The 116,814-nt window shown below is 46.9% G+C and overlaps 1 protein-coding gene across 2 annotated transcripts; it reads right to left on the bottom strand.

The window, feature by feature from the left end:
• Positions 1-11,353: 11,353 nt before the first annotated feature.
• Positions 11,354-113,043, bottom strand: HOMER2 (homer scaffold protein 2). 2 transcript variants are annotated; one of them, XM_021664956.2, is made up of 9 exons: positions 112,848-113,043; positions 53,462-53,618; positions 35,939-36,070; positions 24,406-24,498; positions 21,660-21,799; positions 16,678-16,834; positions 14,282-14,392; positions 13,408-13,488; positions 11,354-12,238 (listed from the first exon to the last, which is right to left on the bottom strand). In XM_021664956.2, exons 1-9 carry the CDS (start codon positions 112,850-112,852, stop codon positions 12,050-12,052), a joined length of 1,065 nt encoding a protein of 354 aa, XP_021520631.2. In that variant the 5' UTR covers positions 112,853-113,043; the 3' UTR covers positions 11,354-12,049. The 2 variants fall into 2 exon arrangements, with proteins under 2 accessions (XP_021520631.2, XP_021520632.2); XM_021664957.2 differs by having other exon boundaries at positions 21,660-21,766.
• Positions 113,044-116,814: the final 3,771 nt, after the last annotated feature.

The following is a 116,814-nucleotide window of genomic DNA, read 5'->3' as shown; positions in this document are numbered from 1 at the left end:
AGATAAAACCCTCAGAGACCTGGCCACTTTCCTTGGGCAGCCCCTGCCACTACCACAGGTTTTAGTCCAGCAACACCATGCTGCTTCCTGCCTGCCTGCCCACAAAGGGCCTGTTCTCTTAAGCCTAAGTGCCTGGAATTCTCCCTCTACCCTCCATGTCCTGGCAAACCCATGCCCATCTTTAGGTCTCAACCCCACAGCTTCTTCCCCCAGGTCTTCTCTGACCTCTCTCCCCTATAAAGCCATATACCTTGTCTTGGAGTCTGGCCTTCTGGCCAAAGGAGGACTGGCATCTGCTCCTAGCACAGCCAATCCTATGGATTATCCTGGAGTGAAAAGCAATGAGCTGGACCAATCATACCTGTGTATTCATCTGTTCGTCCCTTCCCTCTTCAGAATTTGAACTAGCGAATCAAGCAGGTGGTAGTAGCAGCCAGAATGAAGAGGTCATTGGTTAAAGGCCACATGGCATATGAAACCCACACAGTTGAGTGGATTTATGGGGCAGAGGCGCTCAGACCATAGGGCATGTAAAAGCACGTGAGAGTGCACTGGTTTTCCACTGCTGCCATACAAATCAAAAGTCGCTGCTCAAAACACAAATGTCTTAACAGTTCTGTAGGTCAGAAGTCCGACATGGATCTTGCTGGGCTAAAATCAAGGTGTTGACAAGGCTGTGTTCTCTTCTAGAGGCTCTGGGGAGCAGCAGTTTCCTTGCCCTTTCTGGCTTCTAGAGGTTGCCTCTGTTCTTGGCTTGTGGCCCCCTCCTTCACCTTCAGTGCCAGCAGCATCATCTCTCTCTGACCCTGCTTCCATCATCACAGCTCTTTCTGACCCAAGAAAAGGTTCTCTGCTGCTGAGAACTTGTGTGATTAGACTGGGCCTACCCAGATGATCCAGGATAATCTCCCTGTTGGAAGGGCCCTTTTGCCAAGTATGGTAACACAGTCACAGGTTCCAGGGATTAGGATGTGGACATCTTTGGGGGCCATTATTCTGTCTAGTAAAAGGAGCTTTCTAGAATGATGATTTCCAGGTCCACAATGCAAGGGTCCTCATCTAGAAAGTCTTCCTGGGATGGGCCAGCAACACAAATAGCTCTGAAGCAGCTAGTCTGCAGCAACAGCAAAGTAGGCACATTCAGAGCCACCGTGGGCTCCTCCTGGGGTCAGCAATCCTGAAGCCTGGTGTTCATGAGGTCTTCAGAATGGCTCGGTCATCCTACATCTGGAGAAGCAGGGTGAGTGCTGGCCCCTGTCCTCGGCCGCCTGTGAGAGCTCTGCCTTGCGGGGGAGCCTTACAAATCCCCATCAGCTGAGTTCCATGAATACCTGCAACGGAGCAGCTCACCCCTCCAGTGGCCTCAGTCCACACCGCCACTCTTGCTTTGGCTCAGGAGTAGCCCATGAGGACATGAGCCTACTTAGGGAGGTCAAGAACTTCCAAAGTATCTTGTTAAGATACAAAGGACTCCTGAAAGATTTCCGTTGACTTAAAGACAGACACAAATATCTTACTGAACTATATATTTCTACAGAAACAACTGTTAACAACAAAATCAGATAAAATTCACAAAGGTATATAAGTCTTTAAAGGAAAATATTTTTTCCCTTAAATATAAAAAGTTCATTTGCCAAATAACATCAAAAACAAACCAAAAACTGTTAGAAACACAATAGACAGAAATACAATAGTAGGAGACTAATATCTTTCTTAGTGTTAATAAATCATTTAAATTAAAATTAAAGGTCCATAATATACTTTATAAGGTCAAATGAATATATCTGATTGAATTTTGTTCCCTTCAGAGAACATATTTTCTTCAGCTTCCTGGGGATATATATTAAAAAATTTATTAGGTCTCAAGAAAACATCCACCGTGATCTCCAAAACGCACAAACTGTACAAGCCATACCCTCTTTGACAACAAGGCAATAAAACCAGAAGTCTGTAAGAAAAGCTAAAAACAACAAAACAAACTACCTGGAAATTTAAAAGAATAACGTCAAATAAAGTCAAATCTGAAATTATAAATTATTTATAACTTAGAACACCAAATATAAATTTAAGGGAGATGGATCAAGATATATTCAGAGGAAAAGTCATACCTTACAATCTTAGTAACCATGACTTTTATTAAGGAAGCAAAAGTTAAAATGGCATTCAACTTGAGAAGGTGGGAAAATAATAAAAGGGAAAATGATTAAGAACAAAACAAAAATAATCATGAGATAGTAAAACAGTGAATTAAGATATAAATCTCAGAGATGGTTATTTGAAAAGATCAATGAAACAGACTAACTCTGGAAAGACTAATGAGAACAAAAAGGGAATCGCACACAACATGGGGAAGAGGAAGCAGAATAACAGCTCCAGGTCAACCAATCTGAAAATCATAACAATCACTATTTAGGAAAATTTACTTAATTAAAAACTTTTTTTTGAGAAAGGGTCTTGCTCTGTGTCCCAGGCATGCTCATGGCTCATTGCAGCTTCAGCCTCCTGGGCTCAAGTGATCCTCCTGCTTCAGCCTCCTGAGTAGCTGGGAATACAGGCACAGACCACCATGCCTAGCTGGTTTTTAGTAGAGACAGGGTCTCACTATGTCGCCTAGGCTGATTGTGAACTCCTGAGCTCAAGCGATCCTCCTGCCTCAGCCTCCTGAAGTGCTGGGATTACAGGCACGAGCCACCACACTCAGCCGGGAAAATTTAAATTGCCAAAAAATAGAAAGGAAGTTTAAAGAAACCAATGAGCATGAAAAAAACTGAAAAAAAAATTTTTTTCTTAAAAAGGCACTAGATTTGGACAGTTTTATGTTATAAAAACTTCAAAGAGCAAAACATTCTAAATATTTAAGTGTTTCCAGGGCATAGAAAAAGAGCGCTTCCCAAGTTCTTTTTAATTTTTAAAGAAGTTAACAAACACCAATAACTGATGAAGACAGAAAAAAAATTATACAACTATTCATCTTATTCAGGTATGAAAAATTTCATAATAAAATGAGCAAACCAAATCCGAAGAATTTTGCATTTTAAAGCTCTTATTTTTATTATACAAGTAATACATGATCTTTGTAGAAAAATCAGAAAGTACAGATAAGAAACACAAAATAAAAACCTACTATGGACCAACCAATCATAAATAACCACTGTTAACACTGAAAGGAGATGTATATTAAAAGAATAATATACTATGACTATACAAGGTTTTTGTAGAAATGCAGAGATGTCTTAACATTAGCAAATCTATTAAAATGATTCATCTTAAGTCATAATAGAGAAAAACCATTTGATCATCTTGACAGATGTGGAAAAAAGCCATTTAATAAAACCCCAACATCCATTACTATTTTCATCAAACTAGAAATAGAGGGCATAACCTTAATGTATAATTCAAATATTAAGATTATCTTACACTAAGAGTCAAATTTATAGTTTTGGAGAAAGACTCTTCTCACTAAGTAAAAAAAATATATATATAAAAGAATGGACAATATCAGAACAATTATCTGAGTGTTAACATTGTCCTAAAAGTACTGGTCAATGTGGTGAGTTGAGAAAGTGAAGTAAGATTAAAAATACGGGAATAAAATTATCATCGTACCCAGAATTATTACCCAACTGAAAAAGGCAAAAAAATCAACAGCAGCAAAACCTTTAGAATAATTCAGTAATTGGCTAGTTACAAAATAACTAACCGCCAAGTACAACCACACACTACTCTCTTCTGCAGAGGTAAGAATGAGGTAGATTGATGTGTACTGACATAGGCAGAGCTATTGCAAAGAGAAAAATGCTAATAGCAGAAGTGTTGTCTTATGTGGTCAAAGTGCTAAAACGTACTTTAGGAAAAAACTGATGAATATGCATCAACTGTTGACTGTTTATCTCGGGGAAAAGGGATTTTAATTATGGGGGACTTTAATTTTCTGCATTATGTTTGTTAATGTTTACATTTATGTAAGTTTTATTTAATGTTTTTAAGTCATAAAAGTGATAGATTTAATTTTCATTTTTAAAAGTAGTGGGAAAAGATCTCATTTACAATAGTAATCACACTACGAAGATCACCTACACTAGAAAAGTTCGGCTGAGAGACATAAAACATTATAAATTTACTGAAATGAAAGGTTAATACTATAAAGATGTTAGTCCTCTTGTGTAAGACATGTAAATTGTACTCAATCCAATTTCTAATTCTTCTAAACATCACAAAATTATCTCAAATTTCTTTTGGAAGTTTTTTTTTTTTTGTTTTTGAGACAGTCTTGCTTTGTGTCCAGGCTGGAGCACAGTGCCACGATCTTCGCTCACTGTAACCTCCACCTCCTGGGTTCACTGCCTCAGCCTCCCAAGTAGCTGGGTTTACAGGTGCCCACTGCCACACTCAGCTCTTTTTTTTTTTTTTTTTTTTTTGGTATTTTTAGTAGAGATGGGGTTTCGCCATATTGGCCAGACTGTTCTCGAACTCCTGACCTCAGGTGATCCACTCAACTCAGCCTCCCAAAGTGTTGGGATTACAGGCATGAGCCATCGTGCCCAGCATGCACAATATATTAGGTAAGTTTTGCAAAAGTTTAATGGGGATGTTTAGTCCAAAACTATGGTGATCCAAACAATGTGGTACCAGTGCTAGAACGTGCAGGTAGACAATGAGCCACAATCAAGTTCACACTCAAGGCCAGGGCGCTTGTCCTGGCACCCAACAGAAGGGTTGGGTGCATGGTACAGATAGGATTTCATCTAGAGTACAGAAAGGATAGACTTCCCAATCAACAGTGATGGGGTAATTTAGAAAATATATTCCACATAGATTCGAGGGTTTATTTTTTTAGAGACAGGGTCTTGCTCTGTTCCCCAGGCTGGAGTGCAACAGCACAATCAAAGCTCACTGTAACCTCAAACGCCTGGACTCAAGTGATCCTCCCACCCTGGCCACCAAAGTGCTGGGATTACAGGTGTGAGCCACCACGCCCAGCCAGATCAGAGATTTAACTGTTTAGAAAGAAATAATGTGCAAAAATAAGATAGTGAATATTTATACAATCTTGCAATCTCGCCGGGCATGGTGGCTCATGCCTGTAATCCCAGCACTTTGGGAGGCCAAGGTGTGCGGATTGCTTGAGCCTAGGAGTTCGAGATGAGGCTGGGCAATGTGGCGAAACCCATCTCTACTAAAAATACAAAATGTTAGCCGGGCTTGGCGGCACACATTTGTAGTCCCAGCTACTCGGGATGTTGAGACACAAGAATCACTTGAACCTGGGAGGCTCAGGTTGCAGTGGGCCAAGATTGTGCCACTGCACTCCAGCCTGGGGGACAAAGTAGACCCGGCCTCAAAAAAAAAAAAAAAAAAGAATTAGAAAGGCCTTCATAAGCATGACAACATAAGTAGCAACCATTAAAAAAAAAGTAACAAACTTGACTAAGAGGTTTTAAAAATGTCCAAACATTATTAAAAAGCCATACATGCCACTTAAAATTTCATTTTACAATGTTTATGAAATAAGCCTCTTAGAAATCAATGATACTACTGAACACCTTAGAGGGCTCCATTTTAACCAAAAAATTATTATTTTTAGCTCTCTGACCCCAGGGTAACTCCAGTGTTAAGGAGGAAGCAGTACACACTCACGCACTGTGGGTGGGAATATAATTTGGGACTGTCTTTCTGGAAGGCAATTTGAGGCAACACATATTAGAAGTCCTAAAAATGTGCATACTTTTTTTATCATTAGGACAGGCTATGTTATGCTGCAGTTAACCAACTAACCCTGAAATCCCAGTGGCTAACACCTAAGGTTTAGTTTTTTTTCACGCTACACGTCCATGCAGGGTGGTAGGTGAGGGTGACATGAAGGGAGAAGGGGGCTGCTCCATGTAGTCACTCAGGGATCCAGGCTTGTCCCTGGGACATCAGCATTTGCTGGGGCAAGGGAAGACAGACACTGCAGAACTGCCCATGGGCATTTCAGTCTCTGCCTGGAGCTTCATATGTCACCTCTGCTCACATTTCATTGGCCAGAATTAGTCATAGGACCCTGAATGAGTACAAGGGGGCTGGAGGGTGAAGTCCTGTATGCCCCAGAAGGAAAGGAGTCGCTGATAGAGAGGTGCGTACTTTTGAGCCAGTAATAACTCCAGAAAATTATCCTAAGTCGATATTCTGCAAAGTTCACAAAGATGTTAGAATTTCATTATGTCCTTGACTACAACAGTAAAAAATTGGAAACGACCTAAGAATTCAAGGTACAACCTACATAGAGGTTAAAAATAATGTCATCACATGTTTACTGATATAGAAATCTATTCACAATATAACATTAAAAGGGATAAAAGTTATAAAACAGTGTGTATATGATTATATTCCATGAAAAAGTAATAAAACGCATACAGATGCATAGAAAAAAGTGTGAAAAGATAAAAACAGAAATGTTAACAGTGGTTATAATCAGATGGTGCAGTAACAGGTGATTTTTCCCACTCATCTGGAATTTCTTTAAACAAAAAAGTATATTATTTATGTACCAATAAAGCATTTAAAAAGGGAAACAAACAGTACTCTTGGGAGAGTTCACTTATCTATTCCACTCTTACATTTGATGCAAGGAATGTCTTCTTTCCTGTCACGTCAGAAGACGCTGCTGTCACAATTGATGTAAAGTCGGGACTTTCTATGAAAAGCAGTACAAGAGGGTAAAACAGTAACACAGCCCCACAGCTGTGAATCATCAGTCCTGCCCATCACTCGCCAAAACACACGCCGCTTGGGACTCCGCCATAGTTTGTCAGCTCCTGCCAGGTGCCTGGGGGGTCTCTGGGAGACCACTTTGCCGCAAGGCTCTGCAGAGACTAGGGCACTGTACAATTCCACTTCCAACAGAAGACTCACAAACTCTTCTGGTAAATGGAGTCCAGAACATAGAACATCACCACCAGAAACAGTAAAATAAAATCTCCTTTTAGGTGTACATACTTTTAATAAAAATTCTTCCTTATCGTTTCTCCCACCTCCCCTTTTGCTGTTCACACACACACACACACACACACACACACACACACACACAGACACGCACCCAGTCCTAAGTTCACTAGAACATTTCATCCATCTCAAAATTCTTACCAAAGCCACCTTCCTGCCCGAGTAGTGTTTAAAGGCAAACTAGAAAACCCATACTCTTGAGACAGTTGCATGGAAGAGACATGTAAGTAACACACATTTCTAGACTAGACAGGAATCCCTCTCCATGCCAAAACCCCCACCATCTCCAAAATATATACTATTTCTTTGGGGAAGCCATGTACTCAGAAATTAGGGTCCTTTTAAACCATGCACATCATTTAAAATATATATGGACATTGATCCTGCAAGCTTCTAGTTTGCAAGTGCTTCAAATAGGCAATAAAAGAATTTAACTTCCAGAAAGATGAATGGAACAATCCACTTCTGGATATCCGCAAAGACCAGCGGCTGGCTCCCTTTTTTTTTTTTTTTTTTGAGATGGAGTCTAGCTCTGTCGCCCAGGCTGGAGTGCAGTGGCACGATCTCGGCTCACTGCAACCTCCGCCTCCCAGGTTCAAGTGATTCTCCTGCCTCAGCCTCCTGAGTAGCTGGGATTATAGGCGCTTACTACCACCCTCAGCTAATTTTTGAATTTTTTTTAGTAGAGACGAGGTTTCACCATGTTGGCCAGGCTGGTCTCGAACTCCTGACCTCATGATCTGCCTGCCTCGACCTCCCAAGGTGCTGGGATTACAAGTGTGAGCCACCGCGCCCGGCCCTGGCTCCCTCTTTCGAGTGCCTCTGCTAAGTCACATCACAGCTGCCTTCCTCCCAAAGGTGCACCTGGCCACATGTGAGGTCTCATCATAAGGTCCCCAACACATCCTGTGTTTGGCTCTCATCCAAAATTGTCCCTGGTTTCTACAGAGAAGGAGACTTTTCTAAAGAAAAAGAGCCCTGTTAAAATAAGCAGATCATGGCCGGCGCAGTGGCTCACGCCTGTACTTTGGGAGGCTGAGGCGGGCAGATTACCTGAGGTCGGGAGTTCAAGACCAGCCTGACCAACATGGAGAAACTCCGTCTCTACTAAAAATACAAAATTAGCTGGGCATGATGGTGCACACCTGTGATCCCAGCTACTCGGGAGGCTGAAGCAGGAGAATCACTTGAACCTGGGAGGCGGAGGTTGCGGTGAGCCGAGATCGCGCCACTGCACTCCAGCCTGGGCAACAAAAGCGAAACTCCGTCTCAAAAAAACAAAAAATAGGCAGATCAAGGTTCTGGGAGGCACATTCACTGTATTATGCTCCAGCCTTTACTTGATGTTTTGCATCAAACACAGTCCACAGCAGGCAGGCGCCTGCCCACCACCACCACGAAGACTGTGCTCACGGAGCCCGCAGGCTGGAGACCCACGGCCCTCTGTGCACAGTCTTCCTGGGTGTTGATCAGGGCCCATTCACGCTGCTCCCACCTCTGCTCAAGGCTGCTCCCTCCCTGGAAAGCCAGAAAGGAGTGCATCTCTGGGAACGGGCAGGCAGTGGACAGGCCGCCCCCAGCTAGAACTCTGTTCTGTTTCCATTCCTGCGATCTCAGGGTCCCTTTTGTTTTAAACATACTGCTCTGCCTCCACTGAAGCCATCAATGAAGACCTTGAGGTGTGTTTGTTTTCTACAGAACTGGCCTCACAGGCATGGACACCATTTTAACCAACTTTCTTGGAAAGATTCCTGCAAAACCAGAATCATTTCAAAGTGGAACTTTGTTATCATTTATAACATTCCTAAATGTCATTCCGATTCATACCTTTGTAAACTGTCCTTTGCTGTGGACACATATTAAAATAACTGCAATGTGCTCTTATCAGGATATAAGAGAATTATTTTCTCTTGGCATTCATGGGTCACCAAAGCGACAAGAGTGGCATGGCTCAAAAGACACTGCGCTAAGGTCCAGGAGACCTGGATGCAGAGTCCACGCTGCTGGTCACCGCGGGGTGACCCTGGGCATGTCACTTTCTCTGTCTCTACTTCCCATCTGCAAAACGAGGGGACAGTCTCTGCCCTGTTCTCTCACCCAATTAAAGTCTTAATGTGATGGCAGGCAGGAGAGATGAAACAGAAGAGCCACAGGAATTCGACATCTTGTGTGGATGCTGGTCCTTTCCCTCCAAGGCCTGACCACACTGTCCCAACCTGTCACCCTGGTGGTTTTACATTCACCAGGCGGCACTAGGGAGGCTTCCTCGCCACTCCCAACTTTAAAACGCATCCAGTTGGGTCTTGACTGGAATGAAAAGTTATTTTTAAAGATCCTCTTGGTTAAAGGGTTCCAAGTTTTAGTTGACCTCTTTTAGACACCAGGTTTCATGGAGGCAGAAGGAAAGCTTATCAAGGTACAGCAGCCAGTCTTGGAAATGCCAACATCAGGAGACCTCATTTGCAAACTGAAAGTGCAGACCCGGCCCAGCACCTTCCAGCAGCACAGGCGGCTGCGACGCTCGCGATCGAGGCTGACGTTCTGCCTGCGTCTGCTGTAAGGTTAGGACAGCAGTGCCGAGGCCGGGCTGGATGCCAGAATAAACGAGGGCCCGTCACACCAGCTCAAGGGAACACCGTCCAGGTTGCTCCAGGGCCATTCATTTAAAAGAAAGTAAATGAAGAGACACTAAGATCTTTAGAGAAAAGCAGAAGGAATGGAAACTTCAGCGCCCCGTAAAGGCTGTTGTGCTTTCACAGCCAGGCCCAACTTACCTTTCCCTTTAAACGGGTCCCTACTTTTCTTAGCTCCGGGGCTGCAACAGCTGTAGAGCCGGACACACAGCAGGAGGAATCAAGTTCCTCGCCTGCTGCCTACAGGGGGCTCCCCACGCTCTTCAGTGGTTGGTGAGCTGGGATCGTGGGTCTCGACTGCACAGCAGCCCGCTGTGGAAATGGCTCTTCCAACCTTTTCTACACCTCCACTTCCAGAGTTTTCTAAAGTCACTGCTAGCAGAATGCCCAAGTGGCTTTAGTAACTATGCTATGCATATGCCACCTGAGCATGCTCTTGTCAGTCAAGAGGGCTCTTCCTAGATTAAGTCACCTGATACACAGAGACAGAGGTCATCTGAAGACCCGAGTAGGGGGTGTTTGGAACCCAGGGTCCACTGCTCCCAGGCAGCCACACACCCACCCTACTGCTGGGTGGACCAGGCTGGCTTGAGGATCCCTATCCCGCTGCTGGCCCAGGAGGCCGACTCATAGACAGCTCTGCTCTCTGGTCTCCTGGTGCAGCCAGTAGGGAGCTGCCACCGACTGTCCTGAGAGCCATCTGGAGCTCTGGGGAAAGGGCAGGGCCAGGGGCAGCCTAGGCCGAATCACAAAGATATCTGGCCACGCTTTCCACTTCCTGTCTGCCAGGAGTCCTGTGTACTCAACCAAAGCCCCCAGTCACCCTGCGGGGGCTCCTCTAAAGTGCCTTGGTGCCCCAGGTCCCCGGCCTTCCCTTCTATCCGCATCCCACACAAGACTCTCCGGCTCAGAGAGGCATCTCACTGAGGGAAAGGGAAGGAGAGCAGGAGGACTCATGCGTTCACCTGGGGGCCCAGGGCACCTGCGAGTGGACCCATCTCCCTCTCTCCTCGGGTTGTTTGCTCATTAATCCAAATTCAGCAGGGAGAAACTCTGCGTCCACGGGAGAAGGTTTCTAGGAGTAGTAGTTCTCTTAGGTTGTTCTCAAAGGGGTAAGGGGTCACCAAAGCCTTCCCCCTGCCCAAGGCATTTAGGGATCTGTGGGGCCAGGGATTCAAAACATCTTGCCACACACGGGCAACCTCCCAGGGCAGGATGCCAACAGCACCCACGGGCCCGCTGGCCCACTGAGCAGCTCTGTCAGAGAGGGGAGGTTTATGGCTGCAGTCCCTTCCCTAGGAGAAGCTGAGAAAGGCAGGAGGCAGAGCCGGGTGGAAACCTCTGTCACGAGGGCTGAGGCTCTCTCCCCGCGATTGCCTGCAATTTCTTTTCAATTGTCCAGACCCATAAGAGAATCTCACCCTAGATCCCAAGCCCTGGGCAGCCCTTATACCTGGAATCTCCAGGCCACAGCCCCCGTTCCTGGGGGAAAAGGCGACTCGAAGGTCGGAGAGCCCCAGGGCAGAGCATCATGGATGGGCTCCAGGGGACCTCAAGCCAGCTCCTGCCGGTTCCCCTTCTCCCTCCCTGCCCCAGAGCCACCCGCGCCCCAGCTTGGCTTTGAGCACACAGTGACAGTCATGTCTGATAACTACCCAGCACAGCAAAGACGGTGCGTCATTCAACAGGGTCCCAGCTGTGCCGTGGGGTTTGATTAAAACACTAAATTCTGTGTACACGTTGAATTGAACAAATATTTATTAAGCACCTACTTTGTGCCAGGCATTGTGCGAGGCACCCTCGCTGTGTGCTGTTCGCACAGCACGATCATCTACTCAGAAATTAAAACCAATAAAAGGAACACTGTCGCAACCACACAAACTGGGGGCAGGGGCCAGAAAATGCACCCACCAGGAGCTTGTTTCCCATCTCTCAATAAGCCTCCACTGAACAGCAGTTTCCAAGCCTCCGATGTCGATGGAGAGGAACGTTGTTCTCTCTGTGCACCCCGGGGCTGGTGCCTGGAGGACATTCAAATACTCTGAATGCTATTCGAGAAAAGGAGCCTGATGGCCTGGTGTCAAGAATATCAGTATTTGGATTAGAAAATGCGTTTTTTTCAGTTCATATGGTTGCAACAGCCCTTATGAAAGATATAAACGTCCCTGCCCTGACTGCGTAAATGTTTAAGGTAGACCTAGTTCTGGATTCCTGAGTCAGAATCTTCCAGTTGTCCACAACCTCACAAGGCCAGAGAAGTGAGAGGAGATTTCTATCCTGGAAAGGAGCGAGTGGACGGCACAACTGGTTTGGAAACACGACAAACTGTGCCTGCATTTACAGAAGCAACGCACGCAGGAGAACGTCCTACAGCTACCTGGTCTCGCACACACGCCTGGGACTCACGGGCGGGGCCCGGGCCTCGGCCGGCCCTAGTTATCCGTGCCCAGCTTGGAGAGGCCTCGACGGAAGTCGTGCAGGTCGTCAATCTTCCCATCCAGCACCTCCAGGAAGCTCTTCAACTCCACCTTCAGGTGGCGCTGTCGGTATTTGCTCTCCTCGATGTCTGTCTTTAAGGAACGCACTTTGTCTTCCAGGTTTTGATTGTCTCTCTCTGCCGCCTGGCAAAGCAAAAGGGAGAAGGGTCTGGAAAACTGAGTGACGAGAGTCGTCCTTCAAACCCTGCTACAGCTGAAACAAACATTCTCCATCCCACCTGAGGGCCTGGGCCAGGGCCTAAGCTCCCTAGAGCGTGCTAAGTCCCCAGCACACAAGCCTGTGACCATGACATCAGAAGGGAAGCGGCAGGGACTTCAGTGACCTCCTCCTTTCCTGTCTGCTCTCCTGCGGAAGGACCAACACCTGGCCCAACAAAGCAGGCAGAATGCAGCAGGGAAAGTCTGAAATCCCCGTCCAAGTGGCTAGCAGAGACCACATTTCAGTTCCATCCTGAGACAGAACAGATGGGAGAGTGGCTTGTTACCCTGGTCCCACAGAGGCGTGGCCTCCTCAGCCCGGAAGGACTGGCCGTGCCAGTGACTCAGAGACAGCCAGTCTGTGCACCCTCTGATGCTGTTACCATGGAGACCTTCTGTGGCGCTGGGCCCCACAAGCCTATAGGGCCACATCTAGGTAAATCACAGGCAGGTTCTCAAAGACAGGACAGCTGTGAATCTTTAAATGAGCCGTAAGTCTTGCACTCTTCATATCAAATAAGAGCTTTATGCTGAGGGCATACACGGAGACTTTTCTGAACATGTGCACAGGAACCAGTTACCAATTTCGGGGTTGTTAATTACACGAAGGACCGTGTGTATTTCAGAGGGCCTGCAGGGAGGAGACTCTGAGGTGGAGCAGGATCTGAAAATCCTCATTTTAGGAATCAGAAATCTGAGGCTAGAGAGGAAGGCCTGCCCAAGGTCCGTGCCCAAGGTCACTGGCAGGGGAGTGACTGAGGTGGCCCCACAGCCTGACCCTGGACTCTCAGGCCACCCCCTCCCCGCTCCCCACCCCCACCCGGGTTCTGCAAGGAAACAGTCAACGACACCACGGTGATGCACAGAAACCCTCGCAGAACTGGAAAAACCGAAGACCAGTGCTGCCGAGTGTGCCCCGGGGTCAGGGGTGGATGCGCTGCCATCTGGTGTGCAGTTACCGCCAGCTTTTTGTGAACAGAAAATCTCTCCTTTACCACCCTCGGTGTGAAAGTGAGGGGAGGTGGGCAAATGAGTACCATGACATCTGTGCCTTCTCGGCTGAGCCAGGACGGCTGTGCCCCCCACCCACGTACCTCCAGCTTCTCAGAGACATATTCGCACTCTGACATGAGCTGAGGTATGATTTCACTTTGTTTTCGGAGATCTTTCAGCTCCTACAGGAAAAGAATTTGAGAAAGAACATAAAAGCAAGTCAGATAAAACATATTATTGAAAATCACCAACGTGTGCACACTCGTGCAAGGAGTTTGGGAACCTGTCCTGTTTGCAGAGACAATGACAGCGACTGTGGGAACACTTCATCTCACGGAATTCCAAGGTGAAGTGTGTCACACGCTCTGTCACATGAAGTCTGTACACACCACGACAAGGCAGATGTTTTCCGATTCCTGTTTTATGAGTGGAGAGTTTGGTGACATGCCCACGGCCTCCAACATGTGTGCACTTAATGGTCTGCCCCCTAGAAAATAAATGACTACAGGCCAGGCGTGGTGGCACACGCCTACGGTCGCAGCTACACAGGAGGCTGAGGTGGGAGGATCGCTTGAGCCCAGTTCAAGACCAGCCCGGGCAATACAATGAGACACCATCTTAAATAAAATAAATACATTTTTAAAATTTTTTAAAAAGAAAATAAGTGATTACATGATGGGTCTCTAGTGGCATTAATTTGACAGCAAAACTCAACTTCTGAGGACAGATACCAAACATGTCGTCTGTGAAATGTTCAGCTCCCTTGTGGATCTGCATGATCGGCTATGGAACAGGGCTGGCGGGGAGGCGGCAGAGGTCACGGGGAGGCCTTTGCTCTGGCCTGTCTACCCCTTGGTGTGGCTCCCAGCTCTCTCTCTGCACTGCTATGCAGGCAGCTGCCAGGGCCGGTCATGTGCCCCAAGACACCTGCTGTGTGCCACCCCGCAAGGCCCTGCTCAGAGCACCATTACTCACCGTCTCCTTCTCCCGGAGCTCTGCCTCCAGCTCCTCGATCCTCCTCTTCAGCTGCGTGTTCTTCTCCTTCTCTCTGTTGATCTCACTGCATTGTTCTTCCAGCTCATCAATCTTCAATAAACACCACACAGTAAAGCAAGGGTGACAGCTTATGTCAGTCATTAAGGAAGAGATCACCACAGCTACGCCTATGTTTTCCTTTAAAAATAAACCCTAAACTAATCCATTTCTAAGTTTTTCTTTGTGGCTATGAACAAACCCCACGCAGCTCCACCACGGGGCTGTCTGCCCCGCTTGCAGGGACCTGCTTTGCACGTGATGCCTCACAGAGGCATCTTACCAGCAGAGCCGAGTAAGTCACAAAACCTGCCTTCTAGATGCCCTGGGCTTCTGGTTTCCTCTCATGGCCACGAAGAAGTAGATTCAGATTTGCTTTAGGATCATCACAAGCAAGGGACAGGCGTCCCCTGGACTGATCTGCTTTGCCCCAGAATGATTTTTACACCACTGTCGTCACATCCTGCATTATTCTGTCTCATCTCAAGGGTTTAAGCCAGCAGGGGAGAAAACCAAGCACCCTCATGGGGCAGTGGCTGTCAAAAAGGGAAGCAATGACATTTCGAACATTATAAATCAAGGTGGCCTTCCCCTGCGGATGCAAATCCCCAGATGGCATCTTTCCTTCCTTCCCAAGGCTGACCCCTCAAAAGGGTTACCTGTGTGGAACAGGGATGTAAAGGCCTGACACTCACACGCTGCCATCGGATGCTGGGGGCCAAAATGTGTGTGCAGCGTGAACAGCAGGCCGGGACCCCACATTCACCACAAAAGCACTATAGTAATGACGCCCCCTGAATGTGCAGCAGCAGTCCTTGGTGTGAAGGGGACCGAGGACACTTCCCAGAGGCATCCTGCACCAAGCCCTGGGGTCTGAACTCCCAGCCACCGCAGCCGCTGGAGACCACACCAACTTCCACCTCCAGCACTGGGATGCGAGCTGGAGACATGTCCCACCCGGGGAGGGTGACACTCCTCCAAGGGAGCGAGCTGTGCCTGATGCTCTTCCTTTACTGCCCCCGCACTGCTGCTGGCCATCGGACTCAGACCAAAGTGAGAAACTCGGCTCTTTTCTTGAAAATGCAAGAAAGGGCAATCGATCCCTCTGGCAGGCAGATCTGCCAGGCCTCGGGTGGGAACGTGCAAAGTCAGCAATTGGCCTGGTGCCCGACTGTCAGCACTTTCAGCACCGAGATGAAAAAATGACACAAGATAGTTTTATGTGGCATTAGCACGCAAGTAAGACAGTGTGACAGAGGGCTGGGAGGCAGGGGCCCTCGGGCAGGGCAGAAACAGGGATCAAGGGGCAGTGAACACCCATCTAAACGGAACCTGTCCCCCAAACCCTGCCCTGACGGAGCACACTCCGAAGCCTGTGTGTTCATAGCGGGAGAACTAACCACCGTCAAAATGAGGTTAGCAGAGAAACCTCAACACCTCAGTGGGGGAGTCTCTGGCCATCCCAAAAGCACCTTATGAGCCAGCTGGAGTGTGACTAATGACAGGGAAGGTCACATCAAAATCCCAGATGTCAAGGGTGGAGAGCAGCAGGCATACGACAGGCCAGCACCTGCCCACCCTCCTCACGCCTCAAGCGCCATCATCTTTTTCTCAACTCCAAAGTGACACGTTTAGAAATAATAAAGTGAATGGAAGCAGGGCTTCCGAGCAGGCGCAGCTCGTGTCCCGAGTCCGTTTCTCACCTACTCTCTGGGTCCCCTTCCTCCACAGAGGGTCACTGAACCCCAGAAATGCCACTCTGAGAGGGACAAGGCTGACACCTCCAGTTTATCTTCTCCTCAGCAAGAGGAATTATAAAACTTGGTTCAGAAAAGGTAACGAGTCTGGCCAGGTGTGGTGGCTCACGCCTGTTATCCTAGCACTTTGGGAGGCTGAGGCGGGCAGATCACCTAAGGCCAGGAGTTTGAGGCCAGCCTGGCCAACATGGTGAAAGCCATCTCTACTAAAAATACAAAAATTAGCGAGGCGTGGTGGTGGGCGCCTGTAAACCCAGCTACTTGGGAGGCTGAGGCAGAAGAATCGCCTGAACCCGGGAGATGAAGGCTGCAGTCAGCTAAGATCACGCCACTGTATCCAGCCTAGGAGACAGAGCAAAATACTTTTCAAAAAAAGAAAAAAAAAAAAGAAAGAACAGGTAACAAGTCAGTTGTGAGTTGTGTACGTGGTTAAACTCCTAAGAAAGGCAGAGAGTAGGAGGGATGTTCCTGTGGGAGAGGCAGCAAGTCTTCCTCTGGCCATGGGGATGAGGGCAAAGTCGGGGGTGGAGAAAAAGGGTCGTGGGTGCCCCCATCTCCCGCTGCTCACGCTCACGCGCCCACCTTGGTGCGGAGCCGGTCGTTCTCGTCGCGGCAGATGGAGAACTGCCTCTTCCACTGCTCCACGCTGGCCGCCGACTCCTGCAGCGCCGTGGTCAGCCGGGCATTGCTCTCCCGCAGAGTCTGCAGCTCAATCTCCCACTTCTTCACATTGGCAGCGCTGTGGGACGGGGACGGGCAGTGATGACGGGGGAGTGCCATCCCATCTGGCTGCGCCTCCGCCCACCCGGGGAAGGAGACTCCACCACCCTTAAGCACACCCCTGTGGGCCCGCATGCCCTCTCCCCACAGGTGGGTCCGGCTGCCCTGATACAGGGCCAGGAAGGACTGGCCCCTCTCTCTGGTATGAACATGTCACCCTGCAGTCTATTTTCTTAAAGAATCACCTTAGAAGAGAACACAATTCTTGGGCCGGGCATGGTGGCTCACACCTGTAATCCCAGCACTTTGGGAAGCCGAGGCAGGCGGATCACGAGGTCAAGAGATCAAGACCATCCTGGCCAATATGGTGAAATGCTGTCTCTACTAAAAATACAAAAAAATTAGCTGGGTGTGGTGGCATGCAACTGTAGTCCCAGCTACTCGGGAGGCTGAGGCAGGTGAATCACTTGAACCTGGGAGGTAGAGGTTGCAGCGAGCCGAGATGGTGCCACTGCACTCCAGCCTGGCGACAGAGCAAGACTCCAACTCAAGGAAAAAGAAGAGGACACAATTCTTCACGAATGAAGAGACAAAGCTAGGCATGAGTGCTGCAAGGCAGGCGAGGCCCACCCCTTCCTCCTTCCTGGCTGCCCTGCTCCCTCCTGAAAGGGGTCGCAGGGGTGGACCAGGGGCCCTTCCTTTCGAGAACTGGATGAAAGCCATGGATACCTCCAGGACGCTGGGTTTAAATAGGCAAGAAGCCAACAGCTTGGCTCAGGGCAGTAATGGCCCCACTGTAACCTGTGTCTCCTCAGAGCCTTTAAAGGAATCCAGATCTGAGAGCCTAGGGTTTGGAGACGGGAATCAGTGCCCTGCCCTGAGGGCAGAACGGGGCTTCTGGAGTGAGTCCTGGCTGGCCCATGTCCCCTCGGAAGTGTGAGGAGACCAGGTATCTGAGGGACATCTCTGCTGTCAACACAAAGTCCTTGTGCTTCATCCGATTCCATGTGCTTGGTGAGGAGGACGTTTAAAACAAAACCAAGCCGGAATCATTCTCCTCACTGTTCTCTCCTGACCCTCCTTCAGTTTCCTTGCTAGGAGCCCACACATCTGTGGCGCTGAATGTGACTGGAGGTGACAGGGCAGAGCTGCACGTGACAAGCCCATGGGGAGGCTTCCGCCAGGCTGACAGTCCTCTTTCTAAAGGCCCTTCATAATTTTTTTAAGTAAATACAATGGTGTGTCCGAATAGATCCGTGTTACCTTTTATTCCACACCCTCAAGGACCCAAGGACTTGGAAAATATGTACTTTCACTTTCAAACCGCACTGACTGAGGAAATAATAAAATGTTGTTTTCTGGTGAATTCTAGAGTTGATGACTGAGATTTTATTTTATTTTATTTTTTTTGAGATGGAGTTTTGCTCTTGTTGTCCAGGCTGGAGTGAGTGCAGTGGCACAATCTCGGCTCACCGGAACCTCCGCCTCCCGGGTTCAAGAGATTCTCCTGCCTCAGCCTCCCGAGTAACTGGGATTACTGGCATGCACCACCATGCCAAGCTAATTTTGTATTTTTAGTAGAGACAGGGTTTCTTCATGTTGGTCAGGCTGGTCTCGAACACCTGACCTCAGGTGATCCACTCACCTCAGCCTCCCAAAGTGCTGGGATTACAGGCGTGAGCCACCTTGCCCAGCCCATCACTGAGAATTTAAACTAACTTAGGGAAATAGCTTCATGCCCATTCCTGTACCTCACTTTTTCATTAAACTTGGATTTGAAAACATTTATTTTTAGGGGTGAAACATTTTCACCCAGGCAGCCCATTGTGACTTAAACGACCAATAATAGCTCTCAGTTGGGTGTGGTGGCTCACGCCTATAATCTTGGCACTCTGGGAGACCAAGAATGGAGGATCACTTGATAACCCCAGGAGTCTGAGACCAGCCTGGGCAACATAGCAAGACCTCATCTCTACAAAAATCAAAATCAAAATTAGCCAGCATGGTAGCGTGCACCTGTAGTTCCAGCTACTTGGGAGGATGAGGCAGGGGATCGCTTGAGCCCAGGAGTTCAAGGCTGCAGTAAGCTATGATCGTACCACTGCACTATAGCTGGGGTGACAGAGGGAGACTCTGCCTCAAAAAGTAAAAGCTCTCACACTTGCCTGATGGGTAAGAAAAGTGACTGGTCACAGTTCTGTCCTTTGAAGTACCTGACAAAGAGCCACAGTCCAAAGGCAGGCGGCTGGATCTAAGGGTCACACGTGCTTTCTGGAATTCCTAGGTCGGATCACAGCCGGGCCAGTGCAGTTGGAGAGGTGGGCGCCAACCCCGTGGCAGGTCTAGCTGTGGAACATGACAGGCTGCCTCTGGTAGGCTCCTGAAGAGACTGTGACCGCAGCCTTGAGTGGAACACGGGCAGTGTGAGGTGTTGGGAAGTTTACTGGCCATGTGACCTTGGGCAAGGAGTCACTTTATCACTTGGAATTTAGTTTTCTCATCTGTAAAATGGGGGGAGTTTCAAAATGACAGCTTCTCTTACGGACTGAATGCTTGAGACCTCCCCAGATTCGTACGTTGAAGCCCTACCCCTAATGTGATGGTCTCAGGAAGCAGGGGGTGGGGAGGTGGGGGCGTTGAGATGTAACTAGGATTAGGTGAGGTCATGAGGGCAGAGTCCTTATGAATGGGATCCACGTCTTTACAAGTGTCCCCTGAGAGCTTGCCTCCTCTCCCCACCTATGAGGACACAGTGAGAAGACTCTGGTCTATGAACCAGACCCTCACCAGACACCAAATCTGCCAGTGCCTTAATCTTGGACTTTCTGACCTCCTGAACTGTGAGAAATAAAGGTTTGTTATTTCAGCCACCCAGTTCATGGTATTTTGTTATAGCGGCCTGAGCCAAGACAGCTTCCAAGATGATGATACAGTTTTTGTTTTGTTTTGTTTTTGAGACGGAGTCTTGCTCTGTCGTCCAGGCTGGAGTGCAGTGTTGCAATCTTAGTTCACTGCAACCTCCACCTCCCAGGTTCAAGTTATTCTCCTGCCTCAGCCTCCTGAGTAGCTAAGATTACAGGCATGTGCCACCATGCACAACTCATTTTTCTATTTTTAGTAGAGACAGGGTTTCACCACGTTACCTGGGCTGGTCTCAAAATTCCTAACCTCAAGCGATCCACCCACCTCAGCCTCCCAAAGCATTGGGACTACAGGTGTGTGCCGCCATACCTGGCCAGTACAGCTCTTAAATGGGCAACTCTGAGGACGGGGCTTCTCAGTCTGAGGGAGACTGGGGAAAGCCTGCCGAACCCCCTACCCCTGGCCAGGTGAGCAGAAAGCCCTGAGTGTGCTCATGGGACCAGCCTACACCATGAAGCCCAGCCTTTGGGAAATGCGCCACGTTCTCAAGATACAAAATTACAAGCACCGTTCACACAGTAAATTAAAATCATATCGATACCATTATGGGGCCTGTGTTACATTTATAGGTCAATTTAGGAGAAACTGATACTTTTAAAATATCAAGGCTTTTTGCCACTTTCCAACAGAATGTCTATCTGTTAAACACTTCTTTTTATAAGCCTTGAAATCATTTTAAAGTTTGCTTCACACAGATCTTGCAAATTTAAGTTTATTCCTGTGTAGTTTATGGTTCTAGTTCATATTGTAAAGGATCTCTTCTTCAAATATATATTCTATGTGGCTTTTTTGTATATAGGAAAAGTGACTGAATTTTGTGTGATTTCATATTTTTAATAGTTCGTTTTCACATGCATTTCTCAGATGTTCACAATTCAATCTTTTTTTTTTTTTGAGACAAGAGTCTCAGTCTGTCATCCAGGCTGGAGTGCACTGGTGCAATCTCGGCTCACTGCAACTTCTGCCATCTCCCAGGCTCAAGCAATCCTCCCACCTGAGCCTCCAGAGTAGCTGGGACTACAGGTAAACACCACCATGGCTGGCTAGTTTTTAAAATACTTTTTTCTTTTTTTGAGAAGGAGTCTTGCTCTGTCACCCAGGCTGGAGTGCAATGGCGCAATCTTGGCTCACTGCAACCTCTGCCTCCTGGGTTCAAGCGATTCTTCCACCTCAGCCTCCCGAGTAGCTGGGACTACAGGCATGTGCCACCATGCCAGGCTAATTTTTGTATTTTTAGTAGAGACGAGGTTTCACCATGTTGGCCAGGATGGTCTCGATCTCTTGACCTTGTGATCCGCCCACCTCGGCCTCCCAAAGTGCTGGGATTACAGGCGTGAGCCACCATGCCCGACCTAAAATACTTTTTTTTCTAGAGACAGGGTTTTGTCATGTTACCCAGCCTGCTCTTGATCTCCTAGGCTCAAGCGATCTGCCTGCCTCGGCCTCCCAAAGTGTTGGTATTACAGATGGGAGCCGCCATGCCCGGCCAAGAGTCCACGTTATAGATAAATGATAAATTTGGCTCCCCAAAAACAAAACAAAGCACAGATGCAGGGGTGTGTAACACACGCACAGGCACACAGTTACCCTCTCCACACACGTACACTCAATCACATACATTCTAACATACACACTCACGCACATTCACCCTGTCTCCATTTACGTACAATCACACACACATACACCCACCCACACTCTCTCTTTCTCGCACACACACTCACACACAAATGGATGTTGATGTGCTTGGCCAGAGTAGGGCCATGAAGCCAGCTGGCCTTCCTTTCACCAGGAGACAAGAGTGGATGCTCCAAGCAGGTTCCAGTTTTCTCTCCTAATTTCCCGAAACCCTGTCCAGCAAGAAAGGCTTCTAGGGAAGTGCTGAAGGTGGAGAAAATAGGGTCTGGACTTCAAAACAGGCTTACCTCTGCGTCAAGGCAATCTTCAGCTTGTCATTCTCAGACTTCAGGTGCGTGTCGGCTGGACCGGCGTGAGAGGCCTTTTCATCGTCCGTCCCATTGACACTGGATGCCTGAGTAGAAGATGGGGTTTCACGCCCACATTCCTGGCCAAAGTGAATTATCTTCACACGTTATTGCTTGTCCACACATCAGCAGCAAGTCAGGCATAATAAGAAACTGTGTGTTTACGAGTGTGGACGAACCAACTCATCCAACTAGAATGCAGCAAAGACTAACAGATTTTTTGTTTTCTTTTAAATAAAACCTAACAAAGACTAACAAGAACAAAGAAAAGGCACTGGAGAGACCATGTGAAGCTCCTACAGTCTGTGCACTTCACTGAAAAATACCTGGGCCAGTGCTCTGAGCGTTTTCACTTAGGCCTTATGGAGAAACCCACCAAACTTGGAGACCTGGTCTCCTGAAACACACAGGTCAGAAGCCACAAGGGAAGAGGGACTGTTAGAAACAAGGAATGAGCAATAGTGAATGAGGTCAGAGAAAAAGTACACACTAGAAACGGAGACCACTTAAAGATCCTGGGGCTATGGAGCGTTAGATCAACACATTCATTGAAGAATTAAGAACCAGGTCCCGATGTTTCCCAGCTCCCTCACTGCTGAATGTTGCTACGAATACGCTGAAGTGTTTTCCGTAAGTCACACCACGGAGAGGTGAAATCCCATCTGGTGCTATGTTAGACCTTAGAAAGATCTTACTTAGCCTCCAATAAGCACACGGGCAAAGGAGGAAAGCAGAGGAGAGTGGTGTATAAATCCAAGTTCATATTTCTGAATTAAAAAAAAAAATGCCATAAACAAAACTAAAATAAAACAAAACCTGGGGGAAATATACGCAGCAGCACATATGAAAAACAAAAGTCAGTCGGGTGCGGTGACTCACGCCTGTAATCCCAGCACTTTGGGAGGCCAAGGCAGGCAGACTGCCTGAGGTCAGGAGTTCAAGACCAGGCTGACTAAGGTGGAGAAACTCCATCTCTACTAAAAACACAAAATTAATGGGGCCTGGTGGCACATGCCTGTAATCCCAGCTACTCGGGAGGCTGAGGCAAGAGAATCGCTTGAACTCGGGAGGCAGAGGTTGCAGTGAGCCGAGATCATGCCACTGCACTCCAGCCTGGGCAACAAGAGCAAAACTCTGTCTCAAAATAAAAAAAAGCAGAAAAAGAAATGTCAGTATCTTTCCTATGTTGACAAGCTCTTAGAGCTATACACTCAAATATTTATGGATGAAATGAAACGTCTGGGATTTGCTTTAAAACAAGGGGGAGGGGGAAGGAGTAGGTGGACAGATGAAACAACTGGCCAAATTTCCTAATTGTTAAAGCAGACCTACGGGTACAGGAAGACCCATTATACAATTATGCCTAGCTTTGCATATGTTCGAAATTTTTTGTGTTTAAAGATAAAGCTCTTGAAAATCAGTACCAAAAAAATGATCACCCTAACTTAAAAAAGGGGTAGGTAATTGATATTTACAAAAGAAAAAAAAAACATACAATCAATAAACATAAAAAATATTTAATCTCATTGGTAAAGAAATACAAAATGAAGGCCAGGTGCAGTGGCTCATGCCTATAAACCCAGTACTTTGGGAGGCCAAAGTAGGTGGATCACTTGAGGTCAAGAGATCAAGACCAGCTTGGCCAATATGGGAAACCCTGTCTCTACTACAGTTACAAAAATTAGGCAGGTGTGGTGGCACGTGCCTGTAATCCCAGCTATTGGGGAAGCTGAAGCAGGAGGATCACTTGAACCTGGGTAGCAGAGGCTGCAGTGAGCTGAGATCATGCCACTGCACTCCAGCCTAGGTGACAGAGCAAGACTCGTCTCAAAAAAAAAAAAAAAAAAAAGGAAAAGAAATAATACACTTTTCATCTGTCAAATTAACAAAGCTTTGCTGATGAGGGTGTGGGAAGAAAAAGCCTTATTCACCGTAGGTGGGAGTTGGAACTGTGTATTTCTGCAGGCTAAGTTTGTGGTATGCGTCAAAAGCTTTAAAAACGTCCATACCTTTAACTCGACATCTCCATTTCAAGAACTTATGCAGAAACCACCAAGTGCACGAAGATACGCAAGAATGTTCATCACAGTGTTATTTATATTAGTGAAAACTGAGAAATCCACATGTCCCAAATTACAGGAGATTAACCGAATAAGCTGTGATACAAACACTAGAATGCTGTCCGGCCATTAAAACAGTTTTGAAAAGGAATAATCATAAGGTTAAACGGTGTAATGTAAAATATATACTGGAAAACTATGTTAGAAAGAACCATCTTCCACCTGACCTCTGTTAAAACCGGAGATGAACACAAAGGTTGTCTGGTATCAAGTCTCTCTCTGGTGGGCACAAGGTACCCTACATAGAAACTCACCTCCCGGCACAGCCAGGAGACATGGGCCCTCGCCACTGGCATTTAAACACAGTGACCACAGAATGTCACTCCAGGGCCAGGACGTGCATTAACTCAAATCTCATCAACCGTTTTCTGTCCGAAATACAGTACACCACATCCTAAAAAATTCGAGAGTCTCATAAAAACATGTCACTGTGATTGGGCTAATAGTTGAAAAAGTCTTCAAAATGACCTACTGTCAAAATTCCCTATCTCTGGCCAGAGTGACAAGGAGCAAAGAGACCCCATCGCCAACCCCACCCAGACTTACTTTACGGACAAATGTCTTACTTGGGAATGATTACTCGAGGTCTCGATTTTCTCCTGGGTCTTGTCTTTGGCTATCTTGGCAGCTTCTTTCACCTCCTGGAATTTCTCTGCAAACTTAATATGAAGAATATTTGTTAAAGCTTTTATTAACCTCATTCATGGTTGGTATTCACAGTCTTTATTCATTTTGCATCCCTTTTAGGCCAATGCATTCTGTACAAATCCAGAAGAATTTTATTTGCTATTAAATGAATATAAGGATGTATATTCCAGTAAACAGCACTGGGCAAGTCAGATCTGAACCAGTATCTAAGCTACTTTGATAATGATGTATTAAATTAATACGGCCTGGTGCGGTGGCTCACGCCTGTAATCTCAGCACTTTGGGAGGTTGAGGCGGGCAGATCACCTGAAGTCAGGAGTTTGAGACCAGCCTGGCCAACATGGTGAAACCCCATCTCTACTAAAATACAAAAAAATTAGCAGGGCGTAATGGCACATGCCTGTAATCCCAGCTACTCAGAAGACTAAGGAAGGAAAATCGCTTGAACCTGGGAGGTGGGGGTTGCAGTGAGTCAAGATCGCACAACTGCACTCTGGCCTGGGCAACAGAGTGAGTCTCCATTTCAAAAAAAAAAAAAAAACAAAACTAACACAAAAGTGGCAAATCAAATTTGGCTATACCACAAAAAAAAAAAAAAAATCCATGGAAAACTTCATAATCCATACTGGAAAGTTCCAAAAACTCTTATATGTCAATGTCATGAAAAATAAACACTCAAAAAATTGGAAGAACTGTTGTGATTTTAAAAGGTTAAGAAATAAAATAGTAAACCATAACATGTAGCCTATGATTGGATCCTGTTTTGGACAGACCAACTTTAAGACTTCTCAGGGGACAAATGGGGAAATTCGAATACAGGCCAGATTTTAGATGATATCAAGGAGTTACTAATTTTGTTAGAAGTGCTAATGATGTCAAGGTTACATTGGAAAATGTCATTTTTTTCCTAGATGAATACTAAGTATTTAGGAGTGAAATATCTTAATAACTTACAGTTTAAAGTATTTCAACAACAATAAAAGAGAGGAAGAAATGTGGTAAAATGTAAACAACTGTTAAATCTAGGTGATATGTATATGGGTGTTCATTATACTATACGCTCTACTTTTCATTAATATCTTAATATTTCCATAGTGAAACAACTCTTCAAGTCCCGGGGCAATCATATCACTCACTAGCTTATAGTCACTAACAAGGTGGCCAATTTTAATTAGCAAATTCATTGCTTGAACAGAAACAGCCTGTGATAATGCTGGTGTGAATTACAAAGTAAGAGCTAAATGTGGTTGCTGACAACACACACACACACACACACACACCAAACTAGCAAGTTGCAAGGCTATCAACAATTCTGCGGGTTTTATTGAGAACTCGTTTATTTCTGAGCATAGGTTATCCTCTGGGTATCTTCACAATGCCAATAACAGTCATCTGCTTTAGGAAACCTTGCCAGAAAACAGATGTAGGTGAACTCAGCACCCGAGGGTAAGCTGAAAAGGTCAGTCTTTCTGTTCTGGCCTGTGGTTGCAGGCCCTGTCAACAAAGCCACAGCTGGGGAGGCTTCATATTTAACTATTGCAATCCTGGCAGAGGAAAATCACATTACTTATTGCTTAAAACATGAGGTCCAACAGGGATGAACAAAGCCTCCCTCACCTTTTCTTTTTGGGAATCTCTTATGGAAAAAACATCATTATCATGAACTCCTTTGTGGCAGGGTCCACATCTTTCCTCTCTGTGCCCTCCTCCCACACCTGGCAAAAAGCAGGAACAGTACAAATAAGTTTGTTCAGTGAATGAATGAGTTGTAGGCTTGCACAGCCCTATCCATTTTAGAAAAAAAATAATCATGTAAAAGACTTGGTAGTCTACCAAAGATTTTGTTTACATTCAAACAGGTGAGAATCAAAAAGAAAACTTCAGACAATAAGCTTAAAATATAATGAGGTAGGATAATAAGCCCTGTTATATGGTTTGGCTGTGTCCCCATGCTTTGGCAGGACCCCATGCTGTGTGCAGTCTAGGGACTTGGTGACTTGCATCCCAGCTGCTCCAGCTGTGACTAAGAGTGGCCAATGGACAGCTCGGGCTGTGGCTTCAGAGGGTGCAAGCCCAAAGCCTTGGCAGCTTTCACGTGGTGTTGGGCCTGTAGGTGCACGTAAGTCAAGAATTACTGTTTGGGAACCTCCACCTAGATTTCAGAGGATGTATGGAAATGTCCGGATGACCTGGCAGAAGTTTGCTGCAGGGGTGGGGCCTTCGTGGAGAACCTCTGCTAGGGCAGTGCAGAAGGGATATATGGGGTTGAAGCCTTCACACAGAGTCCCCACTGCGGCACTGCCTAGTGGAGCTATTAGAAGAGGGCCACCGTCCTCCAGACCCAAGAATTGTAGATCCACTGACAGCTTGCACTGTGCACCTGGAAAAGCAGCAAACACTCAATGCCCGCCCATGAGAGCAGCCGGGAGGGAGGCTGTACCCTGCAAAGCCACAGGGGTGGAGATGCCCAAGACCACGGGAGCCCACCTCTTGCATCAGCATGACCTGGATGTGAGACATGGAGTCAAAGGAGATCATTTTGGAACTTTAAGATTTGACTGCCCTGCTGGATTTCAGACTTGCATAGGGCCTGTAGCCCATGCAAGTTTTGATCAATTTCTCCCATTTGGAACAGGTGTATTTACCCAATGCCTGTACTCCCATTGTACCTAGAAGTAATTTGTTTTTGATTTTACTGGCTCATAGGCGGAAGGGACGTGCCTTGTCTCAGATGAGACTTTGGACTGTGGACTTTTGAGTTAAGACTTTGGGGGACTGTTGGGAAGGCATGACTGGTTTTGAAATGTGAGGACATGAGATCTGGGAGGGGATGGAAAGATATGGCTTGTCTCTGTGTCGCCACCCAAATCCCATCTTGAATTGTACTCCCACAATTCCCACACGTCATGGGAAGAACCTGGTGGGAGGTAATTAAATCATCAGGGCAGGTCTCCCCCAAGCTGTTCTCATGATAGTGAATAAGTCTCAGATCTGATCGTTTTAAAAATGAGAGTTTCCCCACACAAGCTCTCTTCTCTTGTCTGCTGCCATGTAAGAAATGCCTTTCACCTTCCACCATGACTGTGAGGCCTTCCCAGCCACATGGAACTGTAAATCCAGTCAACTTCTTTCTTTTGTAAATTGCCCAATCTTGAGTATATCTTCATCAGCATGAAAACGGACTAATAGAGTCTATCAGATACATTTTAAATAAGTGATCATTTTTCAAGGTGTGGTATTAGTAGATGCATGATGGAACAGAACAAATGGGTGAGAAATGGGCCTCACCTTTTATATAAAAAATTAGCTTATGACTAAGGGGGAATCAGAAATAAATGAGGAAGGTTACTGAACATATGATTGAGATAATTTTATTAAATTGAGGGAAATGAATTTAAATCCCACAAACCTGTAGCATGATAAATTACTGATGAGTTAAAAGGGCAAGAAAAAAAATCAGGATGTTCCTGAAGAAAAAAAAAATCTGGATGCAAACAGACTGAGCATGTATCAAGCTTCTGCTTGAGGTGGGAGGATAATTTTCTAAACTTGGAAGAAATTTCTTAAACCCACAAAAGTGACAGACTTCACTACATAACAATTTAAAGCTTTTGAATATAAAAGGAAAAAAAAGAAAACGAAACCAGAAGGGAAACAACAGCTTTGGGAAAATATCTAGAGCTAGGCTAGTACAGCAGAAAAAAGGCTATTTTCTTTAGTATGGAAAGAATTTGTACAAACTGAAAAGTATGACAAACCCAACAGATAAATGGCAAAACTCAGGAAAAACAAATGCAGTAGCAACTTATAGAAAAGACCATTCAGCCTTGTTGGAATTGCAAATCAAAATTATGAGGTACCACTGTCTGCCTGTGAAATGCGCAAACTCTAAAGACAATTAGATTCTCTGTTCTGGCAAGATATTTCTGGTAATGTTGGTACAGCCCCACTATTTGGAAATATGTCTCGTGAGTGATAAAAACATACCTACTGGCCCAGTGATATAGCTTCTGGGAAATGTTCTATGGAAATAACTGAGAATATGGGGGGAAAGGCCCTCAATATCGAAGATGTGAATTCCAACACTGTCTACAAATACGGACACTGGAAACAACCCAGAGGCCCTAGGAGAACGGCAGAGAGAAACTTCCTCTCAAAGCCTCCAACTAGCAGAAGAAAAGTGCCAGTCATGACAGACGCCTAGTCACTGTCCTTCCGTGAAAACTCCCAACCCTCCAAGTCTTGCATTTTCTAATATTTCCCCCTTATTCTAAAAAGAAAAAGAAAAAAAAAAGCATATATGCTTGTAAATTTGGAAAATATAATTTAGAAAAAATTTTTTTTTCACATGACGGTTGCATGTACGTCTTCTTTTGAAAAGGGTGTGTCTATATCCGCTGCCCACTTTTTTAACGGATTTTTTGTTGTTGTTGCAAATTTAAGTTCCTTATAGATGCTGGATATTAGACCTTTGCCAGGTGCATAGTTTGCAAAAATGCTCTCCCATTCTGAAGATTGTCTATTTACGCTGTTAATAGTCTCTTTTGCTGTGCAGAAGCTCTTTAGGTTAATTAGATCCCATTTGTCACTTGTAAGTAGGAGCTAAATGTTGAGAATACATGGACACATAGAGAGGAACAACACACACAGAGGCCTATTGGAGCGTGGAGGGTGGGAGGAGGGAGATGATCTGCAAAAATACTTATTTTTTAACTTTTAAGTTACATAAGTTATATATAACTTATTTATAATACATATTAATATATATGAATTATACATTATATATATATATATTTTTTTTTTCTTTTCCTTTTGAGACTGAATCTCACTCTATCGCCCAGGCTGGAGTGCAGTGACGCAATCTCAGCTCACTACAACCTCCGCCTCCTGCGCGCAGGTGATTCTCCTGCCTAAGCCTCCTAAGTAGCTGGGATTACAGGCATGTGCCACCACGCCCGTCTAATTTTGTATTTTTAGTAGAGATGGGGCTTCACCATGTTGGCCAGGCCAGTCTTGAACTCCTGACCTCAGGGGATCTGCCTGCCTCGCCTTGCAAAGTATTGGGATTACAGACATGAGCCATCACGCGCAGCTATTATGTATATTTAGACCTACAATCCCATTGAGGTAGGAGGCAGGACTCAACTCTGGACCAGACTGAAGACTGGTTAATGTGCTCACCGGAGCCATGACAGTTTACCTATTCCCTGGCAATGACCTGGAAGTTATCACCCTTTTTCTGGAAGTGTCTGAATAACTTGGCCCTTAATTTGCATGTAATTAAAAGTAGGTATAAAGGTGACTGCAGAACTGCCCCGTAGCTGCTGCTCTCGACACACTGCCTACAGTGTAGCCCTGCTCTGCAGGAGCAGCCACGGAGCTGTCAACACTGCCGCCCCAATAAAGCTGTTTTCTTCTACCACCAACTCACCCCTCAATTCCCTCCAGGGCAAAGCCAAGAACCCTCACAGGTGGAGCCCCAATTTATGGGCTTCCCTGCCCTGCAACGCCATCATCCAAGATAAGAACCACAGTCTTCTGATACCTTTCTGAATATATGCATTCATTACCTACATTTCTTTTAACATAGATTATATATCTCATTTTACAGCCTCTTTTGAAACAATATGATATTAATATTTCCATGCAATTATATAATCTTCTGCTACACATTTTTTTTTAAGAGTCTCACTCTGTTGCCCAGGCAGGAGTGGTGCAGTGGTGTGATCTTGGCTCACTGCAACCTCCGTCTCCTGGGTTCAAGTGATTTTCCTGTTGCAGCCTCCCAAGTAGCTGGGATTATAGGCGCCCACCACTATAAACCCCGCTAATTTTTGTATTTTTAGTAGAAACAGGGTTTCACCATGTTGGCCAAGCTGGTCTCAAACTCTTGACCTCAAGTGATCCACAAGCCTTGGCCTCCCAAAGTGCTCAGATTACAGGCATGAGCCATTGCACCCAGCCTCTACTACACATCTTAATTGCTACATATTACCCTGAAGGATACACTGCAGTTTAACCAATTTCCTACTACTGGATGTTAGGGCTTTCTTATTTTTTTCTGTTGTAAATGATGCAATCCTTGTAGTGAAATATTTATACACAGTTACAATTGTTTCCTTAGAATAGATTCCTGTCAATGAAACCCATGGATCAAAGGATATTCAAATCACAAAGGTTTCTGAAATATATTGCCAAATTCTCACATCTTCATTAAGGTCATTTTTTGGTACTTATTACAATTGGGGTAATAATCAAAATCATTATCATGACAGAAAATGAGAACATTACTGCTTGATTTCATTTGTGGCTTCTTTCGGCCTTAGCCATTGAAGACCTGAGGCAGACACTATGTTGACTTATTCGAAATCTGTTTCTTTCCCTTAGCTTAACAGAATCTCAAATCTTCTTGGAGCAGGAAATTTCCTAGGTGCTAGAGAATGAAAGCTAGTCGAAGCCAATCATGGAAACCCATTTTCCTGGTTTTTGGTGGGAGAAGTGAAGGGCCTAGGGACCCAGCATTGCTAATGGAATGCAGAAGTCTGCCAGGGCAGTTTCCAAAGAAGGTGCTGTGGTGCCAGCCTCTTCCTTCTCCCTCTTGCCAAGAATGCAGATGTGACGGACAGAGCTTGAGAAGCCATCTTATCACCACAAGGAAAAGGCCAATAAAAGGAAAAAACAAATGAAACCCATGCAGATCCCTCAGAGCCAACATCACGGAGCCACTGTACCAGTGCCAGCAACCACCCGCCTCAGGACTTCTCTGTCACATGAGAAGGAAATTACCCTATGTGTTTAAGCACTGTGATTAGGTTACCTGTTACTTGCAGCCAAAAGCATTCTACTTAAAACATGTCAAAAGAATGATTAATATCCTCCATTTAAAAAATTAGCTGTTAAATCAGGACCCAGAAAGGTAGGAGATAAAACAATGTTCTTACAATGATACTGAGTGAATAAAGTGATATATGAGGACAAATTTGAACTACAGATGAAATCACTGAAATGGGTCAAAAGCAAATGTCACGCACGTATCAGGGTTTAGCCAGATCAACCACTACACACTGGCAATGCCATCCTGGGTCACTCCTGTTTAAGGGCAGAATGTGTTTCCTTCTGTCTGTGACGAATAAGATGGAACCAAACTTAGAACAGTGACAACTCGAGGTCAAATGCAAGACTCTAAACTTTAACCACTGGCTCATGCTTATATTTGTCCCTCTTTTGTCTCCTTTCATAAGCTCTTCCTTTTATTAGAACATGCAAGTCCCTTTTCAATTTCCTTCGGCAGGCTGGGGTTTTATGTCCTCTCCAGTGGGGGGACAGACGAGTTCCAGTTTACTTCTGAGAAAACACAGCTTCTACTATTTTTGGAGAGCCTATCTAAAGAGCAGAAAATTGCCCTGTAATGATACTTTTTGGACTGTGGTTGGGAAGTGGTCCTTATAATGGAGCAGTTAAGACCAAGGCATCTATTTTCTTTCCGGGGGGTAGAGAGAGAGGTATGTATAAAGTATTCTTAGATGAAAATGTCCACACTGCTGTTCCTTTCTCTAGCCTAGTTATAGTGCTTGATTATCATTCCCCTACAGGGCTGTGGGTGTTTGCTCTGGGAAGTAGGGAATACTCAGCCTGGATGTCCCCTCAGCACACGCCTGGGGAGCACTCGAGGCCAAGCTCCTCTGTGCTAGCTAACTCCCCCTTGTTGAGACGGCCAGACTCACTTCATGATAATTTATCAGTGTGTGGTTAATCATTTCCTTCAGAGAGCAGGGGGAGAAGCTGATTCACAACGTTTGGACAAAGGGGTCATCTGAGGGCTTCTCTGACAAGTCTTTGTGACGATGCAGGTTTTGGGCACAGAGCATGAACTCCAGCACTGCGCCAGAGGCTGAGTGGCTTGGGAGGACAGTGCACTTCTCCTTAATGATAGGACATTTTCTTCTGTCCGGGAAAAATTACAGGTGGCCATTCTTGGAAGCAGGCACAGCTCAAGGGCTCTTCAGTTCTCAGAGGCACGGAGAATTTAACTTGGACAACGTGTTCTGGTTTTTGTTTGGAGTTCTCCTTGCTGTCAATTCTTTTCATAGAAACCTTCCCCCTTTCTACCTAGCTGCTTGGGTTCCTTTAAAGATTGAAAAAACTGTTCCAGGAAATTGTGAGTGATTCTCTCAAACCAGCCTTGGCTTTGGGGAAGAGCTTCCAGGCCTGGGAGAGATCAGGAGCACGTGACCAGGATGGGTCTGCCAGGCACCATGTCTCAGACAGAAGTCCCCAGGCCAATTTGTCTGGATACGAGGCAGGTATGAGAAGGGGCCGCTCCGTGGGGTGGGGGTGGGGTTGCCAACACACCCTTCCTCACCAGGCACCTCTTCAGGAGGGAAAGCCACACACCCCACGCCCCCTCAGACAGAGGTTCCATCTAACTGTGGCACAGTCTGACTTGTTGAAAGAAGTCACCATCAGACCTGCTCCTGCTTTAAACAAATTCTCTCTGCTCCTCACGGGATCTGTTCCTGTTCCTCTTTCCCATTTCAGAAAATGGCCTCACTACCCTCCATCCCTCATCATCCCAGAGTCTCTTCTTCCTCTTCTGTTCACCCAGTTGTGCCTCAGTATTTTTTTAAAATTCTCCAACTCTTAACCCTTCATCTGCTCTACCCTGGACTAAAACAATCTAATCTGACTCGCTGCCAGAAAACACTCTACCTAAAATGTAAATCTGATCATTTTCCTTCTCGGCTTAAAATCCTTCTCAGGCCATAGGTCAAAGTCTAGAGAAGCGCTGGCATGACCGACAAAGCCTTCGAAGACTGGACGTTAGCAGCCTTACCCACCCTGAAAATCCTGGACACTCCATCAGCTGCGCTCTCCGCAGCTTCCCTCACACACCTCACAGTGCCACGATTTCGCTGGAGCTAATCCTGCTGTCGAGCAGACAATGGAAAAGGGAAATCCTCCCTGTGGGCAAACCCTGGAACATCTCATGGTGCCACAGGCACAGCAGAGGTGACCTGGATTTGACATCTAGGCGGAAACGGTTAAGGGCCTAGCTGCCTGAGGAGAAATCGCAAAGAAACAAAGTGACAATGAGGTTTGAGGAACAGCAACATTAATGGGTCCAGAGCCTGAAAATACTCATGTTCCACATGCAGGCTCTTCAGAGGCCTTCACAGCAAGAGAGAATATTCAAACTAGCTGGGACGAAGGGCTGTTCTGTGGATACCCAGTCATTCGCTTTCTCCTGACAGCCTCGTACTTGCTCAAATGACTTACGGACACACTGGCCCTGGTGCCAGGGGAAAAGGCACCAAATGGGCTTGAAAACACAGACTCCTGCTCTCCACGGCCTGACTCCTGGCCCTGCTGGGCGTCCTGCTGCCAACACAGTGACCCACGCCAACATCACACATTTAGGCCCCAGCCAGCTCCCTGGTGAAGGCTGATTCCACTGGGCCCCTTCTAGGAGCAGAGTGATTTATCATCACCAGAATAGACGCTGTGGACTGCCATGCCTCTGCCAGCCGCACCAGCCGAAGATTTACCCAGTACTTTCTACCCCACACGACGCTGCTTCAAAACAACTAAGGCTGCAGAGAACTCGCTTCTCTGCATATGAAGTGAAGCAAGAGTCTAGCTGCCCCAGGGTTCTCAGCTCCTCCCAGGTACCGTATCAGCCGAAGTGGCAGGCCTTGCGGAACTGTGCTGCGCTCATGCCTGGTGAACATCCAGGATCACAGCACACAAGCCCCGGAGCTGAGGGATCGGGGACAGAGCGGGCGTCTCCCATAACCATCTCCAATGACTTGCCCTCGAGATTGCTGCTTTTTGCCCAGGTTTCCAGGCCCTGGTGATCTGGCAGTTTTAGCACCCAGGAAAGAATGCTTCTGTGAGAGGATGGCACGAGGGTGGATGCTCAGGCTGCACCAGGCCGATTTGGGCTTCTCAGGCTGCTAAGGAAACAGAGTCCTCGTGGAAGTACCTTAGGATGCAGAGGAGGACAGTCTGTGGGGTGTCCCCACTGGAGAGCTCATTTGTGACTGGGTATGGGATGGCCGGATCTGTGTGCTGGGGACCTCGTTAAAAATGTGTACACATGCACATGTGAGTATACACACACATGCACACACACTGGACAAAGGAAGGGGACAAGGCAGCAGGCCCCTGCCAGTGGGGGGCCTTCCTGGCTCACCCTAATTTCCCCCTCTTTGAAAACTGTCTTCAATACACACAGGTAACCCAAGCAGCCAAGTCTGCCCTAGGCAACTCTGTCAATTCCCCAAGAATCTGGAAGTTTGTGGAGCCCTGGGAACAGGGGCGACGTCTCTGATCCTCGGTGCCTAGCATGGTGTCAGCAGAGCAGAGGCGGGATCGCACTTGTCCGGTCAGTCAGATGTTCACAGCAAGGCTCTAGAGAAAAATAACTCCTAGAGCCAAGCTGCTGGAAGCAAGTCTGGCTCTGGCCCTTCCCTGGGTGTGCAGCTCTCCTTTGCACTCCTTGAGAGATGCCAACATTCTTCCAATAAATTTCTTTGACTTGTAAACTAGTCAATCTTATCTTAAACCAAAATATTCTCAGTACTTACAAAGGGCTCTTCTACTACCCTAAAAGGAAATGTACGCACTAAAACCAGATCTCAGCCCCTTTAAAGCGCTGAGTAAGGCCTCAGGGGCAATCAGTTTATTCCCTCAGTTCTTGGGGTTCTCCAAGTCTGCGGTCAGCCATAATCTGCTTCTCAACACCTTTCTAACCATCCAAAGAGTATGTCCCAGGCCCCTTATTGAAGCAACTTGGAGCTATGAATCCTCTCCCTAGAAAAAAAGCAAAATACACACACCACTGCGTGGCATTTTAAGGGATGTGGGGAATCTAGCTAAGAGCTTCCATTAAGCATCACCTTACTCCCTAAGGGCTCCAACCACAGGGTCACTGACATTGATGGCTGTCGGAGAAAAAGTGTGCCTTACTTCAAATGGTGTAAGGAGCTTATTTCATCAAGATGCATTCTTGGCAGCTGGAACAGTCTCTTCCTTGGAAGTCCTACAGTAGCAACCCTCTGACAACTGTGCCCTCACGTGGGAAGGTCGCCTAATTCTCAGAGTCCTGAAAATCCAACGGATTTGGTTTTGGCACACAAGCCAGTGCTCAGTGTGCGCGCTGATACCGCTGGGCACAGGGAGCGGTGGCTGACACCTGTCGGGGGGAAGGACTGGCCGCGCTGCAGCTTCAGGCCCCAAAGCAGCATTTGTTAGATACAAATATCCATTCCCCAGATGACTTCAAGGAACCTGGCATTTCAGAAGGGTCCCTGCTTTGGCAGCCCTGTAATCTCAGGAGGAGTGAAACCAAAGACCAGAAAGGAATCCTGCTCACGAAGGGCACATCCCTCAGTGGGCAGTCACTGAACGAGAACGGCACCTGATGTGGGACTGCGGATGGGACCCCATTACCTTTGTCAGCTGCTGCTCGGAGGAAAAGCCCAGACCAAACACCGTGTTGGCTCTGCTGTCGGCCCACTGCCCAAACTTCTGCGACGTTTTGGTGAAGGTCATGTTCGGTGTGATTGTGCTGTTGATGATCACCTGCAGAGAAACAACCCAAAGAGTGGAAATTTAAACGCTGGACGAGACAGTCATTCCTTAGAAAGTCTGTTGGCAAAGCCAGTGCTTCAAGCCTGCATCCCTGCCCTGTTATATTTGGTCCTGAGTTCTCCTAGCACATCCCATGCTGAGTCAGATACACAACCATGAAAAGGGGCAACTTCAGAGACTTAACAGTCAGTCTAAAATAAGATCCTACGCGTTATCTGTGGGAGAAAGTCTCTCCTAAGCAAAGAATAGTTTCCCAAACTGCTATTTATTTCCCCAAAGCTGCCATGCATCAGAGTGCCCTTAATGGCTAGCCATGTCCCACATTCTCAGAACCGCACTATGTTGCTTTATGAGTCACGTGGAGCCCCAGTGTCCAACTCAAACAATTGAAAATCTCTATAAGCAATTGAGGCCTGCTGCTTCCCAACAGGAAGGAGCAGGTACAGTCCAATTAGGATAATTTGTAGAGGGATAACTGACAAAGAAACCAATCATACAGGTGTGAGTGGGGTATAGGGAAACTGTAAAGATGGCGCAGCAGCCTGGTGCAAGCTGTCACCACTCCTTGGCCTAAAAGAATCAGAGGATGGGCTGGGTGCGATGGCTCACGCCTGTAATCCCAGCACTTTGGGAGGCTGAGGTGGGTGGATCACAAGGTCAGGAGATTGACACCGTCCTGGCTAACATGGTGAAACCTCCTCTCTACTAAAAATAATTAGCCAGGCATGGTGGCAGGTGCCTGTAATCCCAGCTACTCGGGAGGCTGAGGCAGGAGAATCTCTAGAACCCAGGCAGGGGAGCCAGGATCACGCCACTGCCCTCCAGCCTGAGCAAGAGCGAGACTCTGTCTCAAAAATAAATAAATAAATAATAATGAGAGGATGGGCTGGGCACGATGGCTCACGCCTGTAATCCCAGCACTTTGGGAGGCTGAAGCAGGCAGATCATGAAGTCAAGAGATAGAGACTATCCTGACCAACATGGTGAAACCACGTCTCTACTAAAAATACAAAAATTAGCATGCCTGTAGTCCCAGCTACTTGGGAGGCTGAGGCAGGAGAATCGCTCGAGTCCAGGAGGCGGAGGCTGCAGTGAGCCGAGATCGCACTACTGCACTCCAGCCTGGCAACAGAGCAAGACTCCATCTCAAAAAAAAAAAAAAAAAAAAAAGAATGAGGGAATAGAGAGGCTATAGACCCTGGAAGGGGGAGGGATCATGTAGAGTAGGTGACCTTATGTTGGGGGACACAGTCTGGCGACCTCACAGGAGCAAAGAACTGGGGGAGCCAACACCCTCGCCTCTCTCCCTGTGATCTCCACTTGCCATTGGCCAAACTCAACTAGAAGTCAAAGGGCCTGGGAGCCCACTGATGTCTGCAAGTTAGCCTCTCAGGGACCAGAGCAGGGTCAGGAAGGGTAGAGGAAGACTCTGAGTCTGAGGTGGAAGGATAAAAAGATAATATCTAGCAATGGCACATTTATTCATTTAAATATTTATTGAACATTTACTATATACCAGACATTCTGCTAATTAAAGATACAAAGACGAATGAGTCAAGATTTCTGGCCTTCCAATTGCAAGTAGTCAGGAAGAGGGCAGAGACACCAAACAACTGATGAGGGTTATAAATATCAACAATAGGCTTACTCAGACAGAAATCCCTGGAAGCCCTAAGACTCTAAGAAACACACGGGAAAAACGCTCTTGAAAATAAAGGATTACTGGGTGTCTACATAAGGGCAGGTGGCAAAAACCACTGGCTGCCTCCTCACCAGATGATCTGAGCAGGGAACAAGAGCAATCTAAGTAAATATTCTGAAGAGTGAACCCGCCAGCAATTTTACTTATTAAGGTTGTTTATTCTCAACGGTCAACTCAGAACATTTTCCTTGTAACTAATAAAACAGAGAAGAGAAGAAAGTTTGAATGGCATAGGCCTTGCTTTCTGTGGTAGGAACCTGAATCTAATCTACTATTTTGCTAAAGGACAGACCTTCCAGATGCAGACCCTTGCCTTGGATCTAGACAGTAAGTGACAGCTGACACTAGTAATAGAAGTATCATCGCTACTGCTATATCCACATTTATCTATCAGACTGTTGAGTCTGCTGATGAGGCACTGGCTCAAGAGAAAACCTTAGCTTTGCTGGTAAAATAATTTTTAGAATACTAACAGCAGCAACTACTATTTGTTGAACACTTATTGAGTGCCTGACTTAAAACTTACAACAAGCCTATGCATATGACTATTCCTTCATTTTACAGAAGTAACTAAGATTTGGGAAAGGTTTTTTTGTTTTGTTTTGGGACAGAGTCTTTCTCTGTCGCCCAGGCTGGAGCGCAATGCTGTGATATCGGCTCACTGCACCCTCCGCCTCCTGGGTTCAAGTGATTCTCCTGCCTCAGTCTCCTGAGTAGCTGGATTACAGGTGCCCGCCACCAAGCCCAGCTAATTTTTGTATTTTTAGTAGAGATGGAGTTTCACCATGTTGGCCAGGCTGTTCTTGAACTCCTGACCTCAGGTGATCCACCCACCTCAGCCTCCCAAAGTGCTGGGATTATAGGCATGGGCCACCACAGCCAGTCGAGATTTGAGAAAGGTTAAACTAACTTGCTTAAGGTAACACACGAAAGCTGGACAGCAGCAGACTCTAGAGGTAAAAACCCAGTTGTCTGACACCAAAACTTGTCCTATAAATGTCTATATCATGTTGCTTCTCGTTTTCTACACGATGAAGAAAACAAATATTACTGCTCCTCTTCTTTTCACCATCTATGAAGTACTGATGTCCACGTGCTACGGTCCAGGTAACTTTTCCTTTCTCTCAATAACTCTTCCATAATGCCAATGTCTATGTGAGCTAGGACATTTCACCAAATATTTTCCATCTGGAAAACTGAATGCAACAGGAGAAGTCAAGAGATCTGCCTGCCGCCACTGGACGCTATCAAGAGATGGGGGCCGGGGAGCAGGGTGTGGAAAATGCAGATCTAAACCACTGGCAAGTGTGGGGGAGGGATTCTGGCTCAGCCCCAAGCAGGGTGAATATGGTGGAACCAAGGCAGACCTAAGGAAGGTGTGTGGCTAGGAGCTGGATCAGGATGGATCACATGACCCCAGAAAGCCAACCCTAGTCACCTCGTCACCTCTTAATTACCAGAATCCTGGGAGAGCAAAGCAATGACTACATCCATTCAGAAACTGGATTCATTTTAAATCTTGCTGCTGCCTCACTGCAGACCTATGCCCCTAGGTCAGTCGCCACACCCTAAGTCTTCCCCTTGAAAGGCAGTGGAAAGAGGCTGGCCAGAGTATAGGACGTGGCTCTTAAGCTCACCCCAAACAGGCTGTCCCAGAGGCAGTCAGGCTGGAGTAACAATGGTGACACCCTCTGCTATTTCTTTAAAACTTAGTTTCTAAGCCACTTTTTCAGTCTTTAATCCCCATTTTTTTCAGATGGGGAAATTGAGGCTTAACGTCATCAAGGGACCTGTTCAAGGTCATAAAACTAATAAGTGGCTAAAAAGAATATAATGTATGTATTACTTACAAAGCAACAACGGACTCATTTCAAGAGCTACATCTATTTACGATGGCTGGAGGTTCATTCAGCTTCTTAAATCTGTACACTCGATCAGTTTTTAGAAAATTCTCAACCACTCTTTCCATGAACATTGCTTCCACTCTATTCTCTCTCCCTGCTTCTACTTCTGGGACTCCAATTACAGACATGCTAGGCCTTTTGAGTGTGTCCAACATTTTTTTTTTTTTTTTTTTTTTTTTTGGGATAATGTCTTGCTCTGTTGCCCAAGCTAGAGCAAAGTGGCACAAACATGGCTCATTGCAGCCTCGACCTCCTGGGCTAAAGTGATCCTCCCATCTCAGCCTCCCAAGTAGCTGGGATTACAGGTATGCACCACCATGCCCTGCTAAGTTTTGCATGTTTTGTATAGATGGGGTTTCCACCCATCTATACAAAATACCCTGGCTGGTCTCAAACTCCTGGGCTCAAGCAATCCATCTGCCTCTGCCTGCCTCGGCCTTCTGAAGTGCTGGTATTACAGACAGGAGCCACCATGCTGGCCATACCCAATATTTTTTATACTCATCAATTATTTTTCCCTGATTCTTGGTTCTCTCTGACTTTATTTGGGTATTTCCTATTAATCTGCTTTCCAGGTCCCTAATCCTGGCCACTGATGTATCCAATCTGCTGCTGTTACATCTATCCATTGATATGTATCTATTTTTGATAGAGTCTCACTGTCACCCAGGCTGGAGCGCAGTGGTGCAATCTCGGTGCTGGGCTCACTGTAACCTCCGCCTCCTGGGTTCAAGCAATTCCCCTGCCTCAGCCTCCCGAGTAGCTGGGATTACAGGCACACAACACTTCACCCAGCTAATTTTTGTATTTTTTTAGTAGAGTCGGGGTTTCACCATGTTGGCCAGGCTGCTCTTTAACTCCTGACCTCGTGATCAACCCATCTCAGCCTCCCAGAGCCCTGAGATTACAAGCGTGAGCCACCGCACCCGGTCTATCCACTGAATCAGACACTGATTTTTTCAGTTCTAGAATGTCCATTTGGTTCTTTCAAAAAATAAAAATGTTGAAATCTCTGAGAATATTCTCTTTCCTTTATTTTGTCCATTTCCCCTCTGTTTCCTTGAATATATTAATCATAGTTTGCAGGCTCATGCCTGTAATCCCAGCACCTTGAGAGGCAAAGACAGGTGGATTGCTTGAACCCAGGAGTTCGAGACCAGCCCAGGCAACATGGCAAAACCCCGTCTTGACTAACACAAAAATTAGTGGGGCATGGTGGCATGCACCTACAGTCCCAGCTACTGAGGGGGCGGAGGCAGGAGGATTACCTGGGCCTTGGGAGGTCAAGGCTGCAGTGACCTGTGATGGTGCCACTGTACTTCAGCCTGGGTGACAAGAGGGAGACCCTATCTCTAAAAAGAAAGAACATAAAGAAATCATAGTTGGCGATAGCATTATATCTTTTAAAAAATGTGCATACCTTAATTTTAAAATATTTTATTGCTAAAAAAATGCTAAGGATCATCTGAACCCTCAGCAAATTGTAATCTTTTTGCTGGTGGAGGGACTTATATCAATGCTGATGGTTGCTGACTTATCAGGGTGGTGGTTGCTGAAGGGTGGAATCATTGTGTCAATTTCTAAAAATAAGACAATACTTGCTGCATTGATTGACTTTTCTTTCACAAAGGATATCTCTGTAGCATGCAATGCTGCTTGACAGCATTTCCTCCACAGTAGAACTTCTGTCAGAATTGGAGTCAATCCTCTCAAACCTTGCTGCTGCTTTATGAAGCCATTCTTTGCTCATCCATAACGAGCAACTTTTATCCATTTATTCTTTACTCATCCATAACGAGCAACTTTTATTGTGAGACTACAGCAATTCAGGCTCCACTTGTAATTCTAGGTCTCGCTTTTTTTTTTTTTTTTTTTTGAGATGGAGTCTTGCTGTATCCCCCAGGCTGGAGTGCACTGGCATGATCTCGGCTCACTGCAACCTCCGCCTCCCAGGTTCAAACAATTCTCTGTCTCGGCCTCCCGAGTAGCTGGGATTACAGGCACCTGCCACCTGCCCAGCTAATTTTTGTATTTTTAGTAGAGATGGGGTTTCACCATCTTGGTCAGGCTGGTCTTGAACTCTTGACCTCATGATCCACCCGCTTTGGCCTCCCAAAGTGTTGGGATTACAGGCATGAGCCACCACACCTGACCTTCTCTTGCTATTTCTACCACATCTGCAGTTACTTCCACCACTGAAGTCTTGAACTCCTCTAAGTCATTCACAAGGGTTGGAATCAACTTTTCCCAAACTTCTGTTAATATTCATATTTTGACCTCTTTCCATAAATCACAAATGGTCTCAATGGCATCTAGAATGGTGAATCTTTTCCAGAAGGTTTTCAATGTACTTTGCCCAGACCCATCAGAGAAATCATTATCTATGAAAGCTTAGGCCTAAGAAAATTTTTTTAAGGCAAAGTCTCTCTCTGTTGCCCAGGCTAGAGTGCAGTGGCCCAATCTCAGCTCACTGCAAGCAGTTCTCGTGCCTCAGCCTCCCTAAGTAGCTGGGAGTAGAGGTGTGAGCCATCACTCCTGGCTAATTTTTGTATTTTTAGTAGAGATGGGGTTTCACCATCTTGGCCAGGCTGGTCTTAAACTCCTGCCCTCAAGTGATCCATCTGCCTTGGCCTCCCAAAGTGCTGGGATTACAGGCGTTAGCCACTGCACTCAGACAAGAAATTTTTTAATCATCGACTTGAAAGTCGAAATTACTCCTGCATCCGTGGACTGTAGAACAGACAGTGTGTTAGCAATGATGAAAACAAAACTAATGTCCTGGTACATCTCCACTAAAGCTCTTGAGTGACCAGGTACATTTTTATTTTGAATATTTTAAAAGGAAATATTTCATTCTGAGCAGTAGGTCTCAACAGTGGCCCTAAAATATTCAGTAGACCATGCTGTAAACAGAGATGTGCTGTCATTTAGGCTTTGTTGTTCCCTTTACAGAGTGTGGGCAGGATAGATTTAGCATAAGTTTTAAGGGCCTAGGATTTTCGGAATGGCCAATGAGCATGAGCTTCAACTTAAAGTCACCACTTGTATTAGTCCCTAACAATTGTCAGCCTGTCCTTTGAAGCACTGAAGCCAGGCGTTGATTTCTCCTCTTTAGCTAAGAAAGTCCTAGAGGACATTTTCTTTCAACAGAAGACTTTTGCCTAGTTAAAAATTTGTTGTGGAGTGTAGCCACCTTCAAATAATGATCACCGCTAGATCTTTTGGATGGGATAACTTGCTGCAGTTTTTTGTTTTTTGTTTTTGATACAGGGTCTCACTCTGTCACCCAGGCTGGAGTGCAGTGGTGCAATATCGGCTCACTGCAACCTCTAACTCCTGGGTTCAAGCGATTCTCATGCCTTGGCCTCCCTAGTAGCTGGGATTATAGGAGTCTGTCACCATGCCTGGCTAACTTTTGTATTTTTAGCAGAGACAGGGTTTCTCCATGTTGGCCAGGTTGGTCTTGAATTCCTGGCCTCAAGTGATCTGCCCACCTGAGCCTCCTAAAGTGCTGGAATTACAGGCGTGAGTCACAATACCCGGCCAACTTGCTGCAGTGTCTACATCAGCACCTGCTGCTTCACCTCTCTCACTGAATTAAAGAGAGTCTAGGGCCTTGCTCTAGATTATGTTTTGGCTTAATGGGATGGGGTGGCTGGTTTGATCTCTGCAGACCACTAAAACTGAACTTTCTCCAAATCACCAATAAGGCTGTTTCGCTTTATCATTCATGTGTTCAATGGAGTAGCACTTTTACATTCCTTCAAAAACTTTTCCTGTGCATTCACAACTTGGCTCACTGTTTGGAGCAAGAGGCCTAGCTTTAAGCCTGCCGTGGCTTTTGACATGCCTTCCTCACTAGGCTTAATCATTTCCAGCTTTTGATTTAAAGTGAGGGATGTGACACTCCCCCTTCACTTAAACATGTAGATGCCACTGTAGGTTATTAATTGGCCTAATTTTAATATTGTTGTGTCTCAGTGAATAGGGAGGCCCTAGGAGAGGAAGGGAGATGGCAGGAGGTGGAGCAGTCTGACCACACGCCACATTTACTGATTGCATGTGCTGTCTTACATGGACAGGTTCACAGCACCCCAAAACAATGACAACAGTCACATCAAAGATCACCGATCGCAGATCACCACAACAGATACAATAATGAAAAGTGTTAAATATTCCAAGAATAACCAACATGGGACATGGAGACACGAAGTGAGCACGTGCTACTGGAAAAGGGGTGCTGACAGACTTGCTTGGCACAGGGTTGCCACGTCTTCCATTTTTGTTAAAAACGCACCATCTGCAAAGCACAATAAACTGAGATATGCCTGTACTCACTCTAAGCAAGAATTCCGGACCTCTAACCAACTGTCTATCTCTTTTCTCTCTGCTTCTGTATCGTATGTGTGTTGGGCAGGGGGAGGCGCAAATTCTGAGAATCAGACCACAGCCCATAATTTATGCCCACCAAAGCCCCGCTACCTCACTCTCTGCAGGCTTCCAAGAGAAGGGTCCCTTCGCCTGCCCAGAACTATGTTCTCTCAGTGCCCTAGGTCCCATCTCCTTATCCCCACCCCCAGGGCATTCCTTCTACCCACACAACTGCACTGTGAACTCAGTACCACAGATCCAGAGCAAACAAAAGTCTGTTCACACTTGGGACACAAGATGCTGCTCTTGCAGGAACTCATCAGAATTTTGCAGTGGGAATTCCATCCTCCTCCTCATTCCCTACTGAGATGCCTGCTCTGCTGGGGGATGACTTTGATCCTGGTTCAGCAAGGCTACCTCTCACTCACCAGCATCAAGGTGTCAGGGAATTTAGCAAACACAACCCACAGGATCCCACTGGATTGGCCATGAGGGAGGAAAATGAAAGCCTTCAATACGCTGCTCTTGCCAGTCCTCAGGCTGCCTCCCTGCAGGCTTTGCAGTGCCCTAGCTGGCTCCTCTCCACTTACCAAAGGCTCTGGGACTTCCTAGATCCAGAAAAGAAAAAAGGCAGGGAGGCCGGGCACAGTGGCTCAGGCCTGTAATCCAAGCACTTTGGGAGGGTGAGGTGGGAGGATCACTTGAGGCCAGGAGTTTGAGACCAGCCTGGCCAACATGGCGAAACGCCATCTGTACTAAAAATACAAAAAAATTAGCCAGGTATGGTGGTGTGTGCCTGAAATTCTAGCTACTCAGAAGGTTGAAGCAGGAGAATCACTTGAACCTGGGAGGTAGAGGTTGCACTGAGCTGAGATCACTCCACCTGCACTCCAGACTGGGTGACAGAGCGAGACCCCATCTCAAAACAAAAAATAAAGAAAGAAATGAAAAAGAGAAGACGGGGAAGGAAAGCCATCATTTACTTCTATACCATCCTTCTCCATTGCCCTGACGCTCCAGAGATGCTTGTTCTGAACAACCTCAGGGCCGCAACAGTAGGCCCATCTCTACGATCAATGAGAAAACCGGCTGGCTGCCCTCCAGGAAGTCCAGCACGCCCACCTTCACAAAAGCAACCAGAGGGATCACCTCCATGTACAGAGTCAGCCCCAGTCTTCCTCCACTCCCCAGCAACATGGGAACTCCATGCCGTGCTATGCTTGGCTCAGCCCTCCACGACCACGTCTTCCCAAAAAGCTGGGCAGACTGGAGCTTCTAAGGATAGGTTCTTTCCGTGCATGGTCCTCTTGGGCCCCACACCATTTCTGACCAACTGCTCTTGCACCTGGAATCCACTTAATGCCTTTGTTTCTTTTTCAGGCTCTGACTCATTTCTGATTTTCACCTTCCTCAGGAATGAATGAAGGAGTAAAAGAAAGTGTGCATGCATGAAAAGACCTTTTGTCCACTCTGGTGTGCAGTGGTGAGCACACGGCACAGTCAGGTGGGTGCCAGGGAGGCTTCTGGGGTTGCAGATGAGGAGACCTGGAGACCTACGGGGCTGAAGGAGGCTTAGTTCCGGGTGAGTGAACAGACCCTTGTCTTGAGACCAGAGAATGAAGTAGGGTGGGTTTGACAGACGTAAATGATGAGCTCAATGTCACGGTCATGGGGAAGCTGCATTACCGTGACATACGCACCAGATTCAAAATATGTCGGATGATGCCAAGTGTGCAGGCAAGTGTGCAGGACAACAGGAGCCCTGTAGATTAGTAAAACCACGTCAAAAACCAACTGCAGCTTACTCCAGTAAAACTGCAAATACACATTCTCACCAGCCAACAATTCCATCCCTCAGTTACACCTGTGAGAAACCTTCGCACAGGTATATGGAAACATGCACAAGAATATTAGCCTGATGGGACAGCATCTCACTAGAGAAAGGCCCAGAGCCTGTAACTGGGAGTTAAAACAGAAACAAGAATGTCCACAGCAGCACTGTTGGCAAAAACAATGTCCACTACCAGCAGAATGAATAAACACACTGGAGTATTTCCACACAATGAAATACTAATCCAGCAGGAAAATTAACCAAGGCTAACCAAACGATCAGCATGGATGAATCACAAAAATTTAACGTTAAGTGTTTAAAAAAAAAAAAAAGGCACGGGAGGGGGAGTTATAAAAACACACATGAGTCTCTAGCATGATTCTATTCATATAAAGGTCAAAGACAGGCAAAACTGAATAACAGATTATTTAGGGCAGGGGTCAGCAAACTGTAACCCTCAGGTCAAATCTAGCCTATGGCCTGCTTTTGTAAATGAAGTTTTACTGGAAGACAGCCATGCTTATTCATTTACATATTGGTCTATGGCTGTTTTCAGGCTACAAAAGAGTCAAATATCTGCAGCAGAGACTGAACAACCTGAATAAAACACTTTAGGCCGGGCGCGGTGGCTCACGCCTGTAATCCCAGCACTTTGGAAGGCCAAGGTGGGCAGATCATGAGGTCAGGAGTTTGAGACCAGCCTGGCCAACATAGTGAAACCCCATCTCTACTAAAAATACAAAAAAAAAAAAAAAAAATAGCTGGGCATCATGGCGGGCTCCTGTAATCCCAGCTACTTGGGAGGCCGAGGCAAGGAGAATCGCTTGAACCTGGAAGGAGGAGGTTGCAGTGAGCTGAGATCATAGCCCAAGTGACACTGTGAGACTCCATCTCAAAAAAAAAAAAAAAAAAAAAAAAAAAAAACCACTTTAAAAAATTACTCTCAGGCCCTTAAAGAAAAACTTTGCCAATCTCTGGTTTAGCAATAAATACATCTGGGACAACTATACAGAAAAGCAAGGGGGTGCTTAATACAGATTGCCAAAGAGTGGTGATCTCTTGAGGAGTGGATGGGAGAGCATCTAATTAGGGAAAGGCCCATTGAAGGACTTCTAAAGTATTAATGAAAGATGTACTTCCACTGGGTGGTGGGGACAATATGGGTTTGCTTTATTATTAGACACTGAATGGTACCTATTAATATAAATGGTCAAAAATAAAGTCCACAAACCCGTAACAAAGTTGGGAGGGAGGCTAATCTTCAGAGTGGGCAGAGGCTTGTGAAAACAGCAGGCAGCACCCTTCCCGCCCATGGAGACACTAGAAAATTGTGTTACGGACCAAGGAGGTGGCTGGACCCGTGGGCTCTGGCGTCAGAGGAGAGGCGAAACTTGAGTAAACTGAGGGACGAGAAGTGAAGTGGTCACGGGCGGAGAGTGTCACCTGGTGGGAGAAAAGGAGAGGCCCAGGGCAGGAGGCTGACTTAAGGAAGCAATCAAGAGAAAGCCGGTGAAGGAGTTGGCAGCACACCTGCCACAGGTGGCCAGGAACCAAGGAGGCACGAAGCCCTGCGAGCCAAGAGTGAGCATGTAAGGGAAGAGGGCACAGCTGAGTGTACAATGTGGCAGAATGACTCGGCAGAATGAGAACTGTTCCTACCTGGGGAGAGGGGAGAATCAACCTAGGGAAAGAAACCAAAGCCCGGAAGGGAGAAGGGGCTGCGCTAAAGCACCCCAGGTAGAAGCTTCACATGGGCTCCCATCTCTGTACACCTTCCTCTCGCGTGAGTCACCTCTGAAACTTTCAGAGAAAGAAGCCACCCTAGTAGAAGACCCAGTCCTACAGATCACTAGAACCAAGTTTTCAAAAAATGCACAAAACACACGTAATCAAGAGCTACTTGGAAGAAGCAAAACGCTAAGTTCCTCCCATCTCTAGTCTGACCTACTCCGGACTTCAGAGGAAGCTGCTCATGAAACGGGCAGGGGTAGACAGGCCCATTGGATTCCCTTCACGGAAAGTCTTTCCCAAATCCAGGGAGATGGAGTTGGACGAACCTGGGAGTTTTCCGCAAGAGGCTGGGACTGAGTTACAGCAATAAAAAGATGTCGCCTGCTTCAGGAGTAGTTATTAACAGGTGTTAATAACTTCGCTGTCTGTTAATAACTACTGTACAAGATGTAGTTACTAACAGACAGCCAAGTTAAGAAACATTCACTGAAAGCCCACTATGTGCTCAGAACCTTCCACATGCTCGCTCCCTTAACAGAAGGTGCTCCATATTTATTCAAAGGAGAAAATTCTAATGATGGGTGGAAAAGCAGAGCCTGAATGTGTTCCTGAAAGTAATTTTACATTCGCAAAAGAAAATACACAAGTCAGAGTTTTGGAGGCTGATATCCTCTGAACGTTCAGACATCACGATCAGGCAGCACTCACGACACAGCAGGTGCTGCTAAATATCTGTAGAATGCATGACCTCTAAGGTCTCTTCCAATACAGGTTTCCGTGATCCTATAAATAACTGAGAACCAAGGGTGGCAGAGTCATCCAGAGCTCCCAGGAGAAGCACCTGCTTCAGGCAAGTCTTGTCCACAGGCAGGCAGTTTCTCATAAGGATGGCAGTGATTAACTCAGTCTGGAAAGAGTGCCAACAGCACAATGAAATCAAGTGCTGTGATGGCTCAATTAACCAATGCTCTGAAAATGGAGTTTCTTTATAATGGAGTTGGCCGTTCTGCCTAAAAACTCACCATAAATCACATGCCTCGTGGCATGTGCCATGTGGCTCACAGCAGTACTCTGTGAGATGTCCTCATGTGGCTCCCATCTGTCCAGTGACTATAAACAGGGACGATCCAAGGTTTGGGTCCTTGGGTCCCCCTTGGCGGTGACTCTGTCCCTGCCCCTGCCTGCTATTCCTCCTGTGGACACAGTATACCTGCCACAGGCCTGGAGAGAAGGTGGCCAGGCCTTACCTCATCATCTAATCACTCCCCCACCCACTTCTACGGCGTTGCCTACCCTGGCTTGGTGCTGGGACTCCAGGCATAGTTCCCATCCTCAAAGAGCTCCCAGTCTCCTGGCAGCCCTGGCACTGACGTGGAGCCACATAATCCCCTAGAGCTTGGACAATGCTGAGGCAACATACTGCAGTTTTCCCACCTACTCATGTCTTTGGGCAACAGCTGGACCGACACATGAAATATTGTCCCCGGGAAGAAGAAAATGCCTTCGTGTTTTAAGAATAAAGGACAAGTCGGCCGGGCGCGGTGGCTCAAGCCTGTAATCCCAGCACTTTGGGAGGCCGAGGCGGGTGGATCACGAGGTCAAGAGATCAAGACCATCCTGGTCAACATGGTGAAACCCCGTCTCTACTAATACAAAAAATTAGCTGGGCATGGTGGCGCGTGCCTGTAATCCCAGCTACTCGGGAGGCTGAGGCAGGAGAATTGCCTGAACCCAGGAGGCGGAGCTTGCGGTGAGCCGAGATCGCGCCATTGCACTCCAGCCTGGGTAACAAGAGCGAAACTCCGTCTCAAAAAAAAAAAAAAAAGAATAAAGGACAAGTCTGAGTACAGACCTTCCTGTGATGAGTAGCACCAATTGCTCCCAAAGGGAGGAGAGGCCGTCCACACATCCCTCCCCAAGTCGAGTGTGACACACACTTGGACAGGGCAGAGGAGCTGGCTGTGCCTGGCATGGAATGACAGCTGCTAAAGCTGCGGGCCACAGCTTTCCTTCCGGGGAGCCTGTGCTCTTCAGCTGCCCACGGTTTACACGGAAGCTGAGTATGATGTGGCCTTTGCTCAAAATGACCTGAGTCCCTTCTACACCAGCCACTTCCTACTGAAGCACGCCTACTCCTTCACTGGGGAGGGGTGGAGGAGGCTTCCCCTTTCCAGCCTACAACAACCTCCAGCTTTGAGAGGGACAGATGGCCCAGAAGTACCATGCAGAAGCTCAAGGTAATAAACCTGATGTGACCCAGCCGACAGAGAGGCAGGACTCAAGCGCTACACCTGCCCAGCGTCACAGAAGTGCAGCCCACGAGCTAAGAGACAGCCCCAAAGGCTAAACGCATCTGACCACCTGTCATCTCGGTTCAGATCAACATTTGACATCAAAGGTCTATAACAAAGTGGGGCTGACCCAGTGTGGTAGAACAAAACAAGGGGGATGCCAGGAAATGTCCATACTCACCCAGCCCAGGTGCATCCATGCCTAAGTGGCCTGCCTGAGGCTCCACAGCATGCATGAGACCTGAGGTGTGTGCTGGGCAGGGAGCAGGGCTCCAGGACTGAATAGATCCTCAAGAATAAGAACAGAAGTGGAACCAAGCTGACTGAGCAGAGATGGGGGTGAGGGTGGGCAAGGGCAACAGACAGGAGCCCATAAGGGGAAGGCGCTGGCATCAGCACAGATGCCCAGCAGTCGGCTCGGCACACTGCACCTGATTCCAGTCTGCAGACGGCAGGCGATCAATCTAGAGTATTCAGGCAGGATCAAGACTGGGCTCAGGAGATGAGGACCTTAGTAATGGGTGGGGAAGGGGCACACCGCAGGGGACCAGGCAGCAGCAACAGCTGCTACCACTCTAGGGTCCTCTCTCCACGCCCACCCGTCTTGTGGGGCAGCTAAAGGCACAGGGTCTGATTTAGACCTGGGCTGCTGGGTTTACGGGTTGCTGCCTGCCATGCCGAGAGAGGGCCCAGCAGGGCTGAGTTTGCGTTGGCACCACTTTCCAGTGCAGTGTGGTCAGGTTCTCCAGACAAACCTGCCCCATCCCCAATCCCTGAGTGTCAGCGATAGTAATTAAACAACTAAGATCCATCCCTACTCCCCACTTCCTGGAGCCTTCTGTTCCCTCATGGGATGCTTCCTTTGCAGAATGAGGCTCTGTCACAGATCTCTGGTGCCACAGCACTAACGCTTGAACAGCAGGTGGTAGCAGGGTGTGGTGGCTCACACCTGTAATCCTAGCACTTTGGGAGGCCAAGGCGAACAGATCACTTGAGGCCAGGAGTTTGAGACCAGCCTGGCCAACATGGCAAAACCTGTCTCTACTAAAAATACAAAAACTATCCAGGCATGGTGGCGGGCACCTGTAATCCCATCTACTTGGGAGACTGAGGCGAGAGAATTGCTTGATCCCAGGAGGTGGCAGTTGCAATGAGCTGAAATCGTGCCACTGCACTCCAGCCTGGGCAACAGAGTAAGACCCTATCTCAAAAAAAAATAAAGAAAGAAAGAAAGAAAACAAAACCAGGTAGCTGGGCACCGCAGAAAGGGAAGTCCAAGATCCTCTAGGGGGCTCAGAGTTCCAGCAGCACCCCATGACCTAGGTTTTGGATTCCCAGTCTGTGAGTGAGTCTAGAGCTTGATGGCGCTCTCATGCTGAGCCTGGATTAGCGCCGTGCTGCAGCCAGGGGCTTAGCCCACCTTCCCACACCCATCTCATCTCTCCTAACTGTCATATTTGGCTTGGACCCCACCACATTGTCACAGCCTTCAGGAACTGCAGAGCCATAATGACACAGTAGCTGACACTTTGACAAATTACTAAAAGCTCAGCTAATAGAACTGAAGCACTTGCTCTAAGAAAGTCGTTTTATCTATATTTAAGCCCGATATATCCTTGGATAACTCAACTGACAAAAGTACAAATCCATCGAAGGATGGCAGATGAACTGACAGAATCTATAGATAAAAGAAAGCAGGTCAGCTTGATTCACCACTGCTGTCAGAACATCCTGGAAAGAGTCCAGGCGATTCCAGCGCAGAAGCACAGAGGAGAGAAGTGGTAATTACAACTGTGCATCCACGTCTCCCAGAAGGAAAAAAAATAAAGACACCTTTCGGATGTTCCCCCATCAAACTCGAGGTGCCTACCTACTATGTGCCAGACACCAGCACGCTTCCTTACTGCTCACCAGCTCCTGGGATGTGCTTTCATCCTCCTCTCATCCTGCTTGCTTGGACAGACCAGTTCCGTCATCTCTGAAGTAGAGGGAGATAACACACGACCCACCCGATATGTGTCAGGAAACTCTCCTCTACCAACCAGGAGAAGCCTGCTCCAACCCAACAAACCAGGAACTGGTGTGCAAAGAACTGGGCACGGGCCCCAGCCAACCAAGCCTCCCCAGTAGCGTGAACCTGGGACAGGTCATTGCCTCTCCTTAGACCTCAGCTATAAAATGAGGACTTCCGGGGTCCCTTCCTGAGGAGGAGGAAGTGCTGTGGCAACTGGATGGGACAGCAAGAGGATCCCAGGGTCAAGCCACCTTTACCTGCAGTTGCCAAGGTGCAGAAAAAGGGCACAAAGCAGTCCCTTAGAGAACATGGGCTGAAGTGCCCTGATCTCCTGAAGAGCTCGGGAGGCACCAGCAGACTCTCACGCCTTCCCTGGGAGACCTTCCCTGGAGGCTTCCCCATGCCTTCTGCTTGTGGAGTGCAGGGAGAAGCCTACACCCAGGTTCATTCTATTGCCCAGCCCCTAACTCCCCTGCTTCCTATGGCATAGGAAGGCTGATCTAGAGGCAGAAGTCAGAACAGACTGCAGGTGGGGGAGGAGGTGGCTACTGCAAGGGTCCAGGCGGGACTGATAGGACAAGAGTTAGGGTCCTAAAACTGCAGGCACAAGGGGTGATACTTCAAAGGCAGATTCACTTGACAAATTTAAAAAGGAAGGACTGACTCTGTGTTTTGCTTTATTAGCCCAAACGAATGGTGAATAAAAATGGAGAGGTGGTTTCGAGGACAAATGGGAGTTCAGCTTTAGATACACTGAATTCCAGGAGGCAGCGGATAATCCAGGTACGAAATGTACAGCAGGACAGAGACAGAAAGACCATAAACCAGCAGGTCTATCTTTTTTAAGACTTGGTGATACTTCTGCTGGTATCCTGTCTTAATTCTATTCCCATGATGATGTGGCAAAAATCATGGGAGAGAGAGTAACATACATATATATATATTTTTTTCAAGAAATACTTTAAAACTACTTAATAAAATTCAGTTCCTATGCCTAATAACACCAAAACCCGACTAGATAGAATACCCAATGCTGGCAAGGGTGCAATAACAGACACTCATACAGGCTGGAAGAACGAACCCTTCTAGAAAACAACTTGGCAGTATGCATCAAAAGCCATAAAGTGTTAATATCTGGCCCTATATGTTACTTCTAGGAATCTAGCCTAAGGACTACTCAAAAGAAAGCAATGGTGTGTGATGAACGACTGAGGATATTTGGTACATGAAGATGCTCGTTATCTATAATAGCAAAACATTGGAAGTCACTTAAATATTCAACCACAGGGGAAAAATTAAGAGCATTACAGGCCGTTGGTGGAATTATTATACAGGCATTAAAAAGTTATGAAGACAGTGGTAACAGAGAAATCGTTTTCTACCCCATTTACCATAAGTTTAAATGAAAAAAGAACAGAATATATGATTATACAGACATTACAACAACCTCTGTGTTAAGATGGCAGGATTCTGAGTCCATCTTGGATGAAGAATAAGCAACTGAGAATGTTAAAATCAGCTGGGGGGTGGGGTGGTACCTTGGCTCCGTCCACACTGATGATCCGATAGCTGTTCCTTGTGACATCATAGAAGTAGGAAACAGTGACTGCCTGCTTGCTCGCAGGCATCCAGTTCTTCTTGGTGTTGGGGTCGATCTGGAAGACATGCGCTCGGGTGGTGAAGATGGGCTGTTCTCTGCAATAGGAGAGTGGGTGTGTGAGTTGAGAGAACATGACTTAATGTATAATTTATGATTTCTAGGCCACCTACTGCCCCAAAAGATTTTAAATAGCTTACAGGGAAAGATACATATGCATGAAGTCAATTAAAATAAGAAAAGCAAAGAGAGAGAGAGAAAAGACACAAGTGAGTAGTTTTTGCAACCCACACTCCACTCGGCTGTTATGCCCCTGAGACTGCAGGGCAATTGGTGTAATGAACAATTTGCTTAAAAGGCAACTTCTTGTTCAGTGTTTCTGATCCCTGTCAAGTGGTCCTATACTTTTTCTGACATCCTGTTGTCATTTTTAGGATTTTTGGAAACACTTCATTTTTTAGAATTTTGCGACAAATTTATTTTGGGGGATTCCACAACAATTTTAGGATTTTACAATCCATTTGCAGCTTAATGTTATATTTCTATTAAATTTGCTCAAATGTGCAGCAATTTATAAATGTTGTAATTTTTTTTTCTTTTTTTTGGATATGGAGTCTCGCGGTGTCGCCCAGGCTGAAGTGCAGTGGCACAATCTCAGCTCACTGCAATCTCTGCCTCGCAGGTTCAAGCTATTCTGCCTCAGCCTCCTGAGTAGCTGGGATTACAGGTGCACGCTGCTGTAGCCAGCAGCTAATTTTTGTATTATTGTAGAGATGGGGGTTTCACCATGTTGGCCAGGCTTGTCTCGAACTCCTGACCTTGTGATCCACCTGCCTCAGCCTCCTAAAATGCTGGGATTATAGGCATGAGCCACTGTACCCAGTCATATGATACAATTATTTTGTATCTCTGTATCTCCTCAGTCTACTTCTAGAACCATTCAACAACCTGACAAACATTTAAGTTTTGTTTCCAACTCATAAACCTTTTGAGTTTCATGTAGAATTCATCAGACGCATCTCTTGTGCTAGTCTCACCTCCATATTGTTGCTTTTTCACCCCATATGCCTAAAGCACTTTATGCCATTAACCAAATTTGCATATTACCTACATTTTTCTGTTGAGTGGGAAATTAGATTTTGACAAGAAGTATTTAGAAATAAGGCAGATGAATAAAAATTGTGATAGATTTCACTGCATTTCATATTTTAAGCTATCAACTTCACAAAGTAATGCAAGACACAGACATCACAAATATATTTATTTTTGAAGAAAGTATCTTTACACAAACTGGCTCAAAAATCCTTTAAGTGTTAAGTGGTAACTTTCGTCTCTGACAAAATAGACTTTAACAGTAACAAAGACTAAAAGAAACAAAGAAGGACATTACATAATGGTAAAAGGATCAATGCAACAACAGGAGTCAATGATCATAAATATATATGCACCCAATATAGGAGCACCTAGATACATAAGACAAGTTCTTAATGACTTATAAAGAGACTTGGACTCCCGCACAATAATAGCAGGAGACTTTGACACCATATTGTCAATATTCGAAGGATCAACGAGATAGAAAATTAATAGGGACATCTACGATTTGAAACCAGACCTGGAACAAGTAAACTCAGTGAATATTTATAGAATTCTTCACCCCAGGTCCACAGAACATACATTTTTCTCAGTATCGCATTACACCTATTTTGAAAGTGACCACATAATTGGAAGGAAATCACTCTTCAGCATCTGCACAGCATTTCACAGACTTAATGAAATAGTAAAAAAAAAAGAGAAAAGGACACATTACATACAGAAGAACAAAAATGAGCAAGACAACACGTTTCTCATCAGAAACAATTCAAGCAGGAAGACAGTGGAGTAACCTCTTTAAAATACTAAAAGAGAAAGATACATTTTGAAAATTACTTTTAGAATATTAGCAAATCTATGACCATAAAATTTCTGACTTATGCATAAGTTCTAAAAATGAGAATAAAAAAGCTTTTCCTGTTAAGAGAGAAAACTATCTTATACCCAATAAATATAGGATGAAAGATTAATTCCTGAGCCACTGTAAAATTCCACTGTAGTTATGTAGCATGTATGCATTATTATTCCTATGGATGAAAAGTAGTTTACACACTACTTAAAAAAAATCCTTTAAGTGTTCAAAAATAAGATCCAAATAGAAAAAAGCCAACATGTAAAAAATAGTCCCATTGTTTATAGAATGCTACAGATTTAATAAGTACTTATTAGAGATACATAATTAAATCAAAAGGTAACTTCAACAATTTGTTAAATCCTTACAATGTCAAAAGAGATGATATAAAAGAGACAAGACAAGAAGATACAAAAAAATTCAAAGGGAAAAGAGAATTTTAAGTGTTCTGATCTCTAGATGGAATGTTTTAGGCGAAGCAGTCTTTGAATCCAGCCTGATTGTAGAATAGTCATTAGAAAGAAATAAAAAAAGAAATAAAAATTTACTAATTAAAAAAGTAAATAAAAAATCAAATAAAAAGAAGCTCTTTTTTTTCTTTTTAAAGAATGCTCTTAAGAGAGAAACTTTTCCTAGAAAACCACTCTGCCATTTAAACCTCATGTAAGGGCTACTAAGTAACACCAGCAGCATCGACCACCAACCACAGTTTTGAAGAATGCAGCAACCTTCTTTATGCCTGTTTCTCCACGGGCATGCTATTAACGCTACTTCAATGCAGCTGTTCACAGAGGCCAGCATTCCAGAACAGAGGCTAGCAGCAATCCTTGCTCCCTGAAACTTCCCTTCTAGGTCCCCTGGAGCAGGACAAGTGCCTCTGGGTCTGTGGATTACTAGGGCATTTTTATTCCCTCAACAGACACCAAGTTCACCCACACACTAGATGCTAAAACGACACCCTTCCAGCAGCTGGGTGACAGCTGTTAGAAACAAAAGGAAGATTCTCACTGTAATTTCCCACATCTGTTGTCAAGAGAGGCTAGCCGATGGGGAGTGTGTGCGCACCAACGCAAGCCCTTAGATCCCATCCACGTGCTACGATCCAGTCTGCCGTCTGGATCACCCAGCTGTGCCACTCTCCGCCCAGCACCATATTTTGCTAATCATCTAAGTACAATGCCACAAAGGAAAACACTTTCTCACATAGTATTCTCCTGCGTATGTGAGAGGAAAGGCCAATTTAAAGGGCAGGAACTACAGAACATTTTTTGAAGAATCAAATTGTGCTACAATCCACCTCATTGTCAGAGCACTGAATGGGCTGGGCTGGGGGCCCACAGGTTAGAAGAGAAGCGCCTTCCTGGGAAGTGACCCAGACTTTCAGATCTTCTCTCCTGTTCCCTACACCAGAAAAGAGGGACTGGGTCTGGGTTTGGCATGCTTAGACCAATGTTTCCTAAATCTCTCTGACAGAAATTAGCTGGCACACTTACTAAAAATACACATTCCCAGGCCCCATCCTAGCACCCCGCCTTGAACCAAGGAAGGGCCCAGGGGGCTCCATTTTTAAGAACTCCAGGTGATTTTTATTTTCAAGGAAGCTGGGGACACATTCATATTAGATATAATCAGATGATCTCAAAAAAATAAAGTGGCGGCCCCTAGAGCCAGCATCTCTACTGCAGAACGACACAGGTGCCTGAATGACACAGGAAGACTCCAGAAAGTTCTCCCACAGCTGTGGAGGGGGCTGGAGGTGGGGCAACAGAGGGACCAAGAATAGGATCTCTGGATGCAAAGGATGGGGACAGGGGGCGAAGGGAGGCAGAGCTGTTTTGTTTGGGAAGGAGGGTGGAGATAGAGCGGCCTGTGATGGTCCAGCAGTGGCCTTCCGCAAGCACTCTGTCCCTACAGGAGAGAGGGAGGAAGTGAGGAAAGCAAAGCGGAGAGGCAGAGGGGAAGGCACAGGGAGCCGAGAAGATGGCAGAGCTTCCTGACCAGGCACAGGCAAAGACCTTCCTGACCAGGTCAAAGTGAGCAGAGAAGAGGGGCTCCATCTCCAAATCTACCTGCTCAGCTCTGTGGATGGACCGAAGTCATGGTGGGCTGCCCTCGGGACCTCCTGAGTAGAAACAAGGATGTTGGGAGGACACAGTGGCTCAGCTGGCCACAGTCTTGGTCACCACGGTCAGGCCCTCTGCAGGGCAAGTGGCTGATCCAGTTAGGGGGAGGGACAGAGACCTGGGAGTGGTACTCCCTGGGAGCGGTCCTGCCAGCTCCATTCTGAGGTTGTCACTGTGGCAGGAAGCTATGGTCCTCCTGAGGCCAAAGACCCACATTCCTCATCCCTGAGCCCCCGGGCAAACGGGAGGATTGCACAGCCAGTCTGGCAGGAAACCATCCACAGCTCTGGGATTGCCACACGAAATCTCAGGGCACTGGGGAGTTCCATGCCATTCTTCTACAATCCAAAAAGTCTAATGATATTTCAAGAAAAGGCAAAAAAGAAAAACAAGGAGAAGAAAAGCTCGTAGCTGACCTTTACTGAGTGCTCACCATTCCGCTAGGCTCGCTCTCCACTTTAAAATTGCAACAGTCCTACGGCGAAGGGGCTGCACAGGTGGGGAAACAGGAACTCGGAGAGGCCAGGTAACCTGACTTGGGTCATTCAGTACATGACAGGTCTGAGATTTGATGTCATTTCTAAGTGACACAGAAATCCTCCCTCTTAACCATTATGCTATTCTATCTTCCTACAATAGCCGTCTGTAGTAGGCAGCTTCGAATGTGGCTCCCAGTGGCCTCCACTCCTAGTGTTCATGCCCTTATGTAATCCCTTCCTCTTGAGCACGGGCGAGACCTGCGACTTGCTTTTAACCAACAGAATATGCCAAAGGTGACGGGATGTCATTTGTGTAATTAAGTCACAGGATTATGACGTCTGTCTCCTAGCAGACTCTCTCGATAAATTATATTGTTGATGTTGATGAAGCAAGCTGCCATATTAGGGAGATCCACCTCGAAAGGAGTTGGAGAAGGATTTCAGGCAACTGCCAGACAGGAACAGAGGCCCTTAGTCCAGCTCCCCTGGAGGAATGGAAATTCTGCCAACAGCCGTGGAAGCCTAGAAGCAGATCTCTCTGCAAGTGAGCCTTCAGATGAGACTCCAGCCCTGGTCAACACCTTGATTACAGCCCTGCAAGAGACCCTGAAGCAAAGGGCCCAACTAAGCTATACTGGACTCCAGACACACAGAACTGTGTTTTAAGCTGCTATGTCTGTGACAGTTTATTACACAGCAATAGAAGACACATTGTCCTTCACAGAAAGTTTACTACACACCAAGCAAACTGTACATATTCTCATTTAATCCCCCGACAGGGCTCAGAAAATCAAGGGTCACAGAATCACTTCAGGCAAGCTGGACAAAGCATTTTTTTTTTTTTGAGATGGAGTCCCACTCTGTCACCCAGGCTGGAGCGCAGTGGTGTGATCTCAGCTCACTGCAACCTCCACCTCCCAGGTTCAAGTGATTCTTCTGCCTCAGCCTCCCAAGTAGCTGGGACTACAGGTGCATGCTACCATGCCTGGCTAAATTTTTGTATTTTTTAGTAAAGACGGTGTTTCACCGTGTTAGCCAGGATGGTCTCGATCTCCTGACTTCACGACCCACCCTCCTTGGCCTCCCAAAGTGCTGTGATTACAGGCATAAGCCACTGTGCCTGGCCCTGGACAACAAATCTTAACACCATTATGGGCAAAATTCAAGTACAAACCTCACCACAAAATTCAAAAAAAGAGACCCTGACTTTGAAAGAATATTTTGCCTCACCTGAGAAAGCAAGAGAGCTAGAAGTAGGACATAGAAGTCATTTCTTCCAGTGTGCAAATCAATATAAATAGAAAGATTTAAGAGAATCAGAACTTTCCAACCTGCATCTCCTTCCCAGCAGGGAAAAGCTGAAGAGAGTGTATCAGAGGACAGAAACTACCTTCATATCCAAATTTATTCTCCTTTCTTTGATGTTCAATGTTCAGAGGGTAAATTTCAAATATACTCCCATTCCTTCTTCAGTGCTTTAAATAGAAAGCAGATGTTTCCGGATGGCAAAACGCTTCTTTAGTCAGACAATATAACCTACTGTTCCTTGCATAGTCTCTTTAGAGCTGAATAAACACCAATTGCTGTTCATTGAACACATTCTGGAACCTGACAGTAATTGTTCCCAAGAATAATTAGATACTCTGTGCAACATATGTATGTTTGGAATATGAAAACCACTCGGCAAAGAGGCCACTCCTGCTTTGAACAATTTCTGGCTCCGTGTAAAATAATTCTGCTAAGAATTGGCATGACTACTTTTTGCAAGGAAAAAAGAGAAATGATGTTTTAACTTATCATAATTCTTCACTTGCAATGCTTAGCACCACGCTTTTTCTGACATAAGCCTACAAAATCCCACTATTCTTATGTTTCCTACTTCAATTTCATTTGAATTAAAACAAACCCTTCAGACATTATTTTACAGTATTACAACGCTTACAAGGTACCCTAATTAGTTTATCTGTCTTGAGTCTTAAACCCCTCCAAACACCATCCACTCAACGCCAACCGACAGGTCTTCCTCTAGTACAGATGGGTCATGTTCTGCCTGGCCAGCTGCAAAGGCTTCCCTGGCTCTGTCCCCAACAGACCAGCTCCCAATGCTCTGCGTGCACCACAGGCCAACCCCTGGCCACCTGGTCCTGCCCTCTCACCAGAAGGGCTTCTGCCGCTTTCCTCCTAGCACTGAATCATCTGCACTTCCGCCCATCCCAGCCAATGCACGTGCCCATCGCTGGGCCCAAAGCATCCTCCCTTGACCGCTGGAAGAATTCCTATTAGTCCTTCATGTACTGTCACAGCATCTTGTGAAGTCTGATTTGTGCTCTGAGGACACAGGCCCTTGACTGGTCACCCATCACAAGAGACAGGAAGCATGGTCTCATCTGGCCCCTGGCCCACACTCCAGGTGGTCAACAGACTACGCCAGCCAGCAAGGCCAAATCCTCAGAACCCAGGACAGAGAACTGAAGGAAAAAGGATATGGGGACAGAAACTTTTTCTCGCATATCCTCCCATGCAAAGAATCTAACTTATAAGCATATTGGAGTTCTACTTTTATACAAAATCCACACAGTAATGTTACTTTTATTTGCAGATAATACGACTGCACATCAAGAAACACCTAAGAAAATCAACTGAAAAAGTGAACGTAACTAAAATTCAGTAAGGTGGCTAGGTACAAAATTACTAATAAATGAAATCAGTAACCTTCCTAAATGCACAAACAACCAGATAGAAAACATAACGGATTATACGGCCGGGCACGGTGGTTCACGCCTGTAATCTCAGCACTTTGGGAAGCCAAGGTGGGCAAATCACTTGAGATGAGGAGTTTGAGACCAGCCTGGCCGACATGGCAAAACCACATCTCTACTAAAAATATAAAAAATTAGCTAGGCATGGTGGTAGGCACCTGTAATCCCAGCTATCTGGGAGGCTTAGGAGAATCCCTTGAACCAGGGAGGTGGCAGTTGCAGGGAACTGAGATTATGCCACTGCACTTCAGCCTGGGTGACACAGTAAGTGAGACTCCATCTCAAAATGTAAAAAAAAAAAATAATAGATTGCCTAAAATCCCATTTACAGTAGCAACCAAAAGGATACAATTTCTTGAATCTATTTGGGAAGTATGCAAGATCTATGTTTAAAAAATAAAAGTAAGCCGGGTACAATGGTGCGCCCCTATAGACCCAGCCACTGAGGGGCTGAGCGTATGGCTTGAGACCAGGCTCTAGTATACTATGATTGGGCCTGTGGATTTCCAGTGCTTTCCAGCCTGGGCAATATAGCAAGACTCATTTTTTCTTTTAAACCCAAATAAATAAATATGGTAAGAACAAAAACTTCTGAGGCACACAGAAGAAAACTTTAATGAGACATATTCTTAAACGGGAAAGCCAACAGAAAGTTGTCAATTATCCCTAATATATCAATCTAACATAATAAAAATATCAGGATTTTTAGAACTAGACAGGGTTATTCATATGAAAAACTATGTGAAGACAGCCAAAATATTCTGAAAAAGAGCAACGAGGAGCAATACCATCTCAGACATTGAAATATATTATAAAGTGTAACAACCGAGGCAGGTCTTTGCAAATAAGTAGATAAATAATGGAAGAGCAGAGTCCAGAAACAGAAGCCCAGAGGATTAAGTATACGACACAGGCAGTGGAAACACAAGAAATTGCTCCAGAAATCCTGTTACAATAACGCACAGCTACCTAGAAGAGCCCGCACCTGTCGGACCTTAGCCCGAATTGTCTCCCTGCCTGGTCTGAGGCCTTTCAAGGAGGTCACAGCTGCCCCATCCTATTATTTTCTTCCTGCCCCCAAACTGCCCAATTAACAAACCTGATAAATTAGTGATCTGATAGAAGAAATACTTGTCACAAATCCTCCTAGTGCTCCGACTAGGGATTCCCTTTTTGGGTCATATTTACACCAGGGAATGGATGAGGAAAGTGCCCCTGATGAATACTGACAGGCTTTATTAATGACACTGCCTTACTTCCTAGAGTGTCTGACAGTTTTTAAAGAGCTCTGAACACACTGTCTCCTACTGGTCCTCCTGAGATGTGGGTTTGACTAAGTTCTGGGGCTGGCTCACAGGCTGAGGGCTGCCCGGAAGGGCCATCAGATCCATTCCCATATGCTTTGGAAAAGGGTTCCAATTCTCCAAAAGGGCTGGATCGGCCCACGGTAGTGGGTGAGGACCTGGACAGCCAGGAGGGAGACAGGCAGAGTTGTGGAGAAGCAAAGCTGAGATAGAAAGTAAATATGGGCATGGGGGTGGGGAGAGGGAGGTATGGCTTCTCTGAGGATGCAGAATAGGTAAACATTATAGCGGGGATGAGTGAATGGGAAGTCTAGGACAGGGACAGAAGAGAAAATAAAACTCACTAGCAACATAGCAATGCCATCCCGTGTTCAAACAGCACCCCTGGACCCCTGCACAGAAACCCCTCTCCCACCTCCACCCATAGATCTCCCTCCACTTCAGCCCAGAGCCCAGCAAATCTGCTAGGTTTAGCAGATGAGGGAGCAGACAGCTATTCAGGCACCAGAGGTGCACTCAGAGACCAGCAAGGGCGACTGTGTGGCACAGGAAGCAGGTGGCAGGAGACGAGGCCTCAGGGCAGGCCAAAGCCAGATGACCATGGAGCCTGAGCACCAGCTAAGGAAATCAGTCTTTATCTCGGGGCCAGCATCTCCCTAATGTGCTCTGTGGAGCTATTTTCTCTTCCAAATACATTCCAAAAGATATATATGTAGGAAAAACGTTAAATGCATTTGGATCTTCTCATAATTATGTTCTATCACCTTCAAGAAGTGTTCTCAGGCCAGGCGCGGTGGCTCATGCCTGTAATCCCCGCACTTTGGGAGGCCGAGGCAGGTGGATCACGAGGTCAGGAGTTTGAGACCAGCCTGTCCAATATGGTGAAACCCCATCTCTACTAAAAAACACAAAAATTAGCTGGGTGTGGTGGTGCACGCCTGTAGTCCCAGCTACCCGGGAGGTTGAGGCAGGAGAATTGCTTAAACCTGGGAAGTAGAGGTTGCAGTGAGCCAAGATCATGCCACTGCACTCCAGCCTAGGCAACAGAGTGAGACTTCATCTCAAAAAAAAAAAAAGAAAGAAAGAAATGTTCTCAAGCCAAGACTGCCAGGAAATAGCTTGGGGGCCGCATGAAACACAGGTATGTCACGTGAGCCACAACACAGGTGTGTTCCTGCACTGACGAACCAGCCACTGCCTGGATGGTTACCTTCTATCCACAGACTGTTGTCTACAGAAGGAATCTCGTCTCAGGATTTCAACATATACTTGTGATTTTATTCTGTAGATGGCATATTTAACATTTATACTATAAAAATTCATCCCACCTGAATCTACTGTGAACAAAGGAAGTTTTAAACAAAAGCAGAGTTTGATTCACATATGAACCCCAAAAGCCAAGAACTGGAAAACAGCCAAGTGATTTCTAAAAAAAAACAGGTGGTAAGATGCCCAAGTCAAAAGGATTAATGATTTCTGAGACAGCTTAATTCAAGAGAGCACAAAATCTTGCCGAAGGAACAGTTTGTGTTCTTCCTTTTGCTGTAATCTGTGCGCAAAGATTTTCACATTGCACTGTAATGAAACAAATGATGGAAGATGTCATGCTGTACCTGATATGAGGGTATGACTTGGAAACATTATTCTTAATATTGACTAGATACGTTTTTTTTTAAAGGACTGGAAAAATAATGTTCTCAAATGTTCCCAAGGGCTTTTGTATTCATCTACAATAAAATGAAGTTAGATATCTACTTATATACCTTATTCTTAATAAGCTGAAAATAATTGTTTTACTGTTACAAAGCATTAACATAAAATGTGAAGAATCTCACAGCAATTAATTCATCTGTGAGACCATATCTTGCTGTCCACTTCACCTAGGAGTCTGTTATGTTTTATGATCAGTTGATTTCCCACTAGTATTCAAAATGGGTAAATTGTTCCATAGTAAAATAAATGTAGGAAACGCTGAGCAAAAGAGTAGCACAGTCAGAACTACAATTCAGAGGGGTCACTGTGGCAGTTGTATCCAAGATGGGCTGACGGGGGAAGAGACCGGAAGCTGTTACTGAGGCACTTCGCAATCACCCAGGCACCTGGAGATGAGGGCCTGGCCTACAGTGGCAGGGACGGAAGGGAGGGAGTAGGTTTCTGAGATTTCAAAATGGCGTCGGGACAATTTCTGGTTTTCGGTCCAGCATGTGAAGAGCTCGGAAGTCACTACTCCATTTTAACAAGTAAAAAGCTAAACAAGGCTGGGCACAGTGGCTCACGCCATGGAATCCCAGTACTGGGAAGCTGAGGCAGGCGGATAGCTTGAGCCCAGGAGTTTGAGACCAGCCTGCACAACGTTATAAAACCCAATCTCTACTAGAAATAGAAAAATTAGCTGGGGGCTGGGCATGGTGACTCATGCCCTATAATCCCACAAGGGGCAGATAGTTGAGGCCAGAGGTTTAAGACCAGGCTGAGCAACATGGCAAACCCCGTCTCTACTAAAAATACAAAAATTAGCCAGGCATGGTGGCCCGCACCTGTAATCTCAGCTACTCAGGAGGCTGAGGTGGGAGGACTGCTTGGGCCTGGGAAGGGGAGACTGCAGTGAGCCGAGATCAAGCCAGTGCACTCCAACCTGGGCAACAGAGTGAGATTCTGTCTCAAAGAAAAGAAACAAAAACCACCAAACAGAAAAATTAACACCTCTTCTTCACTCTATCACAGAAGTGAGGTCACAGGGCAAACCACGACCCCCCAAATTGGAGGAGACCGGTATAGAGAATTACAACTTACCGGAGCAGAAAGCCATAAGCAGAGACCTCTGTGGGAACGAGTGCCAGGGCAGGAAAACCCGAACTATAACTGGGGAATTGCTGAAGCCTCAGTGTGGGTAGGTATCAGAGTTGAAAACTCCAGAGGGACCCAGTCCTGGGGGGCCTGCCCACTGTCTTGACTTCTACTTCCGGGAGCTTTACCAGGTTTTCCCTGAGCTCAGAGAAAAATCCCCTCGTGCTTCAGGCAGGAGGAGGGGAATGCAGCCGTTTTAAAATACACCAGAGCACCTGTTCTTCCTAACAAGGCCTGGCCGCAGGAGAAACTAATTTACTAGGGCCCAATCAGCTGTGGCACTATCAGCGCCAACTAAGCTGGAGGAAGGGAAAGACCCAGCTCCAGCCCCCTTTAACCATCCTGTCCTACCTAGGTGGAGGGAAAATATTTGAGAAGCACTGGTGAAGTTCACAGTCCAGGGGCACAGGCTCACCTCAAGACTGAGACGTAGTCATAAGGTTATGGAACGCTTCCCCTCCCCGACACCTCACCACCACATTACCAAAGACCTGTTTACTGCAGTTCCCTTCACCCAGGACAGCATGTCTACCTTTCACCAAAAACTTACAAAGCGCACCGAAAGTAAAAAAATAAAATAAACAGTTTGAAGAGACTAAACAAATCCGAGAACTGGAGTCATATGTGGCAGGCATGTTAGAATTATCGGACCGGGAATTTAATTATGATTAATATGCTAAGGGCTTTGATGGACAATGTAGACAGCATGCAAGAACAGATGGATAATGTAAGGAGATGGAAATTCTAAGAAAAAATCAAACAGAAATGCTACAGATTAGAAACACTGTAACAGATATGAAGAGTGCCTTTGATGCGTTCAATAGTAGACAGGCCTGAGGGAAGAATCTCTGTCAGCCTTAAAGGCAGCCTGAAACTGCCTTTGGAAGGCTCAGAGATTGGAAGTTCTGAAACTTTCAAAACTGAAAAAGAGAAAAGACTTAGAAAAAAAACCAGAATAGCCAAGAACTGTGAGAAAACTGTAAAAGGTATAACACAGGCATCATAAAAATATTAGAAGAGGGAAAGAAAAACCAGAAGCAACATTTGAAGCAATAATGACTGAGAATTTCCCCCAAATTAACGTCAGACACCAAACCACAGATCCAGGAAGCTCAGAACACCAAGCAGGATAAATGCCAAGAAAAACTATACCTAGGCATATCACATTCAAACTTCAGAAAATAAAAATAAATTTAAAATCTTGAAAAGAGTCAGAGGAAAGAAACGCTTTACCTACAGAGGAGCAAAGCATGACATCTACCTTCTCAGAAACCATGCAAGTGAAAGAATGGAGTACAATGTGTAGTGTTAAGAGAAAAAAGCACCCACCAACCTAGAATTTTGTACCCTAAGAAATCATTGTTTGAAACTGAAGGAGAAATAAAGACTCTCAGATATACAAAAATTGATGGAGTTTGTTGCCAATAGACCTGCCTTACAAGAAATGTTAAGTGTTTCAGAAAGAAGGAAAATGATAGGACAGAAACTTGAATCTACATAAAGAAAGAGCATCAGAGAATGAATAAGTGAAGACAGCATAAAAACGTTGTTATTCTTAACTGATCTAAAAGATAACAGTATGATCAGAATAACAACATTATATTTGAATATGTATGTATGCTTAAGCATAAATAAAATGAATGACAGCAATGACATAAGCAACGGGATGGAGGAGTTAGGATTATTTTGTTATCATAAGTTACTTGTACTACCCATGAAGCAATATAGTGTTATCTGAAAGCAGGCTTGGATTCATTGTAAATGTATATTGCAAACTCTATGGCAACCAGTAAGGAAGCGTTAAAAAAGAAGTATAATTGATATGCTAAGAAAGGAGAAAAAATGGAATATGAAATGCTCAATTACAACTACAAAAGGCAGAAAAAGTGTAGAAGAAAAACTGAAACAAAGCACACAGGCAACAAATGGAAAATAGTAACAAACATCACAGATATTAATCCAGCGATATCAAATCACCTTAAATGTCAATGTTCTAAATACACAAAAGACAGAGATTGTTAGTAAAAAACAAGGCCTGACTATGAGAAACCCACTTGAAATATAAAGACACATAAAAATTAAAAGTAAAGGGATAGAAAAACATATACTGTATAATACTAGTCAAAAGACAGCAGGAGTAGCTGTATCACTTTCAGACAGAGCAGACTTAAGAACAAGGAAAGTTATAAGAGATAAAGAGAGTCATTACCTAATAATGAGGGGGCCAATACTAAAGGAAGACATAACCTTAATGTGTACATGCCTAGCAGCAAAACGTCAACATACATGCCCAAAGTGACAGAACTACAAGGAAAAATATCAGTGAATCCACTACTATAGTTGGAAACATCAACACCCTTCAGTTAGAAATGGACTGATCCGAGGACGAGCTCAGTGGCTCACGCCTGTAATACCAGCACTTTGGGAAGCTAAGGCAGGTGGATTACTGGAGGGTCGGGAGTTTGAGACCAGGCTGGCCAACATGATGAAACTCCGTCTCTACTAAATATACAGAAAACTATTTTGGGCATGTGACGGGAGCCTGTCAGGAGGCGCTGAAGCACAAGAATCGCTGGAACCCAGGAGGCAGAGGCTGCAGTGAGCTAAGATTGCACAACTGCACTCCAGCCTGGGTGACAGAGCAAGACCTATCTCAACAACAACAAAAAAGGACAGATTCAAAGAGGCAGAAAACCAGTAAGGACGCAGTTGAACTCAACATGGTGACATCAACCAACGGCTATAACTGGCACCTCTAGACTATTCATCCAACAAGAGTAGACTGCATGTTCTTTTCAAAGTGACATGGAACATTCAAGACAGACCACATTCTGTGCCATAAAACGCACCTCAACAAATTTAGAAGAAATTATACAATGTCTGTTTTCATACCACAGTGGAATTAAACTAGAGATCAGTAACAGGAGTGGCCAAAAAGTAGCAACTCAAATGTTCCATAACAGATGAATGAATAACAAAATGTGGTGTATCCATAGAATAGAGTATTATTTGGCAATCAAAAAGAAATAAAGTAGTGATACAGGCTATAACAGGGATGAACCTTGAAAACACTGTGCTTAGTGAAAGAAGGCAGTCACAAAAGGCCGCACATTCTATGATTCCATGTATATGAAACGTCCAGGACAGGCAAAGAGCCTGTGGAGACAAAGTGGATGAGTGGCTAAGGGTAGAGGAAATTGGGAGTGACTGCAAATGGATTCTGGCTTTCTTTTAGGGGGAATAAAAATGTTCTATAAAATTAGATTGTGGTGAATGTTCCAAAGTCTCTGATTATAGTAAAAAAAAAAAAATCAATGAATGTATACTTTATGTAAGTGAATTGTGTATTATGTGAATTATATCTCAATAAAGCTGTATTAAACTTTTAAGAGGACATTGATTCAGCACTTGGTCCCAACAGACTAAACCAAAATGGAGTCACTTATGCTAAAGTTCTAGGTAACCATGCCAAAACTAACTGATTTATCTGACCTTTCAAGAAATCAGGACAGAGAATAGCCGAATCCCCAGACAGGCCAGTTTTATCTGACATGATAAGGAAGTTCCTTTTGCTTTAACCTTTACAGAGACCGTAACTGTGAAACAACCAACCGCTTTTTGTTCTTCCTTGTCTCTGCTTTCTTCAGCCCTTTTCTGTCCATAAATACCCAACGTCCACATTGCAGGGTGGAATTCTCTGAATCTCTTCTGATTCTGAGGGCTGCCCAGTTCAATAATTGTTCTGTTAAATTTATTTTGTCTAAAGTTTTTCTTTTATCAGCTGTTTTACTTTAAAAAAAAAAAAAAGATCAAACATGGAAGATGAAGGAGAAAAAAGGCTCAGTGACTCTAAGTTGTCTGCCTTGGGCAACTGGGAGGAGATTTTAGTCATGCTGGGTGTGCCCTGCCTGTGAACCAACTGTTAAGAGATGTTGGAAAGAGTGGAATTTCTTTTTAGGGTGACTGCAGGGTTAGAAGACAACACTGCGGAGCCCACAGCAGCAGCTGAGAAGAAATCACAGGTGGATAAAACCACTTAGGGAGGGTCTGCAGGGAGAAAAGAGGAGAGGAACAATCAAACCAGGGAAGCACCCAGGTCAGGGGCAAGAAAAGGAACCATCCTTGAATGAACACAGGGGCCAGAACATAGTGGGAGAGCTGGGAACAAGTACTGGAACTCAAAGAAGTTCAGGATCATTCAGGCTGATTGAGAGTTCCAAAAACCCATCTGGCTACATTTCATATTAAAAGCTAACTTGTTTCGGCTAGGCGCCGTGGCTCATGCCAGTAATCCCAACACTTTGGGAGGTCGGCGTGGGCAGATCACCCAAGGTCAGGAGTTCAAGACTAGCCTGGCCAACATGATGAAACCCTGTCTCTACTAAAAATACAAATTAGCCAGACGTGGTGGTGTGTTCCTGTAACCTCAGCTACTCGGGAGGCTGAGGTAGGAGAATCGCTTGAACCCGGGAGGTGGAGGTTGCAGTGAGCAGAAGATCATGCTACTGCACTCTAGCCTGGGTGACACAGTGAGACTCTGTCTCAAAAAAAAAAAGCTAAAAAAAAAAAGCTAACTTGTTTCCCTACCTTTATTGAGAAAAGTAAAGAAAGTGGTGGATATCTCAAATACAAGTTAAAAAGATGATACTGCCAGGTGAGGTGTCAGAGCCCCCGCATTGTGAAGTGGCCGACTCGTGGGTTGGTAAGAATTTACCAACAACAGTACAGGTTTGAAGAAGTTTTATCAGAAAGAAGGAACGCTGCCTAAGAGTGCAGTGGGGTGCCTCCGTGAGAGGACTGAGCGCCCCCTGGGGGATTTTTCCTTAGGGGTATTTATGGACCTTAAGGCGGGAGCCCGAGGGTAATTTGGACCACCCTAGCCACATAGGTCATGACAAATGATTACATCTGTAGTAATTCTGGTGCCTTAATGTCAGCAAGTGTTGCACAGTATGTTCCGGCATGGCATTCTGGAGATGCACAGAAATCCTAGTTACTTATAAATTTGGGGTCAAGAAATCTGCAACCACGTGCCTGCTTTAGATACTAGGAGGTGCAATTACTTCTAATTTCCCAGATAAGGAATTTGCCTGGGATGGCCTGTTTGATGGTCACCAGGTGGTCTTTGCTCCCTTCTAAATTCCTCAGACAAGGAGTTTTTGTCTCTGGGGCCTGTTCAATGGTCACCAGGTGATTTTCGCTCTCCTCACAAACATTCCTCATTTTGTCTCAGCAACATAACAGCGCCCAGTTTCAAGTCTGGTTTCTGTTAGGACTCTTTCTACCTGTCAGGGTCGGAGTTAAACAAGAGGAAGGTGTTCCACAAAACTTTTCTGTTTCTCTTCTTAAGGAATAAGGGAGGAAGTGGTTCAGGGCTAAGTCCCTTCACTCTGTGTGCGGTAGGGACATTAATATAACCACCGCAAGGGTTTATTAAGATTAAATAAGATAATGTGTGCAAAGTGCCTTTTTGCTATTAATAGCAGCCTGTTAAAGGAATACTATGTTGACTGTAGGTGTAAGATGCCACTGCAGGGAAGAGAATCCCTTTGCCACCTGAGCTCAACCCGCCCAAGGAGAATCTCATTCTCTCTCCCTATTACCATCAGCAAATTAAACAAAGAAATCTTCAAAAAGAGTAACGGTGCTTTTATAACTTAAGAAAATTGTTCAAAGTTTAAAAACCTAGACATCTGGTACTAGTTTTTTTCCTTTACTGGCAAATTGGTTCTAGTTTTGGCAAACTGGTTTAACGGTTCCCAGGCACCTACCCTTTCAGGTTTCCAGGTAGCAGGGAGACGTACCCTAGTACCGCTTCCAGAAGCCAGTCGCTGTGATGTATGGCTACCACTCTGAATTTACGTTTAGGGGGAAAAAGCTGTTTTTATTTTCCTAGGAATCACTTTAGTTTAAAATTAGAATTGCATGGTGTAAAGAGCTGGTAACTTGCCAAGTCAATTACAAAAAGCATAAAACACAAAACCAAAGGTGCAGACATACCTCAAAAGAGTGTTTATGATGTTTTCATTTACACTATCAGTTGGTCTCTCGGGCTAATGGCTGTGTGTGTGTGTTCCAATAAAACTTTATTTACAAAAACAGGTGGCAAGTATAGAGTTGCCAGATTTGGCAGATACAACGGCAGGACTTTCATCTAAATTTAAACTTTACTGCCAGGCGCGGTGGCTCACGCCTGTAATCCCAGCACTTTGGGAGGCCAAGGCAGGCGGATCATCTGAGGTCAGGAGTTTGAGACCAGCCTGGCCAACATGGCAAAACCCCATCTCTACAAAAATACAAAAATTAGCCAGGTGTGGTGGCGAATGCCTGTAATCCCAGCTACTTGGGAGGCCATGGCAGGAGAATTGCTTGATCCCAGGAGGCGGAGGTTGCAGTGAGCCGAGATCGCACCACTGCACTCCAGCCTGGGTGACACAGTGAGAGTCTGTTTCAAAAAATGAATATTTTAAATTTCACATAAACAATGAATAATTTTTAAAGTTATTTTTATTGAGATATAATTTAGACACCATAAAATCTACTTTTTCAAAATCCCCAATTCAGCAGCTTTTTAGTCACAGAATTGTGTAACTTAATTCTTAATTTCAGGGCATTTTCAGAGCACCCCTCAGACCCTGTACTCATTAGCAATCATTCTTCTCTTCTCCCAGGCCCCAGCAACCACTAATTTACTTTCTGTCTCTATGAATTTGCCTGTTTCAGGCATTTCACGTAAATCGAATCATACAATATGTGGCTTTTTATGTCTAGCTTTTCTTTTTAGTGAGCACTATATTTTTGAGGTTGATCCATGTCAACATATACCAGTATTTCATTCTTTTTATGGTGGTATTTAGCCCATTGTATGGATATACCACTTTTTTACATCTATTCTTCAGTTAATGGACACAAGGGGTTGTTTCCATCTTTTGGCGATTACAAATAATGCTGCTATGAATACCCATATTCTATAATTATGTGGACACATGCTTTCTTGGCTCGGGTATATACACCTATGAGTGGCACTGTTGAGTCATAGGATAACTCTATGATTAGCTTTTGAGGAACCAGCAGGCTGGCTTCCAAACAGCTGCTCCATTTATGTTACCACCGGCAATGATTAAGGGTTCCAATTTGTGCACATTCTCACCAACACTTGGTAGTGTCTGTCTTTTTGATATAGCCATCCTAGTGAGTGTGAAGAGAAGGATGAGGGATACCGGGCACATCTCCAAAGGAACAACCGTGTACCTATCTGAAGGCAGCTGATCCCCTAAGTAGGTAGGCTGAGTATGTGACTGTTCTGGGGGCCCCCACCGACTTTCCTGGGTTGCAGCTGTCCAAGAAGAGAACCTCACACACTAAGTTACCTATTTCAGGGTCTCTTATTAACAGAAAACTTTAAAACAATGCTCTTAGAAATACTGAAAACAGAGAAAACTGGGGTGTGGAGATACCAGAAGGGAGTCAGGTAAACAGTGAAGCAAATGTCTTTCATACGACGTAACCTTGGAAGTTACAAGCAAACCTGCAGATAGTGGGCGGGCCATATTTCAAAGACGACGAAGATGTCATACTGGACTCCGCCATTTTCTCCTTATCTGGAGTGGCCATGATGGAGTTAAAGCCCAGCATCCCTGTGCCCTGGAGAGGGTGGTTATAGAAGCCACCAGTGCAAGGAGGACATCCACGTTTCTTACTTTGCCTCCAAGTTAGTCTGATTTTTTTTTTTAACAGCAAACATTGCCTGATATAGTCTGAACATCTTGAAGAAGCCTGAGTTACACGGAGAGGGGAGCTCCAGATCCTTCTAGAATGTTTCCTCTGCAGCTGGAAACCCCATGCAGTTCCTAACCAATGGTGCCTGCCAGCAGGGCCTGAGAGTCTGACCTACTGCCTACAGCCCAGAGCACACAACCTGCCTCCCCCATCTCTGCCATTGTTCTTGCTTCTGTAATTACATCCCAACAGCAGCATTCTATCAGGCCATCTTCCTGAAAGCAACACAAACCCCTGCTTAGAGGAGTAAACTACTGAGACAGTAAGCAGATCACACAGTGAAGCTTTGCGTATCTTAGGAAACATGCTTGCTGCAGTCCCTCCATCCTGTTCCCTTCTTCCACACTCCCCCACCGCCTGTCCCTCATCCTGGCTCCCTGGGAATTCTCAGGGACCATCTCTTTTCTGGTTTCTTCAAAACATGTACAGGGCTGTGAAAAACTGTTCGGTGCTTCCTCAAAAAGTTTACTACAGCATTTTCACATGGTCCTGCAATTCTTCTAGGTATATGCCCCAGAGCACTGAAAGCAGAGACCCAACCAGCTACTTGTATGCCCAGGTTCAAAGCGGCATTATTCACAACAGCCACAGAGTAGAAAGAACCCAAAGTCTAACAACAGATGAATGGATAAACAACACGTGGCGTGGACACAGAATCAAATAGCCTTAAAAAGGAATGAAAGTCTGTTATATGCTGCAACATGGATGAACTTTGGAAACATGCTAAGTGGAATAAACCAGTCACAAAATACATATTGTATGAGTCCACTTACATGAATCAAATTGTCAAATTCAGACACAGAAAGTAGAACAGTCTGTCATTACCAGCGGCTGGGGGAGGAGGGAACGGGGAGTTACTGCTTAATGGGTACCGAGTTTCTGTTTGGGATGACGAAAAGTTCTGGAAATGGAGAGTGGTGATGGCTACACAACATTGTGAATATACTTAATGCCACAGAAGTGTACACTTACAAATGATTTAAGTGGTACATTTTATGTGTATTTTACCACAACAAAGTGTGCCGGGAGCAACTCCTGGTGAGGTAAGGGACGGCTTCACAGAGACAATGACTGGGCTGAGTCCTTAGGAGGACAAGGGGAGAAGAGCAACTGTGAAGAACAGCCTGACGGCACCAAATAGCAAACTGCAAAGGGTGTGCATTAAAAGGACGGATGGAGGTGGGCACAGTGGCTCACACCCGTAATCTCAGCACCTGGGGAAGCCAAAGTGGGAAGACTGCTTGAGGCCAAGAGTTTGAGACCAGCCTGGGCAAGATAATGTGACAAAAAATACAAAAACTAGCTGGGTGTGATGGTGCGTGCCTGTAGCCCCAGCTACAAGGGAGGCTGAGGCAGGAGGACCGCTTGAGCCCAGGAATTCGAGGTTCAATTGAAAATTTTTTCAATTTTTTTTTGAATTGAAAAAAAATCAACTGCTGAAAGAATTCTGGAGATGGATAATGAACGATGTGAGCGCATTTAATGCCCTGAACTCCACACCCGTAAACATGGCTAAAATTATCATGTTTATGTTATCATAATCTTATGTACATTTTACTATAATTTTTTTAAAAGACTAGGAAAAAACCCATTGTCTGCTGGAGTGGGGCACACCTGTCTCTTCTACACCACTGTTGGAGTACCATACGTTGATAGAATTCTCTGGGAAGCAATTTGTCATCACACATCAAATGCCTCAGAAATGCCAGGCGCAATGGCTCATGCCTGTAATCCCAGCACTTTGGGAGGCTGAGGCAAGTGGGTCACTTGAGCCTAGGAGCTGAAGACCAGCCTGGTAACATAGGGAGACCCCTTCACGACAGAAAAATAAAAAAAATTCACCAGGTACGGTAGCATGCATCTGTAGTCGCAGCTGCTGGAGGCTAACGTGGGAGGATTGCCTGGGCCTGGGAGTTCGAGGCTGCAGTGAGCTGCCCTGTCTCAAATAAATAAATGAAGCCTTAGAACTGCATAATCCTCAACCCAACAACTCCACTTCTGGGAATCTATTCAAAAGTGCTAAATAAGCATATGCAAAGACACTTATGCCAAAGGACAGTCACTGAAGACCGCTTATTAAAAACAAAAACAAAAATAAACCTGCAAATAAACTAAATGTCCCAAAGTTGAAGACTGGTTAAATTAAGTATGATATATCCGTGCATTATAAGTAAATATTTGCTCACGTGGAAAGATAGTCTTCTTTTCTTTGCCTATTCTGATTTATGCTATACTTCAGTTACAAAATAAGGAGACCACCCGGTGTTGCTGAGTCCCAGCCCTTTCTGGGACTTTCTACAACTTTCTCTGTCCCCTTCCCTACTAAATAGAACTAGCCAGACTTTGAAGGACTTGAGTGTCACTTGAAACTTCTTGCTTCAGAGGAAACAAAATAACGGGGGGAAGCAAAGAACTCATAGGTTCCAGAATTCCAACAAGATTTGGCTAACACTAGGAGTGTGGAGTGAAAAGAGTGAGTTGCAAAATAGCTTCATCCTCTGCTCCCACCATTCTTATAAATATGTGTACAAATATTAACAAATATTTAACCCACAACTATAAAGGAGAGCTGTGCTGGGTGCCAAGAATATCCCAGGGAACAAGACAGCCACGGCGTCAGAACCCAGGGAGCTTGGTACTTGTCAGTCTGAGCACCTGTGTGTGCATGGGATGGGGTCCGAAACGGTGACTCTACAATGAGGGTCTTCTGGCAGGACTGAGAATAGGTCTATTGCATGCATGCGACGTGCAGACAGCCTTGCTGCAATGGGAAATCATGTCTGGGCAAGAGAGAGGCCAGTGTCTCTTGCTTCCCAATCTAAAGGTCAAGTGCAGAACCAGCTGGACCAAACAGAACAGGCGTGAGGGAGCTCCAAACACCAGAGTCGGCAGAGGGGGAGAGGTAAGTACTCTCAAGAGCTGTAGATGGCAAAGGGACAAAGGTGACACAAGCTGGACAGGGACTTGGCACCAAGAGAATTGAGCCCTGAGTTGCCAGCTGCTTGGTCCAAAGTATGGGCTGCTCTGGAAAGAGCCAGAGCCCTCATTTTAAAATTTTTGTTTTTTTCTTACAGTTAACCCATTGACCAAGAAGTACCCGTTTCTGATTTGTATTTTCCCTATAAACTCCATTATTGAAAGAGTTTGCCCTTGGAGGCAGAATTTATGAAAGAGTAATTTATTTCCTCATTTCTTCATTGGTCTAAGTCACATATAACTGCCAAACGGGTTTCTAATCTGCAGGATTTCACCAAGGTGGTCTCAAAAATTGATAGGATTCTAGCCACAAGTGAAGGTGTTACCAGCTCGAGCAGGCTGAGAGCAGAACAGCTGCCCTTTATCTTGGGGAAATAGCATGGGCACCTGTCCCTGCTCTCCCAGAGCCCCGGGAGAAATTGCTGGAAGAGCCATTTCCTTCCCACCCAAGGACATGGCACACGATACCAAAGACACACGCAGGAAGGTGCAAGCAGGGAAGATCTGCCCCTGTGGGGACAGCAGCAAACCCGAGTGTATGTGAGAGGGAGAGGTCACGTGTTTAGAATATTATGAGATTAAGGCATTTAAGGGAAGTCTTCAAGGAAGGAAAACTAGTTAAGAAGAATAAACCCATTGTTCTAGAGCCATAGTGAGCTTGCTGTAAACACTTGGAAACCATGTGCCTCCCACCAGCCCTTCATATGCTGCAGCCTTATGCACACAGTAGGTTCAAAATACTTGCTAAACTAGATTATTTGGCTTTGAAATTATATCACATGTGCCCAGCAAGGCAAAATTCATCCTATTATTTCCCACAATGTCAAGGGCAAAAGTGTACTCAACCTCATCTGGTCCAAGAAGACAGATGTGGGGACCCCAAATCCTTGTAGTTCTTCGGGGCGAGACTGCTGCTGAGACTGAGCCAGCCTGCTCCCAGCTGGACCATCTACTCCGAGGAGCAGCTCAGAACAGGATCATGGAGAACACCTGGGCAGGAAATGGCCCAGAGGTAACTGGGGACTAAGAGCAGGCAGCCCTGCCCAAGCCGCATTACACAACACTCATCAAAGTCCCGGTGTCTACTCTCATAAGAACCCTTCAAAAATCTAACACTTTAGGCCGGGCACAGTGGCTCATGCCTGTAATCTCAGCACTTTGGGAGGCCGAGACGGGTGGATCACCTCATGTCGGGAGTTCAAGACCAGCCTGATCAACATGGAGAAAGCCCGTCTCTACTAAAAATACAAAATTAGCTGGGTGTGGTGGCACATGGCTGTAATCCCAGCTACTTGGGAGTCTGAGGCAGGAGAATTGCTTGAACCTGGGAGGCAGAGGTTGCGGTGAACTGAGATCGCACCACTGCACTCCCGCCTGGGCAACAAGAGCAAAACTCCATCTCAAAAAAACAACAAAAAACAAACAACAACAACAAAAAAAAAATCTAACACTTAAAAGTAGGGACGCAAAGATACAGAGATGCCATCCCTCCCCGACAGCACTCACTGGCAGTGACACAGGGCAAGTACTGGGTGCAGAAACTCCAGCACCTGACGGTGCAGAGACTCAGGCCATGGTGCTCTGGGGTTCGGGTATCACAGCCAGAGGCCTTTGCCAGGGATCCTCTAGGGCAGGCAGATGCTATTCTCAGGACAGTGTGATCGTATTGGGACAGTGCCCATGTGACAGGATACCACGGTGCTCAGATTTCTCTCCTACCAGGGCCTCTTTTCCATGTCCTACTTGAATATCAGGCCCCACCTTAGCAGGCCAGGCTGGGTGGTCCGGTGGGGGCTCACCCCCTTAGTTCTCCTCCATGGGGTTTTCCCTCCACATTCACCTCCACAGTTTCGAGGACACATCTATGTGGTGACACCAGAATGTCATCCCAGGTGTCTCTCCTGAACCCCATGCTCACACCTTACCTCCCAGTTGTTGTTCTCCCTGCACCCCTATTTCAGTGACTCATGCCACTGAATCTGTCACTATGGCAGAAACCTGGGAATCTCACACCCAGCACACAGCAGGAACATCTCCCGTCGCTGTCCTCGCCTCGGCAGCCCAGGCTATCAGCCTCCTTCCTAACAGCGTCCTCCAATGGGCCACAGGTGTGCTAAGCTCAGGTCCCACAAATGGCTGTCCAGTGCACAACTCCCAGTGTCAATCACAAAAGACGTGTAGACTCTTTATGTCAACTCTTTTCTAATTTGTACAAAGCTGTGAAGAAGCCTGCTGAGAAGGGGATCTCAACCCACAGGCAGGGCCTGGGCCACAAGAGTCCCAGGGCTGGGCACTGTCGTGTCCATTTGCCTAGGTGCTGTAAACATATTTTCCACGTGTCCATGACACTAAAAAGATTGGGAAGCACTGACCTCGATTAACCAATAGCCTCTCCGTGCTTCTGGATCTCTTCTGTTGGCATACAAACAAGCTCAGGTCTCTCCCATTTGTACCAGACATGTAAGTTAGAGTGCCTGCTCCACCCAACACCCCTCAGCCTTCAGGCCCTACTCAGGGAAGTCACAACAGGTTGCTCGTCCATACAGGATCAAGGACAGGTTGGCCTGTTGGCACAGCACAAACAGCTCAGCCAGTGAGGGAGAGTCATTACGTAAGCCAATCAGCCACCTCCCTGCAGAATTCAGCCATCATTCTTGCACGTGGAGCCCCTTCTCACACTTAATCATACATTACTAGTATAATAGTTCAGTTGTCCAATCTCCCAACAAAGAGGCTTCACGGATTAAACTGACCTCAGGTTCCAGCATTATTTACAAAAAGGTCAATCAGAAATTAACTGGAACGTCCAGTACCAGGAAGCGGCAAGTCAATAAATTAACACAATAGAGTACTATGTAACCCTTTTCCAAAAGAATATTATGACTATATAAATGTTGTTCCCTGCAGAGGCAAAAAATGCGCCAGGATTATAGTTCTTTCTGTACAGTTCCAGTGTCGACAGCAGAGTGCTACTCACAGGACCACATTCCTAGTATCAAGGTCAGAGAGAAGCTTCTCCTTTCTAGCACTCTCCCAGTTGTTCAAAAGCAGGCGGTGTATTTCCTGTGCTTCATATGTGAAACAAGACATGCTTGTGATAATTTTTAATTTTTGTGATCTTTTACTATTGCCTACTCTATCAAGGAAAGAAACACAGCCCGTCTTCCCATGACCCTAGTATGTTCCAGCTTGTTCACTTGGCCCATTGTCTGGAATCTGCTCCAGTCTCTGTCCTAAAGATACTACTCTTGGAGCCAGTAACTTCCAGGTGTAATTTGGAGTGAATGCTTCTGAGGCCCATTCATAGCTGTCTGTCCGGAAGTACTTTTCACTGGACTCCCAGAAGCCATCAGTTCTTTTTGCCCACTCTCCCCTCTCCATGACCGCCTCCGTAGTCTTTGCTACTGTTTTGCTGTTGTAGATCCCCAGGATGAGTGGGAGGTCAAATTCAAGTCCTTGCACATCAGGAATGGCCTTTACTTTCCCCCTTTTACTTGATCGGTTTGTCTGGATGTATCCCAGGGCTGCTGTACCAAATTCCCACAAACTTGGTGACTTAAAATGATAGGAATTTATTCTCTCAGAGCTCTGGAAGCCAGAAAACCGCAATCAGTTCACTGGGCTGAAACCAAGGGGCCAGCAGGGCCATGCTTCCTCCAGAGGCTGTAGGGTTGGAAGCTCTAAGGAAGCATCCATTGCCCCGCCTTTCCCAGCTTCTAAAGCTGCGTTCCTTGGCTCATGGCCTCCTCCTCCGTCTTCAAAGCCTGCAACAAAGCATCCTCAAAGCTCTCTGCAGAGATCCTCACATCCTCTCCTCTCTCCGGTCTGTGTATACTAAAGTCTCTCTCTGCCACTCTCTTCAGGACACTTGTGATTACTCTGGGTGCTGGATAAGGCAGGATAACCTCCCCATCTCAAAGTCCTTAACTAACTCATATCTACAAAGACCCTTTAACACATATGGTAACATAAGTTCAGAAATCAGAATCTGATATATCTATGGGAGACATTTTTTAGCCCACCATACTGGGAATAAAACAACCTTTTTTTTTTTTAAAGACACAAAGTCTCACTATGTTGCCCAGGCTGGATTCAAACTCCTGGGCTCAAGCAATCCTCTTACCTCAGCCTCCCTAGGAGCTGGGACTACCACAGCAGTCAGTTTAAAATGATTATTTTAAATGGCTTAAAAAATTTTATTTTCATTTTCAGACAGGCACGGTGGCTCACACTTGTAATCCCAGCACTTTGGAAGGCCAAGGTGGGCAGATCACCTGAGGTCAGGAGTTTGAGATGACTGGCCAACATGGGGAAACCCCATCTCTACAAAAAAATACAAAAATTAGCCAGGCACCGTGGCACACACCTGTAATCCCAGCCACTCAGAAGGCTGAGGCACGAAAATCACTTGAACCCAGGAGGTGGAGGTTGCCAGTGAACCAAGATTGCGCCACTACACTCCAGCCTGGAGGGCAGAGTGAGATTCCGTCTCAGAAAATGATTTTCCCTCATGTGCCACTGTGCAGGCCTTGCTCCACTCTTCTGTCATCTCGTCGGATGAGAAGCTGCTTCTGCTGGCTACTCCTCCTCTTCTGGACTCCTTGGTGCCGCACACTTTCTCTTCCCCACGCTGATCCGACCTGATACCATGCTTTCAAATGCCATCGACCTACCCCGGATGCACGCCAGACCAATGCCAACACCCACACTCCAGCTGTGGCTCTGCCAGCAGAGTCCACTCATACCCTCATCCCGCTGATATGTCCCTGAAACCTCCAATTAAAGCTCCAGCTTCAGTACCACTTCTCGTTCTGGCCCTTGCTGGACCTGAAGGCTCGGTTCAGAGGCTCTCTGGGGTTATGCAGGGCAGCCTGGCCTGCTACCCCCACCCGCTGTGGCCCCTCCACTCAGATTCCAGGCTCTGGTCTCCTCTGTGCTATATTTCTGACATTGCCTTTCCTCCAATAGCTTTCTATGGTCCAGAAATATATTGCAATCTCTCAACTACTGATAATTCCCTCCCATTCATTTTGCTGTCCTGGGATTACACTTTTCATAATCTCCTTATTATCATTTTAATGGGTTCTGGGGAGAGAAGGTATAAATAAGCGTAAGTGCTGAATCCTCCATCTTGAACTTTAAGTTAATCTCATTCATTTTTCAGTTATAACTTGCATATGCTTAAAAGATAACAGATATTCTATTCCAAGCTCCTTGTCCAAGGGCTCCTATTGGTGGGAGGTTGGGGGTGGGCTTGGCAGGTTCAGATTTATATCCCAGCTTGTCCCACCTCCAACACTGAAAGACCTTCCTTGCACGAACACCACTGCCCCCGACACAGATCTGCCAGGACACGGTAAGGAACTGGCAAATGTATGTGGGGTTTCCTCTTTCCAGGATTTGTTTTAAAGCAAATTAGTTCCATGGCCTTCCCTATAAGCCAGACTACATGCATTGAGGCATTAAATGAAGAGAATGCACAACTCTAAATCAAGAACACCTTTTGCAGGTTCTATCAGCCCAAGAGAACCTTTTTACTCAAAAGCAAAGCCTGCATGATACCTCCTTGATTTACAAAGGCTCGAGTTTAAAAATAAACATGGGTATTTGAAAGAGCACAAAAATAGTTTGTGTCCGCAGCTTTACAGAGCCCCGCCACACTGGGTGTATGTTGGCTTGGAGGAAGCCGAGAGAGGCCACATCCAATAGAAAGTTAGCCCTTGCAGGCCTCAAACGAGTGAGACATGAGTGAAGGGAGCCTTTTTTTTATGCTTGATTCCCTTGTACTACACAGGGCCAACTGCACTCCATTCAAACCAACCACAGGTGTCCACCTGTCCAGCTATTCATAAACAGGCTGTGAAGGCAGCCCCCTGAGCCAAAATCCAAGTCCTCACTCAGCCTTTGTCTCCACCTAACTTTGTCATTTCCTCCCTATCAATCCCGCACCCAACCTACAGGCTTACCAGAAGTCCCTGCTCACCCCATACTGTGCTTTGCGAGGAGCTGTGCCTTCCTCCAGAATGCCCCTTGCTCATGTCACCCGCCCCCACCTCCGAGCCCACCCCGCTGGTTCAGAATCTTACCACCCTTCGAGGCAAAGTGCAAATTGATCACCTCTTCCATCAGAGGCACCTGGCTCCAACACCAGACTACGTTCCCTCCCTGGATACCAGCTCTTACTATACCTTGCTTGTGGCCCTCACGTGTTATTCAGCCTCATCTTTGGGTAGCCAGAGATGTGTTGAACCCCACCCCCAAAACTGGGCTGCAATCCCCTTGGGTAGGGATTAGGTTTTCATTTCTGCGGCATCTGTAGAGTGCCTTGATAAAAGAGGTGCTTGGGCTGGGCATCATGGCTCACCTGTAATCCTAATACTTTGGGAGGCTGAGGCGGGGCTATCACCTGAGATCAGGATTTTGACACAAGCCCAGCCAACGTGGTGAAACATTTAGTATTTCTCTACTAAAAATATAAAAAATTGGAGAGAGATCCAAGATGACTGATCACTAGCAGCTCAGGATTGTAGCTCCCAGAGAAAGTGCACAGAACGAGAGGACGCCACACTTTCAGACGAATTTTTGTTACCCACGGACTGGAAGATTCCCAGCAGAGGAGCCCCACGGGTCACCAGGGCGACTCTTGTGGCCGGTGTCATGGTTTTGCTGGCACCCCAGTGGGGAGATTCTTGGTGCAGAGTAAACGGGACTCAGTCCCCTTTTGATCAACGTTTGGAGCTCCGGGAAGGCAGAGTCGCCCATTTACCTGATTGAAGAAGGGACTCAAGAGGGAAGCCAGACCAGAGATTCCCAGGCAGAAAAGCACCACGAATCTTAATGCCGCTGTTTTGGCCAGCGCAGTGGGTTGCTCAGATTTCACTGGGAATCAACAAGTTGGACATCCACTCAGAGACCTAATTTGAAAGTAGGCAATTACAAAGACGACAGGTGGATGAACTTACAATCATGGGAAGAAACCAGCGTAAAAAGGTTGAGAATACCCAAGATCAGAATGCCTCTCCTTCTACAGGTGATCACAGTTCCTTATCAACAAGAGAACAAGGCCTGATGGAGAACGATCGCGTTCCAATAACAGATTTGGGCTTCAGAAAGTGGATAATAAGGAACTTTAGTGAGCTAAAAGAACATGTTCTAGCTCATTGTAAAGAAACTAAGAACTTTGAAAAAAGGTTTGACGAAATGCTAACGAGAATTGACAACTTAGAGAGGAATATAAGTGAATTAATGGAACTGAAGAACACAATACAAGAACTTCGGGAAGTATGCACAGGTTTTAACAGTCGAATTGATCAAGCAGAAGAAAGGATATCAGAGGTCGAACACCAACTTAATGAAATGAAATGAGAAGACAAGATTAGAAAAGAAAGAGTCAAAAGGAATGAGCAAAGTCTCCAAGAAATATGGGACTATGTGAAAAGACCTAATTTATGATTGATAGGTATACCTGAATGTCATGAAGAGAATGAATCCAAGTTGGAAAATATTCTTCAGGATATTATTCAGGAAAACTTTCCTAATCTAGTAAGGCAGGACAATACTCAACTCCAGCTAATCCAGAGAACACCACAAAGATATTCCTCAAGTAGAGCAACTCCAAGACACATAATCACTAGATTCACTAGGGTTGAAATAAAGGAGAAAATTCTAAGGGCAGCTAGAGAGAAAGGTCACGTTACCCATAAAGGGAAGCCTATCAGACTCACAGCTGACCTCTCACCAGAAACCCTATAAACTAGAAGAGAGTGGGGGTCAATATTCAATATCCTCAAAGAAAAGAATTTTCAACCCAGAATCTCATATCCCATCAAACTAAGCTTCATAAGCGAAGGAAAAAGAAAATTTTTCGCGAACAAGCAAGCACTCAGAGATTTCATCACCACCAGGCCTGCTTTACAAGAGCTTCTGAAAGAAGCACTACAAACAGAAAGGAACAACCAGTATCGGTCATCCCAAAAACTTACCAAAATGTAAAGAGTATCTCTATAATGAAGAATCTACATCAACTAATGGGTGAAATAGCCAGCTAGCATTAAATGACAATATTGAACTCACAAATATTAATATTAATTCTAAATTTAAATGGATTAAATGCCCCAATCAAAGACACAGACAGGTAAATTGAATAAAAAGTCAAAACCCATCGGTATGCTGTATCCAGATCTATTTCACAAGCAACGACATACAAAGACTCAAAACAAAGGGATGGAGGAAGATTCACCAATTAAATCGAGAGCAAAAACAAAAAACAAAAAACAGGAGTTGTAACTTTCATCTCTCACAAAATAGACTTTAATAGTAACAAAGACTGAAAGAAACAAAGAAGGACATTACATAATGGTAAAAGGATCAATGCAACAACAGGAGTTAATCATTATAAATATATATGCACCCAATACAGGAGCACCCAGATACATAAGACAAGTTCTTAATGACTTATAAAGAGACCTGGACTCCCGCACAATAATAGTGGGAGATTTTGACATCACATTGTTAATATTCGACGGATCAACGACATAGAAAATTAATAGGGACATCTATGATTTGAACTTAGACCTGGAATAAGTAAACTTAGTGAATATTTATAGAATTCTCCACCCCAGGTCCACAGAACATACATTTTTCTCAGTATCATATTACACCTATTTTGAAAGTGACTACATAATTGGAAGTAAATCACTCTTCCACATTTGCATAGCATTTCACAGACTTAAATGAAATATTGGTTGGCTGTTTGTTATTTTCTTCCCTTATTCCTTCCTGTCTCCATTGTTAAGCACAATTATTGGCAGAAAAGAGGTTTTTAATACCTATTTTTAGATTGCATTCCAGCCCGGGCAATAGAGCAATAATCCTGTTCTCTCTCCCCCTTTTTCTTTCTCTTTCTTTCTCTAAAAAAAAAAAAAAAAATTAGCTGGGCAGGTAGTCCCAGCTACTCAGGAGGCTGAGGCATGAGAATCACTTGAACTTCGGAGGCAGAGGTTGCAGTGAGCTGAGATCATGCCACTACACTTCACCTTGAGTGACAGAGTGAGACTCCGTCTCAAAAAAAAAAAAGAAGTGCTTGATGTTATGGCCAGAGACTCTTGAGTGAACCCCACTCTCAGAGAGCTCAGGATGATCAGCTCCTGGCTAGTGGGACCCTGTGTAATTCCAAAAAGCAAACAAGCAGATCTTTGTTGGACAGTAGTGGGAGCTGAGAACGCCGCTCTACAGCAGAACTGCTAGATAATGTTTTCCTCCCATGAACGCATGCAAGTGTGCACATACCCACCCACACCCACGCAGGGGTATGCTAAGGTACATTGACCCTCTCAGTCCCAGGCTGGGCCTGACAGCTGGAGCCCTGGCTTATGGTTGATCCTACCACCAACCTCCTTCATTTTCCCCAGTGGGCTGCACAAGTGACCCTTCCCAATGCGCCCTGCCTGGTCTGAAAAAGGCTACAAAGCACAGCTGAACCAGGGTGAATTCAAGGGTTCATGACTACATCTTATGTGCCATGTCTCAGCCAGAAATGAGACAGAGCTCGGCACCCAGGAAATGTGTCAACAATGAGGTGAGAAAGAGGGGCGCAGACACAGAGACAGAGAAAGACAGAACAAGAGGCGATGGGAGCAAGCACCCAGTAAAGTGCCTTTCAACTTCTTTGGGTTTGGAAGGAAAAGGTACAGAGTATTGGTAGGTCTTCAGCACACAGAAGAAAGTGACTAGCAGAAGGCTGGCACGTTCTCTGTCACTCTGTGGAGTGCTCTGGCTGCCGTGTGGGTAAGGGGTTATGATCAATCAGATGTGGGGCTATGGTACTGAATATTCTAGAGTTTCTTCTCTCTTTTGGAAAAATTCAATGCTTGACTTTTAGTAGGAGGAGGCTGCCAGCAGGTGTCCAGACAGCTGGGGCCCATATGTGCTGGCCTTGAGTCTGGCCCCGAGTCTGGCCCCAGAACAGCCCCTGCTTGTTCCCATGCACCAGGGACATGTCATTTGTCTTCACCAAAGGGCCAGATGGCTTGTGTGTGTAGACTTCTCCCCACTTCACTTTTATCTTCTCCAAGGTTCCATCCTCAGATAGACATGTTTCCATGCACATTTACATCTTAGGGCTTCAGGGCAATTCACGTTCCGCTCCTAAGAGATCTGTTTCCTAAATAGAAAATGCGTTTCCATGATCATACAGCAGGGCTGGCTGAGATCCATTCCCCGCATTCTCAGCAGAACCTTGGAAAAGGTACTTCTCGGAGGTTCTCGTGCTTGTTGACCACCTGTTGTGTGCTGGGCATCATGCTGGGCCCTGACATACATCTCACCCAATTTTCCCAACAACCTTGAGAAATCAGCATCTATACCTCATTTCAGAGGAAAACAGAAAGGAGAAAAAAGATTAAGTAACTTGCCCAAAGCCACACATAGCTACTCCGTGACAGGCACCTAAGTCACCTAAGCCCAACGCGATGCTCCAGGGTCCCTTTCCTTTGTTCCACTGTGCACATCATCAGTTACTTCCCACACCTTTGTCCTACTCACTCTTCTCCCAGACCACCTCAGCCCTTTGCCTCTCCCGCTACCACTATGTTTAGGCTGAAGCCCTCGAGGTGCTCAGCCAGTCTTGGGGTAAACAGGTTCATCCTTATCCATCTCTTACCAAAGCTGTCATCTCAGGCCTTACGGAATGATTCAGAAATCCCAATCCTGCTCATCAATAGGATCTCCACAGCCTTTCCCAAAGTCCCATTCAGCAGAAAGCCCAAAAATACTCCCTAAGCTCCCCAAACCTTCAGGTTCCAGCCCAACATTTCATAGCCCCTGAAGGGGCCTCTCAGGCCTGTTTAGACCATGTTCACCAACCAGCAATGGAGTCGGCAAGATGGGGCAGCAGGCAGTACCTGGTGCCTCAACTGCCAGCCCCCTGGGTGGCCACACAGAACCTCCATGTGGTCCCCCAGGTCTCTCTGTAGCCACGAGTTACCACAACAGGTCTCTTCCTCCCATGATAGCAGCCTGAACTGCCTAGGACCATGTGTGTCAGTTTCAGAGGGTGGTATACGTGAAATAAAGGTTATAGATGAGCTGGAGTAATTTGCACTACCTTGGGGAATCCCCTTTCAAGTTCCCTGTCCACATTCAGCCCCCAGAGCTGTTAGGACAAACTTCCTTTTGGCTGTGTATCCCTTAAGAGTTCCTTCTTCCTTTGACCTCCTCTAGCCCACATCTCAAATGACCCACCACCCTCTCAAATGTCACTTCCTCAGGGAGGCCCTTCCAGCCCCTCCATACCAGGTTGGATACCTATTATTTGCTTTCATGGCACCCCATAATTCTCCTTCAGAACATTTTCACAGCTGGACCACTAGGCTCCTCAGTGCCCCTTCCAGATAATTCTCTTCCCCTTCCCTAAAATTCCCCAGTCCTGAATCTCCTGTCATCAGACTCTGTCAACCACCAACCCCCGTGACACTCCCCCTCATTTCTCAATGATTTTAGATCCCATCACAGTCCCTCTCTCCTACGCTAATCTTGTCTTGATTCTTAGTGATTCGATACAAAGATGGTCCTTCCAGCCGGGCTCAGCTCTTGACCTTCTATTCTCTCGTCTCTCCAACTCCCTGTCGTAACCCTTCATTACCAGTAAGTCCTACCCATCTATAATCTTCATGTCACATATCTCCCTCACTGACCTTGACACATATTGTCCTAGTCCACGTGGGCTGCTATCACAAAATACAAGAGGCTGGGTATAGCTTATAAACAACAGAAACTTATTTCTCACAGTTCTAATGGTTGGGAAGTCCAAGGTCAAGGTGCCAGTAGATTTGGTGTCTGCTGAGAATACATTGTTTTTTTCTTTTCTTTTCTTTTTTTTTTTGAGATGGAGTCTGACTGTGTCGCCCAGGCTGGAACGCAGTGGAGTAACCTTGGCTCACTGCAACCTCCGCCTCCTGGGTTCAAGTGATTCTCCTGCCTCAGCCTCCCAAGTAGTTGGGATTACAGGCGTGAATCACCATGCCCAGCTAATTTTTGGATTTTTAGTAGAGACGGGGTTTCACCATATTGGCCAGGCTGGTGGTCTCGAACTTCTGACATTGTGATCTGCCTGCCTTGGCCTCCCTAAGTGCTGGAATTACAGGTGTGAACTACTGTGCCCAGCCTTCTTTTCCTCTTTTTTTTTTTTTAGATGGAGTCTTGCTCTGTCACCAGGCTAGAGTACAGTGGCACAGCTCGGCTTACTGCAACCTCCCCCACCCAGGTTAAAGCGATCCTCCTGCCTCAGTCTCCCGAGTAACTGGGACTACAGGTGTGCACCACCATGCCTGGCTAATTTTTGTATCTTTAGTAGAGATGGGGTTTCACCATGTTGGCCAGGATGACCTCGATCTCTTGACCTTGTGATCTACCCAACTCCGCCTCCCAAATTGCTGGGATTACAGGCATGAGCCACCGTGGAGGGCACACTTTCTGACTCACAGATGGCATAGTCTCACTGTATCCTCATGTGATGGAAGCAGCAAGGCAGCTCTCTCAGGCCTCTTTTATAAGGACCATGCTATAGTTTGAGTGCCTTTCCCCTCCAAAACTCATGTTGAAAGTTAATTTCAGACCAGGTGGGGTGGCTCATGCCTGTAATCCCAGCACTTTAAGAGGCCAAGGCAGATGGATTATGTGAAGTCAGGAGTTCAAGACCAGCCTGACCAACAAGGTGAAATCCCATCTCTACTAAATACAAAAAATTAGCCAGGCGTGGTAGCGCATACCTATGATCTCAGCTACTTGGGAGGCTGAAGCAGGAGAGTCACTTGAACATGGGAGGTGGATTTTGCAGTGAGCTGAGACTGTGTCATTGCACTCTCCAGCCTGGGCAAGAAGAGCAAAAACTCTGTCTCAATGGAAAAAAAAAAAAAAGTGCACTGCTGCACTGCTGCACTGCTGGGCCAGGTGTGGTAGCTCATGCCTGTAATCCCAGCACTTTGGGAGGACAAGGTGGGAGGATCATGAGGTCAGGAGTTCGAGACCAGCCTGACCAGCATGATGAATCCCCCACCTCTACTAAAAAATACAAAAATTAGCCACGTGTGGTGGTGTGCGCCTATAATCCCAGCTACTTGGGAGGCTGAGGCAGGAGAATTGCTTGAACCCGGGAGGTGGAGGTTGCAGTAAGCCAAGATGGTGCCACTGCACTCCAGTCCTCCAGCCTGGGCAACAAGACTCTGTCTCAAAAAAAAAAAAAAAATGCACTGCTGGGCTACTTCTGCCCCTCCACTGCTACATGACTGTCCCTGTGAGATGACTGCGGGCCCAGCCCATGTCTGTACCCTCCCAACCACTATAGTACTGGCAGTGGTTACTCTGCCAGAAATGCACTGCTGGGCTAAAGACCAGCCAGAAGTGCACTACGTGGCTAAATCTACTGTGTGCAAGGGTAACCTCCACCTGGACTGCTTGGATGCAGCTCTCTTCCCACTGGCGGCCACTGCAACACAGGTGACCTAAATAAAGCTGTTGATTCCGATAAGCCCAAGCACAAAACATCGGAAGCCCTTAGAACATGAGAGGTCTGAGCACATAGACTGGTTTCTGCTTCCGCCATGCAAATATTTAATCGCATGGCTGTAGGGGGAAATGGATTTTACCTGTTACCAGGAACAGTTCCAGAGACTACCTAAAAATTTTCATTCTAAAAACAGATTACCTAGAAGACCACAGCCATGAATAACCAGAAATAAGCATTTACCAAGATCTACCGAGTTCAGATCATAACTTTAGTCTGTAACTTCCTCACCAAGCTGCATTCATTGTTCACTAGGTTAGTTTAGCCTTCAATGGGTTGACTTGCTCCAAGAAAAAGGGCATATAAATCAAACAGCTGATTTTTGTAAGATGCATAAAGAACCAAATTTCATTTCTTCAAAGTCTGTCTCACTTTTCACCTAGGATGGAGGAGTTTGAAACTCGCAACTTTTATGGAGATAAAGTGCTGTTTGATTGAGAAATCAGTCCTGAAAACCTCATCACAAAAGCACCTTCCCTCTCATATTCCCAACAGATGAATCCGCGTATTAGAGCCAGGAGAGCCCCAGCTGCAACAACTGGCCAAAAACAAGCAAAACAGAGCCGTCATGCACTCTTTGAGACAATCAGCAATGCGAACGAGCATCTAACGTGTGAACATTGCTGGCCAGGGAAAAGGTTCTGATTTGAGGCCAAAAAGAGGCTGAGCAATGTAGGCCTTGGAGAGCTTACAACCCTGCTGTGTGTCAAGATTAGCATCAATACAACTGATCACAGACCCAGCCTAACAGACTAACTCATTTGAGATTTCCATTCCTACCATGTAATCTGAATAATGCCTTCATAGAAGGGATCGTAACATACAATCCAACAGGATCAAAGAACTAAGTCGTTCTTCTGATAACCTCTACTGAAACCTGAGAAAAGGGGCCAGGGAGAAGCTGGGAGACAGATGGATGAGAAAGCGAAGACAAGGAAAACGGCTCAGCAGGTTCTGGGCAAAAGAAATCTGTAGGAGGCGGGCATGGTAGCTCACACCTGTAATCCCAGCACTTTGGGAGGCCAACATGGGCGGATCACCTGAGGTCAGAGGTTCGAGACCAGCCTGCCCAACATGGCGAAACCCCTGTCTCTACTAAAAATACAAAAATTAGCCAGATGTGGTGGTGCACACCTGTAATTCCAGCTACTTGGGAGGCTGAGGCAGGAGAATCACTTGAATCCGGGAGGCGAAGGTTGCAGTGAACCAAGATTGCATCACTGCACTCCAGCCTGGGTGACAGAGCAAGATTCCATCAAAAAAAAAAAAAAAAAAAAAGCCTCAGCTACTAGCCAAGCCCTGCCCCCCGTTACAGGTGTGCTAACACAGCTTTTCTGAGGCACATCTCCGCTTTTAGTTTTAGACTTCAACTTGTACTTTTAAAATAAAGGGGTTGTTTTTCTCATGAAACTATAAAAGTCTCACGAAACGTGACCTTCTGGGTGACTTGCCTCAGGTTTACACAACACACATAACTACCAGCTCCACTCTGTGTCCTGACTGTGTGACCTTAACCAAGTCACTTCACCTCTCTGAACTCTAGTTCATCCATAAAATGTGAAGCTTAAATGAAATACCATATATAGAGAGTCAATAAGTATTAGTTCCCTCGCCCTGGCAGAACTCACTCTTCCACAGAAACCATGTAAGATACCACAAGAACCTCCTGGCATGACCCAGCGTGCCACTCTGCGGCCTCAGAGGTAAGCATCCTGTGTGGTCACAGAGTGCACAGCCAGCCAGGAAGCAGCTCTGAGATGCCATCATAGCCCCTGAAGGGAGGGCCCTCTGCCCGAAGATAAAGTAGCCTTCTCTTCCCTGCACAGATTCTCCAGAAGTTTCCACCACGTGCACAGAGAAAGCACTGCCAATACTATAGTGGCTGGGAGGATACAGGCTTCGGCCAGGTCCACAGTTACCCTAGAGGGACAGTCGCATGGCAGCGGAGGGGCAAATTAAGACCAGCTAAAAATTCACAGGTATGATACAAACAGCTGACGAACGCAGCCTCTCAGCAGAAAACTTACCTTCTGGCTGGGTGGGGTGGCTCACGCCTGTAATCCCAGCACTTTGGGAGGCCGAGGCAGGCAGATCACTTGAGGTCAGGAATTCGAGACCAGCCTGGCCAACATAGTGAAATCTCGTCTCTATTAAAAGTGCAAAAGTTAGCTGGGCGTGGTGGCAGGCACCTGTAATCCCAGCTACTCGGAAAGCTGAGGCAGGAGAATCACTTGAACCCGTGAGGTGGAGGTCACAGTCAGCCCTGTGCACCTCCAGCCTTGTGCACACCCCACCTGCGAGAGGTGCTCTTGGGCTCCCTCAGATGCCCACACAGAGCTGAGATCGAGCTACTGCACTCTAGCCTGGGTGATAGAGGGTAAAAACTTGCCTTCTACCACATGCCATCCTCATCCTCTTTTATAACATTTCCAGGGTTATGCCAATTTCACCAAATGCCTAAAAAGCAGTATTTGAAGAGGCACAGATTTTTGCTACGAAGACAAGCTCATTCAACACCCACAGAGCTCTGCCCTAGAGAGAGAGGCCCCCTGGGGCCACAGTGTGACCAGTCTGGGCTGACACTGCCATTCTTAGTGTACTCCACTTAATTATTTAAGGCATGAGGCATTGTTTCCTTCTCAAGGCAAAGCTTTCAGAACATTTAAAATTCATGGGAGAAGCCAAGGAGTGGCTTTTTTTAGCTCCCTCCCTTGAAGCCAGTGATATGGCTTTCAATCAGGCTGTGGGATTCCAGTTCTAGCTTTTCAGAATATTCCATCCTTGGTGAAGTATGCCTGCTTTAAAAAAAAAAAAAAAAAAAAAAAGCCAGATGCGGTGGCTCACACCTGTAATCCCAGCACTTTGGGAGGCTAAGGTGGGCGGATCGCAAGATCAGGAGATCGGGACCATCCTGGCTAACACAGTGAAACCCCATCTCTACTAAAAATACAAACAATTGGCTGGGTGTGATGGCTCACACCTGTAATCCCAGCATTTTGGAAGGCCAAGGAGGGTGAATCAGGAGGTCAAGAGATATAGACCATCCTGGCCAACATAGTGAAACCCTGTCACTACTAAAATACAAAAATTAGCTGGGCGTGGTGGCACGCACCTGTAGTCCCAGCTACTGGGGAGGCTGAGGCAGGAGAATTGCTTGAACCTGGGAGGCGGAAGTTGCAGTGAGCCGAGATCACACCACTACATTCTGTCTCAAAAAAAAAAAAAAATTAGCCAGGTGTGGTGGCATGTGTCTGTAGGCCCAGCTACTCAGGAGGCTGAGGCAGGAGAATTGCTTCAACCTGGGAAGCAAGATGGTGCTCCTGTACTCCAGCCTGGGCGACAGAGTGAGACTCCATCTCAAAAAAAAAAAAAAAAAAAAAAGTGACAGAACAAAAGAAAAAGAGAGGACACTCTCACAAAGTCAAACTCAATTAATCAGTAGCTCTGTCTCACGGGAGTCACTTTAAATTTACTGAATCTGATTCTGTTGGTGCCAAATAAAGATAGGAGCCCTAACCATCACTAGGAATGCACTGGGTGAGGGGAAGACGGGACTCCTTTTATGAAATAAAGCTGTGCTCAAACCCAGGCCTGAAGAGCCTAATTCAGCACTCTTCTCACCCAACTCCATCCACATCATGGAAGAGAACCCAATGCTGGAGCCATCTAGCCGGGCGAATGAGGGCCCAAGCAGGAGAGCTCACCCCCCTGAGTAAGACGTGGGCAAGAGGGCTGGGTGTGATGGCTCATGCCTGTAATCCCAGCACTTTGGGAGGCCAAGGTGGGTGGATCACTTGAGGTCAGGAGTTTGAGACCAGCCTGGCCAACATGGCAAAACCCTGCCTCTACTGAAAATACAAAAATCAGCCAGGCGTGGAGGCATGCGCCCGTAATCCCAGCTACTTGGGAGGCTCAGGCAGGAGAATCGCTTGAACCTGGGAGCTGGAGATTGCAGTGAGCTGAGATCTCGCCAATGCACTCCAGCCTGGGCCTGGGCAACACAACAAGACTGTCTCAAAAAAAAGAAAAAAAAGATGTGAGGAAGGGCTACCCACACCCCAAGGCCATGCCATAGGGAACACCATTCTCACACCGCAGAGGGGTAATTGAGGCCCCAAGAGAAGCTGAGGGTGCACTCCCTACGATGGGAATTAGAATTAACCCGCTGTCTCTAGGAAGGCAGGCAGGCTCCAGAGGCCTCTGCAGCCCCGAGCCGCACCCCGGAGCCTTCACAGGGACTTCATAACTCCCGCAAAGCGCCGGCTTCAAGACACTCTCCCTGAGGATGAGGAAAACCCAGCAACGCCCAAAGCTATTTACTCCTCAGAACAAGAAGGTCTGGACAAAGCTTTCGGCGGCATCACAGGCCCTCTCCTCCCGCCTCCAGCCCTGTGCACACCCCACCTGTGAGAGGTGCTCTTGGGCTCCCTCAGATGCCCACACAGAGCCAAAGCTGGGCTCCCTCCCACTGACCTGAGCCCCGCCAGGTGGGTCCACGCAGAGCAAGCTCCCCACCACAAATGGCAGCTGGTAATCCACAGGGTGCAGGGCAGCTCTCTCCTCCCCGTGCCCTTACTGTCGGCTCAGGTTGTCTCTTCTCTAGGCTAAATATGCCCAAGTCCTTTAAACAGGTGGTGCTAATCTCCTTTAGATCAAGGACCCCTTTGAAAATCTGATAAAAAACTAGGGACACACTTCCCAGATAGGCACATACTTATCTACAACTCTCCACAGGATGGGCGGGGGTGTTCAGTGACCCCACATCCCACATTAAGAACCCTTCCTTGAGACAGGGTCTTGCTCTGTCGTCCGGGATGGAGTGCAGTGGTGAAATCACGGCTCACTGTAGCCTCAACCTCCTGGGCTCAAGGAGTCCTCCTGCCTCAGCCTCCTGGGTAGCTGGGACTACAGGTGCATGCCACCACGCCCACCTACTTTAAAAAAAAAAAAGATTGGTAGAGAAGATATCTCACTATGTCACCCCAGGCTGATCTTGAACTCTGGCTTCAAGCAATCCTCCCACCTCAGCCTCCCAAAGTGCTATGTTTGCAGATGTGAGCCACTGCACCTGGCCAAGAACCCCGCCTTCTCACCATCCTCACAGAAACATGCCCAGACCCCTCCTGCTCTGCGTTTTCTCCTCCAAATGTCCTTCCACACGTCTATACTCAGGGGACCTCTGGTGCCCAGAACCAGATGCAGGGTCCTAGATGGGAGCAGGCAAGCCCACTGCCTCCTTTGCTACAATGCTTTCACACTTCTCTAAGGTCTTCAGAGTTTTAGGTGGCATCACAGCAACCACACCACCAGGGCTGACTCACGGGGAGCTCACCTTCCACTTGAAATCCCCAAGTCTCTCTCACACTCACAAAAGACCCGCCCGACTCCTCACGCCCAAGACATGACTAGGTGCCATCACTCTACCTCAGGGAGAGGCGGAGACCACACCTTCCCCACCATCCAGCATCACGCAGGGTCCTCCCTGCTCTGGACATTCCCAAATCAGAACCAGTCCTTCCCACTCCCAGCCTCCCACACTCATAGGAAATCCTTCTGGAAATCAGCAGGCCTCAGCATCCCTGACCAGAACACTCCCTTCACCTTTGCGCCTTACTGAAAACCAGCGAGTCCCTGAGGGCAACACTCTCCACCGCCCCCTACACATGCAGAACAGAAAGGGAGGGGGAAGGGCATCCTGGTGGCCCCATCATGCGGCCCCCTCTGTGCCCTGGAGGCGAGGTCATTCAGTTACCTGCTCCCGCACACCTTCGTCTGCCTCCACGTTACTTCCTGCCACCAACCAAGGGCTTCAGCTCCGGGCCCAGCCTCCTCTCCCGCCCACCACCTGTCACCGTCACCATCCACAGGGATAAACCTCAACACCCTGGACTCAGTTCCTCAGCCTCCTCCACTCCAATGCCTCCTTCTCCAGACTCCTTTAGTGACCCTCACCCACAGCCACACCCTGGAATCATCCGTCACCTTAAGACACGAGCCGCAGATCCCCTGCTTCCTTCCCGCCCGCACCAGCCAACCTCCCAGCTCCTGGCACAGGCATTTCCCACCTCGCAGAGACCTCAAAGCCACCAACTTCCTTCCCCTCTCCACCAACCACCTCCTGGCCTCCCTTTCTTCCTGGGAGGGCCCATCTCCATCTCACGGTCTCTCATGGTTACCAATCCCCGGTGGACCCTGCCCCCTAGCCTGGCCGAACCCAGCCTCACGCCTTCTGCCATCTGCCTCCTCCACGCCCACACCCAAGCCACTGGGCAAGAGCAAAACAGGGTGGACAAGTTTCACTCTAAATTCATGTTCTCTGACCTCAAACTGTCACTCTGCAGTGGCCAGTAGGCTTGTGTTTCTCTGGTAGGCTTGCGGCTCACTCCCAGACAACAATTTCACATCACCTTCTCCTCCAGCTTCCCATGCCCTGTCCCCCGCCCCCGTTCCCGCTCCCCACTGACGACCTGCCTCATATTTCAGATGGAAATGAGGAGCCACAGATGGGAACTCTGTCTTCCCACCGCACCAATCCCTCCTGCATCTCTGTCACGGTGGCCTCCTTCCCTGGTGCTCTGGACGGCAGCCTCTCATCTGCTCAAGGCCTGGGCTCCTCTGCCCCCCAGCTTCGTATGGGCGGCGCTCCCCTCACAATTCAGCTGCTGCATCTCCTGCCTGCAATGCTTCTCTCCGCACCTGCGGCTTCTCATGCTATGGTCCAGTTTCTCTGCTCCCTTAACAGTCAACTTCTTCAAAGAGTGGTCCACACAACCCTGCTCCCCAGCCTCGCGCTCACCTTCCAACCCACCTGGCTCCCGGTCCCACCTCAACGCAGATGAGCCTCAGGTCAGGGGCACCCACAGCTGCCATGCTGTCAGGTCCTGGCCACCTCTCAGCAGCACTCAAATCAATGCCCAAACTCTCCTGCTTGGGACACTTCTCCACTGGCCGCCCTGAGGCCACCGCACCTCACTGGCCACTCCTCTTCTATCTTCTCTGCTGGCTCCTCCTCTCTATGGCCACCTAAAGGGTGGCTGCTACAGGCTCAATCCTGAGCCCTCTCCTTCTCTGCCTGCTCTCCCTCCCTGCGTGACCTCACCCAGCCTTCTCCCATCTGACCTCTCAGCTGAGCCCCAGATTCCTACGATTACCTGACTCCTCCCCAGCTCCACCTCCACCCACCTCCTCAAGCTGAACCTGTTGATACTGAATTTGACTCCCACACCCCATCCTAACTTACTCCTCCTCCAGGCTTCCCCCCATCTTCTAGTGGCATAACCCAAAAACCAAAGGGGTCTTCTTTACTCCCTCCCTCTCCCTCATCCCTTATGCCATATCTCACCCATCTGAAAGTTCTCACAAATCCATCTGCAAGCCTTCTGTAGAACCACCCACTTCCACCTCCCCTGCGACCTTCTCAGCCTCAGCCAGCAGCTGCTGTGACCTGGAGACCTTCGGCGGGTGTCGTTCCTTCCACTGCATCCCCCACAGAGCAGCATGTGCTCTTCGTAAATCTGAAGAAGGATCATGCTGCAACCCTACCAAAACCTTTCCATCTTATTCAATCACTCCGCCCATCAAATGAAACTGCCAGCCCATGCCTCAGCTCCATTTTGCCCTCCCATCCGTCTCTCTCCAATCCGAGACAGGGGGCCCTCCCTCGCTCGCTGCAATCCTGCCCTGCTGGTCTGACTTCAGTCTCTCAAACATTCCAGATCTTTCCTTCCTACTTGCAGTCTTTGCACCTGCTCTTCCTCCACCTAGAAGGCTCTGCTCCCTTTCTGCACACGCGGTAGCAGCTTAAATGTCACCTCTTCAAAGGGGCGTCTCACAACCACAGATTCTAAAGTCGGTCTCAGCTCTTGCTTCTTTCCCTCTGCCACTGAGCATGACTGGCAGTTATTTCACTTGTGGATCCATTTACAGGTTGTGTTTTCAGGGGAGGGCTCAGGGACAGGTGGAGCTGTCTCCCTCACTAGAATGCAAATTCCACACAGAGAAGGATCATATCTCTGTTGCTCACCATTGATTACATGTACAGATGATAATATTTTTGGTATGTTGGATTAAAATTTTTAATTTCATTTGTTTCTTTTCACTTTTTTAATGTGAACACTAGAAAACTTAAAATTACATATATGGGTCTCCTATTTCTTTTCTTTTCTTTTTTTTTATTGAGACAGCTCTGTCACCCAGGCTGGACTGCAGTGGCACAATCTAGGCTCACTGCAACCTCCGCCTTCCAGGTTCAAGCGATCCTTCCACCTCAACCTCCTGAGTAGCTGGGACGGCAGGTGCACGCCACCATGCCTGGCTAATTTTTGTGTTTTTTTTGTTTTTTGTTTTTTGGTAGAGATGAGGTTTCTCCATGTTGTCCAGGCTGGTCTCGAACTCCTGAGCTCACGTGATCCACCTGCCTTGGGCTCCCAAAGTGCTGGAATTACAGTCGTGAGTCACAGCGCCCAGCCAGCTCTCCTATTTCTATTAGACAGAGCTGGTCTGGAAGGCAAGGGTGGGGGAGTCACAGATTACGATAGTATGTTGATATAACTTTATATTAGATGTTTTATGTGATAAACAATATAGAGGGGCCTAGACCAAAAATATTCAGGGTACATACAAGACTGTTGGGCTAGGTGATAGCAGGCTTGAAATATCCAACTAACGAGGACGAAGTCATGCATCATCTCTACTCAGCTTATGTCAAATATCCAATACATGTGCACATTTGAAGGCCAACATTGGGATGACAGAGGATGTGTTTCAACCTGGTCATACAGCAGATACCCTGCTGGCCCTCCCAACTCCAGCGGGTTCCCAGGCCACTGTGAATGCCATACAGTCGAGGTATTCTTCTCTGCACAGGACTTAATGCTCTCACTTCAGCTTTCCCCTTCTCGTACTTAGTGAATGAGACTCACTGATAGACTGGGATTTTGTCATGGTTTGGTTTCTCTGACGTTGGGCTGCTGCTGGACCGAGTGGGCTGAGGGACAGTGATGTGCAGAAGCAATCAGCCCATATTCCCTGAGTTCCATGAGACATACGCTAAGTCAGAGAGTGGGGAGGGACACAGATAAGCCGCCCCCACACTGCCTCTGCCCTCCAGGTCAGCACATTAATGTTCGTTCCCTCCAAGAGATTATCTGCTCCCATGGAGCAAGAAAATCCACTTCTCACAGAGGTTAATAAACTTACAGATCTCATTACTCAAAGAGGTCATGCTGGTGAGAATTTTAATGCATTTTTTAGAAAAGGTCTGGAAGAATTATTAACAACAGAACAATGACTGGCAAATCAGAGAAGTGAGGGCACAGAGGTGACAGGGACAGAGCAGGCTCCCCCTCCTCCCACATGGTATGCCCAGAGCTGCGGATGGCAAAGCACTCCAAGTCTGATCAGGGTGGCTGTCCCTGGGCAGGTCTGGGACTGCCTGCATCTGTTCTTACTCCCTGGGTGCTTGACATGTTGGCACATCATCTACCAGTGGCCACTGGAAGCTTTACAAAGTCACAGTCTTCACTCTTCAACTGGTCTCTGAAGGCTGTTCCCTAGTCAGTATTTGCCTCAGCTCACTCCGCACCCCAACCCTATAACCAGCTGTATCAACCCATTTTCCTTCTTGATCTACCCTCCAGTTCTCAGATCAATCCCTTAGCTCTCATTGAGAAGAAAATGCCAGCTCAGCTAGGCGTGGTGGCTCACGCCTGTAATCCCAGCACTTTGGGAGGCCGAGGCAGGTGGATCATCTGAGGTCAGGAGTTAGAGACCAGTGAAACCCCATCTCTACTAAATAAATACAAAAAGTAACCGGGCATGGTGGTGTACACCTGCAATCCCAGCTACTTGGGAGGCTGAGACAGGAGAACTGCTTGAACCCAGAGGGCGGAGGTTGCAGTGAGTTGAGATCGCACCACTGCACTCCAGCCTGGGTGACAGAGCAAGACTCTGTTCCCTCCACAAAAAAAAAAAAAAAAAAAAAACAGCCGATCCAGCTCCCACACCCCTCTTCTGGTCACAGCCTCAAAATTCCTCTATGCCTGCACCTTACCTGGCCTCCGAGGACGACGCACATCTCTTCAGGTCTTCCTCTAGTTGCCTCCTGCCTCCAACCTCTCATCCTTCTCTAGGACGTTCAATCTCCCCTTTACTTTACCCTCAGACTCCCAACATCCTCAACTTCTGAAACAAACATCAATGGTCCTTCCACCCTGACTCACTCTCAAGCTACTTTCTTCATCAGCTTAGCTAGACTTTGCCACTCGCTCCTCACACACTCACTGAAATCATTCCGCCTGCAATGGATTTGTGTTTTCACACTCGGCTGAGGCTGCTCTAACTCCCTCAGTGCCCTAACACTCCTGCTCCCACAGAGACAGGAGTCTCAGTCCCCTGCCTCCTCTAAGCTGTGACACCTGTGACCCTGTTGAGGATGCTCCCCTTTTCAGCCTCCTCTCCCTGGCTTCTGTAACCCCTCTCTCCTCCAGTCTTCCTCTGAGTCTCATCACCTCCCCGTCTCATTCACTGGCTTCTTTTCCTTCCCTCCAATTGCAAGCCCAGTCCATCTTTGTCCTTCTTGACTTTCTTTCTCCTTAGGAGGTCAAATCCATTGCAGAGGTGATGGCTCCCAAATCTGTATCTCTGACTCTATCTGCACTGTTGAGTGTTAGAGCTGAATTTCTACTTGCTATGGATAGCCTGGAAGAGTGGAAAGTCACCATATCTGCCCAAAACTAAACTCTCATCATTTCCCCCAAAATAACTGCATCTCCTCTTCTGTTCCGAAGCTCAGTCAACATCACCACTATCAACCACACAGCCTAGAAACATACACATCAATGGCAACTCAGCCTCTCCTGTTCTCTCATCCCAACAACCAAAAGTGGAGTCCATCCACCACATGACTCTCATGAGAGCTTTGGCCTCCAGAAAGTGCATCTTAAGAACAAGAATTCTGGCCAGGCATGATGGCTCACGCCTGTAATCCCAGTACTTTGGGAGAACAAAGTGGGTGGATCACCTGAGGCTAGGAGTTCACGACCAGCCTGACCAACATGGCTAAAGCCCATCTCTACTAAAAATACAAAAAAATTTAGCCAGGTGTGTGGTGGTGCATACCTGTAGTCCCAGCTATTTAGGAGGCTGAGGCAGGAGGATCACTTGAACCTGGGAGGTGGAGGTTGCAGTGAGCTGAGATTGCACCACTGCACAGCAGCCTGGGCGATAGAGCAAGACTCTTTCTCAAAAAAAAAAAAAAAAAAAAAAGAACATGAATTTTGCTCTGAAATAGGCTCAAGCTTGGTTTCCAACTCTGCCATGTACTGACTGACAGCTTTGGTAGGTTACTGAATCTCTTAAGTCCAGTTTCTTCAACTATGAAAATGGGGAGGCTGTTGTAAGAGTTAAATGAGATATTGCATAGACAGTACTCTGCACAGTGACTAGAGTTAAATGAGATATTGCATAGAAGTACTCTGCACAGTGACTAGAGTTAAATGAGATATTGCATAGAAGTACTCTGCACAGTGACTAGAGTTAAATGAGATATTGCATAGACAGTACTCTGCACAGTGACTAGAGTTAAATGAGATATTGCATAGACAGTACTCTGCACAGTGACTCCAACCTACCAGGTTCTCATTAAATGATAGCTTGTGTCCTCATTTAGCAACTATATATGAAGGAACTGCAAGGCAGCAGGAGGATTGCTCCGGAGATCAAGACCAGCCTGGGCAACAGAGTACAACCCTATCTCTACAAAACATAAACAATTAGCTGGCCATGGTGGCATGTGCCTGTGGCCCCAGCTACTCAGGAGGTTGAGGTGGGAGGATCACTTGTGCCCGGAGGTTGAGGCTGCAGTGAGCTGTGATTACACTGCATTGGAGTGCACTCCCTGAGTGACAGAGCAAGACCCTGTCTCAAAAGAAAAAAAACTAAACTAAGTCTCATCCCCAGTGAGGAGTCTGGAATCTTCCATATGTTTTTCTCTTTTGCCACATTACATACAATCCTAGAAGCTGCCTCAGATCCATGACAGAGCAAGGCAAGGTTTGCATTATATAAATCTGCCATATCAGCTTTCTCTCTCCATCCCTTCAGTTCTCAACATTTCTTGCCTTGCATGTGGCCAGTTCCTATGAGGTCTCTTTCCTTCCGATCTCCATACTGCCCCTCCTTACTATCTCTAAAATAATTTTCCTAGCTCAGTATGGTGGCTCACACCTGTAATCCCAGCACTTTGGGAGGCCGAGGCAGGCAGATCACTTGAGGTCAGGAGTTGAAGACCAGCCTGGCCAACATGGTAAAACCCCGTCTCTACTAAAAATATAAAAATTAGCCAGGTGTGGTGGTGAACACCTGTAATCCCAGCTACTCGGGAGGCTGAGGCACAAGAATCGCTTGAACCAGGAGGCAGAGGCTGCAGTGAGCCGAGATTACACCACTGCACTCTAGCCTGGGTGACAGAATAAGATTCTGTCTCAAAAAAAAAAAAAAATTTCCCTAAAACAAGCCTTCTTCTTCTTTTCAAAACTGAAAATGTCCCCTTATTGCCTACAGACTGAAGTCCATACAGTATAGTGCATGCCTGCCTCCCGCCCCAAGTCACCTCTTCCTCTCCAAGCCCACTGCCTGATGCCCAGGTCAGGCCTCATTCTTCGACACCAGGACAAGCTGCTCCCCTGACCTCCAGCCTCACCTATGGCTGGCTCCCTGCCACTCACAGGATCAAGTCCCAACACCTTGGCCCAAAGGTCTCGTCGTGCCGATACCTTCCGAAACCCTTCTCCACATTCGCCTTCTGCTCCACATTCTTTTCCATCTCCGTGCCTCTTATTAACAGCTAACGTGTATCAACATTTGTGTTTCATGCAATCCTTACAGTAACTCTACAACATTAGTGTAACATTATTATTATTCCCATTATACAGATGAAGAAATGGAAGCTCAAGGAAGGTCAGTACCTTGGTCCGGTCACACAGGCAGTGAATGACCAGGCAAAGACTGAGTCCAAGGTCCCTGTTCTTGATCTCCATACTTCACTACTTCCCTCGGGGAACACTCTCCACCTAAATGCTCTGTTCCTCACTTTGTCTGCCTGAGAAACCCCTCTTTATCCTTCAAGACTTAACTTGGACGTCACCTCCTTCAGGAAGTCTTCTCTAACTTCTTACAGAGTTAAGCATTTATCCATGTTCATATTTCAATAACAGGCTCATCTCACTGCCCTAGTTACCTGCTCACCAGCCATCTCCCTCAGGAAGGCAGGGACTCCGTCCTATGACCTGTCTTCTTGGTGTCTAGCCCAGAGAAGGTACTCAACATTCAAGTGATGGTCATTGGCCAAAGGATCAGGAAAGGTAAAAGAGCTGACAAACAGATGAAGGGTGGTCAGAAGGGAATTCAGATCCATGTGAGTGGGGATGGGAGTCCAGAGACGTACAGAGACCCTGAACTACTGACCAGTCCACATGGCCCCGGTACAACACCCCCCAGTGCCCATCCACTGGGCAGTGTCTGCTTGATGTCCAACTCCTCCACTAGCCTGTGGGCATCCCAGAGCCAGCACCCATGACAGCGCCTGACACAGGGGGATCACTGTTTGTTGAATGAATGGGTGAATGTATACACAAATAATCAATGAAGGGTTCCCTGACGGCAACACAAATCCCTAGTCTGATGCCACAATGGGGAGAAACCCCTTTGCTTTTGTCCACACTTGCGCCTCCCTATAAAAGCGAATGGTTGGCAGACTGTTTTGTTGTTGTTGATGATGTCCATGGGTCAGCTCACTCTCCTGGCCTTCCCGATGCTCTGGCTGGTGACATTCCTCCACCCACGCCACCTGAGAGGCTTAGCGATATGAGGCGACATTTCACAGGGCAAGCCTCAGACTGCCTGAGTCACCTGATGACGGGGAGCCAACTGTGGCACTGCTCAGGACTGGCAGCAAAGTGACTGGGTAGTCTCGAAGGCAGCTGCACAGGGTGGCTGAAGACTCAGAGAGTGCCCGAGGGGATTACAGGATGAGGGGATGGAACCACATGTCATCCCCAACCACCTCACTCTAGAGGGTGCACAAAGGGCCAACCTCCCACCCAAAGAAGACATGAGGGCCGTGGTAATGATAATGGTAATAAACTTGGCCGCCATTTATTGAGTACTTATGTGTCTGGCACTGTGCTAAATGCTTTACACACGTTTTCTATTTAATCACCTCAACCATTTAATAGATGAAGACAGTGAAGCCTAGAGAGATAAACTATCTCATCTAAGCTCACACACCCAGTGAGGGTTAGGAGGGCCGGGGCTTGAGCTGTATGTGTTTAACCATCCTTCCCAGCCCCCACAGCCAGTGGCGCTCCATGACAACGTACTCTCTACTGAGACGGCTGAGCCTCCCCTGAGTGTACGCTCAGTCCACTTGGAGGAGTTAAAGAGCTCTTCCTCATACCAAGTGAGCTGAAATATGACTTGATGCCACCTCCACTGGGAGCTCCTTTGCCTGCTCTCTGGAGCATCGAGGAACAGGCTCCATTCCTCCTCCCCAGGAGGACCCTCTCCGTCACCAGCTCCCACAGGACACAACCCAAAACAACTCTCCTTTTTCCCCCTTTATCTAAAAACTCCAATTAAAAGCTTTCCCAATTAAAGATCCCAAAAGGATCCAATGCCCAGGCAGTGGGGTCTGCAACATTCCTCACTCATCAGGTTCCTGTGGATACCGCCCACCCCATAACCAACAGATGAGGTTACCCCCAGAGCAAAAGGAAGGCTAAAGGCAGATTGGGCTCGGCCTGCCCCTCACTGGTGATCTGGACAGAGATTTCCCCAGGCAGGGCAAAGAGAGGGGCCTCCTGGAGCCCCTGCAAAGCTGGGAGCTGCCCTCACTGTGGCCCTCCTTTGACTGGGGGCCACTTGTGTACTCAAGGGCTGTACCTGGTTGCAAAGCCTTATCCTAAGCTTGTCTGCACAGGGGTGGGGACTCTACCATCTCCATTTCCTCAGAGGAATAATAATAAGACTATCAAACAGGCTTATGAATAAAAATTTTTTTTAAAATCTCTCTAGTCTTTGACAAATGTCTAAATGTGTTCCCCACAAGCATATTTTTATTCTAACAAGCTAATTTGAAATATAATTTAAATAAATTCTACCAGAATGATACCATATGACTAACAGCACCCCAGTGGCAAAACTACTGGAATCTTCATCATGCATTCAGAGGCTCCCATCCTGCCGCTCTTCCCACACGAAACGCACCCCACTAGGAAACTGGATCATGATGCCAGCTCTCACCTCCAAACCTATAAACACGACTTGGGGGCAGCCTGTGCGCGCAATACCTAGGAAGTGCAGACACGTAACAAGCAGTGCTTAAAACACCAGTGGATCAAAACCAATGCAAATTAGAAGCTTTTTGCCCCAATGCCTCACAATGCTTCTTTTTGCTCAATTTATTTTCACCCCGGGGGAAAAAAAACAAAGTCTAACTCTCAAGATCTATAAAGTCAGGACTTGGTATACCACAGATTTCTAACATTCAGAAAAAATGCCTCTTCTCTATTGTAAATATGCTATTTGGCTGCTGTTCACGTTTGACAAAGGTGAAGAAAGTTTTTCTTGTCAAACAGAAAAGGGGTCCCTGCCTTCAGCCCCACCCCGTGCACCAAAGGGAAGTTCTTTTTCCAAAGGTTCTAGATGTCTGTGCAGGCTGTGGTGATATTTCAGTAGATTTGCCCCGGGTGTATTATTTAAATTTTTTTTTTTTAATTTGCCTTCCTACTAAAGCAGGAAATACAATGTCGTTCCTTCTGTATACATCCCTGCCAACCTGCTCACTGGGGAAATTCTCTTTGAAGGAGGGTGTGTGATATATACTAGACAAAGAGCCTCTGAAGCAGAAGGGGTCTTCAAGATATGGGCATGGGTGCTTTCTGCTTGCAAAGAACCTTCTCATCCAAGTCTTAAAGCAGAATTACTCTGCCCTGATATTTCCAAACCAGGAGAAACAATTTGAGCAGCTGGGTCTCGGTCCACCAACCACCCTTAGCAACAACGACGAATCCTTGATGTTCTTACCAAGATTCACTAAGGAGCAGTGACTCACCCAAATTACACAGGCATTGTAAATTACCCAACATTAATTATGATCTCGGTCTCCTCTACCATTTCTTTCCTTCAGTAATTCATTTAAAGCAAACAACTGCTTTAAGAAATTGTTAAAATGTCTTTAAAAAAAAAAAAAAGCCTGTCTTGTTCCAGAAAGGATTTAAATAGGTTTACAAAGATGTATAAGATTTAGCAAAATGACAAATTAGAAGTAGGTGTGGATTTAAATGATGAGGTATTTTTATAGTTATTGGCATGGAAAGATGTCCACTCAAGATATTTTAAGTTGGAAAAATTATGTTACAAAACAGATGTATAAAATGATTGCATTTTGTTAAAAATAGACTTGCTCTATGTAGATATACATCTAGACACACACAGACATATATACGTGGAAAAAAGTACAAAGGCAGACATTGAATGTTGATGGAGGTTATCCCTAAGACGTGGGATGACAAGTAATTTTCACTTCCTTCTTTATGCTGTTATTTTTCAGTATAAACATGTAGTTTTTTTTTATAATTAGAAAAAAGCAAAGCTATTTTCCTTTTGTTAAAAAAAAAGTGGTAGATTAAAAAGGATAAAGACAAAACAAGGGTAGGGCCATCACACTCAGCCAGAAACACAGGTAACGGATGAGGTCTGCTAACTCTGCTAAGGGTCACCACACATTTAACTCTAAGTTCCTCAGGAGCCATTCCAGAAAAGAAACCTAATAATTTTCACAAATCACTGAGTCTATTAGACAAAAACAAACCATGCGCTCTGCTCAGGGTCCTCCTTCAGGGGACTCTGTGCAAGCCGCAAATGTGCCTTTACTCTTTCCTAACAACCGTTGGGCCAGAAACTTCAGGGCCGTTTCCAACAAGAATGATGGCATCTTCCCAAAGTAAAAGTCAATCCAAAGATTTGTCAGGCCATTGCTACCTCCCTGACTTCTTCACCTTCGTGCTCGGCTCACTCTGCTCCAGCCACACTAGCTTCCTTATTATTTCTTGAACAAGCCAGGGATGCTCCTGCCTCAGGGCCTTTGCACCTGCTGTTCACACTATTCACACTGAATACAGTATTCACACTATTCACACTGCCAGGAATACTTCCCTCATGGCTCATTCTCCTCCTTCTTTCAGCTCTTTAATGTCTCCTTCTCGGTGAAGTCTCCTCCTGGATCCCCATCTAAAATCTCGATCCTACTGCAACATCCTCTAGCCCCCTTCCTTATCCTTTATTGCTATCTGATAAACTGTGTATTTTAGTAAAACAACAACAAAGAAAGTCGACCCAAAGAGAATATTCATTCATGCCTATTTACACATTCATTCAGTATCTACTTAGTGCCTACTCTATTCCAAATTCTGTGTATTTTTCCAGTTGAGACACTAAGGGGGATGATTGTGCAACCATCAGTGCACCACACCATCTGTCCCGCCAACAATGCACCACACCATCTGTCCCCCCAACAATGCACCACACCATCTGTCCCCCCAACAATGCACCACACCATCTGTCCCCCCAACAATGTACCACACCACTGTCCCCCCAACAATGCACCACACCATCTGTCCCCCCAACAATGCACCACACCATCTGTCCCCCCAACAATGCACCACACCATCTGTCCCCCCAACAATGTACCACACCACTGTCCCCCCAACAATGCACCACACCATCTGTCCCCCCAACAATGCACCACACCATCTGTCCCCCCAACAATGCACCACACCATCTGTCCCCCAACAATGCACACCATCTGTCCCCCCAACAATGTACCACACCATCTGTCCCCCCAACAATGCATCACACCATCTGTTCCCCCAACAATGTACCACAGCATCTTTCCTCAATTCCCCAAATGGAGGGGCACCCCTCCACCACCACCTCTGACGCCCAATGGACCGTAACCCTGTGTTTACCCTCACAGCATTTCGCATAGAAAGCGGGTGCTTGTGTGCGTAGCTTATCTCCCTTTCTAAAACACAAACTCCACAAGGGCAGGAACTAACTAGCGGGTCTGCTCATCTCAGATCCCCACAGCACTCACCAACGGCCTTACCAATGTAGTGACTGAATGAACATTAGAAAGTGAAGTTTAAGGCCGGGCGCGGTGGCTCAAGCCTGTAATCCCAGCACTTTGGGAGGCCGAGGCGGGTGGATCATGAGGTCAAGAAATCGAGACCATCCTGGTCAACGTGGTGAAACCCTGTCTCTACTAATACAAAAAAAAAAATTAGCTGGGCATGGTGGCGCGTGCCTGTAATCCCAGCTACTCAGGAGGCTGAGGCAGGAGAATTGTCTGAACCCAGGAGGCGGAGGTCGCAGTGAGCTGAGATCGCGCCATTGCACTCCAGCCTGGGTAACAAGAGCGAAACTCCGTCTCGAAAAAAAAAAAAAAAAAAAAGAAAGTGAAGTTTAAAAAACCCACAGGACCAAGAGAAGACAAACTCACCTCAACATATCTGAGTAGTCAACTCAAACCCCTAAGAACAGCCCTGTAATTTATTGGAACTACAGAGTCTGGTGTGATTCAGGAGGAATGGAAAATTAAAGAACGAACGGACGAACATCAAAAGAAAGTTAACCGGTACAGAGTACCAAAGCAGTCCGAGGTGTTAGATAACCACGACTGTGGCATCCGCACGTCGCAAGGTAATCTTGGCTGAACGAAATAAAGGAGTGTCAAATGAAGCCAAACGGTAATACAGTAGGTCTCATTTGTAAACACTGACAAAATCGGCTAAAAGTCACAACAGCAGACAAGCCGGCTTTTCTGATGGCCTTTTGCAGGAGAGTAAAAAGGTAATTTACAACCCCAGTACTCAAATGAGAGCAGACAGCCCGAAAATTAACCCATGTCACGATACAAGCTCAATGGCTTGCCTTAGTGTTAAAAGAAAACTGCATCCGAAGGTGATCTCTTTCTCTTTTGGCCCTTGCAACTCCCAATTAAGCAAGCAATGTAAGAGTTAACCCAAAAGATATCGCAACTTCCAGGCCAGCATCCAAGCAAGGCTGCCCACAACACTCAAGCATTAACTCCGTCAAAAATTATTTACTGGAGGCCTATTTGGTGCCAGCCATTGTGCTAGGTGTTGGAATACACTGGTGAAAAAGATAAGGCCTATCCTTTTGGGATGCTATTGAAGACAGATTATAAAGAAGTAAGTAACACCTGCATGCTTACTGGCATGCTGTGGAGAGCAATTACAGGAAACAAAGGCAGGACTGGGGCCCAGCACTTTGGGAGGCTGAGGTGGGCAGATCACTTGAGGTCAGGAGTTCAAGACCAGCCAGGTCAACAGGGCAAAATCCTGTCTCTACTAAAAATACAAAAAATTAGCTGAGCATGATGGCACATGCCTATAATCCAAGCTACTCAGGAAGCTGAGGCATGAGAATCGCTTGAACCCAGGAGGCAAAGGTTGCAGTGAGCAGAGATTGTGCCACTGCACACCAGCCTGGGTGACAGAGGGAGACTCTGTCTCAAAAAAAAAAGTGGGGTTGGGTTAAAGAGTTGTGGAGGTGGGTGCTGTAGACAGGATGGCAGGAAAGACCCTCAACAGGTGACCCTGAGGCTGAAGTCTGAAGGGAAAGAGGAAGGTAAGCGAATTCCAGGTAGAGGAGCAGCAAGTGCAAGGCTCAGAGGTAGGGCAAGAAAAGGAAAGGAGATGTGTGTTAGCAGAACACAGGAAGCGACACAGCAGCACGGCGTGCGGAGCGGGGGCAGCGCCCAGGCAGCGGGAGGTATGTAAAAAGGGGAGTGGCACGATCTGACTTGTGCTTTTAAAAGCTGGTCACCTAGGCTCCTGTGTGAAAAATGGACTGCAGACAACCCAGAGTGCTGGGGGGCCTGTTAGGAAGGAGCGATGGTGGCCAGGACTAGAGTGGGAACTATGGCTATGGGGCAAAATGAATGCACCCCAGATAGATCCTGCAAGTAGAATGCACAGGACAAACTGATAGCCTGCATGTAAGGGGTGGACAAGAGGACTCAAGGATGACTCTTGGCAAATGAGTGCATGGTAGGGCCACTGACTGGGGAAGATGGAGGGCAGGTGAGAGCTGGAAGGCATATCAAGAGCTCCACGTACGGATGAGAGTCAGAAGCCCCAAGAAAGATCTGAGTTAGCAATTAAAACGTGGGCATCATAGGCATATAGGTGGATTTGAAGCCACGGGAGGGTGGGGAAGAGTTGGGGGTGGGACAGTATTACCTAGGAAGACAGTGTGGACAGAGAAAGGAACCAGGACCAGCTCCTGGACAACCCCATGATTAGGAGTAAGAAGAAAAGCAGGAAACAGGGAAACCAGAGGAGCTGAGAGGGGTGTTGTTTTGAGGAGAGGGAGTGGTCATTTGCGAGGAATGCTCCTGAGACAGAGGTAAAGCGAGATGAGGCAGAGATGTGGCAATGCCGTGGCCACCCATGACCTTGGCAGTTTTCATGCAGAGGTGAGGCAGAAGCCAGACTGTGGAGTATGAAGAGTGAACAAATAGCAGGAGAAAGTGAATGGAGTCAGTGGGTTTGGATGTATATTTTGAGGTGTTTTCAGGTGAAGAAGAACAAAGAAGTAAAACGGAAGCAGGAGAGGGATGCAGGAGGGAGGGAGAGCTCCTTTTCAACACAGGAGAAACTAAAGCTATGCTAGCCAATATGGCGGCCACTGGCTACATGTGGCTATTTAAATTAAGATTAAGTTAAAAATTCAGGTCCTCAGTCTCAACAGCTACATTTCAAGTGTCCAACAGCCACATGTGCCGGTGGCTGCCATGCAGATACAAGACATTTCCAGCAGTGCAGAAGGCTCTGTTGGACAGATGTATGCTCCTGTACTGATGGAGAAGACCCTGGAGAGAAAGGTGGTTATGAAGGAGAGACAATCTCTGAAAAGATAGGAAGAGGAAGGGATGGAGTGGAGGCTACCGCAGAAGGAGAGGCCCTTAGTAAGAAGAGGTGAGGGACTGGCCATCCAGCACAGCAGGCAGGTAGGAAAAGGCAGCACCAGCTGCATACTAGACTAGGCAGTGGCGAAATGAAGATGTTCCCTTGGTCAGAGGGCCTTATTTTGTCAATCAAAAGGGAAGCCGGGGTGTGCATAGGAAGGGGAGAGGTCTGGAAAGGCGAACAGGTATGAAATAGTTGCCTTAGGGAGTAAGAACACAAACTCACTGGAGAGACCACACTCAACGCAGAACACTTCACAGAAGAGAAGTAGGAAACGGCGGTGAAGGAGGAGCGTCTCAAGTGGGGAGGAGGCAAACTCAGATGGCTTTTTTTTTTCTTAAATCCTAGTTCTGTCTACAAAGCAGAGCCATGACAAAGCTGTAGGATCGCAGCAAGGTTTTCCACTAGCTGCCCTTTCAAGAACGTCTTCCCCTCCATCCTACACAACTCTCAGAAAGGATGACATTGGTTCTATTTTCAGTTAAACGGCTCCCTCCAGCCTCCTCTGTCTGAACTGCTTCCCCAGTCCTTAGCTGCATGTCAATTTACGACCATGGTTTGTATTCTCACATTAATTATAGAAGACATGGATCTATTAAAAATGGCAGATGTAGGTAGCAGTTACAAACTAGCCTTTACCGACGGGAAGTGAGTAATATATACATTTATTGCATGATGTTAAAATTACATGAAAGACATGTTCAGTGTTTAAACAAAATCCCCAAGCATCTCCTCCCTGCTTCTCCACAAACAAAAATTATTTTTTGACATTTTCTTTAAGGTTTTTTGAGTAAACATTTTCATTTCCACAGAGCTATTTGATCTCAACCACAGAATTTCAATATTTGTTTTTGATCACACAAGTATGGTGGGTTGGTTTTGTGTTGGCCGGGGGGAGGGAGGGCCAGAGAGAGAGTTAAAATTACCAGATCCCTTTTATCTTCCATCCTGAGACCTTACATTTGCCAACTCCCTTTCCCTGTACATTTTTTAAAAGTATGAAATCTGAGAACCTCAAAGGCTCCTACTGTTCAAAGATCAGCCTTTTCACAGTCCACTGAGGACTCACTGGAAACGTTACAGAAAAACGGCCTGCCAGCTTGGGTGCTGCGGGGTAAAATCACCCACAGTTGCTGTCCATGTGAAATCTCCTCGATGTAAGCAAACTTCTTCAGCCCTTGCTGCCCGCCTCACCCCCTTCTTTCTGTCCCCACCTCTGTCATATCCAGCTCATGCTGGCCCACAGCCCTCACACTTCCTTTCCTCAAAATTCCTCTTGGCCTGCCTCTGAGCCCCTCACACACTCTGCAGCTCCCATGGCTAAGGCTCACCGGGCAAAATGACTCCAGAAACTTACCTGGAGTGCAAGAAAGCCACCGACCAAGGGCGGCTGAGCCAGGCCACCAGGACAATCCTGCTCCTTCCACTGCACCCTTGCCTTCACAGGCCCCACCCATCCCAAACAGGAAAGCAAGATCTCTAGACCCTCTGAGAAGAAGCATTTGAGTCCTGGGAGGGGCTGTTGGAAGAATGCTGGGCACAGCAGCAAGGAACAGAGAGATTTAGGAACTCTGGTTCACTTGCCCACCTCCATGCCCACATGCCAGGCAGTGGCAGGCTAAGTGTCCCCCTGACATACAAATGCTCATCGGCCGCACAGCCTGGGGGAAGTCACCGAACTACTTTGGGCTTCGGTTTCCTCATCTGTAAAGTGGGCACAGTAAGTGTCCCCTGAATATGTACGGCAAACCATCAACGTGTGCCCAAATAGGGTGAGGACATGTAAGGAGTTATTGTGCTATTAGCACAGTGGCTCCCATACTCAGAGCCTACTGCTCAGAGAGACGCCGAGGGGGAAAGCAACCCTGCTTTTAAATTACTTTATATACTCAGAAGCATTAGTCACTTCGACAGCGTATTTCAACTTCCCTCCTGAGCATCTACTCAGTTGTTTCAAGGACTGAAGCTTCACCTAGGTTCCTTATAGACTTCCATCATCTTCGGCCATCTCAAAGCAGATCCAAAGTCCACTATTCCTACGCTGGAGGTTTATTATTATTTGATGTGTTCCCTTTCCAGGAAAACTTCGATTTCCATTTTGCTTGTAATAAATCCAAACGTGGAGAACGACAAACTGCTTCTGAGACTCACAAACACAGGCCCTGGAGTTGATTGCGCCCCGGGGCGAAGAGAACGCGGAATGGCCGAGGCAGGAGGCCGGCCAGGGCACCGGTCCCCGCCAGGTGCCCCCGCGCCCGGGCTGGCTGGGAGGGGAAGGGCCACGGGCTACTCGCCCAGGCCAGGGTGCCCCTGCCGGGTGTCCGCGCCCCGGCGGAGGGCGCGGATCGGGTGGCCCCAGACTCCCGGGGGCTGGCAGTGCGCTCGCTCCGGCTTGGGGAGACGGGGCCAGTCCGCCCCGGGGCTCCGAGCCCGAGGACGCGTGCCGCGGCCCCGCAGTCCCTCCGGAGGGGCGCGCGGAGCGCGCGCGGCGCGGGCTCACTCACCCCATCTCCGGCGCTGCTCCGGCGGCCGCTCCGACGGGGCCTCTGGCGCTCGCTCTCCGCCCGCTCGGCAGCCGCTCTCGGCGCGGCACATGCGGCGGCCCGTGCGCGCCCGGCTCAGCCCCGGCGCCGCTCCATTCCGCGGGGCTGCGCGGCCGCCACTGCTGCCGCTGTCGTTGCCGCCGCCGCCGCCAGGCGCGGGCGGGCGGGGGCTGGGCTGCCGCGGGCTGGGCGGCCGCGCTGGGGCGGCGCCCGCCCCGCCCTCTCCCCCCGCCCGCTCCCTCCGCCCGGCTCCTTACGTAACCTCGTGGCCCCCGGACCGCGGCGGCGAGCCAGGAGACTGGGGGCGCGGCAGTGTGAGCGCCGTCCCCCGCACCGCCGCGCTGTCGCCGATTTTCTCCCGGGCCACCCGGTCCTCCGTGGTGGCCCCGCGTCGGCGCGCCCCCGCCCCACGCCGACCCGGGGGCCTCGCGCAGTGCCACCAACATCCTGCCTGCTGGACTGAAAGTCCCACTGGCACCTGGTGGGGACTTTGGGGCTACCTTTACTTTGCAGATGGGGGAACCGAGGCCTGGGGAGGGTAAGCGATTTGCCCAAGGTCATACATTCAGATTAGAGTTCGTTCAGGTCGCCAGAAGCTGAGATGCGCATAGCTGTGCTCCTCCTTAAAGCCCACTTTCATCTTCCGCCCGTTGCCCCTCCGGTTAAGGTACCCGCCACCATGAAATTCTGGGAGCCAGAGTGGCAGGAAGGATCCTACAGCCTGCGGCAGGTGCTCTGGGCTCTTTGCTGGATAAAAATGGGATGAAGGCTCCCACCTGAAGGGCCACCAGTTTTAAGGAGGCTTCATCAAGCTTGCTTTTATCCTTAAATCAAGGGGAATTCGGATGACAAAAGTAGAACTTGAAGAAGACCAGGCTCTCTTAGTCCCCTTTCTACCTATCAGGTCCTGAGTCTCTACCAAAGGCTAGCACTGGGACTAACCTAACCTTCATCCCCACCCCCGGGCCTTGCACGGGATCATCTTCTGTTGAGAACACACTGCCCACATAAGCCTGGCATCTCAGGACAGTAAAAAAGTCAAGGGACAGGCCGGGCGCGGTGGCTCACGCCTGTAATCCCAGCACTTTGGAAGGCGGAGGTGGATGGATCATTTGAGGTCAGGAGTTTGCAACCAGGCTGGCCGACATGGTGAAACCCCATCTCTACTAAAAATACAAAAATTAGCTGGGAGTGGTGGCACGTACCTGTATTCCCAGCTACTCAGGAGGCTGAGGCAGGAGAATCGCTTGAACCTGGGAGGCAAAGGTTGCAGCATGCCAAGATCGTGCCACTGCACTCCAGCCTGGGCGACAGAGTGAGACTCTGTCTCAACAACAACAAAAAGTCAAGGGACAAGCAGATGGAGCACAGCCACCACCCTAACCCTGCCCTCACCTCTCTGGGGACCACAGCTGTCACCTAGCCTCCAACTCTCCTCACAGGGGCACCAGCCCCCTTCTCATCTGTGCTTCGCACCATAGTCAGTAATTCATAAGTACAAATCTGATCATGTCGCTCTGTAAAATCCTAATTGGCTTTCTTCCCACCGTTCTTGGGATGAAGCCCAAGATAATGAACACGGTCCTACAAGGCCCTGCCCGTCTGGCCTCCACTGCCCTTTCTAGCCTTTCCTCCTCCCACTCTCTGCCTTGCCTCCTACACTCCGGCCATCCTTCCTGCTCTAGGGCCTTTGCACATGCCATTCTGTCTGGGAAGATTTTTCTCCTCTCCTATCTCAGTCACCCCAACTATCTTGCCTTGTTAATTCCTACTCATTCTTCAGATCTCAGTTAAAACTGTCACTTCCTTTGGAAGCTTTACCCAATACCCTGGGTGAGACTGTGAGCACACTCATACTTTTTCTTCATTGCAGTTCTTTGTACTATATAGTTTGGAATTACTCAGATGCATCTGCAAACTCTTATGAAGCCACATCTTTTTGATCATCATTTGTAATATCTGCAGTGCCTACAAGTGTGCCTGAAGGTCCTCCTTAAGTATGTGCTGAATGAATGAATAAGCAACAGGCCATAGGCCACAAAATTGGTCAGGGTCTGTGAGCACACATGAGTCTGTGTACAGCTCAGGCTGACAAGCTCTTGATCCTAGAAGAAGTTCATCTACCACAAGCTGAATTCCAAAAACCAGGGCTGAGCCAGGGTACTTGAGGGGAAGGTGTTCCTGGCAGGGTCAAGGAGAGAAGTCAGCAGGAAGAGAATGAATAGCAGGAGCCAGCCCAACTAGAGTAGGGGTACCAGAAGATAGAACCCCGATGTGGAGGGGCCAAGCCCGAATGTGAGTTTCCTTTTGCTCCACTGATGGAAAGGGCACACCCGCATTACCTTGGCAAGATGCAAGGAGGTTAACCAGGTGGGGTGGTGAATCACTCTGGCCACTTCACATAGTCAGTGGCAATGCTGGAGGTATGACCCCACATGAGATTAAATACTCCATGATTAAAGTGGCTGTCACTGTGGGACAAAGGCTGTCACCTTGAGATGAGGAGAGAAAACAGTAGATCAGAAAACATTTGGAAATGGATGCCCTTCCTTTCTCCAACTTACGGCTGCCATCCATGTGGGGAGTGGCCTCCACTCCTCTCCTTCAACCCCAACAACTCCAGGCCCAGGTCAGGTTCTGCTTCTTGGGAGCTTTTTCAGATCGCTCCAGCTCTCAGTCTAATTTTCTGGGGCAGTCCTTTCTGGCAGTATTTCATTATTTTGGAATGCTTCCTCGAGAGGGGCCACTTGATTTCCCTATCAGTGTCCCTCCATGGAAGCCAATACAGTCACCCTTTTTCTGTGGAAACTCCTATCTCCATGGTCTCCATGGCTCAGTAGTGAAGGGAGATGATTGGTGAGGTCTATCCTTTCAAGAAGCCCAAAGTGAAGGGGAGAGAGATTCTGGGTTAGCTGGAGGTTGAGGCAAGGCCGAGGAGAGCCTTTGTAGGCCAAGAGACGTAAATGTCCTTTTAGGCTGAGCAAGAGGAGCCAGGGCTGGGTGAGATGGCTCACGCCTATAATACCAGCACTTTGGGAGGACGAGGTGGGTGAATCACCTGAGGTCAGGAGTTCCAGACCAGCCTGGCCAACATGGTGAAACCCCATCTCTACTAAAAATACCAAAAAAAAAAAAAATTAGCCAGATGTGGTGGTGGGCACCTGTAATCCCAGCTACTTGGGAGGCTGAGGCAGGAGAATCGTTTATTCCTGCTGACAAGTGGTGGAGAAAAAAAAAAAGAGGAGCCAGTGAAGGGGGTTGGGGGTGGCATTGGGGCACAAGGCCAAAGATAGGAGCAAGAGGGATGGTCCTAGAGAAAGTGAGAGAGGATGGGTCCAGGCTGAGCAGGAGGGGTTACCCGTGGAGAAGGTAGGAGCTGTGGTCCCAGGGAAGGCAAGAGAGGTTGCGGGAACTCTTGCCGGGTACACTGCTTTTTCCTAAAGGAAGCAAGGACACCTACTGAGCATGCATGAGAGGGAGGCGATGGCATGGAAGCCAAATCTGAAACAATACTGTTGGGAAAATACAAACTGGTATTTGGATAGCTTCTCAGTTGGGAATGAGCAGGGCAGCAATGCCCCCAGAAGTCCAGCCCAGGAGGGCAGACCTTGACCAGCACAAGCTCAGGGACTCAGAATGTTTGCCATTCTGTGCAGACAGCAGGGGGCTTCCAAAATCTGATTGCCAAGCAAGGGCAGTTGGTCTGAGAAACATCCTATAGTCTAACCCGGGCAGATCAGGTAACTGTGGGTAGCCCATCAGGGAGTATATCCAAGCCTGGGAGCTAAGGAAACAGGCAGCAGCTCCACGTGTACCCTTCCTCTTCTTTATTGCTCACACAGTCTCCCGAGCATCCTGGGCAGAGAAGCACTGTGCACCCGCTGTGTCTAATATGGTAACATTCCACAGCTCTGGGCTCTTGACTCTC

This window comes from Aotus nancymaae, unplaced genomic scaffold (genome assembly GCF_030222135.1).
Source record: "Aotus nancymaae isolate 86718 unplaced genomic scaffold, 86718_ANA_hifiasm-v0.15.2.pri h1tg000064l_0, whole genome shotgun sequence".
Taxonomy (NCBI): Eukaryota; Metazoa; Chordata; class Mammalia; order Primates; family Aotidae; genus Aotus; species Aotus nancymaae.
This window is presented reverse-complemented; position numbering and strand designations above follow the sequence as displayed.

Excerpts from the sequence above, each read along its gene's own strand:
- HOMER2 (XM_021664956.2), bottom strand. Across the intron at positions 14,393-16,677 it reads ACGACCGGCTCCGCACCAAG|ATTGATGAGCTGGAAGAACA; the intron begins GTGGGCGCGTGA and ends TGTTTATTGAAG. Across the intron at positions 13,489-14,281 it reads AGCTCCGGGAGAAGGAGACG|GAGCTGAAAGATCTCCGAAA; the intron begins GTGAGTAATGGT and ends CTTTTCCTGTAG.